General features: G+C 38.4%; 1 pseudogene; it reads right to left on the bottom strand.

Annotated features, from left to right (window-relative positions):
* Window positions 1-34,706: 34,706 nt before the first annotated feature.
* On the bottom strand, window positions 34,707-107,035 carry LOC149213211 (polygalacturonate 4-alpha-galacturonosyltransferase-like; annotated as a pseudogene).
* Window positions 107,036-144,179: the final 37,144 nt, after the last annotated feature.

Here is a 144,179-nt window from a genome sequence, read left to right as displayed (position 1 = left end):
TGATTAGAGGCACCAAGAAAGGATGAAAGATGAAACCAAGGTACACCATCCTCTAGACTACTCTTCTCGAAAAAATGTGTTGATGTTAACAAAAGAAGGCCCACCAGAGTTTAGGCAATTATGAATCCTCAACAAAGGCACAAGGATCATAGTATTATGGCTAATAATGACTAACACCAAGGATAATAATTGGAAGATATGGGGACTTGTGGAGTTATGATTTACCTTGTCAGAGCATAACATGCAAGGTTGACCTCGTAGTGACTGACACAATTCCATAAGGGATGGCCAATTACTAAGACATAGGATTTTCAAAGGCACATGAGGATAGATGGGAGTCAAATATAAGAAAAATGGGATGAGTGTGACACATAGATGGATAATATATTGTAACAAGACTCGATGGGACTTTGAACAAACTCCATAGATGTAGGGGTGACTCATCTCTAATGCTTTGAATAAAGGTGGCTATATGATGCTTCCACATGGGAAAGGCCCACAACGTGCCATAATAAAATGAGTAAATAGTGATTACTTGTGACAGAACTTGACTCATAATTCTAAAAGTTCAAAGGAAAAGTGGTACGATAGTCCATGTGACTCATATTAAGAGATTTTATTTAATGCGCCAAAGTGAGACCTCATGGAAAAAATTGCTTTGTGCGAAGTTTCAAATTACGAGAAACATGGAGACCCATTGTAGAGGTCGGTGAGAGAATTCCAACAGTGTAGGAAGTTTGTCAAACCGAGCTACCATTTACTCCTAATGGCCAAAGAAAACTAGATTTTTTCCTATAAAAGGGCTTCTTGCCCCCAATTCCAATTCATTTGTACATTGATTTGTTGGAGAATTTAGAGAAGAGGAAGAAGTACTAAATCCTGGCGAGCTCGTAGCAAAGTCGTTGGATTTCAAATCTATGACTTAGTAGGTGGCCTTACTTGTCTAGAAATGGCCTTAATGCCTCTTGGAAGGATGGTTTCTCATGAAGAATTAAGGAAAGAAGGTTGTCCATTTAATTTATGAAAAAGAGACATTATGTATGGAAAAGATACAAGTGAAAAGATGTTTATTTTTAGAATAGACAATATCTCCTATCTCTCTCTCATCCCAATCCCAAAATCAATAAGGAATATCATTTAAATTTAATGCCCCGAGCTACATTTTTAAGACATAGTTAGGATTCTTAAGAAAATTACCCAAAAGGTAACAAAATTCTTGTTATTGTTAGACCTATGCATTAGGGATTTCTCTAACATCCACTTTAACAAGCATCTTTCCATGTGCTCAATATTCTCAATAAAAATAACATACTTTGTGGTGTTGATGAGTAATTTCTATTAAGTTTCTGCTTTTATGGATCTTGGGGAATTCCTAAACATAAACTTCTTAGACTAAATAAGAAGCGATCGATTTGTAATATTTTTTTTTTTGTGGATATGGTTAAAGTGGATGGAATCTACCCATGGTATTTACCATGGTAGTTGCCCATGGCATTGACCCATGGTATTTGCCTTCATTTTTCGAGTGAAAACAATAAAATAAAGTCTCTAGAGATTCAATGAAGCATATAAAAGGGGATAGGAGCCTAACAATGTAATCATTGAGAGTTATTTATCTATTTTTCTTTTGTTGAGAGCTTGTCAAGGCAAGTTCTAGTTGATCCCAAGGATGAAAACCCCATGGGAGTAATTTCTCTGGTGGATCCATCAAGGATCTAAGATTGTGCTTCAGCATCTTTAATTTCTCTGTTGATGGGAAGCCATACATGCCAAGGCACGAGCTTTAGTAGTGCTTCTATGGGCATGTAATTTTGTTTATATTTATTTACATAAATAAGATGCTACATTCTTAGATCTTTATTATGTTCGGTGTTTTTACTGCAAGAATTTTATTAAAACCCGTAAAATGTACCAAAATTGATTAAAATTTTGATGATTGGGAAATTAAGGTGGTATCAGAGCTGTGCATCCTGCTAGCTCGAGGGTTTTATTGGAAAATTATAAATTATTTTCAGGGTTCTTTAGAGGTTTCATGCAGGGAACTTTGGTGGAATTTATGATCACCCTAGCCAACATTTCCATCTTCGATGGAGTTTTGTATCATCCTAGTTGATTCTATTTTTTGGTTGATTGGAAGGATAATTTTCTTCATTATTTTGAGAGTTATTATTTTACTGCAAAGAAAAGAGAAAACATTACTTTGCCAAATTTCTAGATTGGACATGGCTCTGCTTTACCATATTTATCCATTCAAGTTTACGGGGTTGAGATCAAACCCCTATCAGATTTGAGGGTCTCTTTTCAATTGTATTAGAAGGCTATGAGCTTTTTTGTAGGAAGTACTACCATCTTTACTATAATTTGATTACAAGTCTATAGAAATCCAACAGAAGAGTTCATCTCCTTCTAGTGGGTCAAACACCAAGGGTTCAAAGGCTAAATTCTGAGCACAAATATCATATCAAATTATATCCGTTTCATTTCAAGATCAATGGTATGAATATATTTTTGTAATCTATATTGGAAAGAGGCTGGATCATTTAAATCTAAGGAGGAGACCCTGCCTTTCGATGCCATTTTTAACTTGCTCATAGATCTAAAGTGTCTCCTTGAAATAATTGTGGATTGATTTCATTGGAGGTAAAAGAGGTCAAATTGAAAAGGTTGGAAGGTCGAGTTTCTAAACTTGATGCCAAGGAAGAATATAAATTGTTTAATCAGGCTCATCCTAGGATTGAGGTTGAACCCATAGCCAAACTTGGAGATCGATCACTTGGAGGCCACATTTCTTTTACAAAGACTGAGGGTTTCAAGGGTCCTTTCTCCATGCATTTTCTAGAATTCTTTCTCTTGTTGCGTTTTCTTGTCAAAGATGTACAAAAAGAACCTAGTTAAGACAGTGGATGATAAACAATATCAACAATATAAATTTCTAGTAAAAATTGTATATCTGCAACAAATGATAGAAACAAAACCTTTGAAAGTCCTAATCTATGCCACAATCATAGTTAAACAACAAAAAGAAGTAGTAATAACTCAAATAATCCAATGGAAAGTATATATACAAAGAATATATTTTATTATAACACCTGTGAAGGGAACAAATAAATATTAGTTATCTCCCTCTATGAAATGGGTTATTGGCTATCCACAAACGTCTTCATCTTCTTTGGAGTCTCTCTCCTCTATAATGTGAAAACCCAACAAATAAAATGTTTGAGCTTAATGGGAACTCAAATGGCAAAGAAATGAAGTGCATCAATGAAAATAATTAGAGTTATAGTAGTGAGTGCAACAATGAAAATAATCAAAAGTGAATAATGCATGGAAAACCCTTCTATGTGTAACAAAATATTGAGTTATCCTTGAATAATGAGCAATAATAAAATATTATTAACCCAATTCTCAGAATAACCACTTGGAATATTTTATTGTATTTGGTTAGGAGTGAAAAAATATTTAAACTTTTATTTAGAAATAATAAATAAATAAATGGTTTATTTATCATCTAAAAAAATTGGTTAAGGAATAATAAAGAAATAATGATTTATTTAATTATTCCCAAGGGATTTTTCAAATTTGAGAAGGAATAATAATTAATTATTCCTAGAGAAAAATAAGATAATCAATAATTTATCTGTTGATTTTTCATAATTGGGTCAAATATGACACAGAATAATAATTGAAAAATGGTTTAATCAATTATATCTAGAAGGAAATCAAATAAACAGTGATTTATTTAATTATTTTGCATCAGTTTCATTATAAAATACTTAACAAAGGTGGTTTATTAAGTAATTTTTCATAGTGAAAGAAATTTTACTATTGTAAAATTCACTTTACATGGTTTAGTTCGATCCATCTAGTAAATTAGGCTAGATGATCAATATTTTGGTTATAATAGATTTCCCCCTGATGTATGAGTGTTAGGAGGAAAACATATGGCCGAACTGTGTTGTAAGGACACAATCTCTACACAACAAAGTGGAGTGAGAGAGATAGAGAGAGAGAGACAAATACAACTGAAGGAGGAGGATAGAGACAAAGAGGGCAAGACCAATTCCAGTCACCTTTTATGTTGTGGTAGTAGACCACAATGAGGCGAGGAAGGCAGACATATAGCTGCCGAGATAACTTAGCACAAAAATAATGGTGTGCTAAGAAACATCAAACTATGTAATGAAGTACATGGTGAATGGTACATGACATGTTGGCATAACTGAGCCAGAAAATAATACAATGTGTCCCATATATATAATGCACCTGGAAAAATATGAGCCATGATTGAATATAATATGAACTGATTACATGAGATATAATGGCTCTTCCCTCAAAGAATGGGCTGGAGGGAGGGTATAACAACTGAAGAAGCCTTGTTGGACAAGGAACAGATTTGCAAAACTAAATGGATCATCTAAAGGAGATGTGCACGCTATGAACATTGTGATTGGTAGGAACCAAACCCGCTGGTAAGATCTTCTGCATCAATCGGCCATCGAGTGTATGGATCACGAACATGAAACAACAAAGTCAAAGGCCAATAATGAGTCCCTCTACTCGATCCAAAGTACCAAACAAGAATGGAAGTTGGAACCAAGATACACTGCCCTCTAGGTCGTTCTTATGGAATAAATGAGCTGATGTCGACAAAATAGGGCCCACGATAGGTGAGGCAATGAGGATCCTCAACTAAGGTATGAGGGAAAATAGTAATGTGACTGATGGACTGACACCAGGTATAATGGAAAATGAGGGATTGAGGGACAAATAGATGACTTCCCTTGTCAAAGCATAAAGTGCATGGTTGACCTAGCAACAACTGACTCAACTCTGGATGGGATGCGGATAGTATGACTGGAGGCCAAAATGGGCAAGATGGGATGAATGGTATCAAAATATGGATGGAATACTATGATATGATATAATGGGATATGAAACAAACTCCATGGATGCAAGGGTGACTCATCGCGGATGCTCTGAACAAGGGTGACTCGATGACACTGCCACACAGAATAGGCCTAGTGGGGACCATGAAAAAATGAGTAAATGATGGTTACACATGATGAAAATTGACACATGAGATGACATGTTCCAAGGGAAGGTGGTTCCCAAATTACAAGCATCGCATATGAAGAAATCCAATTTTGAGAGGCGACGAAGTGACTGTTCTTGGAAAAATGGCTTCCTAGTGTAGTTTCAAATCATCGAAAACTGAGAAAGACTCATTATAGTACTCGATGAGAGATTTCCAATGATGTTGATGGTTTGTCAAGCTGAGCTACCATTTGGTCAAAGCGGGCGACAGAAAAATTGTGGATTTTTCTAAGAAAGGACATTTTCCCTCCAATTGGAATTCATTTTTATGTGAGTTGTGGTAAATTTGGAGAGGAGGAAAAGGCCCTAAATCTTGTGGAGATCATAGCAAACAAACCAACCATCAAAATTAGGATCTGTGACTTTCAGGTAGTGGCCTTACTCATCTCTTCAATTTCAGTTATTTATTTCATGATTTTTGGCTCCTGGAAGCTCCTTGGGAGACCCTTGCTCCTGTTCACGGTCTATTCAAACTTTTCTTGCCTAGAAGTACAATTTGGATCATAAGAAATAGGTGAAAAACTACGAGCTCACACTTTCTGGGCATAAAACTATGATATGGAGCTGAAAAGATGGGTGGTTTGTTCACTTGGTGGGAGTTGTAGGTTGATTAGTGCAGACCAGTGTTTTCTTCTCTCAACTAACAAGGCATGTGGTTTTTTGCAAGCATGGCAGAGCTAAAAATAAACTGGTGTGAGTGAGACTTGGACACCCTCTAATCCGAGATTCAAATGGATCAGGGGGTTCGAGGGGCATTGGCTCGCTATGGGGTTCTCAAGTTGGTAGAGAACCCATTGATGAGGGCAGGTGAGCCCTTGCTGTTGATAATTGTGAGCTATTGGGATCCCAACCATGAGCTATTTTTCGTGCAAGGGTACAATATTGAGCTCACATTACCGGATATTTATTTCTTCACCGAACTCCCTACCCTTAGAGTGGTGGGGGATATACATCTGGTGTTTCCTTGTGGGAGGAACATTACAAAGTTTGTGGAGTGCCATTGTCCACAGGATGTGCATGTGAAGGGCACGACTATCCCGATTGGTGATTTAGACTGGCTAGAGACATAGGTTGTTTCCACAACTGTGCTATGGGTCTTGGGCAGCCATGTGTTCCACCACATCACTGGTGGGCAGATGATTCTGGTTGAGAGTGTTTTGGCTAGGACCTACTATGGGTGGGTTGAGATGATGCTATCATCAGTGAAATGATAGTTAAGTCTATGTAGGTGAGCCATGACTATGTTTTTCGTACAATACTGTGCGCATTCTTCTTTGAGAAGATAGCCACCATCCTTCCTCATGTATAGATATGATATGGGGGCCCACAAGAGCCCAGGATCCGCCACTAGGGGTAGCTACTGCGAAGAGGAGGATGGGGAGTCAAACGAGTGTTCCAACCAGTGTTTTTTACACATTGGGATCAGATGCCACTCTAGATTGACGATTATCCTTATAGCGAGATGAACTATTAGGGAGATCCTAACTTGCGACTTTCACTCAAGGAAGCATGGGGACTAAACTATAATCTTTAAGTTGCTATTTTTATGGTGCATTTCATATTTTTATCACATGTATATGGTACTAAGTGTAAAATATGTGGTATGCAGACATAGCACTAGTAAAATCAGAAAGAAATGTAGGACAAGTTGCAGTGCCTGTGGCTGTAGATTCGGGAACATCGTCATCTTGTCAACATCCAGAGGATAGTGTGATAGACGTTTATCCACACCATAGATGTGGGTTACTCTTGACCAAAGTTTCTGAGCGCTGATGGCATGAGCTAGATGATCGAGACATATATGAGTGTAATGGCCTTCCCTTATAGTGGAGAGGTATCATGCGGCGCATGATGATGGCTGGTCATGCAATACATGATATACGTGCAAGTGGGATAGAGCCTTTCGTGCATGATTCTTCAGATAGTGACTAGATATGGGGACATGTGGGTCCCTTTGATTTTGATTTTTGTAACATGTTATGGGCATGTCGAATGTATTTAGAGCTATGGGCTCTGAACACTTATATGATACATAATATGATTATGCATTTTTATATGACGATGATGGTTCGCCATGTGTTTTGTTTATGGTTGTATTCTATGCTATAAATGTGATAAATGCTAATATAGAATGTTATTTGTAGTGGTATCTACATAGTTATTTTGGGCTCTAGGAACTTGACTAAAAGTAATGGTTTTAAATTCACATACTAATAGCTTAACACGCAGAAATTTTCTAAATATGAGTTGGTTATGCACATCATACACACCATTCAATTACATGACAAGTAGCAAGGAATATAAATGAACATGATGATGAAGGATACAATGAGAAAGGGAATCGACTAACAAATGTATCACTACATCATATTTAGCCTGGTTATTGGTGGTAGATCCAATGCACACGTCGTTCAAAAGAACTAATGTATGCAAGGGGGTAAAAATGGCCCAGGCTATCGAGGCTATATTCCTGGAGAAGCAACTTGCACCATCAACATGACTAATATATGGTGTGGATGATGGATCCATCTGAAAGGTGAAAAAGACGACAGATGAGATGATGCATCCTACCTAACTTCATGACAGAAATAAAGACATGCAAATCAAAGAGATAAGCTATGAGAAAATTTTCTTTAGGTAGACTGCATTGGGATTATTAGGAAGGAAATGGCCTTTAGAATCCTCGAAAAAATATTCCCCCTTGCCTAAGTGCAAGGGTAATTAGGGGTAGACATAGCGTCCATGATGTCCTCATCAAAATGGAGGATGAGTGGACGATACGAATACGGACTACATCATGCGACATGGTACCTAGTGCATCAACCTGAGAAAGAAGGTTCACATACGCATCATATGGAATGGTAGATGACAAGATAGTAGATGAAGGATCTATGTATGTTGAGACCTAGGATTATGTCGAAAGAGGTTGAATAGAAGTGTGCTAAGAAACCTCAGAAAGGATTGCCTACGAGGAACTCAAGGATGATGATAGATAAAGGATATGGCTCGTGGTGTTTGTCATCTCGACATCTGGTGAAGGGATCATGATGGTGGGACTGGATTCCCCCTATTCTACTTTACTATTTATACAAAAATCCATAGGAGGAGGAGAAGGTGATCCAATATGAGTGGTTTCGTATTCACGAAGTGCCTTAAGGAAATCACAAAATTTGTCAAGATGAGGGCAACAGTGGGAGTAGTCACCATGATGATCACAGAGGGCAGAAGGGTGAATTTTGCATAATGTTATGAGTTTCTTGGGTGGACCAAATACGTTAACATGGAATTTAGGAATATTTGACTCAGGGAACATTTCATGAACCAAAGGTTTGAGATGAGGAAGCTCAAGACAATTATTGTTCGTGTGCCCCACAACTTTACACAAAGTGCACAAAGGTGACAACTTTGGGGCCTTGGGGATTGGAGGAGGTTGGGCAGCCTTGTCCTTAGGTTCCTTCCTCTTAGATTCCCCCCCTGTCCAGATTGTTTTGCAATAGGAGTGGATTTCTCTTGAGCTTGTGATGGAATTAAAGTAGTGGTAGGGGCCATAGGGACTAATTGAAGCAGGGTTAGAGCACGAAAAGGTCTTAGCTGACTAGGAAGTACGCTTGCAGGGGGATCAATGTACCATATGGGGATCCCTAAAGTCATGTTAGGAAGGACCAATGAAGGCATGACAAGGACATAAAATATTGTGGGAGGGGAAAATAAGAAAGGTATCTAATGTCGCAGCGGAACAACTCCTGGATGGTTGAGACCTGGAGGAACAGTTCTTAGGGGAAGATAGGAGAGGCACCCACAAATGGAGGAGGTCTCGGGGGGTGGATCTGGATGGCTCAGATGGGATGGTAACCGCACAGTGTGGAGGAGCTCATTGTGGATCGAATGTACCAGATTTCTTGATGACAAACCGTGACACTGAAGGATTTAGGCTCTAAGATGAGAGGGGGAGGACCAGGGAAAGAACCCAACAATGAGTAATCTTCATAGACTCTTGGTGAAACACCAGTGAGAGGAGTTGAAGACTTCTTATCTAACACTGATGAGATAATGGTCTCGGGGCACCTCATGGATGTCGACTTGTAGTAATTCAACTGATCTATGGTATGAATAGCCTTGTTTTTCTTGGGTTGGCTTCCCTATTGCTGGTTATTGTTGTTAGGCTTATTCCCCTGGGATTCACTAGGTTGATTACCTTGATTACCTTGGTTACCCTTGTTACCATTGTTACCCTTCCCCTTATTATTTTTCTTCAAATTTTGGGGATTGGTTGCACTCTGCTGTGTAAACACCTGACCCTAAGGGGGCAATAGCTGTGGGGGCTGAGGATGCATGGGAGGCTACGGTGTTAATGCTTGAGGGGCTGGAGTGCTCAACTGTTCATAAGGAGGAGCAATGGTTTGGTAGATAGGTTGGGGCCCTAAAAACATGTTGCTAGTAGGAGGGGCATAAGTGTTGGAGGAACTAGTGCCCCCCTGTGGATGGCCATAACTTTGTTGAGTATATGGGGAAGGATGTGAAAGGGTTCCAACGATAATGTCAGCAATGTGAGATTCCCCTAGTGCATTGGAACCTTTAGGATGGGGAAAGTTCAGAATGACGGTATAGACAGAACTAGATTGCACATGAATAAGGTCATATCTCAGAGCGGTTTGGAGAGTTTCTTCCTCAGTCTGAGGAAAATGGGACATGGCATCTTTTCCAATGGGTGCTAAAAGGCTCCTGAGAAACTAATCTAGATAGACACGGTATTCGAAGTGTGGGACATTACATGTGATCCTCCTTCTAAGCCACTCCTGAACGTGGTTGGAAAGGTGAGTGGTAGAGGACTGACGAAATGAGGTCAATATCCTTTTACCAGTGTCGTATCGGAGAGGTAGCTAGAAATATGAGAGGAAAAATTTAGCAAGCATCACGAAAATGGAATGAAATGTGGCGGGCTAGTCTACATACCATTTTGTAGCATCTCTAGTGAGCGTGCATTGGAACAGCCGAAAACGAATGAAGTCATCGGTAATGGAGTTGGATGAACACCACATGTGGAAGGAGTGAACATGATCGGTAGGATCCTCTCCAAAATTACCCTCAAACTTTGGGATATTTAAGGGAAGCTTAGTCAGCATAGCATGCCAACCAGCATTGTGGTGTATTGGGTCATTTATCAATTGGCTAAAATCCAGGAGACTTAACGCAACCATAAAAGGGAGTATGGGATTTTTCTGAGCGGTTCATGACACTGCTCCTGTAGATGTGATCACTAGAGTAGAACTAGAGCCAACACCAGGATGGGTTCCTACACCAGCTGTGGGTCCAAACATGGTGACAATATGTGGTGAAGGAGGCTCGGAATCAGATGAACTAGGAGAAGAGTCGGTATGGGGACTCAGAGGGCTATGAACTCGAACCCGGTGGGGAGGAGTAATATGCTCGAGTGGAAAATGGGGATGAAGCTATAAGAGTCTCTGTGACAAATGCCTTGGTGGCACAATGGTGGTAAGACACATGTGACATGAAAATGGTGAAGGGAGATCAACAATATGACTTCGTCTCGATGAAGGTAGATATAGCTATTATGTTTAGTCTTGTCTTGGGAGTGTAAACAAACCACCCTTCACTTAAGGTGTGCTTGTGTGTGCAACTGTATTTATTAATTAAGCGCAGATTCTGTTTGTAAAAAGGAAAAGAGATTGTTGAAAATAAACTAAAATTAACAAGAGTAAATGAACAACAAAACCATTAACTAAACCCCACCCAAACAGAATTTTCAAATACTGTGCTGGTTGGTGGTGAAATCGACTGAAAACACACTAAAACGTTTAATGGATCTAAGTGTTGGTGTCACTGGGATGAAATTACATTAGGCTACTGGAAAGTGGTGCAGCAAGAATAAAAAACTGGAGAGGAAGATCGCTACAAAAATATAGGGAGATGGGCGTAAATCCTAGGGAAGCTGATGGGACCCTAAGGCCAATGACCAAACAAGGTTTAATATGAAACCATGGATGGAAAAAAACCTATATTTGGAGATTTGAAAGAAAATGGTATAGATCTAGAAAATATGGCTGACAGTGTTGGAGAAACTCAAACCTCTTACTGAGCTAAACTCCTCCTATAAAGGTGGAAGCATACTAGAAGCCCTATGGGGATAAATTCCACTTTTACAAGTAAATTAGAGTATGTCAAGGCCTAAGAAGGATGAGACATAGGTCAAACAACCCAATACATAGCTCTTGACAAAACCCAGAAACAGATCTGATGAAAACCTGGAAACCGTAAAATTGTAGGTACTAAACTATTTTTAAGGGGGATCACAGTTTTTGGGGTGAAATATGCACTCTAGACTCGAGATTGCACTTTTTGGGCTAAAAAATTTGATTTTTGATGCTTGATTCAAGATTGGAGAATCTTAGAGAAACTACTGTCTCTATCGGAGCTTGTTCTTGTGACGTGTAGAAAAGACAAGAAAACTTGCAGAAGTTAGAAATTTGACATATCTAGGGTTAGAAAGCTAGTAAATAATGATAAGATTCTGAACATATAAGAAACCCCAACCTCAAAACTGAAGGTCACCCAAGTTTCTAGATCTGAAGTAAGAAACCAATGGAGTTGCCAATTTTATTGTAGTGTTTTCATCTCAAAGATGTACGAAAAGAACCCACTTAAGACTACGGATGAAAAACAGTCTGAACAATATAAATGGCTACTAAACATTGTAGATTTGTAGCAAATGATAGAAACAAAACCTAGCAAAGTCTTGACCTATGACACAATCATAGTTAAACAACAAAAAGAAATAGTAATAACTCCAATCATCCAATGGAAACCAGATATACAAAGAATATATTTTATTATAACACCTGTGAAGGGAACAAATAAATTTTACCAGTCCCCCTCTATGGGATGGGTTCTTGTCTATCCTAAAACATCTTCAACTTGTGTAGAGTCTCTCTCCTCTATAATGTGAAAACCCAACAAATAAAATGTTTGAGCTTAATGGGAACTCAAATCGCAGAGAAATGGTCTGAGGCAATGACAATGATAAGAGTTACAGTAATGAGTGCAACAACAAAAATAATCGAAAGTGAATAATGAATGGAAAACCCCTCTATTTATAACAAAATATTGAGTTATCCTCAAATAATGAGCAATAATAAAATATTATTAACCCCATTCTTGGAATAACCACTTGGAATATTTTATTATATTTGGTTAGGAGGGAAAACGTAATTAAACTTTTATTTAGAATTAATAAATAAATAAATGATTTATTTATCATCTCAAGAAATTAGTTAAGGAATAATAAATAAATAATGATTTATTTAATTATTCCTAAAGGATTTAGTCAAATTTGACAAGGAATAATAATTGAACAATGGTTTAATTAATTATTCCTCGCAAAATTTAAAATAAATAGTGATTTATTTAATTATTCTTCATTGGTTTAATTATAAATTACTTAACAAAGGTGGTTTATTAAGTAATTTATCACAATGAAAGTAATTTTACTATGATAAAATTGACTTTACATGGTGTACTTTGATCCAACTAGTAAATTGGACTAGATGATCAATTTTTGCTGATAACACTTTCATCAAAAGGGACCGAGTTAAACAGGGAGAGAGGGCATAATATTTTTCTTTAGCAAGTGAATCTCAGGGCCATTGAGGATAGAGCCAATAGCCATAGGCATATATTACATCAAAACACTCTATTGACATTGTTGAGCCATGGATCAGGTCAACAATGGTCTGATCCAGCATTTCACCTCCTGGGAGGCACCTCACCACAAAAGGGAGTATTCTAATTACTAGAGCAAGGAGGCCAAGCAAAAATCATGCAGACCCATCAAATCAATCACATGGGACTATAGCACTGACAGAAGGGAATTCGAGGCACTCATAACCAAATAGTCACATTGCTGATCTGAAGGGTAATGTTTCTAAGTAGTAGTCGAGGTCGCGAGGAGGGTAATTTTGTGTGTTAAAATGAACATGGAGCCATCTAATGAGTAAAGGTGTTAGATTGGTTTCAGCCTCTGATTCCTTTCAACAGAAGGCAAAAGGGAGTATGAGGGTTGCATGCTTATTAGTTGATATAGCCTGAGCACTGCTCGCATTGCCAAAACACTATCACAACAACTGTTTGAGCAGAGAAAGGAGTTGAGCATCCCCATATCTTTTCCAAGCGAAAGGAAGTGGACATAGCCTAGGAATTGCACTGTGACCAAAACCATCTAAGTGCAAGAAGGAGCTGAGCAAGTTTCATAGGCTGTGGTTCTAGCATTGACCATCGATTCATTATGAGAGCCAAAGTTGCCATCACTCTTAATAGTAGAGACAAGATTATTTTTACCGTAGCGTTGGTCAAGGAGCCAACCATGGTCCTCCTTAGGTGCACGAAAACTATTTGTTTTATTACATTATATAAATTTATCTTGCTACATCAAGATCACTCACTGATTAGTCATAGAGGCAAAGAAACTGTGTTTTTGCAGAATTGAGTAAATTAGATTTCATCAAAAGGTTTTGTGGTGGGTCACCATAATTAAATAAATTAATGCTATGTCTTTTTTCGTTATATAGTATGTTGCATTATGTGGCTTGGATTGGTGTAGAGGTTTATCATTGTCGAATATAGTCTTATGCCTATACATTCGAAACCTCTAACATCAAATTCAATGTTGCACATCATCCATTCATCACTCGCATGGGCATAACTATTCGATCCACAGACTCTTGATTAGCGTGTGAAGATCCAAGTATTTACCTAAAAACTGATTCTCTTTCCATCTAGACATATTTTCCTCTCAAAAATCTCAGTGTGGAGGGATGAAAGATGGCAGGTTATGGACAAAAACATGTTTATAGTTTTGAAAATTTTGATTGGTTTTAGCATTTGACAAGGGGTTTGTCAAATTTTGGAGTTTGACGATAGAAATGAGATTTTGTGTTAGAAATAGAAGGGAATAGGAAAGGAAGGAGGTGGTACAATCATCTTACTATTACCAATCAAGTTTGTATTTACCTTATCTTTAGGCGAAATCCATTCAAGAATTAGTGTATTCATCCTTTGGCATGAAGGGAGATGAGACTTTCCCTAGAAAAGACTCATAAAATTTTGGACAAAATTCTAGATAAAATGAAAAAGAATGGGGCCTTTTCTTAGCAACACCACTTTATAATAGAATAGCAAGTCTTTCTCAAAAATGGTCTATGCCATTATGCAACAAAAATTCCCATGGGAAGTGAAGGAAGGACAAGGAAGAGGAGCTAAGTTCTTCGCACTTGGATCTTAATTGCAATGAACAAAGTCAACCATAGACCTTCAGAAATTGGAGGAATTAGACACATGGATCTTAGAGGTGGGGCAGCCACAATGGAGGAAACTCGGTTGGAATCTCAAGCCATCTATGCTCGCATTAATACAACCCAAACTCTTGGAGCATCCTCGTAAAGAGGTCAATCTCATAATTGCTTCTTGTCTCAACAAGATCATAGATTTAACATCCTAAGTATTGTCTTACTATAATGATCTTATGAGGGAGATATTGCAGTTGATAGTGGAAGGCTTTAAAGGGTTGAATAACATCATGCTTCTTACCTCTTAGAACTAATGTAGAAATTTTAACAGTCATGGAAGAATTCAACTTTGGCACATTCATACTGAATTTGGAATGTGATGAGTTGATCTTTTAGTTGCTCCATAACTTTTACACCAGTATTACATCAGCTCATTCAGACCATGTCAAAACAAGCATGCAAAATATTGTGTCTCTATTATTAGAAGGCCATGCTCACATATGCAAGATACTAAGATGTAAATTGTTGAACATTCAGAGGAAGGACCATAGGGATCCTATGATCTAGTCAAGAAGTTTGTTAGGAAAAACATAAAATTACTCAAAAGGGTGCTCACTACGAAGGAGTTGATAAGGATTGATGGAGGAAGCAAGAAAAAAATATGCATCAATAATGAACTAAGGATGAGAGGACTATGCTGTTCTCTCCAAGGGACCTTGGGCCCTTAACCATTCATGTCCAGGTGATAAGAGGAAACAAGGGCAGATCATGAAGATTCATCCATAGTTGGTTTCACCGGTTTTTAGAAGAGAACCTATGAAGGATCCAAGAAGTCAAGTACAAATGGTGAGCAACAACACCATGTTTTTCAGAGAAACTTATAGGACAGGTCGATGATAATCAATCAACTTGACAAAGTAAATGGGGAAAGGAAGGAGCGAATTCCTCCTGATTATGAGGTAGTTGAGTCTATAGATATCCAAGAGAACATCCATAAAGATTATGGACAATTAGGTATAGATAATAGTCCACCAATACATCCATGTTTGATAATCAAAGAGGGTGGACAACTCATCCGCACACGTGAAAAAGCCCAGGAAGAAGACATTCTAGCAGAACCAAATGAGGAGCCACTAACAATAAACCGACATGATGAGCATGATCATGCAAGGTATCATGACAAATATAGTATGGAGGATAAGCTAGTTCTAGAGGGTCAAACAAAGGTTCAAGTTAAAGTTGTGGTCATGTGGCATCCAGTGCAGTCAAATATAGAGACATTCTGTAGGGCACAAGAATTTCTAGTAGAGGACTTTTGGGAAAGGATCATGCATTTCAAGATAGATCTTACGATGTTGAAGTAGAGAGTCGAGGCAGCCTGAGACACTATCTTACAGGAGAATAGAAAATTTGAGAACCTCATAGGGGTATGTGTTGAATCAATGACCCAGTTGTCTAGTGTTGAGGAACAACTCAAGTCCCTCACAAGGCAGGAGGAGGAGTACATTTGGGAGTTGCAGAGCAGCCCTCTACAAGAGTACATAGATAAGGCTTGCAACTCTACCAACCTGCCATTATACATTGGGGATAGCAAGGAAGAGTTATACAAATGGATCATGAGGGGTGATCCGATGGAGCAACATGAGTTGAGCATTACGCAACATCAACATGGTAGATGTATTCCATGTGCGGGGATTCATGCATTATATACTTCCCACGAGATGCATTTATGAGAGATTATGATTTGGAACTCTATCAATAGGATACTCTTAGCCAAGGGCATATTGCAACTTGGGACCTCAAGCACAAGCAATCATGAAGGGCTGAGGTGGTGTCATAACCAACATGTCCTAGGAATTAGGTGGCATTGGGATCTAGGAGAACCCATTGGGGGTAGTATTGACGAAAGGATTTTTTTGGATTCAGGTATCGTAGGATCCATTCCTGATCATTTAGAATGGAGGCATGGAATAACACATTGGGTTGTATGGGATCTTGGTATCAATATACAAATTCTTCTTTTTTGGATAGAAGTGGATTACTTAAGGGAAAACAATCTTTGGGCAAGAGGATTTGTAATATATATATATATATATATTTGGATATGGTCAAAATGGATGGAATCTTCCCATGGTATTTAATGTGGCAGTTGCCCATGGCATTGGCCCATGGTATTTGCCTTTGTTTTTTGAGGGAAAACAATAAAATAAAGTCTCTAAAGAGTCAATCAAGCCTATAAAAGGGGATAGGAGAGTTATTTATCTATTTGGCTTTTGTTGTGAACTTGGCAAGGCTAGTTCTAGTTGATCCTAGGTATGAAAACCCATGGGAGTAATTTGTGTAGTGGATCCATCTAGGATCTACGATTGTGCTTCAATATATTTAATTTCTTTGTTGATGGGCAGCCATACATGCCAAGGCACGGGCTTTAATAGGTATTGAGTGGGCATGTAATTTTGTTTCTATTTATTTACATAAAGAAGAGGCTGTGTTCTTAGATCTTTATTGTGTTAGGTGTTTTTAGTGCAATAATTTCATTAGAACACCTAGAGTGTACCATATCTCATTAAAATTTTGATGTTGGGATATTATAGGATTTGATGATGCAATATTTGCATGTTAGTGGAGCCCTATAAGCCAGGTATACTTTCTTCATGGTTTTTCTAATATTTTGACAAAATTATCACCATTTAACAATGGGGTTAAGGTCCATTGCAATTTATTCTTTTTAAATGAAATAGTCAATGAACACTACTTCCATAATTAAGGATAATTTGTATAAGTTCAAAACATATATCCAAATATGCATATACCAAATAAATGGCTAACATGCATGCATATAAGCGTAGTAGTTATATTTCTCATAATGCATTTCAATGGGGGATTAGCCAAAAAATATATTCCATCATTCCCAACATAGCTTCATCTACAATATCCTAGTACGAAAGAAATAACCAAAATTGCTTCTCTAGAAGGCTTTGAGAAGACGGAAACTTCGAAAAGAAAGACAATTTCAAGAGGAGCGACTGATTTTAGGAGGTAATGAGACAATAGGTGTTTTACTTGAATTGTTATTAGAGTTTTAAATATTGTGACGAGGGATTTTCATTGTTTTTAAGTATTTTTAGAAAGTATTGACATCTTGAAAATAAAAATAGAGATGTAGTTAGAGTAAAAATAATTGGGAAACAATCATGAGACGTCATGGCTTATTGAGGAGGACATCATAGCTTTCTTAGAAATATTTTTGAGTTTAGCACATTGATAAATAAATTCTAAAAAATGGTATTTTGGACAATAGCTTGGCAAGGCCACAATAAGTGGTGTCTACGAGGAGTTATGGCCACAATGCGTGGGTGTCTAAGAAGAATAACTCCTTTGAAATAGTACAGTGAGTAGTTGTCTCTTTAAAAGTCTATGTACATTATTTTTAATGCGAGGACAATAGCTTGGCAAGGCCACAATAAGTGGGTGTCTAAGAGGAGTTATGGCCACAATGCATGGGTGTCTAAGAAGAATAACTCTGCTGAAATAGTACAGTGACTAGTTGTCTCTTTAAAAGTCTATGTACATTATTTTTAATGTGAGGACAATAGCTTGGGAAGGTCACAATAAGTATGAATCCTATATAAAGGATAAAGACTCCCCATTGAGATATATCAATTCTTATTTTGTAATTGACCTCTACTCTATTGGAGGTTGCCCCCTCGAAGAGGGAAGTGAACACTGCTTTCATCTCTTAATAATAAAATACTTGTTGTTTTTCTCATTTTGTCCTATGTTCTAGGTTGTATTTCTTTGTGTATTTGGTATTCTAGAATTTTTCATAGGTCAAGAGCATAACAATTTATGAGTGGTACATGGAGGCTTTTCCAATAGTTTTTGAAACTACTATTCTCCTTCAACATACCATGTGTGGTTCAACAAGTGCAAGGTTATGTTATGATTGTGACACCTTGCTAATCTTTGAAATATCTTACAACCTTTTCTTTCCAAAGTATACATGAATTTGATCATCCCATCACATTTGTCTTTCTATAATCCTTGGATTTGCTTCCAACATGTTAATAGATTTTATTGATACTTCTATATAGAAGATGCCAACTATTGACATGATTTTAATGGTGTCTTGTGCTAATAATTACAAATCATGAATAAGCTTACATAACACAATGCCTTAATTTGTGGATGAGATCATCAAGGCTACCTTTATTCATGAAATGAATATAGTACTCTGGATGATCCGAGTCATAATTTTCTAAACAATAATCACAAAAAGTTAAAAATGTACCTTATCTTTAAAAACTAAAAATATTTACATTTTTCACTTTAATCAGAACAAAGATTGTTTTTAAAAATATTTACATTTTTCACTCTAATAATAACAAAGATTTCAATTTTTATTTTTTTTCCGCCCAAGCAAAATAACTCTGCCCCTTTACGCATGAAGAAATCCAAGAAGAACTCCTTTGTCACATTGCACGTGCAGAAATAACTCGTCTGCCCAGCTGTGCAAATAAATTTGAGTAGTTACATCAGTAAACAGGGCAAAAAAAAAAATATGAGTGGGGGTCGGGTCTCCATTGGGCAGCCTGCCCCCGTAATCCCCACGTGGTGTACTAACATACAAGGTCTTGTTTTAGGTGGTATAACTTGTTTTGGGGCGGTCCTCTTATCTTAGTATTAATATTTTACACTATTAATATTAATATTAATACAGTGTAAAATATTGATATTAAGATAATGTAATTTAAGTTTTTAAAGTAATTTTCATAAAATTATTTATTAATTTACTATTATATGATTTTTTTTTTTTTAAGATTGGAAATGGTGAGGCTATATTATTGTAATATACTTCCATCACCATTTATATAAAATCCCATAAACTATTAATAGATATTTAAAAAAATACAAGTTAGTAGTTATAACTTATCAACATATTTTAGAATTTTTAGTGGAGTTGTCTAAAGAGGCGGAGGAATTGCCCAGGGGGCCAAAAGTGGCCAGAATCCGCCCAAAAAAAATTCAAAAAATCTTGTAGAGGCAGTGTTTGAATCATGTTTTTGATGGTGGACGTGGATTCAACACCATCAAAAATGTCTAGGACAACTAAAATTTTGAAGTTTAACAATTTTAATTTGGATTTACGAAAATCCTTGCCGGATTTTCTCTAAATATAATCAGAATTTCCATAACTTTTCGGGCAACTCCTCCACCTTGTTAGACTACGCGATTTTTAATATTAGAAATTTATATACTTCAATTTGAAAATTTATATAGAATGATAATTATTGCACTTTTATCTTTAACATTGATACTAAAATAAATTATTAATATAAATTTTTATCCTTTTATTTTAGTTTTAGAATATATTTTATTAATATAAACACTAATTTAGTACATAAGATACTTCACAATATACTTAAATAATTAATATATAATTTAATGATATTATTTAAATATTTTTGTTATGAAATTTTGGGGTGGTGGTGGTTGTGGCCCGCCACCTCATTTATTATTTTGATTTTTAATTTTTTCTTTTTTTTTAAACAAGGCAGTTGTTTTTAAATTTTTCGAAAATAAGGGTCATTGGGAAAATTAACGAGGCAACAATTTCAACCAATTCTAGGAGCTAGGTTTATACCTCATGGTCAGTGAAATTGTAGGACACTTAAACCTGGCCCACACCCCAACTTGGACCAAAATTTTGACTCGCCCGTTCTCCCTCATACGAGCTTGGATTGATGAACCGTTCACACCTCCACAATTAGGATGAAGAGATCTATGCTCTGGTCTTGGGTCAAAGTCATTTTGAGCACTTTGATTTTTGAGCATTCATAAGCCCTCTTTGTCCTGTGTGTCTCTCTGGAGCCACTTGGATCACTCCTTGATGTTGCTGAGGTCATTTTTTTCTATCAACATTTTCCAACATTTTCGGGTTCTTAGGGTGTTGCAAGCCCACATGCAAGTTAGAAAGTTTTTAAAAATTTGGATAATACTGCAATTCAGAAGATAGTTTTAGCAGCTTGGATCAAAATATCCAAGTTACTTATGGCTCCTTTCTTTATCATGGAAATGGACCATGTTGGATTCTTCATTAACATCTTTGTCTTTAAACCCTTGTTTTTTTGTTTGAGTACTTTATTTGTCTTCTTTAGCCTAGAGTTTTTGTGATACCAATAATACATTCACTTTAGTATCTTATGATTGTTTTCTTTTAGATTCTCATTTTCCCCTTTCACATGTTTCTCTAGGATTTCTAATTGAGTTCTTTCTACTTTTAATTTTATAATATTATCTTTATCCCTAGAAAAATTTAAATCGTTATTATGTATAGGATTGTGAATGGTAGGTGTTGGAATATCACTATTGAAAGTACACTCAAGAGTAGCAGAGGGATCCTTCACTTTTTATTTTTGTGCTTCTTCATCCAAACAATAAAAAAATAGATATGTTTCTAAATTCCATTGACCATTAGACTTTAGGAGAGGGATCCTTTACCTCTTCTTTTTGTGCTTCTTGATCCAGACTATGAAAATAATAATAGATAGGTTGCTATGCTTCATAGACCTTTGAACCTTTTCTTTTAGGATTTGTCACTAATCTTTCCGATTCTTTTAGCTCAACAACTTTCAAATTCTCAAATGAAACAACATTGTCTACTTTTTTCATGCTTCATGTGATGCTTCTACATTTGTTTTGTCTTCTGGTGTCTTCATTCCTTATAGAATCTTCCTTTTAGTGCTCTTTTACTTCAATTCAGATATCACAATGGTTTTTTTTATAGTTTCCCGTGGATTCTTCGTAATTGTTTTTGTCACCTTTCTTTTTGGTCCTAGCATGATCCTTTTTATTCTTCTTCCTTTCATATCTTATTTTCAGCAATTATCCTTTCTGAAGTAGCATTTATTTTATGGTATCTTCTATTTTAGTAGCATCTTCATCTTCCAATACCATCATAGACTGTAGACTTAAAATTTATTTTGTCTCTATGATTTCAGTGTCCTCGCTCTACTAGAGTTTCTTTGGCTTCTTTATTTTCTTCTTGAGGGTAAGGGTTTGAAAAAACCCTACCTCTTCTTCCTTTTCTCTTTGGACAAATATTTTTTTCTTCTAATGCCTCAATAAAATAATTTATTACTAAACAAGGTTCCCAATTGTCACTTCTTAATTTTTTTTTTCCTCAACAAGAATTTTGATTAACCCAAACTAATATAAGGCTTTTTCAAGATTCCTAGAATTCTTCTAGATATTAAATGCCATTATTTTAGGGCTACTGATCAACTAGTAGGCTAAAATTATCTCCTTCCCCTTTAGAAAATGCATCAAAATCCTAATATGGTAGAAAAAAATAGTTTCATACCTACCTTCATAACTAATAAATTTGTAGAGAATGAACAATCACTCCTTTGACATTGTTACACTATATAGAAAGTATCCTCTAATTCTATCTCGGAATTTGTGAACACCATTAAATGAATTAGAGCTTACAAAGGAGAAAAATATGCAACACAAAATCAATGAACTTTTTTACATAATGTGATTCATTGGACGATATCAGTAGCCTTAAATCTCTCAGTATGGATCTCATTGCATACGAATTAATCCTCTAGCTAATCATAAATTGGAATAAGCCTATATGAACTATTTGGAATATTTGATTTATTTAATTCTCAATGTAAATTGATTTACTTCAAGTTTGTGCACATTAAATATGACTTATATCCATTATCAATTTTATAGGCATATCAAAAATCCCATTAGAGGAGTAATGTAGTCTACCTACTCCATTAACGATGATATATGCATCAATAAAACATTGAGCCATCATCCTTAATTCCATTGCATGAGAGATATAATATTGTGACCTTATTATCGCTCTGAAATCATTTCCTGACGTAAATATGGCATTCATAGGTTTTAGTTGAGGTTCCAGTTTTAGTTGGGTGACCAATTTGGTGAAATTCACTTATTATGGCTTCAATGCTAGAAATGATTACTAAGACATTCAAGCACCATTTTTAATAGTTCTGATAGTGGTTTTGTTAATTCCCAAAGGCTTGAGGACAAGGCATAAGGCCTAAATCATGAACTCAATGTTAAGCACATGTAATACTTTATTAGGCCCAAAGGCCCCAATACTATTATCCTTAGAAGCCTTCACAAAACCAGGCCCTTGGTGCACTTGTTGTAAATTGACAAAAAGAGTTAATCTACAAGAATGTTTGTTTCGCATGGTCCATTTATTAGCCATACCTATCATAGAACATTGCATACTTATTTATAGTTTTACATTAGGCTCAACTCAAAGAAGCAACCTACTTTTGCCATGGGAAATTCCTAATGTTATGGGTAGAAATCCCAAAAAATCTATCCTAAAGTATTTCATGTTTAGGGGTTGCTCTTTAGTTGACATTAATGTGCCCAATATCCATTTAAGCCTGGTCCTCAAGATAGAAATTGTGGAAATCATGGGTTCATGTCATTTCTCCAACAAAGATTGTTGGAAATATTATTTTAATTAATGTGAAAGATATGGGAAGACTATAGATGTTGAAGATAAAGATTGTAAGATGAAGATTGTTGGAAATATTGTTGTTGGGCTTTTGATGCCTAGATTGGATATCTTATCTTTGAATTCATTTTTACTCTAAATACCTAGTTTAAATGGGAGCATAGGATATATGGTTCAAATGATTATTCTTGGACATTTCCAATGGTATATGTTGATATATGTTGCTCGTGCTAACTCCAACACAATGAGGACATATGAAATAAGATTATGTCAAGTTGACTAAGCCATGTAGTATGAGTTAGCTCACCCAATTTTACAAGTAGGGGTGACTTGAGTATAATTGAAAAACATCTAAGCTCAAAGAGATTCAAAGTGTGCAAAAGAACCTAGGGAATACTATTGACATTTTAAAAGTGGAGCAAAATTTTGGTTTAGGAAGTGAATGAGTCATTTTTCCATTTTGTGATGTTTTAGATAGTGAAAATTTGAGGAGATAAAAGTAAGATATTCATGTTACATGAGGTAAAACTTTTATCCATTGATTTTCTATACTTTCCAAGATATGCCCTATGGAAGCTTTCCTAACTCATTGGTCCATTATACCTTTTGATATATGCCCTATTTATGCACATGACAAGCTTTATAATATTATTAGAAAAAATTGGTACATGGTGCGAGGTAAAAAAGGGACATTATGTATGGAAAAGTGAGTGTTTACTTTGAGAATGGTCAATCTCTCTTTTATCTCTCTCATCCCAAGCCGAAAATCAATAAGTAATATCTTGTGCAACATTAATGCTTGGAGATACATTTTTAAGGCATAGTTAAGATTCCTTAGAAATTTATGGAGAAGGTATCACAATTCTAGTTATAATTAGATCTATGAATTAGGGATTTGTCTCTAGCAACCAGATTAACATACATCTTTGCATTTGCTAAGAGATAAAGTGAACAATCTATATTCTCAATTAGGGTAGCATACTTTGTGATCTTCATGAGTAATTTATTTTAACTTTGTGGTTTTATAGATCTTGGAAAGCTCTTAATCATAAAATTCTTATACTAAATAGAAAGAAATGATCAAATCATAAAATATTTTCATGTTAGTAGAGCCCTATAAGCCAAGAAGGATTTGTTAAGATACTGTACAATGTTTTCATAGAATTATCACCATTAGTGTCCATTGCAATTTCATTTTTTAAGTAAAATATTCAAGAAACATTACTTCCACTATTAAGGATAATATGATATGCTCAAGATATAAATCCAAGAGGTAGTGTTTATGCACTATATTTATCTACTAAATAAATCCCTAACATGTATATAAGCATGGTATTTATGTTTCTCATAGTGTGTTTTTAATTGGGGAGTTAGCAAAAAATATTTTCCATCATTCCCAAGGTAGCTTCATCTACAATATCATCATCATCATATTCTAGTATGAGAGAAATCACCAAAATTGCTTCTCTAGAAGGATTTGGAAAGGAAAAAGCTTGGAAAGGAAAGATAATTTCAAGAAGAGGGACTCCTTTTTGGAGGCAATGAGGCAATAGGTGTTTTACTTGAATTTTTTTTATGGTTTTAAATATTGCGATGAAGGATTTTCATTGTCCAAGTGTGCAACATTCTTATATAGTATTGACATCTGATAAATAAATGTAGTAGTTATAGGAAAAGTAATTCAAGAATAATCAATGGACATCATGGCTTGCTGAGAAGGATTATCAATTTTGGCACATAGAGAGACACAATCCTAGGTGGGAATTCAATCACAAGCATCCTAGAATTTTCCAAACGTTACATGGAAAATCTTGTATGGTGTTTCCCTAGTAACGTAGGTTGTGAAAATATATAGTTCATGGTGAATTAGGCTCTCATCTTTAGGGTTGTGAGAAATGGTTTTTAGAAGGAACAACATATTTCTTTGGAAGCCATAGGAAATGTTATTAATCCTACAACTAATTCAAAATGAAAAATTAAAGTAGAAAAAAAGGCATATGTGAATATTTTACAAGTTTGGGGTAGTGGATAATGCATGATATTTGAAATGGGGCTCCAAATTTTGGCAGGTTCTATGCTTGTAAATTTTAATGGAATTCCATGAATAATAACTTTCTAGATGATATTTTCAAACCATGAACTTGAACTTCCATTGGACATAATTAGTTGGGATTAATACTCCCTTGTCATTTAGATAAATTCCCCTTATTTATTTATTTTGGTTGAAAATCAAGTCATCACTAATTACTTTTCCAACCATTGTATAAGGATTGCAAGAAACCTCATTGGGATTTATGTTAGGGTCCAACCCTAATCCCTTTATTTATGTAATAGGGTTGGGTCATAGGTATAGTTAGTCAAAGATTCAATAAAGCTTGTATTAATAATTGTAACTGGTTGACCTACTTTTAAGAAAGGGACCATAGTTAGTTGAAAATGGATCATGGTATTAGATAGATGGTATTGAGAGAGCCATGGTAATGACCCATGGTATTGTATTTATGAATCCTATATAAAGGATAGAGATTTCCCATTCAGATATATCAAGTCTTATTTTGTAATTGAGCTCTGCTATGTTGGAGGTTACCCCCTTGAAGAGGCAAGTGAACACTCCTTTCATCTCTTAATAATAAAATAATTTTTGTTTTTCTCATTTTGTTCTATGTTCTGGGTTGTATTTCTTTACATATTTGGTATTTTGGAATTTCTCGTAGGTCAAGAGCATAAAAATTTATGAGTGGTACATGGAGGCTTTTCCAATGGTTTTTAAAACTACCATTCTCCTTCAACATACGATGTGTGGTTCGACAAGTGTAAGGTTATCTTATGATTGTGACATCTTCTTAATCTTTGAAATATCTTGCAACCTTTTCTTTGCAAACAATACATGAATTTGATCATCCATCCCATGACATTTGTCTTTCTATAATCCTTGGATTTACTTCCAACATGTGAATAGATTTTATTGAGACTTGTATATTGAAGATGCCAACTATTCACATGATTATAATGGTGTCTTGTGCTAATAATTACAAATCATAAATAAGCTTACATAACACAATCCCTTAATTTGTGGATGAGATCATCAAGGCTAGAATTACATGAAATTTTAAAAATGACTACAACACTTACAATCTCGAACTCCTTCCTAAAAAACAAAATTGTAGGGGTCAAAGGAAAGGCTTTATGAAACCTCTTTTCAACTTGAAACAAAATATAAGAAGGCAGGCCGTTGTTTCTCCACCACCCCAACTTAAGTTCAAATGAATGGTTTATAAAGTAGTATGAGAGATTCATCACAACTAATTTGAGAGGTAAATCCTCCAATTATGAACTCAATTATTTTTCCTTAAATATATCTTCAATAACCACCGAATATCTATAATAGTAATCTTATTATGAATCCAACTAATATTATTACATGAAAGCACTTGATACTAGATAAAAATATATACATTTTTAATAATATTAACCACAAAAATACATTTCTAGTAAAATAATAAATCCAGTGTTTCTATTGAAATAAATTCTCAAAAGGTAAAAAAAAAAAACATTTATTGACAAGACTACCAAAACCTATCTTACATAAACAAACTTATTATTATCTTACATAAAAAAAAACCTCATTATTAATAATAATTAAAAAATATACCACACATATATTTCCTTCGGAGTATAGAGCTACATGTGATACCTAAATTCAATGCAAGATTACCTTATTATTAATAATAATTAAAAAGTATACCACATAGACAAGATTTTCATATAACCACACTAGATTTTCCTTCCGAAGTATAAAGCGACATGTGATACCTAAATTCACATGGTAAAAGTCCACCCAAAAAAAGGGTTGCTTGCAAGATTATGCTAAAGGGTCAGTGGGTCCCATGATAAAAGTAAAAGTTTTTGAACAGTCACAAATACTAAAGAAATCACATTTATGATTAAACACTTCAATCTCAAAAAGAATAACTCGTCTGCCCAACAGGGCGTCCACAATATGTCATCCTCATGACGCTGGTCTTTGCATGATTGATGATGTCATTCATGTAAATTTAATACATGAAAACTTCAAAACTTGACCCTAGTTGGGAGTGTAGATGGTTTTCAAATTTGAGTTTGGAGTTCGCCTACTTCTATATAAGGTAGGCTATGTAATTGTATTTCTAACCTCTTCCTTATGGAATTTTCCCTACTCCAGTTGTAGGTATGGTTGTATATTTCTAATCTGTGAGATTTCATTAATTTGCTCATATTCTATGTCCATGTTAAGCATTGATTCATAGTAACTTATCAATGTCCACATTATGTATTGTTGAACTGAATCAGTTTTTTGCAGAAGTGTGAATCTTGTTGCCTTCAAAGGTGTTCCATTTTCAATATCCGTAAGCCAACAACATGAACAATTTGCTACAAGGAGGGTGTAACGTCAGGGGTGATAAGAACATCATTGGCGCCAACACCTAGATTCATGGGAATCCCATCCTCGGTGACAACAGCAACAATAAAAACACCATGAACAATCCTGTCATCGGCTACAATAACAACACCAAGAGCGACACCAAAAGTGGCGGCAACAACAATAGCAACAACAAAGGCGATGGCAATAACAACCCGATGAAATTGTAGAGCAACTTATGACACTAGGTAATGGCAACTTAACTAGACCAACTTATACTAAGTGGCTTTTGCTTTCCTCTCTAAAATTTATACTAAGTGGCTTTTGTTTTCCTCTCTGAAATTTATACTAAGTGGCTTTTGTTTAGATGCTTGGAATAAGACCCATATCAGAGGCTTTTTGTTGCAGATTGCTATCATCACCTTCTTCAGTTGCAGTCTACCCTACCTAATTACTGAGATTAGACATTGCCAACCATGGTAAATTCTCAGTCCTATGTGTCCCATTATTATTCTTCATAGGATCCAAAATCACATGATTATTGAATGTTGTATTATCAGAAAATTTGATATATCTAATGAAGAACTTGTTTCAAATTGTACACAAGGAAGACACCCCTTCCTAGAATGCCATTAGCTCACAATGGCAATCTCATGTAAACATGCTGCAATGTTCATAACATTAAGCTGTGTATCATAGCCTTCACACTTGATTCTAATGAACATAAGCATATTTCCATGTTGTTCCCTGATAGGGGGATTTTTTGATATAATTCAATTTTTAATTCGAGGAACTTCATCCTTATTATGTTAAAATAGAAACAATGTGTTTCACAATTTGGTGTATGCACACTAGAGAAATTCAAACAACAACTCTCTCCCTTTTTTTCATTCAAATAAATCATATATAAAGAAAGCTTTACATTTTTATGGTTTAATGTGAAGGGCAGATGGTATTTAATACTCATCTTATCAAGTAGTATTGAATGTTAAAGACCTTGTAGTGAAAGGCAAAGCACAAAGAAGGGTAGATGACATTTAATGCTCAGCAGATCAAATAGTAATGAATGCTAAAGACCCTATAGTGAAAGGCAAAGCACAAAAATAATTAAGGACTCAATTGTCCATAATACCCAAGTGCAATTTACCCATGTAGAAGGCCCCACATAATTGTACATCATATAATAACTAAAAAAAAATAATAACCTAAATGACTTGAATACAAACATCCCATGTAAGACTAGTGATATAACAACCGAGAGTGCACCAGGACATTTTCAAATGATTTGGAGACCGATTTCTTCAGTCTCATGAAAGAAAAAAAGTTTTGCAGTTGGCCCCCATTTCTAACATTCAACATAACTGGAGATGAATAGCCAAAAGAGAGTAGCTCAATGCACCCTTTAAAAATTTCACTTTGTTTTCCATTTTTCTCCATTATATCATATAGACATGTTATACTCAATTGAAAAAATGATTCATCAACATGCAAAATCTCACTGTTTCAATCCACTCCAAACTTATTTCATCAACTACATAGGTTTACACACACATGCATCTTATGATAGAAGAGAAAAAGGCTCTGCTAGGTACTGGAAACTTTAGATTCAATCTCAGAGAGAAAAAGTAGAAGGAAAAAATAAAATCCAGAGCTACAACATCGCTATATAAGTGGGGAAAGGGAAAACAAAAGTGATACAATGAATCTAGTTCTTCCTCAATTGAATGAAACTATGAAATTACAAATATGTAATGTAGGAATACTCTGATTGTCATCCAGAATCCAACTTAAACTCTATCCACTAATTCCTCCAAGAAAGCTTTCCAGCAACTAATAAAAAGATGAATGTAAGAATAAGCCAACTATAAAAAACCATATAGGTAAGGCAGGTCTACACTTCCCTAAGTGTAGGTGCCAAGTAGAATTTCAAGCTTTTGCCATTAAGTACAACAACCTTGTTAGATCCTTTGGGGCCAGTGACTAGGCCGAGAGTACCCTAGGTGACTAGGCCACTATGACCTTATCATAAACGTGCAGACTGTAATTGAGACCAAAAGGGATTTAGGAGTGCGGCATACTACATTGAGAGAGCCTCAGGTCACCAGGTCATTATGAACCTAATCGTAAATAGGCAGAATGTAACTGATCAAGAATTATCACACAAAATATTACATTTGTTGAAACTTGAGATTTACGAACTCATGCCCAAACAATAAATGAATATGGAAAAAAAACTGAAATAACTAATTTGAGGATGTTCTAGTTTCAATTTTTCCTTGAAATAATTTTCCTGACACTATTGGAAAAACAATATATGTAAACCAATCAAAATTTCCATATCCAAAAGACTAAAAGAATATGAAGATGAAGTGTGGGTTTATTGAAAAAACCACTCTTTTCCTCAAACCTTCTCTTAAGTGCTGTAACAAATCATTCTCAAGCAGCCCACGGACAAACAAAAATTCAATCAATCCACAACCACACCAATAAATCAAAAAAATAATACATAGAGAAAGGAATGGGTAAAATGTTTTAAACAAAAAAAAAAAAAACCAATTTAAAAATAAATAAATAAAATAAAATAACCCCAAAAAGCAGTTTTAAGAGTGCATGAGGAATTACCCTCTCAAGCTCATCCTTGATTTCCTGCATCTTTTCAATGGAGAGAACAAGCACACTATCTATGTGCTCTTCCTCTTCCCATTTTTATCTCTTGGACTTGTCCATCCTGCCCAGTTCTTCTGACCCAAAAGTCCTAAAAATCCAACAGAGCTGAAGGCATAGGAAGAATTTCGAAGAGGGAATGGTCCTAACATTCATTATTACCTCCAAAAACGTTACACGCTCCATCTTGCCATCCTCAATGAAGAAAACTTCCAAAGCTTAAAACTTAGACCCTATCATTCATTATTACGTCCAGAAATGTTGCATGCTCCATTCTGCCATCCTCAGTGAAGAAAACTTCAAACGAAATATTATCATTAAAATACCAAACAAGTTGTTGATTATTTTTTACTTCCACCTACAAAAGAGTGTTTGCCAGTTCAAAAGATATGTTTTGAAATATTACCATTGGTAGTAGTGTGTGTGTTGAGCTACCAGGTTGCAATGGTGGCACCTAATTTACCAAGAACAAAGCTTAGGAAAAGTACTAAAAATAGATGTGCATCTACATCCTATTAAACTAGCAATATTTACAGTAAATAGAACTAATATCTCAACTATTTTCACATTTTATGAATTGCACCTATAGAGGTCCAACAACTGCAAGACCAAAAGAGTTATTCTAAAGCTTCAAGCTCTAAAAAATTTGACCATCATGCCATATAAGTTTCCCATTGATCTGAAGGCCTTGAAATACTAATGATGCAAGTAAAACAGGCAATGCAGGCCTACACAAAGCATTAACCAAATATCACAAGTTGCTTTAATTAGGTTGACACTTATCATAGTAAATACAATTTACATCTAACAACAATAAAGCCAATTTTTTCCATTTTTTATTTACAAAATAAAATGGAATTGATTATCTAATACCCACCCAGAGCCTACTGCTCACTAATCTCTAGGGACAAGTGCAATGCCTAAACCTATCAAATAACCAAGAAGATCTAGGATAGGAGGTGGAGTTGCTGCTATGGTTACTACTTTTGATTGAACATTCGCACCTTTGGAAGGTGAAACATTGATTTTTCTCTCAGTGGCTGATAATTCTTCATATGGAAGGTAACAGTTTACTTGCAGGTTTGGAGGTAACAAGGTACATTGGGAGGTAACAGGGTACAAGGTAAATATGGAAGGACATATGGGAGGTAACCTGTACAAGCATAAAAGGTGCTTAGAAGAATATATGTGTTCTCTGACTTCTTAGCAACATCAAGGAAACACTTAATTTAAAAAATAAATTCTTTAATGATCTTTGTACCTATTACTTACCACTTTAGATAGAAGTATTGAGCATGAAAACTTCCAAAAAAACATATTATTATTATTAGACATATGGGAAGAAAACTCCTTGAACTATGCATAAAATATAATACGTATACTAGAAAGACCTATACAAATGGAAACATCTCAAACAATGACAAATGAATTGAAGTATTTTCATTGAAATAACTTACTTCTCTGGTATCCATTTTAGAATCTAAACTAAATCCCAAAACTTAGAAGACTGGCCATTCTTGAACTTCTTTGCTTCTCATTCTCCAACTCAAAATGGTGAGCCCCATGCTTGTGATCATAGGGCATAAAAGAAATGGCATCCAAGAATCCAAATGATGCCATCACCTGCAAATCCTTCTATGCTAAGTAATTGTTGTAGCTTTTCTGGAGGATATAGAGCTTGTACCATGCATAAGCATGATACAAATGACTTTCTAATATCTAAAATATCTTTGTTAACTTTGAATTGTAGATTGTCATCATTTGAGGTTTAGGAATATTCTTGACCATACACAAGGCCATGAATATCTTCTATAGAGTGAAGAGCTTCCTACATATCATATGCCATCCATCATAAGAAATAGTATAAGGCAAAAATATATTAAAAATAAAAATAATTTAGCTCAAATATTCTATTGTAGGTTCATGAAATTTCATTCAACCCAAAGCTTCCTCTGTAATAGGGTATTCTTAAATAATTAACTCCTAAAAGATCAAACTATATCAACCTTCCCATTTAGACAAATATAATCCTATATCTAATTCAATAGATATCATTTTAGATTTTTTGCCCCCATTCGATAGTGATACCTTCTTAAACATGTGCCAAAAATTTACTCAACATGACATTATAACTATTTACATCATGGAAAATATCGGTAAACTCCAAACCAAAGATAAATGGTTTCTAGAATATGATTTTTCTACACATTTCCCTTATCCCATTTCACATTTCCCACATCCCATTTCATAATGGCAGCCAACAAATGAAAAGCAGCAAATCCTTCTATGCTAAGTATTTATTGTAGCTTTTCCAGAGGATATAGAGCTTGTACATTGCATAAGCATGATACAAATGACTTCCTAATATCCAAATATCTTTGTTAACTTTGTATAGTAGATTCTCATCATTTGAGGTTTAGGAATCTTCTTGACCATACATAAGGCCATGAATATCTTCTATAGAGTGAAAATATTCCTACATATCATATGCCATCCATCATAAGAAATAGTATAAGGAAACAATATATTAAAAATAAAAAAATTAGCTCAGATATTCTACAGTAGGTTCATGAAATTTAATTCAAGCCAAAGCTTCCTCTGCAATAAGGTATTCTCAAATAATTAATTCCTACAAGCTCAAACTATATCAACCTTCCCATCTAGACAAATATAATCCTATATCTAATTTAATGGATAAAATTTTAGATTTCTAGCCCCCATTCGATAATGATACATTCTTAAAGGTGTGCCAAAAATCTAGTCAACATGACATTATAACTATTTCCATCATGGCCAATATGGGTAAACTCCCAACCAAAGATAAATGTGTTGTGCCTTTTTCCCATAAGCATTTATTAGCATACCCTTTTTAGTTGAGTGAAGATCCTTATCCTCATAATGCTTCATACTAGACAATCATCATTCTAGTACAGAAGAACCTCTGGATATTATTGGTGAATAATTATAGTTAATGGGTTCTCATGTAATGATTCCCAATACCAATGGAACAACATATAATTCAAATCACTCAAGTAATGAATCTCAATTTAACAACATTATAATATAATTACATTCTACCATAAATACACATCAATAATGCTTTTCCCTGTAGATTTCAGCACTCATGTATTCGATGGATTTATGGGAATGAAGGGAAATTGGAAAACCAATGATCTCCTACAGTTATGTATGGCCTTGTCTAGTACCTATCGCCTGTTAGACAACCAAGATTGAGCTCAAGGTCACCCCAACAAATAAAAATAATGCTTAGGGGACAGGGAAATGAATCTAGTAAGTAGAAATCCACCCAAGAACGCTTAAGAACACTACAGGTAAGGAGAGACAAATTCTTAACAGTCATACAGAAACCAAACTAGCAACTCCTTAAGGAAATGCAACAACTCTAGAACCATGACAGTCAATCTCTAACTCAACAAGAAAGTGGATTATGAGTAACTCAGAGCTGATGCATTTCATAGAGCATCAATCGATCAAGAGCTTTTGAATGATGCTAATAGAAATTCAATGGAGAGTTATTTATTTCAGCCATGAGCACAAAGACAAGGAGCACATATAATATAACTAAGGAGTAAGAATGATGATAACTCATACACCATAAGTTTTTTATATCTTAGGAGCATATATTAGATAAGAGCCTAGAACATTGCCTTCATTGTCAAAAGGGAGATGTCCATGTGCAAATTAACCCTTGCTCCATGTGAGACTATTGCAGCATAGCTGCTATGGGAAAATGAAAGAATTGGTCATGGCAGTTAAACACTGAATTTAGCTAGTTTCAGTGTTGTCCAATTAGGGCTATTGCATCTTGTCATAGGCAAAGATTGCAGGTCATTTCAACCTTACAAAGGCAACAATCCAGTCATAGTCACTCTTTGTTTAGTTAAGTTAGAGCTCATGGAGAATGATATGTAGGCGTTTTAGCCTATATTGGACCTCTTTTGGGTAGCAACCAAGAAAGTGAAAAAGCTCGAAGTATGTAATCCAATGGGAGAATAAAAATTGAGGATAAAAATAAGTCTACAACACTTGAAGAAACCGAAGTCTGTGACTAAGCCGAATCTCAATCTAAAGCTATCTATTCACAGAAGGATCTAAAAATTTGTGATAAAGAGTCAAGGGTTTGTTGTAGTAGATGAAGATCAGTAATAGAAGGCAAAGTGTCTATAATTGGAAGTCAGCATATTATAATAAGATACTAAACCTGCAATAAGGGCAAATATTCAGAAGTTGCTTCTGACTTTGACTAGGTAGAGACTCAACTATTGACCTTGACTTAAAGAGGAGGGCTGACTTGGAGGGACTCTTTCATCTTGTGTTGGATATCTCATTTTGAATAGATTCAATCAAAGGAGGATTGTTGGGTTTTCCCCTATTTAGAGGTTTTTCCCTGGCTTAAAAGCCTAAATCTCTGTGTCTTGTACTTCTTTGTCTTCATTGAAGAACAATTTTTGTAATTACTTGATGAAAAAGAAATATTAACTAACATAGGAGTTTACTTCCAATTATGAAGGAATACAATGAGGACATAAAATTTGTAAATCTTAAACTTGGCTAGGCCACTGCACCTCCAAAAATCTGACTCATTAAGCCATAAACTAGAAACCTTCTGTGGAACTCGAAAAATGAATTAATTAGAATGAATTATCAACCATAATCAATGGCCTTTACACTTTACATTTGACAATCTATTGCAATATGAATATTGAGGTCACAACTATTCATTTATATTGCACTGTTGTAAGAAAGGATGATCATATTTTATATATTTTGTCTAGTAAGGCTTGTACTTCATCATTGCCAGCTCTAACCAAGGTTTCATGTTCCCATTGTAATGAACAACAACTGCATTGTCAATCTCTAAATAGTCCACGCTAGGATTATATCCTAAACCCAACACATGCCAAGACTTGTCCAAAGGATGGGTCAAGCCATAAAATGTTCAATCCAAGTGGTAGTGTTCCAACCTTCCACAACACTGTATCCTCATTCTAACATACAATAAAACAAAAACTTAGAAATAGAACAAAGAAAAACCCATTAGGTTTTATAGCTAATTATTTCAGATTTATTTCAAATACTTTAAAGCAAGCATCATAGGAATTAACATAAATAAACCACACTACACACTTACCTTGTTCTACCATTTGTGATATATTCACATTATATCTTGTTTCTCCCATTCTTTGATATCAAATACATTCATCCCATATGCCCAGCCACAAGCATTAGGATCAAAGTACCTGGCTATGTGCGGATTGGAAAAATTAAGGTATTTGTCAAACCTCCGAAAGCTTTCTCTACAAGTTTGCACTGAACCATTAACCTTTCCATGAAGATCTACTGACCATAAGGGCATCAAATTGTGGAATATAGAAACGAATATGATTTAGCATGGATAAATATTTTGGATTTATATATTTCAAATTGTAGGAATGTGTTGAGAGTGTAGTCAAGTGATCTGCATTGAAATAATACTCTTTCATAGCTGCAGATTCAAGTTGGCGAAGCACAGGGCAATAGGAGGAATTGAGCCATTTAAAATCATCAACATTTTCTACATGTATCGCAGCTTTCCCTGGGGGATTAAGTAAAAACCACATTTTCATGGCCCCAAAATTTAACTTGTCTGTGATGAGATAAAATACATGTTTCTTAGATTCCTGCAAACACATGTAAATCACCTACAATGAGATCCAAATATTAAATGTTAAATGAAAAAAAACTGTTGGACTTCCAAAATTTAGAGTAATTTGAATTAGTAACACTTCACCTTAGAATTCATGACAGTTGAATTCACAACCGCAAATGTGGCCAATACATTATCAGAAAATAATGCATAGTGATAAAGAGTCAAAAACTCCAACTTATCCTTTTTAGGAAATTATAACTTTTCAAAAAGAAGAAAGTAATAATATATGTTCAATCTCATGGATAGACAATGCAGGCCCTTGGGAACAAAATTTGTTGCCACCTGACTTAAAAATTTACTTTGCTTTTCGAAGGTCCTTACTTGATCATCTGCAAATTGAAGTATGGCTTGCAACTTCTTTGTTATTGTCGCATAGCCATAAAAATGTTCTCTAGCCTTTGATAGGACATGAACCATAGCTTTGATCTTCTCAGGTGCACTGAAACATTCATATCAATTATTGGTCATGAAAAAGAGAATGAAAAGAAGAAAGATTGACACGCAGACTGCAACTTTAAAAGAAACAAAGGATATGAACACCAAATGCAAATGGAAGCACTTACTACTCTTGATTTATAAGCAGCCAATGTGAAAATCTAGGGGGTGGTGTTCCAAGCTTCCACAACACTCTATCCTGATTTAGACATACAACAAAAGAAAAACTTAGAAATTGAACAAAGAAAACCCCTTCAGTTTTCTAGCTAATTACTTCAAATTTACTTTAAATAATTTGAAGTAAGCATCACTGGAATTGACATAAATAAACCACACTACACACTTGCCATGTTCTACAGCTTGTGATATATTCCAGTTATATCTTGTTTCTTCGATTCTTTCAAATCAAATACATTCATCCCATATGCCCAACCACAAGCATTAGGATCAAAGTGCATGGCTATGTGCGGATTGGAAAAATTAAGGTATTTGTCAAACCAGTGAAAGCTTTCTCCACAAGTTTCCACTGAACCATTAACCTTTCCATGAAGATCTACTGACCACAAGGGCGTCAAATCTTTTTGCACCACAATATCATCATCCCAGAAAAGGATCTTGTCTAGTTTGGGATAAACTTGTGGAAGATAGAAACGAAGATGATTTAGCATGGATAAATATTTTGGATTTATATATTTCAAATTGGAGGAATGTGCTGAGAGTGTAGTTGAGTGATCTTCCTTGAAATAATACTCTTTCATAGCTACGGATTCAAGTTGGCGAAGCATAGGACAATAGGAGGAATTGAGCCATTTAAAATCATCAACATTTTCTACATGTATCACAGCTTTCCTTAGGGGATTAAGTAAAACCACATTTCCATGGCCCCAAACTTTAACTTGTCTATGATGAGATGAAATACATGTTTCTAAGATTCCTACAAACACCAGGAAATCACCTACAATGAGATCCAAATATTAAATGTAAAATGCAGCAAAACTATTGGACTTCCAAACTTTAGAGTATTTTAGATTAATAACACTTCACCTTAGTATTCATGACAATTGAATTGACAACCATAGATGTAGCCAATACATTGTCAGAAAATAATGCATAGTGATAAAGAGTTGGATCCTCCAACTTGTCCTTTTTAGGAAATTTTGCTTTTCAAGGGAAAGCAAGTAATAATCCATGGTCAATTGCATGGACAAACAGTGCAAGCCCTTGGGCACAGTCTTTTCTGCTAACTAAATTAAAAATGTACTTTTCTTTTTCATGGTCCTTACTTGCTCGTCTGCATACCGAACGATGGGTCACAACTTCTTCGTTACTGTCACACAGTCATAAAATTGTTCTCTAGCCTTGGATAAGACATGACCCATAGCCTTGATCTTCTCAGGTGCACTGAAACATTCATATCAATTATCGGCCATGAAAAGGAGAATGAAAAGCAGAAAGATTGACACACACATTGCAACTTTAAAAGAAACAAAGGATATGATCACCAAATGAAAGTGGAAGCACTTACTACTCTTGATTTAGAAGCACCCAATGGAAAAATTATTACCTTTCAGGTAGATCAGAATCTGCATTAGCCTCACCCAATGTATGCTAACATTCTTTAATACGAAGCATCAATTCATGGCATAAATCAAGATTATTCCTAGCCTTGGAAATGCTTGAATGCACCCTAGCCATGATCAGTTGGTCTTGCATCAATCTAACAGTGGAGTCAGAATTCTCGTTCTCATTCTCATGCCTCCAAATGCTGTATTTTCCCAGGACAACAGAATCTACCTCCTTGGAATGTTTAATTACTACGTTTTCAAGATCAACTCATTTTTCTTCGTCCTGTTGAATCAGATCTATTGACCTTTTATCCCTCCTCTTTTGTCTCAATTGTTGTATGCATTAAAATACTATAAATTAAAGCATAGTATGCTAAAATCTAAGAAATATAAAATTTTTCTATTGGAGAAGTAACATTCAAAAAGGATTTTGGAAAATAATATAACTGTTATGAAACCAGTTCAAGAAAAATATAGAAAAGGTATATCAACGCCTTAGAATTCAGCCTCTTTGAGGGAGCAACCTCCTTTACATTACATAAATGTGAAATTCATGGATGATTCAAATGACAAAACCTCCTTTCTATATATAGGAGTCTAAGTAGTCACAATATAACCCAACTGACCTAACAATAATAATATAAAGCCAGAAAAATAACAATAGAGGGATTCTATGGGGCACAATAATAAAAATATGGGGAGAATAGGGCCACAACAATATTAATGAGGGATACAACTACAATACTAATGAGGTAATCACTAGCATTATAGGGACCTATCATGCTCCTCTCTAGAAAAAAGTGTTGTCCTCAACGCTTGAGTAGTTCTTGATGCTTCTGTATAAAATTCTCATCCTCCCATGTGGAATCCTCAGCGGATAAGTTCTTCCACTTGATGAGATACTCCGAGATTGATTGATTTCGTAACTGTTGAGTTCTTGTTTCTATGACTGCTTCCTGTTCCAATATAAATTTTCCTTCCTCATCAAGTTCTGGAAATATTATTTGAACTGGGAGCTTGTCGCCTATAAACTTCTTTAAACATGAAACATGGAAAATTGGGTGCACTCGAGATGCTGTAGGAAGCTCCAATTTGTATGCCATAGTACCAATCTTTTGCAACACCTTGTATGGACCATAATACTTTGGTGATAATTTATTATCCTTCTTAGCTTGCTTGAGGGACATTTGTTTATATGGTTGTAGCCATAGGAATACCCAATCACCTACATCAAAACTTATTTCGCTACGATGTTGATATGCCTGTTGTTTCATTCTATTATGTGCCAACACGAGGTTATCCTTTAAGAGTTGGAGGACTTGTTGTTGATTTTCATTGCGATGTTCCACTGCTTAAACCTTAGAATTTTCTTTTAAATATAATGTGATGGATGGTGGCTGACATCCATAAAGTGCCATAAATGGGGACATTTTTGTTGATATATGGAAGGAAGTGTTATACCACCATTCAACCAAAGGCAACCATTTGACTCATTGTGTCTGTTTATCAGATACAAACCAACGAAGATATCCTTCCAAATATTTGTTTACTATCTCAGTTTGCCCATCAGATTGAGGATTATAGGATGAGCTATGAGCTAACTGAGTACAAAGACAAGAAAATAATTCTATCCAAAAATTTCCAGTGAAAATGGTATCTCTATCACTTACAATAATCTTTGGGTTTCCATGTAGCTTTTGAATTGTTTCCATAAATGCAGTAGAAACTATATTGGCTTTCAATGGATGTAATAATGCACAAAAATGTGGATACTTGGTAAGTCTGTCAACTACTACCATGATGACACTCTTTCCCTCAGACTTGGGTAAACCTGTGATAAAATTCATTGAAACCTCCTCCCAACATTGGCTTGGAATGGATAAAGGTTGTAATAGACCCGGGGTCTTAATTGTTTCAACTTTATTTTTTTGGCAAACCAAACATTCCGCCGTAGACTTTTGATTATCTGATTTAAGGCCATCCAAAAAAAATTCCTTCTTAACCCTGTGGTAAGTTTTTAAAAATCCTAACTGCCCTCCTAAGGGAGAAGTGTGCAATTCCATAAGAATATTTTGTTTGAGTTGTGAATTCTTACAGTGGTATAAGCGATATTTATACCATAACGAATCATTTTTCCAGCTAAATGTATCATATGTACTGGAATCTTGTTGTAATTTTTGAATAAGTGCCCACACTTCTTCATCATTCTTCTACTCCTCCCTTGCTTCGTTTATCCAATCTGGCTGGATAATAGAAATGGCGCACAACAATGTTTCCACATCCTCATCCTTTCTTGAGAGTGCATCTGCCACCACATTTTACTTCCCTTTTTTGTAGATGATTCCAAAGTCATAACCCAACATCTTTGTGACCCACTTTTGTTGCTCTTTAGAGGATAATCTTTGTTCTAAAAAGTATTTAAGGCTATCATGATCCGTTTTTACCTTGAAGTGTCTTCCCATTAGGTAGGGTCACCATTTCTTAAGTACATGTAGTATTGCCAACATTTCCTTCTCATAAATAGCTTTGGGTAAAAACTTTCCCTTGATTGGATGGCTATCAAAAGCAATCGGTCTTTCATCTTGCATCAAAACAACACCAATTCCATTTCTTGAAGCATCACATTCCACAATAAAGGGTTTTGTGAAGTCCAGTGTAGCTAAGACCGGTGCTTGGCACATTGCCTCTTTAAGATGTTCAAAGGCCTTTGTTGCTTTTGGAGTCCATGAAAATGCATCTTTCTTCAATAATGTTGTTAGAGGTGTTGCTATTCTCCCATAATTCTTAACAAACTTGTGATAATACCCTATCAACCCAAGAAATCCTCGCAGATGCTTTATGGATGTGGGAATTTTCCATTCCTTAATGGCTTTAATTTTGCTAGGGTCTACCTTAACTCCTTCATGAGATACAATATGACCCAGATATTCCACCTCTTGTACTCCAAAGAAACATTTGGATCTTTTTGCATATAATTGTTTCTCCTCCAATAGTTGTAGCACGATGTCAACATGATCCTTCCAAGACTTGTTGTAGATTAGTATATCATCAAAAAAATACTAACACAAATTTTCTAAGGAAGGGTTTGAAAATGGAATTCATCAAACCTTGAAATGTAGAAGGTGCATTGGTAAGGCCAAAAGGCATGACCAAAAATTCATAATGACCCTCATGAGTTCTAAATGTTGTTTTTGGAATGTCTTTAGTCTTCATTTTGATTTGATGATATCCTGAACAAAGATGCAACTTGGTGAAGTAAATTGATCCATGCAACTCATCCAATAATTCTTCAATGATAGGAATGGGAAACTTATCTTTAATAGTGAGCTTGTTGAGCTCCCTATAATCTGGACACATGCACCATGATCCATCCTTTTTCTGTACCAATACCACTGGAGCAAAGAAAGAACTTTGACTAGGTTGAATTATACCAGCCTCTAGCATTTTTGTAACCATACATTCAATTTCACTCTTTTGGGCATAGGGATATCTCTATGACCTTAAGTTTGGAGGAACACTTACTAGAATCAGATGAATAGCATGATCATGATCATGAATAGGTGGGAGACCTTTGGGAGTCTCAAATACCTTGGAATGATTTTCTAAGACATTTTGTAGATCTGAAGAAATATATGATTCCAATGTGGAAACATCTAGTGATCATAATTGTGCAATTACACCTCTTTGTTCCTTCTTTAGAAGCTTTGTCGTACCGTTAGAGCTGATTATCTTTCTCAGTTTCATTGCAATACCCCTTAATTCAACTGCCTTTCCTTCTGCAGAAAATTTCATGAAATGTTCTTGAAAATTAAATGCTATTGTGTCCAAGGATTGTAGCCATTGGACTCCTAGTACAACATCAACACTTCCCATTGGAATGGAAAGAATTGGACTATTCAATACATATTCTCCCATGGATAGCTTGATATTATGGCACTTTTCATAGCAGTTTATCGTTCCTCCATTTGCAATAATTACTTGAAACTCTGGTGCTGGATATAAGCAGCAATTCAATGCCTTTGCTACCTTACAATGAACAAAATTGTGGGTACTTCCTGAATCAGTCAACACTATTACCTTTTTCTTCTTGATTTGTCCTTCTATCTTGATTGTTTGAGGAGTGGTAATTCCAATCAATGCATTACAAGATATGGTCAGATTCATTTCTTCTTTATCTAGGCTTTGTTCCTGGAGTATATCCTCTTCCTTTGACCTTTCTTGCTCCTTTTCTTCTTCCTCTTCACATCCTATGTAGAATAATTTCTTCTCAGCACACTTACGACCTTTAGTGTATTTGCTATCACAACTGTAACATAGCCCTTTTTCTCTTTTTTCTTCCAATTGTTGTGGTGTCAACGTTATAGGTTGTTGAAGGCGAGGGGTAACAACACTTCCATCCTTATAGTTGTGACTGGTATACTTCCTAGTTGCCATAATTTTGCTTTCCATTTTTCTTGCTAAACTGAATGCCTTCTCTAATGAATCAAGTTCCTAAAGGCAAACATCATGTTGGATATTATCCTTTAAAGTCCCTATGAACACGTCAATCCTATGCTTCTCTAGGATATTTTTTACCCTTATGTTCAATTTTTGGAACTCCTTAATGTGCTCCATTATTGAACCCCTTTGTTTTAGACTTATCAATTGGCTAAAAAAAGTGTTGCTTTTTGTATCCTCATAATGTGCTGTCAATTATTCCGTAAAAATTGCCCAAGTGATAATTTGTTTACAAGAGAAAATCCATTGATACCATACAAACTAATTTGGCTCCAAATATAAAGTTGCAATACGTACCTTTTGTGTGTTTTACAAACTATTGAGATGGAAAAATTGCTCCATTTGTAATATCCATGTTGCAGGATCCTTGCCATCAAACTTCCTCATATTTATTTTTGGAATATGGTGGGTCTTCAATCCAACATTAGAGTCTATGGAATCATGATTAACATTTCTTTTGTTCTCATCATGAGTTTCCTTTACTACCCTTTCACCATTAGTGACCATTTCTTATAGCAACTTATTCATATTTATCTTCAATTCTTCCATGTCTGTCTTCAAATCTATCTTCAAATCGTCCATCTTAGCTTCCACGTCATTCATCTTAGCTTCTACGCCTTTCTTTAAATGATCCATCTTAGCTTCTACATCTTTCTTTAAACCATCCATCTTAGATTCTTTTCCTTTTTGTGCAAGGGACACTTGTTGCACTTAGGTCTCATAATTTTGATATATCATGTTGCATTCCTTCCTCTCCTTCATGAGTCAACCTAGAGCTTTTAGGTTTCCTACTAGGTGTTTGCATTTTATTTCCTTTGGGTATCAATTACCGATAATAATTCTTTGCTATTCCCTTTGAATTCCTTCAAACTAATTTTTCAAACCAACCTTATGCAAAAATTCTAAAAAAACTACACATCTTTTTTCACTTTGTAGGAGCCTAATATTGAATCTGATGTATCTCTGTAATTTCAGATCATCCAATTTTGAAATTTCGACCTATAGTAGCCCTCTAGGTCCTTTTCCAATGCCACTAGTCTGATCCAAATTGGATTCTCCAAGAAAGAGTTATGCACAATCTCCCACAGTGACCTGATTATAGACTAGTTCAGTAGAGAAAAATTGTACGACGTGACATGGGTCACTGTTTTGACTATTAGCTCTGAAAAATATATACAAGAAACTACAGTCTGTATCTTTCTGTACCTTCTTACGAAATTTCAATCCAATGCTCAGAAAGAAAGTTATGACGATTTTCCCTAGTTCACCTGCTTGGAATGTAATTCAGGAGTCTGCAAAAATACCAAATTCCTCAGATCATTTCTCTGCAAATATAGTGCAAAAAGCTCTGAAATTCAGATCTGAGATTCAGCGTGATTTCGTCTCAAATGGGTTTTTTTTTAGCTTCTGAAATGTCACAGAGAAAAAGCTATAATTAAAATGCCACAATGACCTGTTTGGAGTAGCGAAACCCTAGAATCCAAAGCTCTAATACCAAATGTTATGAAACTAGCTCAAGAAAAAGATAGAAAAGATAGATCAACGCCTTAGAATTCAACCTCTTTGAGGGGGCAACCTCCATTACATTACATAAATGACAAATTCTTGGATGATTCAAATGATAAAACCTCCTTTCCATATATAGGAGTCTAAGGAGTCATAATAGAACCCAACCGACATAACAATAATAATATAAAGCCACAAAAATAACAATAGATGGATTCTATGGGGCATAGTAATAAAAATATGTGGACAATAGGGCCACAACGATATTAATAAGGGATACAACTACAATAGTAATGGGGTAATCACTAGTATTATAGGGACCTATCAGTAACACTTCCCTTTTCCACGAGAATAAAAAGTAGCGATCTAGTGCGACAAAGAATTTTACCCTCTGCAAAAATTTTGTTGGACTTTCTTCAAGTTGCAAATGGTCTACATTACAAAAAACATTGTCCCGAGAGTTTGACTAGACATTACTTAAAGTAGGCTACCAACATCATAGATCAGTTAACCAAGGAAAATCAAAACTTACCATCAAGAGCATTCTATTTGATATCTCGATGTTCACTTCCTGTGTCATCCTCTTGAAACCTCGTAAGAAGTTCTTCGTCATTGGAAGTTTTTTTCTGCACCTCATCATTCATTTTATCCCCCTCATGATTTTCCTTGCCTTCTTCATTGAATATCACACCATCTTGTTACAAATGTAAATTTTATGAGATGTCTCCAGAAGTCATTTTCCTCCGCTTGATGTACATTGTTAGAAATAGAGAAGCACCCCTACGAACGTCAGTTTTCACTTCCTACATAATACAACCCTACTCAACTACATAGATCATCATCACACAACTTTCCTTACATGTTCAATAGAGAAAATAACCAAAATCTTCACCAATTGTACCTTAGAGTTAGTAATATCCCTTTGGTTTACTTCGGAGGGCTTTTCTAATACCCATGAGGAAGATAAATCATTCTATCCAACAATATTTAAGTTTAGAGTTCCCGAGTCCTCTATGTTAGCTGTTATGACATCAATCACCTGCCTAGTAAATAAAATTTATTTTCAATTCTCTGCTCAATAGGGGAGAAATCAAATTTAAGATATCCAAATGTAGTAGGTTTCTTATACTTGCCTCCTTTGGGAAGAGAGAGTCAATGCTCTCTGTTAAACTTTGCTTTCTCCAGTCATCTGCCTGTTCCTGTGAACCCCACAGATAAATAGATAAGAGTGATTTTAAACATATGATAGAGCTCCAATATCCTCAATAATTCCTCTCTATTTCAATCCACTTAGGTCGATTAAATTTTAGTTTAGGGACACTATTTATTTTCTGGGATTAGACTAACGTAAGTGCAAGTGCATTGCCCAGATCCTAAAAAAGAACAAAATGGTGATAGAAAAATAGAATTGGTTTTCAAGATGTGGAAAGAGAATACCATTCTAATAGATCCATCTCCTGAGAAGTTGTGCCCTGCTATTTTAAATGATAAAAAATGTATAAAAGGTTGAGTAGAAAGACTTGATGGAGAAGAATATCTATAAAAATACTAAAATTCTAAAAAGGGGAACAATGTGAAAATGATATGTATAGCAAAAAGTAGCTGGTGAACAAGATTGTTGTTGTGAATTGGGTCTAGGTTGGGTGGATCAGAGCTGGTTTTAGCTTGACTGATGAGAAGTGGATTTAGCTTTATCGATGGAAAGTGGGTCTGGCTTGGATAATGAGTGCACGAAAAGAATTATTGTTACCCTTCCCACCTAGATTCAATTCCCACAAGATTCGATTCCCATGAGTAAGATGTTGAACTGAACTCTTCATGAATATATTTTTATAATACCCATCTAACTTATGGAGAATCCAACGCACACTTAGTACCATCCTCCTCAGAATGAGGAGTGTCCAGCGAATTCACCGAGTAGTTGCCCAACGAATTTACCTATCATATGCATTTCCCTTTGTTAAAAAATGGAAAGAGCATTGTTATTTCTTCCTATCGATATGAATGGTTTCATTATCTTTGGCAAGTGAAATTACACGAGGGGTAGTTGGTAAAACCTTTGCTCTTGCATGAGAGAGGTACAAACTTTGAATCTTTCTCCTAGTAGGTATTGTACCATGTTAATGTAGAGATGGAGTTCACAGCTTCACACAGATCAAATGAAAGGAAACCTATAAATAAAACTCACAAAATGTTTGGAAAAATGCTAGAGGTGCTAAACTTTTGACAGTAAGTGAGAAAAGTAATTTTGATAACATATGTGCCTTCAAATCTTACGAAAAATCTCAAAAGGAAAATCAAATTCCAATGTAGGTCCATGGGGTTTTGGTTTAATGGTTAACAGGTGCTGGTGAAGGCAAATCAAATTTTAGAGCAGGTTCATGGGGTCTTGGTTCAATGGTTAACCGATGGTGATGATAATTCCTCGCCAACACTGAAATCACATAAATACATTGTTTAGTGGGTTGTCAATGAAAGGGATCTTTATAAAATAGTATAAGATGACTACACTTCATTGTAATGGAGATCTTACTTGAATGTTGTAAGAAGTCTACACTTCATTGTGATACTACCAGATTAAGAAAGGGCATTCTTGCCAATAAAGATAAACTAAATGCTGATCCATTGCAAAAAAAGAGACAGAAGTAACCTGATGAGGGACGAGGGCCAAAAGAAGCTTACCAGCGAGGGAGGAGGGCAGGAAAAATCTTACCAGTGAGGGAGGAGGGAAGGAAGAAGCTTACTAGTTGCAGATGTAGATGCAGAGTAACGAAACCTAGCTACCAGAAAAACCAATGGCATGACCACAAAGATAACAAGGAAGCATACCACAGTTATTCGATGATGAAAACCCCAACCTCCCCATACTCCATTTTTAGCATGCTAGTAGCCCTACCACACTCCATTCCACACACCTCTTCTTTTCACATGCATATTTAGCTCTCAACCCTAACACCACCTTTCTCCTTCTCCTCCTCCTAAACAGATATTGAGAAATGCAACCTTTACTCAATCATAATCCTCTACATCAAACCCATATCATGGTTAGTGGAAATATATGAAGTCAACAACAACCAAGAAAAACCCTTAGATCTCATATATACTTTAGATCATTTGATAGAAAAAATTACCAAAGGCATTATAAAATGGATAGATCAACTAATTTCATGTAGCTTTGAGAAAGAAAGGGACACTGACATGGTAAAAACCTAGATGAAAATGGGCATAGGGGCCAGAAGTATTCAGATTTGAGGGTCTCTATCATTGTTATCCTTTTTTGTTAAAAAACCAAAACATATAATTAAGGGAAACACGTCATTCAGATTCAAATGCCAACATAGATGTTATTATTAATGGGGATCCTCACCAGTCTGGTTGACTGTTCATACACTATGACATAGGAAGAGGAAGAACAAGCAGGCAGAGTTGGATATATATGACGCTCCTCAACTTACTAATTTAACTGAGTAGGTACTGAATTGGCATGCCTTGCATTGAGCATCTAAAGGTAAAGAGAATGCTAGGGGGGTAATTTGATGAAAAGCAAGGGTGAATTATCCCTCCCTGAATGCACATCATGAGGCTGTGTTTAAGATTCATGATTTCGAAGCTACGAGGATACTAGAGTGTAAGCACAAGAGGGAAGCTAAACATATTGTGATCTAACATTTAAAATGGTGACTTTTTGATTGATTTCTCATTCATAATGAAGAGAAAAAATTTGATGACTGGGGAGAGAAATGATGAGTGTTCTATTGAGTAAAGGAAATACATCATTTTGAGGCCATGGATACATCTTAATGGTCTGGGATGCCAGTGTTATTAAAACCTTACCTAAATTCCTTATGATTGCCACATGGATGAGTGTTACACTTACATAATTGACGCACTAACCATAGGGAGTTGGTATAATATTCATGGTTATGGGTTCTTACAAAACTGGGTTTTCATATACCTATAAAGTGAAAGGGAAACAAGTACCCTTTCTTCAAGATAGGAGTAAGCTTGTAAGCTTTAAGCCAGCCAACAGACAAAATTTTTGTTAAAGAATACATTTCACACATCCTGTGTTCATTAGTATGAATTGGTTTATAAAAATAGTGTTGGATTAATGTCATAGCACTTCTAGAAGTTGTTTTCATTCTTAGAAAACATGTTGTATGTTGTTGTCTGCTTCAAATTTTGCACAACAAATAGTTGGTCCTTTAACAAGACTCAAGTGTGCCAACATGGACTAAAGAAGAGGTTATTAGCATTGCAAACCCTCTTCTCATATCAGTATGTCAATTTTAAATTTAGCAGAAATTGGCAATAGAACATATGATGTTCTAGAAGCTAAAAGATAGACAACACAGGAATCTACAACTTCTTACCTCTATTGTTGTGATGTTTAGCTTGCCCCACTAGAATGGTATCAAAGTTAAGATGAGGGCAAGGTATCAGAGCTAAGGTGAGGACAATCTTGTTAGGCCCCTATACTACTAGTGTAACCCCTTATTGTCATTAGTACAACCCACTTATTATATTGATGTACCCATGTAGTGCCCATATTGTTACTATTGTGTCCTATAGAAGCCCGCTATTGTTATTATTATGCCCTTACATTATTATTGTTATGTTAGCTCTGATTATGTTACGACCCCTTAGAATCCTATATATAGAAAGGAGGTCTGTTCATTTGTATCATCCAAGAATTTTTCATTTATGTAATGTAAAGGAGGTTTCCCCTTCGAACAGGTTGAATTCTAAGGCGTTGATCTATCTTTTCTATCTTTTTGTGAGCTGGTTTCATAACATTTGGTATCAGAGCTTTGGATTCTAGGGTTTCGCTACTCCAAATAGTTCATCGTGGAATTTTCACTATAACATTTTTTCTATGATGTTTCAAAAGCTAAAAAAAAAACCCATTTGAGGAGAAATTGCACTAAACCTGGGGTCCAAATTTTAGAGCTTTTCGCACTATATTTGCGGAGATATGATCTAAGGAGTTTGGTCTTTTTGTAGACTCCTCAATTACATTCCAAATAGGTGACCTGGGGAAAATCGTCATAACTTTCTCTCTAAGCATCAGATTGAAATTTCATCAAAAGTTAAAGAAAGACAACGGACAGTAGTTTCTTGTATATATTTTTTAGAGCCAAAGGTTGAAACAGTGACACACGACACTTCATACAAGTTTGCTCTTTTGGAAAGGTCTATAATAAGGTCATCTTGGGAGATTTGCATAACTCTTTCTTGGAGAATCCAATTTGGATCAGACTGGTGGCATTAGAAAGAGGACATAGAGGGCTACCATAGGTTGAAATTTTAGCACTTAAAGATCCGAAAGTACAGAGTTACAGTCGTTTCAATATCGAGCTCCTAAAATCGAGAAGAAACAAGATGAGGAAGTTTGATGGCAAGGATCCAGTAAATTGGATACTTCAGATGGAGCAATATTTTGATCTACATGGTGTACCACAGTTACAAAAGGTATGTATTGCATCTCCATATTTAGAACTTGATCAACTTTTATGGTATGAAGGGCTTTGTTCTCGTAAACAACTTGTTACGTGGTGAATTTTCACGGAGGAAATGATAGCACATTATGAGGATACAAAGAGCAACACCTTCTTTAGAGCAACACCACAACAATTGGAAAGAGTAAAAGGGATTTGTGAAATAGTGGAAAGAAAAATTATGGAAACCAGGAAGCATACCCCTCACAACTATAAAGATGGAATTGTTGTTTCTCCTAGCCTTCCACAACCTACAAGGGTTACACCACAACAATTGGAAGAAAAAAGAGAAAAAGGGCTTTGTTACAATTGTGATAGCAAATGCACTAAAGGTCATAAGTATGTTGCAAAGAAATTATTTTACATAGAATATTAAGAGGAGGAATAAAAGGATCAAGAAACATCAAAAGAAGAGGATATACGCGAGGACCCCACCCCAGAGAAAGAAGAAATGAATCAGACCATATCTTGTAAAGAATTGCCAAGAATTACCACTCCTCAAACTCTCAAGATAGAAGGACATATCAAGAAGAAAAAAGCGCAAGAAGTGAAAGATCACATCGAGAAAGAAGAAATGAATCCAACCATATCTTGTAATTCATTGGTCGAAACTACCACTCCTCAAACTATGAAGATAGAAGGACATATCAAGAAGAAAAATGTTTAAGAAGTGAAAGATCACATCGAGCATCAAGAAATGAATCCGACCATATCTTGTAAAGGATTGGAAGAAATTACCACTCCTCAAACTCTAGAGATAGAAGGACATATCAAGAAAAAAAAGGTTCAAGCAGTGAAAGATCACATCGTGCATAAAAAACAAGTTCTCCAGCCTTTAAAGGATAATGCCACTTCAGTGCAAAATCAAACAAAACAACAGGTAGATCAACATCGTAGTGAAAAATGTTTTGATGTAGGTGATTGGGTATTTTTACTATTACATCTCAAGCAAGCTATTTATGAGAAGGAAATGTTGGCAATACTACATGCACTTAAAAAATGGTGACCTTATCGAATGGGAAGACTCTTCAAGGATGAGGATGTGGAAACATTGTTTTGTGCTATTTCTATTATCCAACTAGATTTGATAAACGAAGCAAGGGATGAATGGAAGAAGGATGAAGAAGTATGGCCACTTATTCAAAATTTGCAAAAGATCCCAATTCAAACAATATTGCCAGAAATTGAAGAGGAAGGAAAAATCATATTGGAACCTGGAGCAGTCATAGAAACAAGAACCCAACAGCTATGAAATATATCAATTTCATAGTATCTCATCAAGTGGAAGAACTTACCCACTGAAGATTCCACATGGGAGGACAAGAATTTTATACAGAAGCATCAAGAACTACTCAAGCATTAAGGAAAATTATTTTTGAAGGAGAGGGACATGTTAGGGCCCTATAATACTAGTGTAACCCCTTATTGTCATTAGTACAACCCACTTATTATATTGATGTACCCATGTAGCACCCATATTGTTACTATTGTGCCCCATAGAAGCCCACTATTGTTATTATTATGCCCTTACACTATCATTGTTATGTCAGCTCTAATTATGTTATGACCCCTTAGAATCCTATATATAGAAAGGAGGTCTTTTCATTTGAATCATCCAAAAATTGTTCATTTAAGTAATGTAAAGGAGGTTACCATCTCAAAGAGGCTGAATTCTAAGGTGTTGATCTATCTTTTCTATCTTTTTATCAGTTGGTTTCATAACAAAACCCAAGCAAGGAAGAAAGAAATCAAAAGAAGTTTTCTCATAACACTGACCTCCTTCCTCTTCAAAGATCGTTCATCGTGAAGCACTAAAACTCCTACTGGAAAATTCTAGGTTGTAGATCGCAAAAAGGAAATGAGATCAAGACCTCATCAATCAAGCGTCTCTAGGATAGAGATCTCTGTCAAATTGTTGGTCAATGATCTATATCTAAGCCCTTTTGTCATAACTACAGCCTAGAAGCTTTGGTTGCTTCAGGGTAAAATCTTCTATTATGAAATCACCCTTGAATTGAATTTGGTTTGGAGATAGTGTCTCACTCGGAATTCCTTCTCTGTTGTAGGTTTATATAAAATCATATCTAAAGCTATAAAGTTCCTAGCATCTAAGCTCATATATATAATATTATTCTTGAGCTCATTGACATGCCTTCGGCCTTGTATTAGGGCTTTGTCTGTCTCACAGAGAAGTATAAAAGGCTACAAAAGGTGAAGTATCCTCGGCCCTTGGACATCAATCAAGAGGCTTTGAAAAATAGTGTTCGTGGTTTTCCATTGGGTAGATGCTTATTGAAAGTAAAGGATCAACCTTTGTGCATATTTGAGATTTGGGTATCAAAGGAAAGGGGGTTCATGACAAATAAAGATAATTTCAAGGATCTTGAAATATAAAACACAATGTTCTAAAATCTCATTTAAATAGGTATGACTGTTATTGGTGTCTAAGCCAAATGCATCTCAACATTTCTTCTCATGTCAACTCATTGAGGCATTTAGGACACACACGTGGGTTTAGCCTAGAGGCATCACATTTTATATGAGTTTTACATATTGGGTTTAAAAAACCTTTATATACTCTAATTAGTAATTTCTAGTATCCATGCTCGTTGCATGCTGCACATTATTTTTCATAGCTTCCAAATTTGCATTCCATCGATTAAAGCTACGACAGAATTAGTCTTAGTCAAAGAAGTCTATTTCATTTGATGGATTCAAGCTGAATTTAATTTACTATGGTTTTTCCTTTCCTTTAATTTACTCTGGTTTCAATAACCATCAAATCTTCCAAAGACAGAAATTTGATAATAGAACTGGAGTTAGATAGAGACTTACCGCTGCAAGAAATGGATACAGTCGAAATTTCTTTTCTAGGGCTTGATGGCTTGATGGGCTCCATGATTTTTTTTTCCCTCTTCCCCAGATTTATCAACGGCCTTTGCTGCAACAGCCTCAGAGGGGTTTTTGTTGCTTATGCTAGGAAAATTATATGATTCCGAAGGGGATGTCCAACAACTGAAGCTTTTTCATTAGTTACTCAAGTCCAAAATTTCTGGAATAGGTCTATTAACCTCTTTCACTACCTTGGAGGAGAAGGCGACAACCGATAGAGAGAGGGGCATTTTTTTTTTGATGGTGGAAAGGAAAATCCTTGTTTGAACCTTATGTGGGTCTGCGGTTCCATAGCAAAATCAAGGAGCCACAAAAGTTCTAGTTGGGTGTCCTGTTCCCTGCACAAAACCCCAACAATCCCCTATCTCTATCAAACTAGAAGGGAAAAATGGGATACGCATAGAAAAACATTGGTCTCCACTGCTTAAACCTCCTCCAGAATTCAAAAATTTATGGTTTGAACAAAATTGTTGAAACCTTCTTGAGAGTTCAAAAATCCAGGGTCTAACCAAAATTGCATCGCCCATTGTTCTTCTTCCATTCTTGAAAGCTCCTCGAGGGTGCTCCTTGAGAGTTTGAAGAAAAATGGCACCGCCCACCTTGAAATATTATTTGGTGACTGGTACACGAGAGACAAAATGTCTTAAATAAAGTTATTAAATTGCCATGGTATGTTTTAACAAGCTCTTATGAAATATATATATATATATATATATATATATATATATATATATATATATATATATATATATATATATATATCTATATCTATATCTATATCTATATCTATATATATATCTATATATATATATATATATATATATATATATATATATTCTAACGCCTCTCAATGTCATCTAGGGGGAATTTTGAGTATGGTAAATTTAATAAATAAAATGAAAGTTTAAGATGAATTCATGTAGTAGTGATTCAATGGAATGGAATCATTCTTAAATCTTTGGAAACCTTTTCCCATTATGTTTTTAGACATTTACCCTTTTCTAAAAAGTTTCACCACTTTCAAAGGGGCAAGAGGCAATAGTCTCTTGTTGCTCTTTCACAAAAGGTGTCATGTCACTCCTTGTCAAAGGGACTAGAGTGACACGCTTCAAAATGTCACATTCTACCATGGTTTGAGTCCATATTTTAAGACAGTGAGGTGGAAGGGTCTCTAAGCTTATTTATATGTATAGTTAAAAATGAACATTTCACTATCATTCTCATCTTCAAATAAAAGCTCATGGAAGAGCTCAGTCTTCTCTTTTTATCAATCTGATAAATAGTTTACATATGGAAAAGGGTATATCTTGGATACAAACATGGGATACAAAGTTTGGGGTGGCATGGGACAACAATAAAAAGGTTCCTTGACAAATGTAGATCCTTCGAGTCTCCCCCCAGGAATAGGCCTCGGTGCAAAATGGCTACATGAATATTCAAAGGAAATTTAGGATGAATATTGTGCTCACAAGCGAAAGTTTCATGAACAAGATATGGGAAAGGATATTGTTGGGATGCTAAAGAAGAATTTAAAGCAAGATACGTAAGCTCAAAAAGCCTAAGGAGAAACCCAAGATAAATATATGAGCTCTAACCCTTGTCCTAAGTCATCCAATGCTACTTCTTAACAAAAAGTCTATTTCTGGCGTTGGTGGATAAAGAAAAAAATGAGAGGGATGCTAATGATAGGGAAGGGAGAGTGAAGATGATATAGATGAGATCAAAGTTTCCCCTAGACAACGCCATTTCCACTATCCCCCAAAGTTTGTTTCCTCTTCTTAATGAAAGGAATATTACATTAAATATATAAATATTTATAAGCCATGCATTTTGACGCCCTTGTACATTCTTTTTGAGTAATGAAAAATCTTCAACTTACTAAAAAAAAATAACACGCTTTACTCACACACAATGCAATAAGCAAGGCCCCATCGATGTTATGCATTACTTTAAATGGGTTTAATAGCCTTGGATGGCTCTAACAATCATAGCTGAATGTATATGATGTTAACTAATTTAACCAACAAAACATGCCTTCGACAATGGTAACTAGGCTTAGACTCCATTTACCACATTAAACAATCAAGTGAGCCTTTAATAATTGTAACCAAACATACAAGTCGTTGAACAAGTTAACCAACCTAACACAACTTTAATATTGATAAAATAAATGTACATGTTACTAATCAATTGACCATTGTGTCATGCCTCTAACATGTGAAATTGAACATAAATGTTGTTGGTGGGGTTGACCTATCCAACATATCTCCCACAATTGTAGTCAAACATGCATTTTGATTCGGTTAATCTCCTAGATAATTTTAATCAAAATTCATATTAATATCCAACCTAACATGTCACTAATAGTGACAATGGAATGTGCATGTCAATGGCTAAGCTAATTGACCTTATATGTTGTTCATTGAGATGAGTAACACATAGCTCACTAAGTTGACCAAGTTGACAAACCATTGGATTTTTCATTGAACTAACATGCTTTTAATAGACACAACTAAATGTACATGATGTTACACTAGTAAACCATCATGACATGCCTTTAACAGTAGTAACAAAGTGCACAAGTTTTGGATTGGGAAAACCAAACTAATATACCCATGATAATCATAATTGACCATACAAGTTTATTGTGATAAACCATTCAAGATTTCCTTTGCTTCTACACAATAATAAGCATGCCATGCAACTCTCAAAGTAACTTTGATACATATACAAATTAAGTTTGTATTTAAATGTTTGATTTATGTTAAAGTGTTTCCTCTTTAAAGGTCAGAGGATTCGATAAAATGGAAATTAAGGTATGTACACATCCATAGATTAAATAGTTAAAGCATTGAATGGAGGGCATCCCTTGTCTCACAAACAAGGGGGTCTCATATGTCAACTTGGCAGCTACCTGCATTATAACTTAATATTAAATAATATTCTTATTTTTTCAATTAATATGAATGCTTCTAATATTTAATATATTGTTAAGGAGATTACCCCTTGACTAATTAGTGAAGTATTTAATATTGGATGAGAGAGTTGTAAGGCTGAAATTTTGGCTACCATGGGTTAAGTTTGGTGTTTGTATTATGTCAATGAAAAATTAGATTTCACACCTCTCTAGGAATCAATCAAAATCATTTACACATACCAATCAAAGGCATTCAATAGATGGTTAAAGAAGTGGTTGGGAGGAGTTCACTGTCATATCCAACCAAGGGTTTCCAAACTAGAGAAACAAGGGCATGTGTTTGATTTATGGGCTAACGTTTGAAATATTTCTATGAGGAGAGGAGTTGGTGGGAGTCCTTATTATGAAAAGGCCCTGTGCCTCTTTGTTTATTTCTTAAGGTAGGATTGAAATAAGTGATTATAGATACATGATACATATAATATGAAAAACACTCACAAAACAACAATATTGGACATTTGCATGAGACATAACTTAATTCATTTTCAATATATTTTTGCTTCAAAAAAGGCAAGATATGCTACCATGATGTAATACAATGATTCACCAATATTGGGCACCAAAAAAATGAATTGGACCACAGATGTTATGTACGATGACAATCATCCACTATGTAGGAATTTACAGGGTAAGTTCCTCAGAAAGAATACCAAAAGGACACCGCTCACAACCAGATCTCAAATCAATACACCAGTATTTTTGACGTGGTTAAAACCCTTAGAGTGCAAGGAGGGAAACAGTCCACGGCCTGTCCCAACGTGGGTACTACAGGCAATTTATTAATCAAAGAATGAAAATTTACATAAGCTTCTCTCATGCACAGATTACCCGAACAATGACCCTCCATGCGCTTTAAATAGAACTCATGGACCAATCGGGTGTCAAGCCACGGATCAAGTGTCGGTAATACCGAGGTGAGAGTGAACCGTCGGATCACTACATATCGTGACCGTCGGATTGTAAGTTACAAAATGTACAACGGTAAAGAAAGACACTTTACCTGACTCTATACCTAACTCTATACTAGACCAAGTTGAACTTAACTATATCCTATGTGTCGGAATATCCTAACATCCCCCATTAAGAACAACTTGGGATAGGATTGAAGGATTTACAAATATGACACAATAGGAGAAGGAAGGAGGCACTAGAGCCTATCCCCCCTTAGTGACAACTTCCTGAACTCTAAGCATATATCGAAGTTTAGTGAACTTCGCCTCTGTGAGAGCCTTTGTGAAGATGTCTGCAACCTGATCATCTGTTGGACAATATTGCACTTCAAGAACATGGTCATGAATGAGCTTTCTGATGAAGTGCATGTGTAGTTCAATGTGTTTGCTGCGCTGATGCTGGACTGGATCTTTGCATAGCTGAATGGCACTTTCATTATCACACCAAAGTGTGGTTGGATGCTGCTGCTCAAAGCCAAACTCTGATAGGATCTGACGAAGCCACAAGACTTCCTTACTAGCTTCCATGGCACCACGATACTCTGCTTCTGCTGACGAAAGAGAAATGGCATCCTGTTTCTTACAAGCCCATGTAATAGGTCCTGAACCAAGAGTGAAGACATAACCGGCAGTAGACTTCCGATCATCAGGGTCACCAGCCCAATCAGAATCAGTGAAACCAACCAATAGAGGAGCTGCTTCAGCACTGTAATGAATCCCAAACTGAACTGTACCTCGAACATAACGAAGTATTCTTTTAGCTGCTTTCCAATGACTTTCACGGGGGTTTTGCATAAAACGAGCAACAAGGCCAACAGCAAAGGAAAGATCAGGACGAGTATGGGTTAAATACAAGAGTTTTCCTACAAGTTGACGGTATAAGGTAGCATCAACTTCAGGAGAAGTACAAGAGACTGAAAGTTTGACTCCAGACTGAAAGGGAGAAGGGGCTGGCTTACAGTCTTCCATGTGAAAATGACGAAGAATATCACAAGCATACTTGGATTGAGAAAGGGAAATACCCTCCTTGGATTGCAAGACTTGAAGACCGAGAAAGTAGTGTAAGTGTCCTAAGTCTGTCATTTCAAATTTCCTTTTAAGGATAGACTTCACATGGTTTATAAGGTTGGGATCACTACCAGTAAGGATAAGATCATCAACATAAAGAACAAGGATGATAAGAGAGTTGCCCACTTTCTTGGTGTAGACAGTATTGTTAGAATGACACCTAGAAAAGCCAGATTCTAGAAGAAAGCTATCCATTTTGGCATACCAAGCCCGAGGAGCTTGCTTGAGACCATAAAGGGATTTCTTAAGTCGACACACAAGGCTGGAGTCTGTTTGTATGAAGCCAATGGGTTGTTCCATATAGATTTCTTCCTGCAAGTCCCCATGCAAGAAGGCAGATTTAACATCCATTTGATGGACTTCCCATTTTAAAGAGGCAGCAAGGGAAAGAACAAGGCGGATAGAGTTAATTTTGGCAACAGGGGCGAAGGTTTCAGTGTAGTCAATGCCTTCAACCTGTGAAAATCCCTTAGCAACAAGACGAGCTTTATGTTTATCAACTTTGCCATCTGGTCCATACTTGGTTCTGTAAACCCATTTACATCTTACAAGTTTTCGTCCCTTTGGTAGAGGAACAAGATCCCATGTATCATTTGTCATCAATGAATGATATTCTTCATTCATAGCTGCTTCCCAATGTGGATGGCCTGAAGCTTCTGCAAAAGTGTCAGGATCATGATTAACTGGAGCTTGAGCCAGTAAAGAAGAGGCTCTTTCAAACTGAGAACGTGTACGTCGCTGATCTGTAGGATCACCGGCAAGATCACCTGCTGCATCCCGAGTAGCACGGACCCATCTTGGAAGTTGAGGATCCTGAGAATGTGGGGGAGGATTATAATCCTCGCTTTCATCATCTGAAGAAGAAATGTTTTCAAAAGTAGAAGAGATAGGAAGAGGTGGCACATCCGCCGGACTAGGCTCGCAGGCCGATTTATTTTCATCAAATTTTACATCTCTTCTAATGATAACATTTTTGGACTTAAATGGAATAAGTCTATAACCTTTTACATCTTCAGAATATCCAACAAAAGTACATTTCTCACTCTTAGGTTCTAAAGCTTTATGCTTTTCATCTGGAATATGGGCCCATGCTTCACTTCCAAACACACGAAAGTGACTTACAACTGGTTTAATGGAACTCCAAGCTTCTTCTGGAGTGATATTCTCTAGAACCTTAGTAGGAGTGCGATTGATTATATAATTTTCACAATTAATTGCTTCGGCCCAAAAACTAAGACTGAGTCCTTTAGATTGCAGCATACAATTAGCCATTTCCTTTAAGGTGCAATTTTTCCTTTCAGCTACACCATTTTGTTGTGGAGTGTATGGAACAGTATGTTGCATTTGAATTCCATTTTCGGTGCAAAAGTTGATGAATGTGTTTTTAACATATTCTCCACCATTATCAGTTCTTAGCTTAAGAATTTGATGTCCAGATTGTTTTTCAACAAAGGCTTTGAAGGCCAAAAATGTGTTAAATACTTCGCTCTTGAGTTTTAAGAAGTATACCCAAGTGCGTCTGGAGAAATCATCAATGAAAGTTAAGAAGTACTTGCAGCCAGAGAATGAAGCAACAGGAAGAGGACCACATAAATCACTGTGCACAAGCTGTAAAGGGGCTGAGGCGTGCCAAGAGGCACGTTTGTCAAAACTGCCCCGATGATGTTTTCCGAGTACACATCCGGAACAAACACCATCTCTGCAAGATACCATAGGAAGACCTGTCACCATATTTTCTTTACATAGATGCTGAAGGGAGCGATAGTTTAAGTGACCAAATCGCTCATGCCAAAGTTTGCTAACTTAGTAAGGATGGAATAAATAAGGTTACCATCTTCTTTCTTAACTTTAACACCTTCCAAGAGATATCTAAGGGTCTTGAATTTGGACAAGAAATCTTCAATGCAAGAAAAATTATTAGGATCCAAAGTAAGCAACTCATTCTCAAGTTGATGGGCTCTAATTTCATTTTTAATCCCAAAAACTGTAGCGAGTTTTTCTAATGCTTCATGAGGAGTTTCAAGTTCTGCAATGTGGAATCTAAGATCAGGAGAAATAGACATTCCTATCAAACCACGTGCTTGATCTTTTCTATTTTCCCATTTTTCAGGCTTGTCTTCATCTTTTGGTTTCTTCTCTTGGTCTGTGGCTATTCTGAAGAGACCTTTACTTCTAAGTAAATCTCCCATGTAGGCTACCCATTGGAAGTAGTTAGTGCTGTCAAGAATGACTTGGCATGGACTTTCCATTTTTTTTGAAAAAAAACTGAAGCTGAAGATCCTGAAAGTAAGTGGTCCAATGGATAGATCTCAAAAAGATAGGCGGTTTTAAAAAAAAGGCTCTGAAAAAGGCTTCCGGATGAAGAAGTTATGGCTTTTTGAAAAAAAATGTTGACGTTGCCGGCAAAGTGCGCGAATGTGCGGGAATGAAAAAATCTGCCCCCACAAAATGGAGACTTGAACCCAAGACCTCTACTCTCTTAAAATAGCTTTGAACCAATTGATCTATACAAAAAATTTGAGAGAGAGAGAGAGAGAGAGAGAGGGAGAGGGCGGAGGGGGGGGGGCCTTGATTTGCGTGCTTGCCTTGAGAAAGCTCTTTTTCCCTACAAAACACAAAACACAAAACCCAACACGAATATGCAAAGAAAAACGAACCTTGCGGCTCGAAGTTAGCTTTAGCCAAAAAACTAGAAATTTTAAAAAAATCTCAGAGTTAGCTTTAGCCGAAAAACTAAATATTTTTCTCAATGTTTCTGATTTTCCAAGATCACACTAAGGTGCAGGGAAAAGAGCATACGCATGAGAAAAATCCTTCCTTTCTGTTTCTGATTTGCCCAGATCGCACAGAGTCGCAGGGCAAAGAGCATACGCAGAAATGAAAGGTATAGATCTGATTAAAAAAAAGGCTAAATAAACCGAAACCGAAATAAGCAGAGAGAAAATAACAGTAAACTGCAAAAAACACTGTATACCTCCCGATCTGAAAAATGACGCAGCTAGGGCTACCGGAAACCTTTTCGCGTGAAACGAAAGGGGTTCCTCACTGAAACAGATGCTCCGAACGCAACAGAGCAGTCCTCTCGGCCCGAAAGCAGTCAGAAACAACAGATCTAGGAAACAATAGCCGCATGCAGTTCTACCGGCTTCAGATTTGGATCACCAACGGACGCGGCCCTCAAATAGCTCTGATACCATGTAGGAATTTACAGGGTAAGTTCCTCAGAAAGAATACCAAAAGGACACCGCTCACAACCAGATCTCAAATCAATACACCAATATTTTTGACGTGGTTAAAACCCTCAGAGTGCAAGGAGGGAAACAGTCCACGGCCTGTCCCAACGTGGGTACTACAGGCAATTTATTAATCAAAGAATGAAAATTTACATAAGCTTCTCTCATGCACGGATTACCCGAACAATGACCCTCCATGCGCTTTAAATAGAACTCATGGACCAATCGGATGTCAAGCCACGGATCAAGTGTCGGTAATACCGAGGTGAGAGTGAACCGTCGGATCACTACATATCGTGACCGTCGGATTGTAAGTTACAAAATGTACAACGGTAAAGAAAGACACTTTACCTAACTCTATACCTAACTCTATACTAGACCAAGTTGAACTTAACTATATCCTATGTGTCGGAATATCCTAACACACTATAAGCTATGATTATTAGCCACTCTGACACCCCTCATTTATGGTCACTCATTGAACATGCTCATGAAATTTGAGATCATTGGACATGGTTAACATGCTTTGATTAACACAATCTAGTATGGTGTGAGGGCCTTTCCTACAATGCAAGCTTTCTACACCCTTTACAAAAACATTGCTTCACAACAGGCGTTGGGCTTTGATTCATAATTTTGCCTTTGTATATGACAAAGAAACTAAATGTTACTTCTCCCTCATCCAAGATAATTTTGTTGATTACAAATTGAACAATCTATCATGACATTTCCTTTCTCTCTTTCTGTGAACTTGCTCAATTAGCATGTAGATACCTTTTGAGACAAAACCCAATGTATGTATTGTATTTGGTATTGTGTCAATTATTCAATTTTTATGTCCTAATATTTTGTTAATTGCCTTCCAATGCATGGTCAGTCTTGAATTAAAATTTTGACACAGAAAATCCCAATTTTACAATTTTTGCAATTAGAGGCACAATGTTGGGACAATGTGTATCCATCTTGGTGGGCATTGGGGCAAACAAATTTTTTATTGATGCAGAGTTGGTGGAGTGTAGAGGCATTAATAGATTGATATATATCCTAAACAACGTGGGTGAGAGAGGATTCCCATGCTTCACCTCAGTTTTCTTCTCGATTTTTTGTTTGATATGTTGAGGATATGGTTGATGGTTTGATATTGATGTCAAAATCCTTCCTTGACTCTTTAGCCAAAGAGGTGTCTCCTAAAGTATCTCCAATAATATCCTATGAAGAGTCATAACATTTAACCTGGAATTATGACCCACCATGATCATCTAATAATTAATTGAAATAGCACTAAACCCCAATTTAGGGATTGGGTGAATCATATGGTGGGACTATGCTAGTGGAACCCTAAATAAATGACTTGAAAGCCCTTGATTTTCTACATTGATGTCATTCATCTCCCAAATTTCTTGTTCGATACACAAGTCCTAGAAAACATGACAAGGAAGATGAGAGGGAGTTGACAAGGAGATTAGGTGGTGCTAGAACATCATAAAGTCCATCCACATGGATGAACATGGAATGGGAATTATGGTCATAAAGTATACTAGAGCATTAGACAAATAGGGTGCATCAAAATATTTTTGGAGTGTCTCAAAGGGCAATATACAGTTCTTATCTCGTCTAAAATACAATATACATTTATTGTGGTGATAGTAACGACAAGATTCTTAGAACTAGTGGTTTAGTGTTTGGTCATGAATGAATATGTGGAAAAGAAATCTAAAGCTTTTGACTCACTGGCATAAAATAGTTCATGGGGCCGAATCAAAATTTCAAGGGACATGTCAAGGATCTATGGTAAAATGGGGTTAGTAGCCAAAGGATACCTTTCAAATAATTTAAGGAGAGTAGGGAATATTTAGAGGAGGCCAACTCATGAAACCATAAGCAAGAAAAGGAAGAAGTATCTAACAAATATGGATAGAGTAGGCATAAAAATCCCCATCCTTCAATGAAATGGTGGTTTACACAGGGCTCATGAGAGAATATGGGATGGAGCGTAATTTGGCATGGTCAAAAAATGAGAGAAGGGTTTTATCTACTAAAGGAATATGGGATGGAGGTTATGTCTAAGTTTAGGGAGGCCTTTAGCTTTTTTGACAAGGACAGAGGTGGATGTATCACAATAAAGGAGCTTGGGACAGTAATGCATTCTTTGGGTTGAAGCCCCAATGTATATTGGAAGTGGTCCAAATGTTTTATATTCAATAATCTAGTGCCAAATACAATAAACCACAAAAGAGTAGTTCTAATCTGCCTGTAAATGGAACATATTAAATACACCATTCCAAATTGATTTTACTAAGGAGAATCAAAGAAATATATGATTCTAGTCATCCATCGCATCCATACAGATTAAACAACAGCCAGGCCCACTCTATCCTTTATGACACAAATTGTCCCATGCCAAGATAAGCCATAAAGATGCATTTATTGATATTCTTAGGCAAAGCGAAAATATGAAGCCAATATACAGAGATTCTCTAAAGGACTGTTCGAACAAGATTCAACTTTCCTCCTAGGGAGAACCTCTTGTGTGTCCATCATAAAAGTATACAGTGGATTTTCTCCATAATTTAGCTCCAATCCTTAATTCCATAACAACTAGGTTGGAGCATAAATCTAAGATATTTAAAATCTGCATCCAATGCAGTGGAGATAACACCAAAAATATGATAATTCTCGAGTACCAATGTATCATCTAGGTAAGAATAGATCATATGAGATTTAATATTATTCATAAGGAGTCCAAAGATTGATCGAAAGAGGTCAATCTACCAAATAGTAACACATCATCGACAAAAATCAAAGGAGTAACTATGACTTTTCTACCTACACACATGTAGCCAAAATTACATTTAATCCATCTACCTCCACACCTGGAAGCAAACTTACCGCCCTTGTGAATTTTGTGACTAATCCTTCGAAAATCCAATCTTTTATCCTCAACGTCTTCTTCTTGCAAAAGTTGTCATAGATATTTTTCAGTATGCATATTGTCTACTAACGAATATTTTGTAATTTTCCTCCACCATCCTGTTGGAAATAATACTGAGAGGGGGGGTGAATCAATATTATCAAGTTCTTTTAATAAATCTTCCTTATTTATATTTTGAATTATTTTTGCATGTCAGTACCATAAAATAATGAGCATGAACAAAGAAAAACAGATAGTCACACCAAAGAACACCAGATGTAAGGTGGAAACCCAATGTGGGTGAAAACCACCTGCTGCAATATGTCTCTATCTTCTTTCAAATTAGAAACTCCTTTTACAATGGTTTTGTACTGGTGCAGTCCTTTACCAGTACACAGGCTGCAACCTGCAGAGATCTACAACTCTCTCTCGTTTTCCAGTCTCTCTTGGAAGGGAGCTACAACCCCCTACTTCTTCTCTTTGAAGGACCACTTTTCATAAATTTTCAAACTGGATCCATAAACATCAAGAGATCATCAAGTACAAGTAAATCACCCAGTCAACTGCAGTAACCAGATCAACAATAACAGTAAACTAAACCCAGAACACCTTATCAATAGAAAAAATTCAGCCAACAAAAGGTCTTAAGACAGATACGCAGTTTTTCTTTATCTAGCCTGCGTGGCTCCGCACTTCACCTTCCGCTCCCCTTCGTTTACCCGCAGAGAGCCTTCTGCTGCACCGCGTACCCACGCACTGTTTCTTCAATCACGCCACGTATTGTTACTTAGGTATGCACCCACAAATGCTATCGCGCCGCGTACTGCTACTGTAGCCACGCACCCACAGATGCTATCGCGCTGCGTACCTACGCACCTGCGTCTTCTGAAGCGCCGCGTACTTTCACTGTGCCTACGCACCTGAACCACTGTCACGCTGCGTACCCACGCACTGTGCCTTCTTCTGCTCTTCGTACCCACGCACAGCTCCTTCTTCTGCTCTACGTACCAATGCACTTGCACCGTTAATCACCTGCGTACCTCTGATTAGGGCCAAATTGGCAGTACCCCAGTGTGCCACAGATAGTTAGATGCTCAGATCTGATCATGCGCTCGAGAGATCACCCTTCATAGATTCGCTTCCAACTTCACTTTTATATAGATCAAGCTTTTAAAACAATAACCAAATATTTCAGATATTAAGCTATTAAATTTGCAAAAGATACCTTAGCCAAGTGATCTCCTTCCCTATTTATAGTCAAGCCCTTATTCACACCATGGGGCAAAACCATCAATAACCAATACAAGGGATCCAAACCGGGGCTAAAATAGATCCTATACCATGGGCCAAAACCATAGAATCAAGAACGACAGGCTAAATACCATGGGCCAAACATAGGAAACCCCACGTGAACGCGCTTCTCTGCCTTGAAGTAAGTGAACTGGCGGTACGCACCTTCTGAACGGGTGACCTGTGTGTCTGGCCGCAGTCCCTTCGTGGCGTACCTGCGGGTACGCACCTTTTGAACTATTCTCCTACGTACCTCTTAATTTCCAACATTTTGAGAGCCTGATTAGAGCATTGCCACTTGAGGGTGTTGCCATCAAGTACAACAACTGTATCATAGAGCCATAACAGAATCATAATGCCAACAATCTCCCCCTTTGGACTTGATGGCAACCTCAATATCCTCAACGTCATTCTCCCCATTTGACATCAAGGGCAAAGGGTTATGCTCCCCCTAAGAACATGCTCCCCCTGACTATAAACCAGATTTGCAAATAAGAACCATAAGCCACCAAAACACCATAAATGACCATGAAAGAGATAGAGACATATTGCAGCAATATTCAGATCAGCATCCATGATCTCCTTCTGTACGTCCTCCATAATGCCAAAAATGCATTATATGCTCCCCCTGAACCTGTGCCATTCGATCTTCAACCAATCCGCAACCCAGCACATGTACGCATATGCCCCAGATGAGCCTTGCGTACAACCAACTATCAGAAGAGATTCAACAAGATGATGCATCAACAACCCCCAACTTTTGCCTGAGGTATTCAAAGGTCTCCCTGGGCAATGGTTTGGTGAGTATATCAGCAGCTTGTTCCTTAGAAGGAACATACTCCAACTTGACCTTTTGTTCAAGCACTTGTTCTTGGAGAAAATGATACTTGATCAGTATGTGCTTGGTCTTTGAATGCATGACTGGGTTCTTTGAAATGTTGATTGCACTTGTGTTATCACATAAGATGGAGGTAGGTGGTGTACAAGTGATTTGAAAGTCCTGCAAGGTCTGCATCATCCAAAGGAGTTGAGTGTAGCAAGATGCAGCAGTAACATATTCTGCTTCAGTTGTAGACAAGGCAATCGAACTTTGTTTCTTGCTGAACCAAGATACTAATCTGGAACCCATAAAGAACGCACCACCACTTGTGATCTTCCTGTCATCCACGCTTCCTGCCCAATCTGCATCTGTATAAGCATGAAGTGTGAGATCTGTATCTCTAGGATACCATAAGCCATAATTTTGAGTCCCTTGAAGATATTTAAAGATTCTCTTCACTGCCTGAAGATGAGTTTCCTTCGGATTTGCTTGAAATCTTCCAACTATTCTCACTGCATGCATGATGTCTGGTCGGGTACCTATCAAATAAAGTAGAGTTCCAATCATAGATCTGTAGGTTGGTTGATGCACTGCTGTTGATTCATCATTTGCACTGAGGCTACATCCTGTGACCATGGGTGTACATACTGGTTTTGCATCTTACATGCCATATTTCTTCAAAATCTAGTTGAGATACTTGGTTTGAGACAAAAACATCCCTCCTTCTTTTTGTTGGATTTGCAAACCAAGAAAATATGTCAGTTCTCCCAGCAAGGACATTTCGAATTCTTTCTGCATCACCAAGGCAAAGCTTTGACTCATAGCTTCTTCATTGCTCCCAAAGATAATGTCATCTACATACACAACAAGTATTAGCAATTTGTCGTTTTCAACTTTTATATAAAGATTGCTATCTGCTGATCCTTTTGAAAAACCTTGTTGATGAAGGTATTTGTCCAAGCGATAGTACCAAGCCCTTGGAGCTTGTTTGAGACCATAGAGAGCCTTTTTCAATCTGCATACAAGATTTGGATCATTTCCAAGAATGAAACCATCTGGCTGCTCAATGTATACTTCTTCTTCCAAGTCTCCATTCAGAAAGGCTGATTTCACGTCCATTTGAAATACTTTGAAGTTTTGAAAGCTTGAGAGAGCAAGGAACATTCGGATGGCCTCAAGTCTTGCAACAGGAGCAAAGGTTTCTTCAAAATCTATTCCTTCTTGCTGCGCATACCCTTTACAAACAAGTCTGGCCTTGTTTCTAATTACTTCTCCATTTTCATTCAATTTATTTCTGAAGACCCATTTTGTCCCTATAACATTCTTATCCTTTGGTCTAGGAACAAGCTCCAAAGTGTTGTTCTTTTCGATCTGCTCAAGTTCTTCATCCATTGCTTTGACCCAACATTCATATTTGCATGCCTCTTTCACATTTTTTGGTTCAGTGGAAGAGAGTAATGCCAAATAGCTTGAAGCTTCTGCAACTGTTCTTCTTGTTTGTACACCTGCTTCTTTCTGCCCCAAAATCTGAGATTCTAGATGATTCTTCTGAACATATCTGGATGGAGTCTTCTCTTCTATCCTTATCTGCTCCTCTAGTTCTTCTTGAGGTTCTTCTTCTTCATCATTCTATCTTTGAGGGTAGTCTTCATCTTCTTCGATATCTTCATGATTTACTTGCCTAGGAATGTATCCCTTCTCATCAACCACTACATAAATGCTGTCAACAATTCTTCCAAGTCTTTTATTGTAGCACTTGTATGCTTTGCTGTGTGGAGAATAACCAAGAAGAATGCCTTCATTTGCTCTAGGTTCAAGTTTGCCAAGTTGCTCATCAGTATTCTTAATATAGCATTTGCTCCCAAAGATTTTGAAGTGCTTTATCGAAGGAGTCTCACCATACCAGATCTCATGAGGAGTTTGAGTGCTGTTCACCCGGACATTTGTTTTGTTGAGAATAACGACCGCAGCATATGCAGCTTCACCCCAGAACGTTGCGGGAGTTCCAGACTCATCAAGCATAGCACAAGCCATTTGTTGGACTGTTCCGTTCATTCTTTCCACTACTCCATTTTGCTGAGGAGTTCTAGCTGTAGAGAATTCTCTTCTTATCCCATGTTCTTCACAGAAATCGAAAAATTCATTTGAGGTAAACTCCCCACCTCTGTCGGATCTGAGGCACTTAATTTTGTATCCTGATTCATTTTCAACCAAGGCTTTAAAGGATTTGAATTTTTCGAATGCTTCATCTTTGTGCTTCATAAGTCCTAACCAAACAAACCTGGAGAAATCGTCAATGAATAATATCAAGTATTCTTCTCCTCGAGGTGTCCTTTTCCTGAATGGTCCACATACATCTATATGTACAAGCTCAAGAGGCATGCTAGCTGATCCTTCTTTCTCTGGAAAGTTAGTTCTGGTTTGCTTTCCAAACGGACATGATTTGCATATGGTGTTGTCTGGAATTTTGATATCTAGAAGACCGCGAACTGCCTGATATTTGCATTCTTTCCTTATTTGTGAAAAGCTTAGATGTCCCAACCTCTGGTGCCATAACCAGTGTTCATCATCCTTGCTTAGATAGCATTGTTGTTGTCCTTCTTCAAATATGTATAGATTATTTGGATTTCTTTTACCTTTGATCACCGCTTTACCTGTATCAAGATCACGAACAAGACATCCATTTGATCTAAATATCACCTCGATTCCTTGATCACACATCTGGCTGACACTCAGAAGATTATGCTTTAATCCATCAACATACCAAACATTTCCAGCTTTGACCTTTTCTTTTAACTGAGCAGTGCCTTTTCCTTTTATAGCTGCATGAGTATCATTTCCAAAAGAAACTTTCTTTCCCTTTTCTAACGCAGAATATGATTCAAGTTTTTCTTTATCACCTGTCATATGCTTCGAACATCCACTGTCAATGTACCATAGATTTTCCTGTCCCTCTGCATAAAATGCTATCCCACATCTTTCTGTTTGTGGTTCCTTTATTCTCCATGTTTTGGTGCTTGAGGCTTGTTCCTTTGTCTGCTGAAACCTGCTCCTGCATTCAGAATCTTCATGACCAAAGTTATTGCAAATAGAACATTCAACTTCATTTTCAAGAACCGAAAAGTTTTTATAGGTCCTTTTTGTAATCCCGGTCATACTTATTTGTTTTTGATCTTCTCTAGTCATGATCGTTTTATATGCAACACATTGAGCTTCTTTGTGACTAAAGTTATGGCAAGAAAAGCATTGTCCATTGAAGAAACTTCTGCGGTTATCAAATCTTCCGACCAAACGATTGTTATTTCTATTGTCATTCATTCTTGAAGCAAATTGAGAGGATTTTACCTGTGGCTGGTTATAGCTTTTGTTCATCCTTAAGACAGATTGCCCCTGGTTTGCCTGATAGTCTTTGTTTGTAATTGGTCCCTGCTTTACCTGGTGATCTCCATTGTGCTTTTGCTGATTCCTTCTTGCTGCTTCAAGATAACTCTTTGAGGTGGATGCTTGAGAAGTTTCTCCATTATACCCCAGAACTGTCTTGTTTAGTGGAGAACGCTGTACATTGATGATCTCATCCAGAGTTTCAGATCCTTTGACAAACTTAAGATTAATAGCCTTTTTTTTCTCAATCTCTTTTCTAAGACCAACAATTTCACCTTCTAACTTTTCAAGATATTTTTCTTTTTCATCAATCTGAAATTGTAGAGTATCAATGATCATATTCTTTTCTTCTATACATGTCTTGAGTCTAGAAATTTCTTCATGAAAGCTATCCACATCTATAGCATCCATGTAATCATCATCTTCAAATGCCATTAAAAGTTTATAGTCATTACCTCGTTCATCTTCATCACTATTTGATAGACCATCACTATCCTCATAAGTGTAGTAGCTTTTCTTATTTGCATTCTATTTCTTGCTCCATCTAGCAGGTTCCTTTCCTTTGTCAATCTTATCCTTATGAGGACATTTCGCAGCATAATGACCTACTCTTCCACAAGAAAAACATTTAAAAGGTAACTTACCTCTGAACCTTCCAGTACCCCGTTGAAGATTTCTGACAAAATTTGATTCTTCTTCTTCTTCTGGCACGTGACTTGCTTCATAGTAGTCTCCTTTTCCTGAAGCCTTGAAAGCATCTTCTCTCCTGTCTGATGGACATCCCTTTCTCATTTCATAAGCAGTTAGAATTCCGTGTAGCTGAGACATAGTAAGAATTCGTAGATTTTCCTTTTCTTCTATTGCAGATATTTTAGATTCAAACTTGGGGGACAATGATCTTAAAACTTTTTCAACCACAATAGCCTCTTTTATTCCTTCACCCAATTTTTTCATGCAATTAACAATCTCGTCTACCCGAAGAAAATAGTTAGCCACACTTTCATCATTATACATTCTGAGATTCTCATACTGAATCCTGAGGGTTTGAAGTTTAGCACGCTTTACTTGTTCATCTCCTTCATAGCTCAAGACAATCTTGTCCCATATTTCCTTTACGGATTTATATTGCATAACCTTTACGAATTCTGTTTGAGATAAGCATCCTAGCAGAGTATTGACTGCTTTAGCATTTGTTTCATATTTCTTCTTCTCGGCCAAATCTGTAGGAGTAGCTGAAGGAAAAGTGTAGCCTGTATCTATGATATCCCAAACTTCTGTACCAAGAGATTGAAGATAGGCAGTAACTCTTACCTTCCAATAATTGAAGTTTGTCCCATCAAAGATTGGTGGCCTGATTGATGCTTCCCTCTCGTAGTTGCTCATGATGAATGATCTTCCTTCAAGCGATCAAGCTTCTCTGAAGGACCTACTCTGATACCAATTGTTGGAAATAATACTGAGAGGGGGGGTGAATCAGTATTATGAAGTTCTTTTAATAAATCTTCCTTATTTATACTTTGAATTATTTTTGCATGTCAGTACCATAAAATAATGAGCATGAACAAAGAAAAACAGATAGTCACACCAAAGAACACCGGATGTAAGGTTGTTGTTAGGAAAAGTATCCATTCGGAATGCCCCTATCCCACTCTAAGGTGTGATAGTGCCTTAGCAACAAACAAGGAAAACTAATTGAGTATTTCTTCTTTATGAAATGTAAATGAGGAGAAAGGATGTAACTAACCTGTGTCTTCCGCTAGATTGTTGATCCAATCACTCCTCTCTTCAGTGGCTCTCAGCTCCTTGCTCCTTCACCGGCCCAGCTTCACCGAATTCCTGCAAGATCACAAGAGAGAAACTACACGAAGATATAGATATACATTCATAAAAAGCTCAAGATCAGATTAAGATAAACATGTAAGCATAACAAAACATCATTGGTACACAACATGTAGGAGAAACTCAAATAGTTTATTGATAGAATAAGAAAGTCCAAGAGGAGATACAACCAAGTGAGTTCCAATCCAGCATCTACCTCCCAACAAATGAATCCCTTCCTCTCCTCCAACAAAGCATAAATCACCCAATGTACTAATCTCAATCTCAAACCAACAACAATTCTCTGCAAAGTACAAAATTCCAGCCTCCTGAACCTCTGGGTGAGAGATCCATATATAGATGTAAGTAGAGAGGATGAGTCAGCTTATGTTTTGACTTGTGGCTTCTCTCTGTCAGTTCTTGCTTCCACTTGGAGGTTGAGAGCCTCTTACTCATCACTAGTCGAATTCATTGAGGCAAGTGTCATTGGAGAAGATTCTGGAAGCTTCCAGGGTCTTTCCACCTCGTTGAATGAGTTTTCCATTTGTCATTTCCCGCTCAGTGCACCGTGGTAGTGCTTTTAGGTGCATTGCAATGCACCCAGCTAGTGTACTGGGGTGCACTGCAACGCAGGTAGCTAGAAGAGCTTCTGAATTGATCCTGAATTGACTGTTTTTGAGTTGTTTTTGGTGGAGAACTTCTGGGAGAAGCTGTCATTGGTTTACCTTGTTCCTTTAAGGGCAGGAACAACTCTTTTAGGGACTTTGGATCCCTTGGATTATGGACATTTCATGCTCAATGCTGTAAGGCACAAAAATGTCTATAACAGTTGCCCCCTAAAGTATGAGGCCGTTTATCGGGTGAAATGCTTTATTAGGAGGATCCAAAGTTCTTTCAATTCTGGGAGGAGAACTGTAATAAGATACAATAAAATACATTATTTTTCATAATGTTTTCATGATATAGCTGAGGCGGGCATTCCCATGCTCAGCTTTATAAATTCATTTTTCTGTACATAGGACAGACAATCGTCTGATTTTGATGAAATCATCATCCTTTTGGTAGGATGATTATCTGTGCTGCAATGCTGTACATGTCAATGTCTTTATTTTTCCTGAATATATATCGCAGCCCGGATGGATGAAAATAGATCCGGGGTCTTCAATCTCATCCGATCTTCACTCTAAGTACAAGTCGATCCATGTGAGAAATGTTCTGAAGTCGAACATGGAAAGACATCGCTTGATTACCAGTCAATGATGTAAACTGTTAACAAGCGTGAGAGGAATCATCGATAATGATAATGACCCTTAAGGTACTGCAGTACAATTCACGTGGTGTGAATAAAGGACTTGGCGTCGAACACCACGCAAAATCTTTCGGTCGAAGGTCATTGATGTATACCTGTCGCCAGAAGTGAGAAACTTGCCATTGAGGCATGCAAGCTTCAAAGTACTGAAGGGGGTGTTCCTAGATCAACTTCCTGGATAATGAGCTGATGTCGACAAGAAGCGATCCATCAAAGGAGGGCATTGATGTATCCCACATCAGTGACACGGAACAGAGAAAATGATTTTGATGGAGGTGAAAATGATCTGATGATATATGGTTCAGGGTGGCGGTCATGAAAGAATGAAGGATAATGTATGGTAGTGGATGGGACACGGTTGACTTCTCTGGATGACTTCTCTTGAACATATCGGCGAAACTTGTGTGATGGATTGGTAGCATTTACCCCAAAGGTGGATGGTATGGCGAGACCATGGTGATGTGACCGGTGAATGAAACAACCCAACCCGACTCAGGCATGGAGTGGAAGTGTCATGTTCAAGAGCGACTTGCTACCAATAAAAGTTCTTTGAGTTTCTTCCCAATTTTCCCCAGTCATTGCTGACTAGTACCTCTTTATTTTTGTCAAGCTTGAGGAGGATAACATATGCTTGTTCTATAATTTTCCCTTCGGGCAAACCCATCGCTATGTTTTAATGAGCCTAGCGATAGTGAAACTCGTTCTCGTATAAAGACAAGTTTGTCGCTATTAATGTTTTTTTAACGAGTTTAACCTCAAATATAACTCGGTCCCTTTTCATTTTTAGAGAGTCTAAAAAGGTATGTAAAGATAACTCCAAAGTTCCTTTATCGTCATCTAATCCCTTAAGTCCGAAAAAGTATAAAACAATACAGAAGGGATGAGTTTTCGATAGTTTTAACGAGCCGAACAAAACAAGCGCTCGATCTTTTTGTGCAATAATCCCTCAGGTCCAAAAAGATTAAAATCTAGAGGAGGGATAGCACTTCCAGTCGCTTTAACGAGCTGGAAGGCCAAAACTCGACAATCTTTTCATATTTTACGAGTCAGATGAAAAGAGCTTAAAGAAGACTCGTCTTTTGAGGAACGAGTGATAAAACGGGTTAGCAGCTGATTCCAAGTAAGGGTTGGAATTTTCCAATCACGGCAGTGTCACAAGGATGGCTAGTGAAATCACTCTTTGGAGCTGTTCCTCAAAATGGATAAACAATCAAATGGAGGTGAATGATCGGCCAATGGAAAAGTGGGGGTGACAGTGCAAACACGACCAAGGCTTTAATGGCTAATAATGTTACATTCACGGTGGTTATTTACCGGAGGATAGTTCATTTTTTAACGAGCTTAAACACGGGTTGAAACACTTGCTCAATCTTATGTTTATTTTTTAACAAGCATGAACTATGCGCTAAAACTGCTCGATTTTCCAGTCATATGATAAGAATGTCTCATGTAAGATTCCATTTTTTATGGAGCTTGTGCCTTACAAAGCTATGCCCCGCATCCTTTCGTTATGCAAGTTCGGAAACGACTAATCCTACGAGTTTAAAGGGTTAGACCTACAGGTTTAAAGGGAGGACCTAAAAATTTAAAAAATAAATAGCCGCCCCTTGCTTGCACTCCAAAAGGGTTGCATGCCCCCAGGTATAAAATAGAGTTTCAAGGTTACCCCTACTTTAGTCCAATAAAACATTTGTTTCAGCGAGAGAGGCCTACCTCTTACAGGTCACCCAAAGATTGTTCTATTAATCTTTCAAACAAAACACTTCTTCGGCAATGTCTACCGAGATAGACAAAGGTGATTGACTCTGTTTTGTCAACTCACATAACTTTGACAAGAGAATCTTATTCTAGAACAACCCCTCTTCCAATCACGGACGGGGTACGGACTAGTCATATTCTTCCGTGGAAACCTACCCTATACCCAAAGTTTTCCTGCCGAAGCAGACCAGGACGCATGCCCCCTGGGTTCCAGTCATATCCTTCCAAATTACTCGTGCTCATCGGGAGGACGGATCGTGGGTTGAGACATTTCTTGCGTGAAGAGACCATTTAGGGACGGTATATGACTATTTGCGATGTGTGATCCGGGAAATGAAAGCTGGTCCACGAGCTTGACCACTCTTCCTTCATGCAGAAAACACATTACTCTAAAGAGTGAGGAGACGATGGCTCCCATGCAATATATATAGTCTCGTCCAAGAAGTAGGTTATAATCCAAGGGTCCTTGAACGACCATCACGTTCATTTGAACGGTCTTCCCTTTCAATGTGATAGGCACATTGGGGAGGATCCCTAAAGGTCGACTAGTTCCTTTATCAAAGCCTGTTAGATTTCTCATTTCAGGCAAAAGCGCTGGCGAACCAAGCGCTTTCCAAGCAGTAGAGGAAAGGATACTCACAGATGCCCCCTCATCAATGATGGTGCCAGCCATGACCATTCTGTATATTTGGATGATAATTCTGAATGGTATGCTTGCTGGCAAACGGGGTCTGCCTAGTTGGTTCCAGTCGAAGGAGACAACTAGGTTGCTTGGTGGCAGGACAGAGTAGACGGTCGGGTATCGCTATGATGAACTTCCTTCCTGTGATAAAGGAATGGGGGATTGCCCCCGTGCTCGTCGGAGTCTGTGTTGATGAAGAGAATTTGGATGGTGTCATCTTTATCCTCTTCAGTGACTGTATCATTCGAAGACAAAACCTCTGAAGGCAAGACTGGGTCAACTGCCGCCTCGACTTTTTGACTTTCGTCGGGTATGGATTCAGCTGGTTCATCTTCAATGACCGGCACTTCAGCTGACCACTTGAGCGGGCCAGCTGGAATTTCAACTAACGAAGGACTCGGCAAGAGTTTTTTATATCCAGGAGGAAGTCGTAAAGATGAAACCGGACGATCATCTAAAACTCTTTTTGCTTCGTCTAAGAAGGGACAACGGTGGATAGCATGATTTCCTTCGCACAGTCTACAGGGAGATCTAGCTCTCCCTTTTTGTCCAAGGACTTCACTTTCGCTAGTTGACGGTGTGCATTCAACCTGGCTATCAGAGGTTGATGCCACCGGATTGTGCAAACGAGGAGACCAGTCCCTTAGTATCTGAGGGATGCAGGGACAATCTCTGTGGAAATGGTATCCCTTGCATATGACACATGGCGATTTAGGCCTAGTCAGTGCTGTGTGTGGATTTTTGTCAGACGACACTCGTTTGGCCCCAGTCGCTTTTGGCTCCTTCTTCTTCTTCTCTTTCTTCTTCTTTTCCTTCTTCTCCTTAGGAACTTGGTTTTTTGTTTTACCAGTTCCGTCAAGCGAAGAGGAAGGAGGAGAGGAAGAACTAGAGGAAGTAGAAGGCTGGTGGGTAACTCTGGACTGGTCTAACTGTTGATTCTACTGTTCAGGAATAGTGGTGTTCTGAACGACATTGGTTGAGAAGAGCCAGACCGGCAAGCCAATTGTCAGTCCCGGAAGCGACAATGTGGCCATATGGGGCGCACCAACATCTCCCCAAGAGGAGAAGGGACTAGGATTTCCACCAAGGGGAATTCCTTGGTTGGTAGGCTCCATTTTCTCAACCTAAAGATCAACGCAGGAAGAAGGGTATGAACATTCCGTTTAAAATAAATTTTAACGACGCTTATACACAACTTGCTTTTTCAATTTTAAAGAGTCGAGAAAAAGCAAAAGATGACTCTAGTCGCCTTCGATGTTTTAACGAACCCGAAGTGACAAATGCTCGGATGGACTTTTTCCGTTATAGAGTCTGAAAAAGGCCAAAAGGAACTGCTATGGAGTTCTAGGTAGAGGGTGTGCCAAACTTTTCACAAAACCGCAGAATACTTTTTAAGGTGCGGGCGGTCAATCTTCCCGAATGCTGTGTTCAGTGCATTGCGATCAGTAGGGCGGCCGACACGGCTTCCTAAGGATAAAGGTTTTATGCCTATAGGGGTCTCCCAATATATACTCGACGGTACGTGGGAGCACAATCTGTACTGGCACTTATCGTCTCTCAGGAGGAATCACCCAACCATCAGCGAGATCGACAGTCACCAGGTTTTACGACGCCGAAACACGTCTCTAGCCTAGACCTCTATGTTGTGCGTTAAGTTACAAAGCATTGTTAAGTTCATTCAATTTATTTTAGGTTGATCTTTCTTAGAAGTTTGCCTTTTTGGATCACCACGAGATGTATGATACAATTCCTAAATGCAGTCTAAAGATGATAAGCAAGCTTTTATATCTTTTCAACAATGAAAATCCTAGCTACAAAGGGGAAAAGAAAGAAACAATCTTTTCTCAAAGAGCATAGAGCACACTATAAATGCACTTTTCCTAAATCAAAGCATGCAAACTATCAAAATGCAAATGCACATATGCATGTATTTGTTTTCGCTTTCTTAATATTGATGCCTAAAAAGAAAGCTATTGTACAAATTTGAATTCGATTTCAAGTGAAAACATAAGCAAGTTTCTTTTTGAAAACAAAAAGACGATTACGACACTTTATGATTTTGAAGTAAACACTTGTTTCGACACTAGAAATGCATAAATTCAAACCAAAAGACAAAAGTAAAAGCGTAATCAACTGTGAACAGCAAACAAACTCACTCCTAAGATCAAAACGACACTTACAACAGGTCTAGATCTAAGGGCGACAGTATGACTAGTTTAATTTTGTAATGGGAAACTGCAAATGATGTAACAAATACACAAAGAACAAATACAGTTTCTTTATACAACTGAGGCAGAATTGAGGCAAAGAAAAGGGGTTTCATATAGGTACACACACTGATAACAGGCTGCAAAAACAGAGACAAAACTGAGCAAAAGGAAGCAGGGAACCATAGCTACACAAGGCAAGGGCTGATCAGCGCACCCTCAGCACAGAGAAACTGAACTTCAGCACAGGTATCCTTCATGGGACCTGCGTTGAAATGCAGAACCTCTTCACAGAGTCTGTGCTGAAGCAGAAACGAGAATTGTTTCTGGGTTCTGGGTCACGGTTTGCAGTTTAATCTACAGTTTTTGGCCGGATAAAAGCTATCAATTAGGTACAATTAGGAGGATGATTTAAAGGAGGACTAAGATCTATCACAAAGGGCTGTTAGAGCACTTGTGGATCAGCTGTTCAGATCATAAAAACAGGCCCAGTGAGTGGACTAGAGTGGCAGATCTCTACTTTGCATTTGAAAATGGAAAATGCATTTCGATTCGGCACTCCTGAGTTTATGAGAAGAACAACAATAGAAACACAAATAAACTAACAAGATACTTTCCCTAGCAGAGTCGCCAATTTGTTGTTGGGAAAATTATCCATTCGGAATGCCCCTATCCCACTCTAAGGTGTGATAGTGCATTAGCAACAAACAAGGAAAACTAATTGAGTATTTCTTCTTTATGAAATGTAAATGAGGAGAAAGGATGTAACTAACATGTGTCTTCCGCTAGTTTGTTGATCCAATCACTCCTCTCTTCAGTGGCTCTCAGCTCCTTGCTCCTTCACCGGCCCAGCTTCACCGAATTCCTGCAAGATCACAAGAGAGAGAAACTACACGAAGATATAGATATACATTCATAAAAAGCTCAAGATCAGATTAAGCTAAACATGTAAGCATAACAAAACATCATTGGTACACAGCATGTAGGAGAAACTCAAATAGTTTATTGATAGAATAAGAAAGTCCAAGAGGAGATACAACCAAGTGAGTTTTGATCCAGCATCTACCTCCCAGCAAAGGAATCCCTTCCTCTCCTCCAGCAAAGCATAAATCACCCAATGTACTAATCTCAATCTCAAACCAACAGCAATTCTCTACAAAGTACAAAATTCCAGCCTCCTGAACCTCTGGGTGAGAGATCCATATATAGATGTAAGCAGAGAGGATGAGTCAGCTTATGTTTTGACTTGTGGCTTCTCTCTGTCAGTTCTTGCTTCCACTTGGAGGTTGAGAGCCTCTTACTCATCACTAGTCGAATTCATTGAGGCAAGTGTCATTGGAGAAGATTCTGGAAGCTTCCAGGGTCTTTCCACCTCGTTGAATGAGTTTTCCATTTGTCATTTCCTGCTCAGCACACCCTGGTAGTGCTTTTAGGTGCGTTGCAATGCACCCAGCTAGTGTACTGGGGTGCACTGCAACGCAGGTAGCTAGAAGAGCTTCTGAATTGATCCTGAATTGACTGTTTTTGAGTTGCTTTTGGTGGAGAACTTCTGGGAGAAGCTGTCATTGGTTGACCTTGTTCCTTTAGGGGCAAGAAAAACTCTTTTAGGGACTTTGGATCCCTTGGATTATGGACATTTCATGCTCAATGCTGTAAGGCACAAAAATGTCTATAACAAAGGTGGAAACCCAATGTGGGTGAAAACCACTTGCTGCAATATGTCTCTATCTTATTTCAAATTAGAAACTCCTTTTACAATGGTTTTGTACTGGTACAGTCCTTTACCAGTACGCACGCTACAACCTGCAGAGAGCTACAACTCTCTCTCATTTTCCAGTCTCTCCTGGAAGGGAGCTACAACCCCCTACTTCTTTTCTTTCAAGGACCACTTTTCATAAATTTTCAAACTGGATCCATAAACATCAAGAGATCATCAAGTACAAGTAAATCACCCAGTCAACTGCAGTAACCAGATCAACAATAACAGTAAACTAAACCCAGAACACCTTATCAACAGAAAAAATTCAGCCAACAAAAGGTCTTAAGACAGATACGCAGTTTTTCTTTATCTGGCCTGCGTGGCTCCGCACTTCACCTTCCGCTCCCCTGCATATACCCGTAGAGAGCCTTCTGCTGCACCGCGTACCCACGCACTATTTCTTCAATCACGCCGCGTACTGCTACTGTAGCCACGCACCCACAGATGCTATCGTGCTGCGTACCTACGCACCTGCGTCTTCTGAAGCACCGCGTACTTTCACTGTGCCTACGCACCTGAACCGCTGTCGCGCTGCGTACCCACGCACTGCGCCTTCTTCTGCTCTTCGTACCCACGCACTACTCCTTCTTCTGCTCTGCGTACCCACAAATTGCACCGTTAGTCACTTGCGTACCTCTGATTAGGGTCGAATTGGCAGTCCCCCAGTGTGCCACAGATAGTCAGATGCTCAGATCTGATCATGCGCTCGAGAGATCACCCTTCATAGATTGCTTTCAACTTCACTTTTATATAGATCAAGCTTTTAAAACAATAACCCAATATTTCAGATCTTAAGATATTCAATTTGCAAAAGATACCTTAGCCAAGTGATCTCCTTCCCTATTTATAGTCAAGCCCTTATTCACACCATGGGGCAAAACCATCAATAACCAATACAAGGGATCCAAACCGGGGCTAAAATAGATGCTATACCACGGGCCAAAACCATAGAACCAAGAACGGCGGGCTAAATACCACGGGCAAAACATAGGAAACCCCGCGTGAACATGCTTCTCTACCTTGAAGTAAGTGAACTGGGGGTACGCACCTTCTGAACGGGTGACCTGCATGTCTAGCCGTAGTCCCTTCACGGCGTACCTGCGGGTACGCACCTTTTGAACTATTCTCCTGCGTACCTCTTAATTTCCAAGATTTTGAGAGCCTGATTAGAGCATTGCCACTTGAGGGTGTTGCCATCAAGTACAACAACTGTATCATAGAGCCATACCAGAATCATAATGCCAACACATCCTTGTAGAAATTATGGTGTAGAGTTGCAACAATTCATGAATTTTTAATCAAAATCATAAGACACTAGCCTACTCTACTACTCTCTGGAAGTTAATTCACAATTTAGAACCAAAATTTCATACATGCAATAACAAATAACACACATGGACACAAAAGTTTTCCTAAGGAAAACAATATGCTAAAAACCCCAATGTCTGTTTGCATTAATATGATCAACAGAAATGTATTGCAATTTATTTTCTCAACTGATCACAACCTACAAGTGAATAACCTGTCTCTCTACTCACTAACAAGCTCTAAGCCAGACTTTGTAAATTTCTACCTTTGCTTGAGCCCATATTTCCTTGTACAATTCTTTGAGAAATTAGGCCCCTATTATTTAGGAATTTTTACAAAATGGATTGTGAAATTCACAAGGTTGATCATCTGACTGTATGCAACACCTGTACACTAAATGCTAGTCTAAAGTTTATGTTACACTACCTTGGAATCTCCACCACACCTGGGGAACTGGAATTCTCCATGCGTTAGCTATTTTGGGTTGATTCATTAGTTAATTGGATGATCATTGAGTTTGACTGAAGTCCCACTGCACAATTGACCTTCCACTAGTTCATCAACTAGTTGGAACTAGTATAACTGAAAATAACTTGAGATAACTGACTTTGATTGCCACAAATTAACAATCATACATTCTTAACTAAACTATAACTCCTCCAACTCAAATTTACTGTGTAAACCAGGTGACACAAGCCATGTCACACAAGTTAACTGCATCCAAGCTGTTTGTTTATGTAGAAATTCATTTTTTCTCAATTTAATCAAGGAAAAATCAAATTGAGAATTTCTTGCTACATTTTTTAAGGCTCCCTCTCTACAAGAAAGGGATTATCAACTACCCCTATTGTCCCCTAAGGAATTCGAACTTCCCTCTTGACAAATATCTTTTCAAAATGTCAACATGTTACTCCTCCATCAGAATGGAGTGTAGCAACATCATGTGCCTCTAGACACAGTCTCGTAAATGGTGGTATTGTTCTTAGATTGATCATGAAATATAATATTCTCAGAGAGATTGATGCAACTCTGATTACCACAATTGGATCCATAATCTGACCAAATAGTCCAACAAGTATCTTTCTCATCCATATCGCCTCACATGTTTCTTAACTTGCAGCCATGCATTATGCTTATGTCTAGCTAAGCACCACGGATCTTTGCTTCATGTTGTACCAAGAAACAACTACAAACCCAAAACTAAAAATTACACTTGATGTACACTTTTGTTCTAATGGACTTCGTGTCCAACCTGCATCTGTGAAGCCGCACAACTACACTCCCTTTGCTCATTTATACCATAGCCTAAAATGGGTAGTGTTTATGAGGTACCATCAAACATGCTTAGTTTCCTTCCAAAATTGTTTGGTTGACCTAACAATAGTGTGTCTTAGCTTTTTGACTGCACATCACATATTCGGTTATGTGTTCACAAGATACATGAGTCGACCCACTAGCTGTTGGCAGATGGTAACATCCGCTTCACCTGAAGTGGCATCCTCATTCCTCTAGTTGTTCATTAGAGCTGTTTCCATGGATTTAAAACTCTTCATGTAGAATCTCTGCAGTATCTCATTTTCATACTTGACTTGAGAGACAAATAATTACCCATCACCTTGTCACACTTCCAACCCATGAAATTAGTGCATGAGACCCATGTCCTTCATTTAAAATTCCCTTGCAAGGTCCTCCTTGCAAGATATGATCAACGTCTCATCACTAGTTAAAATAAAATTATCAACATATAAGACAATAATAAGAAATTTACCTTCTATCCATACGTGATGAGTTTTACATTTGGTTCACTTATGGTGAAGCCCAAACTAGTGAGATAACTATTGATCTTAGTGTAACAAGCACGAGGTGCTTGCTTAAGATCATACAGTGCTCACTTGAGTTTGCACACATGAGACTCTTGATCAAATGTCTCATAACATTTTTGTTACTCTATGTACACCTCCTCCTTAATAAACCCATTCAGAAATGTTGTTTTTACACCCATTTGGTGGATATTCCACCCCATCTATGTAGCAAGATGAGGAGTTGATCTAATGCATGAGTACCTTACTACAAGAGAAAATGTCTTCTCATAGTCAATTCCCTCAACTTGAGAGTACCTCTTGGCCACAAATCTGGGCTTATACTTCCCTATTCTTCCATTTGTTGTTTGCTTCACCTTGAAGATCCATCTCAAACCCACCATTGATTTATATGTTGTTCTTGGGATCTTTTCCCAGACATGGTTCTTTGCAATGGATTCATATTCCTCCACCATTGCATCAACCCATACAGGTTTCTCTATTTCTTCCTCAAAATAGGATGGCTCAATCTCCATAAGCACAGGCATAATAGCTATGTCACCAGTGTACATCTCAGGTGACCTAATTTGCTTATGCAAATTTGAAGGATATCCCACATTCTCCCTCACATCCTGCACAAGTCTATCAACTTCCTTAATTTTTTTCATGCCTTCTCTAGAGGTTTCTCTTTAGTGAATGTCTACCCTCTCTACTCCATAATTTGTGGACACTCTACAACCTCTTGAGGTTCCTCTTTTTGAGCTGAAAACTCATCTTTTGGTGGCATCTAAAGCTCCCTCTCAAGAGAGCACCACATAGATTTCTCCTCATCAAAATTTACATCCATTCACATAACTATCATTATGAGTGATGTCAAGTACACGTGTTAGTTATGGGGAGTTTTTGTGTAACCCACAAATACCCTGAATTTTGCTGTTGACTAAAGCTTCTTCCTTGATTCTTTGGAGACATGGCAATAAACAAAGGCTCCAAAAACCTTGAATTGCGACACATCCGACTTTCTTCCCATGAAAGCCTCCTTCCTTGTAATATCATGCCAAGAATCCAATGAGAACTTTAGTTCTGCAAACAAACTGTTGTATTACATGCCTCAACCCACAAATGCAGAGGTAGGCCTTGGTCATGCAACATCACCCTTGTTGCTCCCAAAATCCTATGGATATTTCTCTCAACTACCTCACTCTGATGTGGGTTGTGGGGTGCTGTGAACTCTCATCGAATGCCTTATTTCGTACATAAATTTTTAAATTCATTCAACACATTTTGCTACCAGGAAATCTAGTGTCTATGCAGAACTGCTAGTCCCACTATGGGTGGTAGCTACCTTAGAAACAAACAGAGTAAAGCTACCTTCGTATTCCTTTATGTCAAATAGACAAGAGGGGAATGAGGACACCAACCTCAATCTTGCGCTTGGTTCCTCACTTGATTCCTCTCCCTTCTGATAGATCCTTGTCGTTTGCTTCCTCATCAACCCAGCTTCAAAGAGCACCTATGGAATCAAAGCAGCACAATACTATCTGAGAATAGATATCTACTAGAATAAACAATATAAGGTCATATGTATATTGACCACACACAAACATATATCATAAAATATGCAAGAATATGGAGGAAAACTTGAATAGCTTTATTGATATCAAGAAAAAGTAGGGAGGATTAAAACCAATTGTTCTGACCCAGCATCATCCTCTTAGCAGGAGGCCCTTCTTCACCTCATGAAAAGCTTAGATCACCCAACACTATGATGTTACAGCAAGAAACCAACAACACTTCCTCACAAGATACAAAATTCTAGCCTCTGGATCCTTGGGATGAGGGATCCATATATAGATGTTTGCAAGGAGGGTGAGTAAGCTTTTTGGATTTGATTAGTGTCCTCTCTCTGATAGTTCTTGATTCCACTTGGAGAATGGAGATCTCTTACTCATCTCTGGGTGAATTTAGGGAGGCAAGTGTGATAGGATAAGTTTCTAGAAGATTCCATGATTGTCCACCTCACAAACTGCCTCTGCCATTTGTCCATTCTCGCCCATTGCACCCCATAGAAGGGATTTTCAGTATGCATCGCACCGTCTGTGTGTATTTAGGTGGGATGCAGCGCACTTTGTCCATGGAGCAGGTGAGATGGTCTAGTTTTGACTAGTTCTAAGTAGTTTTTCATGGAGAACTTCTGGGAGATGATGTGATCAGATGGCCCTGTTCTTTTAGGGGTTGGAACAACACTTTTAGGGACTTAGGAGCCCTTGGTTTATGGAAATTTAGGATTTGGGTTGTAGTACCCAAAATGTCTATAACAGTTGCCCCATAAAGCATGAGGTCATTAATTAATTTTTGATGTCAGGTGAAATGCTTTATCATGAGGATCCGAAGTTTTTCGAGCTGGAAGACAACCTGTAATAAGATACAATACAATAAATTATCTTCATAATATTTTTCATTTCCTGGCTGAGTTTGGCATTCACATGTTGAGCTTTATAAATTGATTTTCATGTACATAGGACAGACAATTGTCTGAGTGCAAACTGATGATCCCGGTAGAGTCATCACCCCTTATCTTGGATGATTATCTCTGCAGCAATGATGTACATTCGATGTCTTTATTTCCATGAATATATCTCGCAACCTAGATGGATGAAACTAGATCTGGGGTCTTCAATCTCATTCGATCTTCACTCGAAGTACAGGTCAATCCATGTGAGAGATGTTGTGGAGTAAAACATGGAAAGACATTGCCTCATTACTAGCTAGTGATTTAAGATGTTAACATGCACGAGAGGAATCACCGATAATGATGATGACCCTCAAGGTACTGCAGTACAATTCGCATGGTGTGAAAGAGGGGCTTCGCATCGAACACCGTGCAAAATCTTTCGGTCGAAGGCCAGTGATGTAAACCTGTCGCCCGAAGTGAGAAACTTGCCATTGAGGCATGCAAGCTTCAAAGTACTGGAAGGGTTGTTCCTAAATCGACTTCTTGGATAATGAGCTGATGTTGACAAGAAGTGATCCGTCACAGGAGGGTCTTAATGAATCCCACATCTATGACACGGAACGGAACAAACGATTTCAATGGAGGTGAAAACGATCTGAGGATACAAGGTTTAGGGTGGTAGTCATGAAAAGATGGAGAGTGAATGTATTGCAGCGGATGAGACATAGGTGAATCCTCTGAGCGATTTCTCTTAAACATATCGATGACACTAACATGATGGATTGGTAGCGTTAACCCCAAATGTGGATGGTGTGATGGACCAATGGTGATGTGATCGGCAAATGAAACACTTGAATCCGACTCAGATGCGGAGTGAAAGTGTCATGTTCAAGAGCGACTTGCTACCAACAACGTTTTTTCAAGTTTCCTTCCCAATTTTCCCCAGTCATTGCTGACTAGTACCTCTTTATTTTTGTCAAGCTTGAGGAGGATAACATATGCTTTTTCTATAATCTACCCTTCAGGCAAACCCATCGCTATGTTTTAACGAGCCTAGCGATAGTGAAACTCAGTCTTGTCTGTAAGGACAAGTTTGTCGCTCTTAGGTTTTAAGGAGTTTAACGACAAAGACAACTCGGTCCTTTTCAATTTTAGAGAGTCTGAAAGGGACGTAAAGGAAACTACAACAATCCATTTTCTGTCATATAATCCCTTAGGTCCGAAAAGGTATAAAACATTACGAAAGGGATGAATTTTCTGTAATTTTGATGAGCCGAACAAGATAAGCGCTTGATCAGCTGGCCCTATTCTTTTAGGGGTTGGAAAAACACTTTTAGGGACTTAGGAGCCCTTGGTTTATGGACATTTATGATTTGGGTTGCAGTGCCCAAAAATGTCTATAACAGTTGCCCCATAAAGCATGAGGTCATTAATTAATTTTTGATGTCAGGTGAAATGCTTTATCATGAGGATCCGAAGTTTTTCGAGCTAGAAGACGACCTGTAATAAGATACAATACAATAAATTATCTTCATAATATTTTTCATTTCCTGGCTGAGTTTGGCATTCACATGCTCAGCTTTATAAATTCATTTTCATGTACATATGACAGACAATTGTCTGAGTGCAAACTGATGATCCCGGTAGAGTCATCACCCCTTAGCTTGGATGATTATCTGTGCAGCAATGATGTACATTCGATGTCCTTATTTCCATGAATATATCTCGCAACTTGGATGGATGAAACTAGATCTGGGGTCTTCAATCTCGTTCGATCTTCACTCGAAGTACAGGTCAATCCATGTGAGAGATGTTGTGGAGTCAAACATGGAAAGACATTGCCTCATTACTAGCCAGTGATGTAAGATGTTAACAGGCACGAGAGGAATCACCGATAATGATGATGACCCTCAAGGTACTGCAGTAAAAATCGCATGGTCTGAAAGAGGGACTTGGCATCGAACACCGTGCAAAATCTTTCGGGCGAAGGCTAGTGATGTAAACCTGTCGCCCGAAGTGAGAAAATTGCCATTGAGGCATGCAAGCTTCAAAGTACTGGAAAGGTTGTTCCTAAATCGACTTCTTGGGTAATAAGCTGATGTTGACAAGAAGTGATCCGTCATAGGAGGGTCTTAATGAATCCCTCATCTATGACACGGAACAGAGCAAATGATTTCAATGGAGGTGAAAACAATCTAAGGATACAAGGTTTAGGGTGGTAGTCATGAAAAGATGGAGAGTGAATGTATTGCAACGGATGAAACATAGGTGAATCCTCTGAGCGATTTCTCTTAAACATACTGGTGACACTGACATGATGGATTGGTAGCGTTAACCCCAAATGTAGATGGTGTGATGGACCAATGGTGATGTGACCGGCGAATGAAACAACTGAATCTAACTCAGATGCGAAGTGAAAGTGTCATGTTCAAGAGCGACTTGCTACCAACAAAGTTTTTTCAAGTTTTCTTCCTAATTTTCCCCAGTCATTGCTGACCAGTACCTCTTTATTTTTTTCAAGCTTGAGGAGGATAACATATGCTTTTTCTATAATCTACCCTTTAGGCAAACCCATCGCTATGTTTTAACGAGCCTAGCGATAGTGAAACTCAGTCTTGTCTGTTAGGACAAGTTTGTCGCCGTTAGGTTTTAAGGAGTTTAACGACAAAGACAATTCGGCCCTTTTCAATTTTAGAGAGTCTGAAAGGGACATAAAGGAAACTCCAACAATCCATTTTCTGTCATATAATCCCTTAGGTCAGAAAAGGTATAAAACAATACGAAAGGGATGAATTTTCGCTAATCTTAACGAGCCGAACAAGATAAGCACTTGATCTTTTTGTGTAATAATACCTCAAAACCTTAGGCCTCCACCTGATTTAGCCTTAATCAAATTCCCGGATGGATTTGATGCTGACATGGCATATCAATTGAGGGAAAGAGCCCCTGCAACCTTGGCAGACATGCAAAACATAGCTGTCAGTGTAGAGGCGAACCTTATTGCTAAGAGGAATAGAGCAAAAGCTGAGAGAAGGACTACTTTTAAAGAAGAACCTTCAACATTTGAAAAAAAACTAGATGCAATCATCAAAGGCATGGACAGACTTGGGGATAGAGTAGAAACGATAGAAAGAAAATCATCATGGGAAGGTCAACCGAGTACTGCTAGAAACCCAAATTTTAGAAAGAACCAAAATTCAAATGTTGGAAGGGCTGATCCCGACCAGCACATTAGACCCCCCTTTCAACAAAATTATGCTGAGGCCTCAACATCTAGTGAACCCACCGAGGATCCTCACATTAACCTAATGGGTCTGGACACCGAACATCAGGTCTTTCTAACACAAGAAGATCAAGAAGCCTTTAATTGTAATCAATTTCAAACTAAATCAGGAGAGTCTTCTGACTTTAGGGAAGGCTATGATGCAGCGGTGTATGAGGTACATAAATAGTACAAATTAAGAAGTAGAACCATAGATGTACCTGAACCTTTCAAACCAAAGGACAGTAAGCAGCCAAAAAGGACCAAGGATAAAACTGTGCTTCCAGAATCCTCTGATAAAACAGATCTACATCCAAAAGAAGTCACAGTGGAGGATATATCAGATGCGCAACCCTCTGGAAACCATCCATCCCCATCCCATCCTTCAAAAGCAAGTTCAAACAGCATCTCTGAAAATAAATCTAGGACTGATTTTGTTCAAAATCATGCCAATCATGAAGAAAAGATTACTGAAAATCCAGCTGAAAAGGAAAGATCTGCTGCACTTACTGCCAAGACTCAAATGGAAAGGCCCTTTAACTTGGAAACAAAAATAAGTAAGCTAAAGATAGTTGTCCCTCTCTCTGAATTGGCCAAACATCAAATGTATAGACAACAGATTAATAGGTCGCTCCAAATATCAGACACTAAGGATGCTATGAATGTTCTAGATGATCAACACGAATTACTGTTTGGTCCTGAGGTCAATGCAAAGACAGCAAATGGAGGGGTTCCACCCTTCTATGTCAGTTTAAACATTCATGATAACGTTTTACATAATGCAATGTTTGACTCCGGGGCCTCACATAACTTAATGCCCAAATCTATAATGGAAAAACTAGACCTAGACATCACAAGACCTTATAAAGATCTATTCTCATTTGATTCAAGCCAAGTCAGGTGCTTAGGCTTAATTAAAGATCTATGTGTCTCCTTAGTCCAATACCCAACCAAAACGATTTTGATGGATGTGGTGGTAGCTGAAATTCCACCTAAGTACGGTATGCTCTTATCCAGATCTTGGGGGGCCAAACTTCAAGGATCTTTGCAACTAGACATGTCATACGCCACCATTTCAGTCTTTGGATAGCCAAAGAGATTATACCGTGAAACACAAATGAAATATGTGGTGAGTAGCCAAGAAAAACTCCAAAACTTCCCCATCTATTTAATACATTCGGACATGGATTCATTCATTTAGTATAATGCTGACATATGCACCAAAGCTTATTCCAAATTATTAGTGGTAGCACAGACTGAGGGAGTGAATCAACAATGTGCTTCTCAAGATCAAAGAACTTTTCATATAGTTGATACAAAAAAGAAGGATGATGCATCAAATGACTTGCAAGAAACCAATCTTCCCATAATCCAACTTTGTAGGAGTCTCAATCCAAGCCTTGACCACGAAACCTTATGGTATTTAGAATTTGATGGTTCTGTAAATAAGTTGGGAGCTGGGGCAGGAGTCTGGATTCACAACATGCAGAATGACCAGGCTGAGGTTCATGCATATAGGTTAAACTTTCGATGCACAAACAATATGACTGAGTATGAGGCCCTTTTGTTAGGTCTCAAACTCATAAAAAATATGGGTGCAACCAAAGTTTCAATCTTAGGAGATTCAGATCTGATCATACAATAGATGAAAGGAAACTTTACCACAAATGATCTAAGGTTGAGAGATTATAAGAGAGCAACTATCTAAGTACTTCATTCCTTCTTAGAATCAGAGTTAACTAAAATTTCTAGAGAACTCAATTTACATGCTCATAGCTTGGCAACTTTTGCCAGCACTTGCAAGCTATCTTTCAAACCCAACCACACTTTCACTACTGAAATCAAACATATGACTATAGTCCCGGATAACATCAAGAATTGGCAAGTCTTTGAGAGTGACACACAGATAAATAACTTCCTCACTCTAAAAGCGGAATTCTCCAGCATTAACATTGATTCAAGCACTAGAGATGATCAACAACAGGCACACACAATTACACAGAATATATCAGCTGAAATAGCGAACCTGGTTTTGCATCCTACCACCTTTAGCAACGAAAGTATACAAAAGTTGAGGCAAATAGATGAAGATGAACTGGCTCAACCCCATAGGTTTAACCCCTTTGGAGGATCTGTTTGATTCAAATGATATCTCAAGAAAACCAAAAATGCAACCTCTAAATGCTGAAATTGAAGACTGTAACATTGGAACCACAGACAATCCCAAAATGATAAAATTATCCAAGGCATTACCAGCTGATCAGAAGTTGAAATACATTGAACTGTTCAAAGAATTCCAAGATATTTTCGCTTGGAGTTACGAGGACCTCAAATCCTATGATACCTCAGTCATCCAGCACACCATACCTTTAAAACAAAATGAAAAACCTTTTAAATGAAAACTTAGAAGAGTGAACCCTATGATCCTTCCTCTCATTGAAAAAGAAGCGAAACGTATGTATGAAGCTGGGATCATTGCTCCAATCAGGTTCTAAGAGTGGATTTCAAACTTAGTGCCTACTAGGAAAAAGACGGGAGAGATCAGACTATGTGTTGACCTAAGAAATTTGAGAAATGTCTCTCTCAAAGACCATTACCCCTTACCAAAAATGGATCATATCCTACAAAGGGTAGTGGGAGCCTCTAGGATCTCATTATTAGATGGATTCTCTGGATTCAATCAGATTTTAGTACACTTGGATGATCAAGATAAAACTACCTTCACGACACCTTGGGGAACTTTCAAATATGTCAAAATGCCTTTTGGGTTTAAGAATACAGGGGCCACATTCCAAAGAGCAATGGATATAGCCTTCGCCAACGAAATCCATGATTTTCTAGTGGTCTACCTGGATGATCTTACTACCTTTTCAAAATCAGACCAAGAACACTTAGAACATTTGAGGCAGGTTTTCATAATTTGTAGAAAATATGGCATATCTTTAAATCCAAAAAAATTATTGTTCGGCCTAGAGGAAGGCAAGCTCCTAGGGCATATAATCTCGAGAGATGGTATTAGGATTGATCCGAACAGAATTCAAGCTATCCTACAAGTACCTCATCCAAGAAACATCAAAGAACTACAAGGCTTTTTAGGAAAGATCAACTTCTTAAGAAGATTCATTCCTAATTTGGCTGAGCTCATAAGACTGTTAAACAATATGTTGAAAAAGGATTCCAAGGTCAAATGGACCATGGAAGCTAGAAAAGCCTTTGAGGATATCAAAAGAGCATTGACAAACACACCAATCCTAACAAGCCCTAGGTTTGATAGAGATTTCATCATTTCTTCTTTTGCATCTGAGCATACAATTGCTGCGGTACTATTACAAAAAGATGACCAAGGATGTGAAAAACCCATTGCATTTTTTAGCAGAGCCCTTAGAGATGCCCCCTTAAAATATCAGATTATGGAAAAACAAGCCTATGCATTGGTAAAGGCCATCAAAGACTTTAGAATCTATATTTTGTATTCTCATGTAATTGCCTACGTCCCAAATGCAGTGGTTAAGGACATTTTAACCCAAGAAGGAATTGAAGGTAGGAGGGGCAAATGGATTGCCAATATCTTAGAGTATGACATGGAAATCAAGCCTACCAAACTGGTGAAAGGACAAGGTCTAGCTAAGCTAATGACTGAAACCAATTTCCAAGCCCTTGACATTAATGAACTGGACAACGAACAGGAGACGGTGACTCCACAGATCAACCAAGCCTTTATGCAATCTCCCCGGTACGCTGATCTATGTTTTCTATTGTTAAACCTGCAAGCTCCTCCGAGGTTGTCCAGAACTAAGAAAAGGTTATTGAAAATGAAAGCATCAAAGTTTTGTATCATAGATAATGTTTTGTGTTGGAGAAATCATGAAGGAATCTTACTTAAATGCCTAACTTTGGATGAAACTAACAATGTCCTCAAGGAATTCCATGCAGGTGACTGTGGAGGACATTTATACCGGAAATCCACAGCTGATAAAATCCTAACGGCTGGTTTTTATTGGCCCTCTTTGTTTAATGATGTGAGAAAATTTGTAATGTCCTGTCATAAATGCCAAATATTTGAAGGCAAGAGAAAGTTGTTACCTCTACCACTCAAACCTATTTCAGCTGAAATACCATTCCAACAATGGGGTTTAGACTTCATTGGTGAAATCCACCCTTTATTTTTCTAGTCAGCATAGGTGGATTTTGACTGCTACAGACTATTTTACCAAATGGATAGAGGCCATCCCTTGTAGGTAAGCCAATGACTCCATCATTATACAATTCCTAGAAACCAACATCTTGTCCAAGTATGGCTGTCCAGATAAAATTATTACAGACAATATTGCTGCTTTCAAGTCCAAAAAAATGATCAACTTTTGCCATAAATATCATATGACCTTGGGTCATTCCATAGCTTATTATCCGCAAGGCAATGGCCTAGCTGAGTCTTCTAACAAAAGTCTCATCAATATCATCAAAATGGTTTTGGAGGAAAACAAAAAGAATTGGCATAAGAAGCTGGTAAATGCACTATGGGCAGACAGGTTGACCACCAAGAGATCCATTGGCACAAGCCCATATGAACTAGTTTATGGAATGGAAGCAAGATTTCCTTCATCTTTGGGAGTCCCTGTAATCAAGTTGCTGCAGGAGATACAAGCTGAGCCAAATGACATTCAAAGAAGGATCAATCAGACAATTCACCTACATCAAACAAGAGAGGAAGAATATCAAAGAACCCAAGTACTGTAGGATAAGCTCAAGAGAATATTTGACAAACGAACCAAAGCTTAAGACTTCTTCATAGGAAGCAAAGTGCTGAGATGGGATTCTAGGAGGGAGGACAAAGGAAAACATGGTAAATTTGATTTCTTGTGGAAGGGATCCTATATCATTTATGATGTACAAGGTAATAACATCTATTTCCTAAAGAGTTTGGATGGCTCAAACACTGAGGAAGGCCCAGTCAATGGGAGGATGCTCAAGCATTATTTTGACCCCTTTGATGAAACACTACACAGCCACATATTGTACATAAATATTTGTATTTTCAGTATGTTTATTTACAACGGGTAGATAAAGGTCCAAGTGGAGCTGATTTTAAGAAGGACCAAGGTGCTGCACCATTTTTGATATATATTTTGATCCTATCATTGGAAAGCAAGAGAAAACACTTGGGAACTATCAAGGTAATGAGGAATACTCAGAGAAACAAGTAAAACAGAGCTGTAATTTCACAACAAATCAGCTTAATGGATATTTCATACAAGTTTCTAGGATTCAGATCAATGGTCTTCAATGAAAGGAGGATTGAGGCTGCAACAATATTGGAAAAAATAAGGCGATCTGACCTGCTGTTCTTGACTTTTCATCTTGAAAAGTCATCCCCAAGTGGAGCCACTGTTAGCCTCCTATACCAATAGGGTTTCATTTTTCATGATTGACAATGGAAGTCCCAAAAAATGTTCATATTTGATGATACAATGGTTCTACTTTTTTGAAGGAGACCGACAGTTAAAGAATGTAAAGAGGGTATGCCTTAAAAGAATAATCAAAAGGCAAGAAAATGAATTGGTCAGAAAAAATAATTGAAGTGAACCCCAAAGAAACACTAGGAAAGTGGCCAACCAAAATGCCACTGCTATCTTAATGGATGGCCCAACAGTTCAAGCTGGGCCATGCCATGTTTTAAATTGCCTGTTCTAGACTAGAGAAAGAATATCTGTACAAACAGTTCAAGCTTGGCAGATTAGTAGTTAGGTAGAGAATAATGGCGCCCAATTGCTTAATCTGGGCCCTTGGAAGTGATAAGGGTAGTTTTAGATAGAAAATCATTTGAAAAGAAAAAGAAAAATCAATTGAGGGTTTGCAAGTCTAAGTGCACCCTCCCTGAAGTAACAAAAAATGCTAGGTACTAAGCTAGGTAGGTAGCCAGAAGTTGCAGAACCCTGATTCTATTCAGTTCTGACCTTGATCAAGAAGGCACATATTAGCACTTGTAGAGGTATCTATGCAGCAATTTGATGATAAAATATGGAAGCATGTCTAACTTCCCCTATTTTCCCCAGAGACTCTCTTTCTAACATCCCCTTGAGGACTTTAGTATCTCCCTAAACAGTCCTCCTTGCATTTCTCCTTTGAAAAATTCATGACAAATTGTGACTTTCTTCTCCGAAAAGAAGCCACATTTCTTGTGTAAAATCATTCCTCGCCCTCATCTTCTTCTAAATCTAAGTTTACTCCTTAAACTTAGCTCTCTGTTTCTCTTCGACATCTCAAATTCATATTAACTTCTAAACTTACTATATAGCTCCCTAAGTTCTCTCATTCCCTATTATTATAGCATTATTGTGCAAAAAATCCCAGAAATATATATATTTCCCCCCCTTGGGCAATCTAGCCATATATCCCAAAGTTTGGAAGTGTGATGAAGTCAGAGTCCCATGGAATATCTGTTCATACTTTATTTTTGGGAATTGAATCAACACCCAGTTGATTTAATAACCCTAAGCGCACCTTATAAATGGATATATCGTTTACCATTTATCCCCGAAAACCTCAGAAAACCCACAATTTCATTTATCCAAAATTTTATCCCGGCGCAATTTTCTAGAAATAATAATTGTTTATTGGACAGGCCCCGCCGTATCTCTCTGTCATCTTCGGGTCCCGTCATCCGTCGGATCCGGACCCTCCCATCTGACGGTCCTCAGCAATTTCAGACCTCCCCCGATCGTCGTCCTTTATCTCCCGAAAAGTGTCAGAGGATGACGTAGGGCTTGAGGCACGTGTCAATTTCTTGTTGGATCGGGTGGCCTCCGACACAAACCGGGCCCGTACCAAGAGCGGTCCGACAATACCGCTTATCGCTCTCCCTTTCCGCTCGACATCATTACTGCATCAGCATTACGTCAGCTTCCATTCCACCATTGTTCCGACCTGTCCGCCACGTCGCTCGTCCACATCGACCCAATCACCAGTTGACACGTCATTCCTCCGTACCCAACCGGACCAATGATGTCATGCTACCGTCGAGGATTTGCGGTTATCAGCAACCCCCAAGCCGCAGAAAAATCAGGTATTTACCATTAACTCTGCACACCTAATTTTCAATCACCTACTGTTAAAAGCTCAAATAACCACCGAATTCCCTTGCGACTGTAAATGTAAACCAAGGTCATTCAAAGGGAAATTCCTGGGCCTAAATCCATCCAATTCCCGCACTCATTTCTTTCTCGCTAAACTCAGACCCCATAGCGAGCATTTCGCGCCTTGCGGAAGAACCACAGCTACACAATTTTACCTCTCTAAGCAGCATTTTACCTCTGTTTCACCCATATTAGCCCTTTTCTCTCTGCAAATTACCTTATCCATCAAAATTCACTGCTCTGTGTTACCTTTATCCAAAAATCAAGTAAAATTCAACTCCAAGTGACAGCTAAACAATGGAGACCCCTGTGGCATTGAATATTGCACCTCTGAATGCCCCACATAAAGACCTAGAATGGTTGGCCCTTGCTGACAGAGATTATCAAATGAAGGAAACGGTTGAACTATGTAACAAATATTACATAGAAAGTGTTTGTGAGCTAAAGAGAAAACACAGAGATGCTACCGACATCTTGGGAATCTGGAAGTCCCACTTACCAATCTATTATCTCCCTCAGGTGAATGATTTCCCTGATTTGATTCACCAATGCTGCACAAGTTATGACCCCAATCAAAGGGTTGTTCTGAGTCCTTCAGGCTCTGTATTATTCCATATTACTCCTGAAGCCATCAACCAAATGCTACAGTTTCAATCTGCAAGGCCACTGACTCCTCTTTCTATGCAACTTTTGCTGGAGCAAGGTGCCAAGTTGTCCAGCTCACAAATTACAAGAATTGGCCAATTGTTCATGCTCCCAGATTGCCAGCCCCGGCAGCCTCCCCCTTATCTACATGTCTGGTTCAATGACATAGGGAGACTGCTAGTAGATATGATATCCTCTATCTTAGGATTCAAAACCAGTGAGTTTGTGAATGAGACAATCTTGGTGATGCTATCCATGTTCACTCCAGAACAGCCCCCTGTTGTCCAGTATGACTATGCTACATTTATAGCCAACAAGATTCATGAACAGTTCATGAATCTGGAGAGAGAGAGGTTATTCAAATACACCTCCTATATATATCATCTGTTATTGTACAATCAACCGGATAGATTTCCTGTTTTCCTCAGGAAGTTAGATGCAAAGGGAAACAGGAGGTCAGTAATGTACTGGACACCAGTCTGTCACCATATCTTTTACTCTCCATACAACTACTGTGAGTTCATTGATCTGTTCATTCATCCAGCCTTGTCCTTGCTGCAGAGTTCCCCTCCTCCTAGAATCACCGACGACATGCAAAAGATCCTCCAGCTTTCAAAGAACTATAGCATTGGAGATTGGTACTTCTACCAAGACCACATAGTGATCAGAGTATATGGATGTGAGCTAGCCCCATACAGACTGCCAAAGTACGTTCCCATGAGACTTTTTGCATTATACTACTTCCGGCAGTTTGGCAATGCAGACATGATCCACTTTCATAGCAGAAATAAGAAAGCACAGCTGAAAATTAAGCACCAACTTGGTCCATTTATCTTTAACAAGAGGGAAGAAGCTTGGGAAGAGGCAGACAAGATTCTAAAAAGCCTCCATCTCGATACAACTTTCTATTGGGCACCATATGACCCTAACCATTTCATAAGCCTCAGAAGAATCAAGTATAGGTTTGCTACCTATGATCACTTTAGCATTCCACAAATTGAAAAATATGCTAACCAACTAGAGTGGAGAGAAGGCACATTAGTGGAGGATTATTCTGAAGAAGAATTAGCAGAAAAAGCCATTAAGAAATTAGAAAAAGCAGTTGACTTGGAATATTTTGGACAGGTTTGGTCTCCAGCCCCTCGACATCTTGGAGAAACTGCCTCATCATCCACTGTTCCCCAGCAGTCTGCCAAAGCGACTGATCAAGCAGCAAACATGGCTAAAGGCAAAGCAATACAACAAGAGGAGTCACCTCCTAATTTGGAGCGGAAAGTAGAGCAGCAAGAAGGCATGGCTAAGGCACCTGCCTCCACAGAGTAGCAAACACAAGAGCAAATCCCTCCAAGGCAGGAGGTAACAGTTGAGTCTACAGTTTTACAAACACCAGCTAATGAGGAAAGAATGAGGAAAAGAGATAGGAAAGAGGAGACTCCTCTTACCACTTCAACAGATCAGCAAGGTGAGAAAAGGCAAAGGCTAAATCCCTTCTCTGAGGAGGAAATGCCTGAAAGACCAATCGATACTATGCTCCCTCCTAGCATTGAAACATCGGCCAGCTCCTTGCAGCAAGAACAAGAGATGCAACATGGGGCAGAGGTAAGTTCTTCAAGGCAGCGGTCCAAGGCGGACTCTAATATCAAGAAGCAGTTCATACACATCAAGAAAAGAAATGAGCCTCTCAGATGCCAGATCTACAATCAACCCTTAAAGATGGCACCAACTAATCAGCAGAGGCTAATGTCGGCTTATGATATTTAAGAACAAAAAATGACTCTCAGTCATTTTAGGCCTACTATGCAGAAACCTCAATCAGCTGCTGACTATATCAGAACCAATTTGGAGATTTTTGCCAAAGACATCCACCCCATGGACCAGATCGAGCTACACATGCAAACAGGGGAGAAGCTCTATTCCACATTGGCTGATAAAACTCTATTAGCACACCGATTGCAAAATTATCTACACAATATTACCAAAGGACCCTAAGGGTGTGCAGGCACTATTGAAAAAAAGAGATGAAGACATAGCGGCTCTGAGAAAGCATATCAAGCTACTAGCTACCCTTCACCCTCATACTGGAGAGGTTGCAGAGCAAAGGAAGGATCAGGATGTGGTTGCTTTACTCTTGAATTTATATAAGAGATTGATGGAAACAGAGGGTGCATTGGAGGTAGCACTAAAAGCAAAAGAAGGTGAAGTACCAACTCAGCCAGCACAAACATCTACAGCCACTGAAGATGTGCCACTTGCAACTACTGCAGCAGGTCCTCCCACCGGACAAACATCAGAGGCAGGCCCTTCAGGCTCAGCCCCTGCTACAGAAGTGACAGCACCAACAACAACATCAGAACAGGTGCCCAGCCTCAGCATGCAGAATATGATGAAGGAGCTTGAAGCACTAGAAGTACAAATGGCTGAACTGAATGAGACTAAAGAAAAATTGGCTGCGATTGAAGAAAAATATGATAAATCAAAGCAGATCATAGCTGAAAGAACAAGAGAGGTAAGGGATCTTGAAAAAAGAATAAAGGAGTTACAAAAAGAGCTTACTCTGGACAAAGTTATAAGTGAAGTCAAGAATATTTTGTGGGCCAACATTGGGTAGTCCATTACAGACCAATGGCAGTCCATCGAAACTATCCATGAGAAAATGGATCTCCTAGGCAGGGCAAAAGCAGAAAGTCAAAGAGCTTGGGCATCCTTAGGGAGTATGCCTGAAATAGCCAACAGAACAATACAAGCGCTCAACAATCGCACTGGCCTTCAGCTAGCAGGAATGGGTATCAGAAATAGGACTGATACCATTTTACTAATAAAAAGGGTGCTTACACTGAGGAATTATGCACAGACATTGGACAGAAGGTGTTAGGAGATGCAGACAGACATAAATGAATTTATTACAAAGATCACAGAATTACATAACAGAGGCCTTCCCAGCTTGGTAACTAGTGCAGGAAGGTTATTATCACATGAGCATTATGTCAAGAGGCTCAACAATTATGCAACAAATCAGATAACAGCATCTGCAAGCAGTTCAGAGGAAACAGGGCCCCCATCTGGGAAGACTCTCTATGAAAAGTTAGAAAATTTGTTTTTTATTGAGCATGAGATCAAGCACCTTTTTGAAACACCTCCAAATTACTACAAATATACTGAAGCCGATGAGACTCTGATTAAAATTCAGAGACACCAATTGCCTACTGAAGAATGGTGGAGAGGCATGATATAAACATTGCTTTGAAAAATCAAATTTTGTTTGAAATCTTATTTGATCAATCTAGAGTCAGCATTTTTCAAATGAATCACATGTTCGGCTTACCTGGGTGGCAATAGGGAGGGCAACTCAATGACAAAGATGATGACTAAGCACTAGTGAATGATTACAAATGATGCGACCACAACACCAGCGTCATGGTCTAGCACCAAAAAAGGCAAAATTCCTCGAAGCGGACGCAAACCACTCGGCCGACCCAGTTTGCAAAGTCAAAGAAATCTGACATAGATAAACAACTGTTTATTAATCTTTTAATAAAAATAACTGTTGTCTCTGTTATTTTCTGAAAGTTGGTAAGAAAGTTATGAGTCAACGGCTCATCTTTCAGATATTTTGTGAAACACTTTTGTATATATATCCCCATGCATAACTTGTTTGGGGTTGATGATTTTTCTTCTGAAGAGCTACACTGTAATTACAGACTTTGAATACAAGAAGCTGATGAAGTTCCTGAAACTTTGCGTTGTTTGATGTGTTATGATGAGATTACTTGCTACTACAGGATTCCTACGTTATGTCATGATACAATAAGTTTTCTGAACTGTGTCTTTATGTTCCATTCGCTTACAAAATCCATATATGCTGCATGTTTCTTGGTCTTAGCATTAGAGAAAAAGAATAGCTCAGGATTTGTTTATTAAACACCCTAAGCTCAATCTCTGCTGTTAAATATGTTTACTTCAGAATTAGTTATGAATGTGAAATTCTTAATTGCTCACATTTACACTGAATCTTTCATAGTAAATATTGTTCAGGAATTCTTAGTTGCTCCTGAGTAATATTTCATTTCTCCATCTCACCGGCATAGTAAGAGATCCTTAATTGCCTCTCATTGACTGATTACAATCCATACTTCCCAAATTTGAAGGTTGTTTCATGAGTTCCCATCTGGCTCTGCAGTATCAGCATTCTCACTAAATACCTCAAACAACACATAATCACAGACTCCAATGCCCAATGGACTAAAACCCCATGAACATTGCATTTCAGCTATTAGAAGATATCATTCAACCAAACATTAAACAAAATTCAGTGCATCATAACTAGCCTAAAATCCCAAAACAAAGCTAAATCAGAAAGAGAGAGCCCTCTCTGATTACCGGCGGGCTAGAACCTGTAATCCAAAGTTTGGTTTGTGGTTACCTCAGCCGTATTCCCTTAGGAGTCAAAGGGAAAAACCTGAGTGATAACATAACTGGCGACTCCATTGGGGCAGAACGAATTTTCAACTATTATCTGCTTTTTAAGAACTACAGATGAAGCCTGAATGCCAGCCAGGAAGCCTTTGAAACTATTTTTGCTTTGCATTAACAGGAGTAAATAAAAGCTGCTTCAGTCAAACTTCATGCTAGTTTTAGTCTCTGGGTAACTGTTCCAAATTTTGAGCAGTTCCTTGTTAGTTCTACAAAACAATCCCAAAAATACCAAAAAAAATTCGGAAGCTGGCTCCTAAAAAGAAAACTAGGTATACCAGGTCAAATCCTGATGCAAATCCCCCAGATGTTTTTGATAATCCCAATTTAATCCCGAAGATTCTTAGGAAACAAGAAGAAAAAGAAGATATTGCTGGTTCCAGCCCTGAGGCAGCTCAGCAAAGTTATATCCCAACCCCTGCTAAACCAACAGTTCGTCCTCACATAACCCCGTCTTCGCCCTCTTCCTCATCCACTTCTCAAAACACATTCTTCACACCTCCATCCACTACACAAACTGCCGTTGTTATCCCTGTTCTCCTTGTTGTTCCATTTATCCTCGTTGTTCCACTTATCCCTGCCAATATGGCCAATAGATATGCACCCCTGCAACTGCCTGCTAATCTTGGAGCTTTACCTCAAGATTACCAATCCAAAATCACCTATTTTGACAATACCGGTCCTTTTACAACCCTTCAGCATACCAAAAACATGCAAGACTATTTTGAAAACTACGAGATAGACGATGACAACGTGAGAATGAGAATTTTTGTTCAGAGTTTAATGGGTGATGTAAGAACTTGGTTCAGATCACTTGCTGCAAACTCCATAACCACTCCAGATGAGCTTTACAAATCCTTTACCAACACATGGGAAAAGAAAAAAGACCCACTACATATTTTATCTGAGTATGATACCATAAGAAGAGGCCCACAAGAAACTGTCCTAGATTATTGTGCAAGATTTAACAACTTATATAATGCCATCCCTCAAAACCTTAGGCCTCCGCCTGATTTAGCTTTAATCAAATTCCCGGATGGATTTGATGCTGACATGGCATATCAATTGAGGGAAAGAGCCCCTGCAACCTTGGCAGACATGCAAAACATAGCTGTCAGTGTAGAGGCGAACCTTATTGCTAAGAGGAATAGAGCAAAAGCTGAGAGAAGGACTACTTCTAAAGAAGAACCTTCAGCATTTGAACAAAATCTAGATGCAATCATCAAAGGCATGGGCAGACTTGGGGACAGAGTAGAAACCATAGAAAGAAAATCATCATGGGAAGGTCAACCGAGTACTACTAGAAACCCAAATTTTAGAAAGAACCAAAATCGAAATGTTGGAAGGGCTGATCCCGACCAGCACATTAGAACCCCTTCTCAACAAAATTATGCTGAGGCCTCAACATCTAGTGAACCCACCGAGGATCCTCACATTAACCTAATGGGTCTGGACATCGAACATCAGGTCTTTCTAACACAAGAAGTTCAAGAGGCCTATAATTGTAATCAATTTCAAACTAAATCAGGAGAGTCTTTTGACTTTAGGGAAGGCTATGATGCAACGGTGTATGAGGTACATAAACAGTACAAATTAAGAAGTAGAACCATAGATGTACCTAAACCTTTCAAACCAAAGGACAGTAAGCAGCCAAAAAGGACCAAGGACAAAACTGTGCTTCCAGAATCCTTTGATAAAACAGATCTACATCCAAGAGAAGTCACAGTGGAGGATATATCAGATGTGCAACCCTCTAGAAACCAGCCATCCCCATCCCACCCTTCAAAAGCAAGTTCAAACAACATCTCTGAAAATAAATCTAGGACTGATTTTGTTCAAAATCATGCCAATCATGAAGAAAAGATTACTGAAAATCCAGCTGAAAAGGAAAGATCTGCTGCACTTACTGCCAAGACTCAAATGGAAAAGCCCTTTAAATTAGAAACAAAAATAAGTAAGCTAAAGATAGCTGTCCCTCTCTCTGAATTGGCCAAACATCAAATGTATAGACAACAGATTAATAGGTCGCTCCAAATATCAGACACTAAGGATGCTGTGAATGTTCTAGATGATCAACCCGAATTACTGTTTGGTCCTGAGGTCAATGGAAAGACAGCAAATGGAGGGGTTCCACCCTCTATGTCAGTTTAAACATTCATGATAACGTTTTACATAATGCAATGTTTGACTCCGGGGCCTCACATAACTTAATTCCCATAACTGTAATGGAAAAACTAGACCTAGACATCACAAGACCTTATAAAGATCTATTCTCATTTGGTTCAAGCCAAGTCAGGTGCTTAGGCTTAATTAAAGATCTATGTGTCTCCTTAGTCCAATACCCAACCAAAACGATTTTGATGGATGTGGTGGTAGTTGACATTCCACCTAAGTACGATATGCTCTTATCCAGATCTTGGGGGGCCAAACTTCAAGGATCTTTGCAACTAGACATGTCATACGCCACCATTTCAGTCTTTGGACAGCCAAAGAGATTATACCGTGAAACACTAATGAAATATGTGGTGAGTAGCCAAGAAAAACCCCAAAACTTCCCCATCTATTCAATACATTCGGACATGGATTCATTCATTTTGTATAATGCTGACATATGCACCAAAGCTTATTCCAAATTATTAGTGGCAGCGCAGACTGAGGGAGTGAATCAACAATGTGATTCTCAAGATCAAAGAACCTTTCATATAGTTGATACAACAAAGAAGGATGATGCATCAAATGACTTGCAAGAAACCAATCTGCCCATAATCCAATTTTCTAGGAGTCTCAATCCAAGCCTTGACCATGAAACCTTATGGTATTTAGAATTTGATGGTTCTGTAAATAAGTTGGGAGCTGGGGCAGGAGTCTTGATGCCAGCACTTGCAAGCTACCTTTCAAACCAAACCACACTTTCACTGCTGAAATCAAACATAGGCCTACAGTCCCGGATAACATCAAGAATTGGCAAGTCTTTGAGAGTGACACACAGATAAATAACTTCCTCACTCTAAAAGAGGAATTTTCCGGCTTGAACATTGATTCAAGCACTAGAGATGATCAACAACAGGCACACACAATTACACATAATATATCAGCTGAAACAGCGAACCTGGTTTTGCATCCTACCACCTTTAGCAAAGAAAGTATACAAAAGTTGAGGCAAATAGATGAAGATGAACTGGCTCAAACAGAAGCAGAGGTAATTGAGTTAAAGGATAATTTTTTGCCCATAGATTTAACCCCTTTGGAGGATCTGTTGATTCAAATGATATCTCCAGAAAACCAAAAATGAAACCTCTAAATGCTGAAATTGAAGACTGTAACATTGGAACCATAGACAGTCCCAAAATGATAAAATTATCCAAGGCATTACCAGCTGATCAGAAGTTGAAATACATTGAATTGTTCAAAGAATTCCAAGATATTTTTGCTTGGAGTTACGAGGACCTCAAATCCTATGATACCTCAGTCATCCAGCACACCATACCTTTAAAAGAAAACCAAAAACCTTTTAAACAAAAACTTAGAAGAGTGAACCATGTGCTCCTTCCTCTCATTGAAAAAGAAGTGAAACGCATGTATGAAGTCGGGATCATTGCTCCAATCAGGTTCTCATAGTGGATTTCAAACATTGTGCCTACTAGGTAAAAGACGGGAGAGATCAGACTGTGTGTTGACCTAAGAAATTTGAACAAAGTCTCTCTCAAAGACCATTACCCCTTACCAAAAATGGATCATATCCTACAAAGGGTAGTGGGAGTCTCTAGGATCTCATTATTAGATGGATTCTCTGGATTCAATTATATTTTAGTACACCCGGATGATCAAGACAAAACTGCCTTCACAACACCTTGGGGAACTTTCAAATATGTCAAAATGCCTTTTGGGCTTAAGAATGTAGGGGCCACATTCCAAAGAGCAATGGATATAGCCTTCGCCAACGAAATCCATGATTTTCTGGTGGTCTACCTGGATGATCTTACTGCCTTTTCAAAATCAGACCAAGAACACTTAGAACATTTGAGGCAGGTTTTCATAATTTGTAGAAAATATGGCATATCTTTAAATCCAAAGAAATCACTGTTCGGTCTAGAGGAAGGCAAGCTCCTAGGACATATAATCTCGAGAGATGGTATTAGGATTGATCCGGACAGAATTCAAGCTATCCTACAAGTACCTCATCCAAGAAACATCAAAGAACTACAAGTCCTTTTAGGAAAGGTGAACTTCTTGAGAAGATTCATTCCTAATTTGGCTGAGCTCATAAGACTATTAAACAATATGTTGAAAAAGGATTCCAAGGTCAAATGGACCATGGAAGCTAGACAATCCTTTCAGGATATCAAAAGAGCATTGAAAAACACACCAGTCCTAACAAGGCCCAGGTTTGATAGAGATTTCATCATTTTTTCTTTTGCATCTGAGCATACAATTGCTGCGGTACTATTACAAAAAGCTGACCAAGGATGTGAAAAACCCATTGCATTTTTTAGCAGAGCCCTTAGAGATGCCCCCTTAAAATATCAGATTATGGAAAAACAAGCCTATGCATTGGTAAAGGCCATCAAAGACTTTAGAATCTATATTTTGTATTCTCATGTAATTGCCTACGTCCCAAATGCAGTGGTTAAGGACATTTTAACCCAAGAAGGAATTGAAGGTAGGAGGGGAAAATGGATTTCCAATATCTTAGAGTATGACATGGAAATCAAGCCTACCAAACTGGTGAAAGGACAAGGTCTAGCTAAGCTAATGACTGAAAACAATTTCCAAGCCCTTGACATTAATGAACTGGACAACGAATAGGAGATGGCGACTCCACAGATCAACCAAGCCTTTATGCAATTTCCCTGGTATGCTGATATATGTTTTGTATTGTTAAACCTGCAAGCTCCTCTGGGGTTGTCCAGAACTAAGAAAAGGTTCTTGAAAATGAAAGAATCAAAGTTTTGTATCATAGATAATGTTTTGTGTTGCAGAAATCATGAAGGAATCTTACTTAAATGCCTAACTTTGGATGAAACTAACAATGTCCTCAAGGAATTCCATACAGGTGACTGTGGAGGACATTTATACTGGAAATCCACAGCTGATAAAATCCTAAGGGCTGGTTTTTATTGGCCCTCCTTGTTTACTGATGTGAGAAAATTTGTAATGTCCTGTCATAAATGCCAAATTTTTGAAGGCAAGAGAAAGCTGTTACCTCTACCACTCAAACCTATTTCAGCTGAAAGACCATTCCAACAATGGGGTTTAGACTTCATTGGTGAAATCTACCCTTTATCCTTTGGTCAACATAGGTGGATTTTGACTGGTACAGACTATTTTACCAAATGGATAGAGGCCATCCCTTGTAGGCAAGCCAATGACTCCATCATTATACAATTCCTAGAAACCAACATCTTGTCCAGGTTTGGCTGTCCAGATAAAATTATTACAGACAATGCTGCTGCTTTCAAGTCCAAAAAAATGATCAACTTTTGCCATAAATATCATATGACCTTGGGTCATTCCACAGCTTATTATCCGCAAGGCAATGGCCTAGCTGAGTCTTCTAACAAAAGTCTCATCAATATCATCAAAAAGGTTTTGGAGGAAAACAAAAATAATTGGCATAAGAAGCTGGTAAATGCACTATGGGTAGAATGGAAGCAAGATTTCCTTCATCTTTGGGAGTCCCTGTAATCAAGTTGCTGCAGGAGATACAAGCTGAGCCAAATGACATTCAAAAAAGGTTCAATCAGACAATTCACCTACAACAAACAAGAGAGGAAATCTATCAAAGAACCCAAGTACTGCAGGATAATCTCAAGAGAATATTTGACAAAAGAACCAAAGCTGAAGACTTCTTCATAGGAACCAAAGTGCTGAGATGGGATTCTAGGAGGGAGGAAAAAGGAAAACATGGTAAATTTGATTTCTTGTGGAAGGGAACCTATATCATTTATGCTATACAAGGCAATAACACCTATTTCCTAAAGAGTTTGGATGGCTCAAACACTGAGGAAGGCCCAGTCAATGGGAGGATGCTCAAGCATTATTTTGACCCCCTTTGATGAAACACTACACAGCCACATATTGTACATAAATATTTGTATTTTCAGTATGTTTATTTACAGCGGGTAGATAAAGGTCCAAGTGGAGCTGATTTTAAGAAGGACCAAGGTGCTGCACCATTTTTGATATATATTTTGATCCTATCATTGGAAAGCAAGAGAAAACACTTGGGAACTATCAAGGTAATGAGGAATACTCAGAGAAACAAGTAAAACAGAGCTGTAATTTCACAACAAATCAGCTTAATGGATATTTCATACAAGTTTCTAGGATTCAGATCAATGGTCTTCAACGAAAGGAGGATTCAGGCTGCAACAATATTGGAAAAAATAAGGCGATCTGACCTGCTGTTCTTGACTTTTCATCTTGAAAAGTCATCCCCAAGTGGAGCCACTGTTAGCCTCCTATACCAATAGGGTTTCATTTTTCATGATTGACAATGGAAGTGCCAAAAAATGTTCATATTTGATGATACAAAGGTTCTACTTTTTTGAAGGAGACAGACAGTTAAAGAATGTAAAGAGGGTATGCCTTAAAAGAATAATCAAAAGGCAAGAAAATGAATTGGTCAGAAAAAATAATTGAAGTGAACCCCAAAGAAACACTAGGAAAGTGGCCAACCAAAATGCCACTGCTATCTTAATGGATGGCCCAACAGTTCAAGCTGGGCCATGCCATGTTTTAAATTGCCTGTTCTAGACTAGAGAAAGAATATCTGTACAAACAGTTCAAGCTTGGCAGATTAGTAGTTAGGTAGAGAATAATGGCGCCCAATTGCTTAATCTGGGCCCTTGGAAGTGATAAGGGTAGTTTTAGATAGAAAATCATTTGAAAAGAAAAAGAAATATCAATTGAGGGTTTGCAAGTCTAAGTGCACCCTCCCTGAAGTAACAAAAAATGCTAGGTACTAAGCTAGGTAGGTAGCCAGAAGTTGCAGAAGCCTGATTCTATTCAGTTCTGACCTTGATCAAGAAGGCACATATTATCACTTGCAGAGATATCCATGCAGGAGCTTGATGATAAAATATGGAAGCATGTCTAACTTCCCCTGTTTTCCCCAGAGACTCTCTTTCTAACATCCCCTTGAGGACTTTAGTATCTCCCTAAACAGTCCTCCTTGCATTTCTCCTTTGAAAAATTCATGACAAATTGTGACCTTCTTCTCTGAAAAGAAGCCACATTTCTTATGTAAAATCATTCCTCACCCTCATCTGCTTCTAAATCTAAGTTTACTCCTTAAACTTAGCTCTCTGTTTCTCTTCCACATCTCAAATTCATATTAACTTCTAAACTTACTATATAGCTCCCTAAGTTCTCCCATTCCCTATTATTATAGCATTATTGTGCAAAAAATCCCAGAAATATATATATTTCCCCCCCTTGGGCAATCTAGCCATATATCCCAAAGTTTGGAAGTGTGATGAAGTCGGAGTCCCATGGAATATCTGTTCATACTTTATTTTTGGGAATTGAATCAACACCCGGTTGATTTAATAACCCTAAGCGCACCTTATAAATGGATATATCGTTTACCATTTATCCCTGAAAACCTCAAAAAACCCACAATTTCATTTATCCAAAGTTTTATCCTGGCACAATTTTCCAGAAATAATAATTGTTTATTGGACGGGCCCCACCGTATCTCTCTGTCATCTTCGCGTCCCGTCATCTGTCGGATTCGGGCCCTCCCATCCGACGGTCCTCAGCAATTTCGGACCTCCCCCGATCGCCATCCTTTACCACCGGAAAAGTGTCAGAGGATGACGTAGGGCCTGAGGCGCGTGTCAATTTCTTTTTGGATCGGGTGGCCTCCGACACAAACCGGGCCCGTACCAAGAGCGGTCCGACAATACCGCTTACCGCTCTCCCTTTCCGCTCCACATCATTGTCGCATCAGCGTTACGTCAGCTTCCATTCTGCCATTGTTCCGACCTGTCTACCACGTCGCTAGTCCATGTCAACCCAATCACCAGTTGACACGTCATTCCTCCGTACCCGACCAGACCAATGATGTCATGCTGACATCATGCATCAAAAAGGTGCCAAAAACCAATTTTTCGATATCATCGCGCAAAAATCATATTTTTTCCCATTTTTCACTAAACGCGCACTGTGTAACTTGCATGCCGTTTACGTCATCGTCCGCGAACCTCAAGAAATTCATCCCCGAGCTGCTGCCGCTGAGGATTTGCGGTTATCAGCAACCCCCAAGCCGTGGAAAAATCAGGTATTTACCATTACCTCTGCACACCTGATTTTTAATCACCTACTGTTAAAAGCTCAAATAACCACCGAATTCCCCTGCGACTGTAAATGTAAACCAAGGTCATTCAAAGGGCAATTCCTGGGCCTCAATCCATCCAATTCCCGCACTCATTGCTTTCTCGCTAAACTCAGACCCCATAGCGAGCATTTCTCGCCTTGCGGAAGAACCACAGCTACACAATTTTACCTCTCTAAGCAGCATTTTACCTCTGTTTCACCCATATTAGCCCTTTTCTCTCTGCAAATTACCTTATCCATCGAAATTCACTGCTCTGTGTTACCTTTGTCCAAAAATCAAGTAAAATTCAACTCCAAGTGACAGCTAAACAATGGAGACCCCTGTGGCATTGAATATTGCACCTCTGAATGCCCCACATAAAGACCTAGAATGGTTGGCCCTTGCTGACAGAGATTATCAAATGAAGGAAACGGTTGAACTATGTAACAAATATCACATAGAAACCATTTGTGAGCTAAAGAAAAAACACAGAGATGGTACTAACATCTTGGGAATCTGGAAGTCCCACTTACCAATCTATTATCTCCCTCAGGTGAATGATTTCCCTGATTTGATTCACCAATGCTGCACAAGTTATGACCCCAATCAAAGGGTTGTTCTGAGTCCTTCAGGCTCTGTATTATTCCATATTACTCCTGAAGCCATCAACCAAATGCTACAGTTTCAATCTGCAAGGCCACTAACTCCTCTTTCTATGCAACTTTTGCTGGAGCAAGGTGCCAAGCTGTCCAGCTCACAAATTACAAGAATTGGCCAATTGTTCATGCTCCCAGATTGCCAGCGCCGACAGCCTCCCCCTTATCTACATGTCTGGTTCAATGACATAGGGAGACTGCTAGTAGACATGATATCCTCTATCTTAGGATTCAAAACAAGTGAGTTTGTTGATGAGACAATCTTGGTAATGCTATCCATGTTCACTCCAGGACAACCCCCTGCTGCCTAGTACGACTATGCTACATTTATAGATGACAAGATTCATGAACAGTTCATGAATCTGGAGAGAGAGAGGGTATTCAAATACGCCTCCTATATATATCATCTGTTATTGTACAATCGGCCGGATAGCTTTCCTGTTTTCCTCAGGAAGTTAGATGCAAAGGGAAACAGGAGGTCAGTAATGTACTGGACACCAGTCTGTCACCATATCTTTTACTCTCCATACAACTACTGTGAGTTCATTGATCTATTCATTCATCTAGCCTTGTCCCTGCTGCAGAGTTCCCCTCCTCCTAGACTCACCGACGACATGCAGAAGATCCTCCAGCTTTCAAAGAACTATAGCATTGGAGATTGGTACTTCTACCAAGACCACACAGTGATCAGAGTATATGGCTGTGAGCTAGCCCCATACAGACTGCCAAAGTACGTTCCCATGAGACTTTTTGCATTAGAATACTTCCGGCAGTTTGGCAATGCAGACATGATCCACTTTCATAGCAGAAATAAGAAAGCACAGCTGAAAATTAAGCACCAACTTGGTCCATTTATCTTTAACAAGAGGGAAGAAGCTTGGGAAGAGGCAGACAAGATTCTAAAAAGCCTCCATCTCGAGAAAAGCTTCTATTGGGCACCATATGACCCTAACCATTTCATAAGCCTCAGAAGAATCAAGTATAGGCTTGCTACCTATGATCACTTTAGCATTCCACAAATTGAAAAATATGCTAACCAACTAGAGTGGAGAGAAGGCACATTAGTGGAGGATTATTCTGAAGAAGAATTAGCAGAAAAAGCCATTAAGAAATTAGAAAAAGTAGTTGACTTGGAATATTTTGGACAGGTTTGGTCTCCAGCCCCTCGGCATCTTGGAGAAACTGCCTCATCGTCCACTGTTCCCCAGCAGTCTGCCAAAGCGACTGATCAAGCAGCAAACATGGCTAAAGGCAAAGTAGTACAACAAGAGGAGTCACCTCCTAATTTGGAGCGGCAAGTGGAGCAGCAAGAAGGCATGGCTAAGGCACCTGCCTCCACAGAGTAGCAAACACAAGAGCAAATCCCTCAAAGGAAGGAGGTAACAGTTGAGTCTACAGTTTTACAAACACAAGCTAATGAGGAAAGAATGAGTAAAAGAGATAGGCAAGAGGAGACTCCTCCTACCACTTCAATAGATCAGCAAGGTGAGAAAAGGCAAATGCTAAATCCCTTCTCTAAGGAGGAAATGCCTGAAAGACCAATTGATACTATGCTCCCTCCTAGCATTGAAACATTGGCCAGCTCCTTGCAGCAAGAACAAGAGATGCAACATGGGGCAGAGGTAAGTTCTTCAAGGCAGCGGTCCAAGGCAGACTCTAATATCAAGAAGTAGTTCATTGACATCAAGAAAAGAAATGAGCCTCTCAGATACAAGATCTACAATCAACTCTTAAAGATGGCACCAACTAATCAGCAGAGGCTAATGTCGGCTTATGATATTCAAGAACAAAAAATGACTCTCAGTCATTTTAGGCCTACTATGCAGCAACCTCAATCAGCTGCTGACTATATCAGAACCAATTTGGAGATTTTTGCCAAAGACATCCACCCCATGGACCAGATCGAGCTACACAGGCAAACAGGGGAGATTCTCTATTCCACATTGGCTGATAAAACTCTATTAGCACACCGATTGCAAAATTCTCTACAGAATACTACTGCTCAGCTAGAATTAGAAAAGGCATCATCTCAAGCCAAGGACAACAGAATCAAGTCCTTGGAAGAAATTATTATAGAGCTGGGACATGATCCAAAGGACCCTAAGGGTGTGCAGGCACTATTGAAAAAAAGAGATGAAGACATAGCGGCTCTGAGAAAGCATATCAAGCTACCAGCTACCCTTCACCCTCAGACTGGAGAGGTTGCAGAGCAAAAGAAGGATCAGGATGTGGTTGCTTTACTCTTGACTTTATATAAGAGATTGATGGAAACAGAGGGTGCATTGGAGGTAGCATTAAAAGCAAAACAAGGTGAAGTACCAACTCAGCCAGCACAGACATCTACAGCCACTGAAGATGTGCCACTTGCAACTACTGCAGCAGGTCCTCCCACCGGACAAACATCAGAGGCAGGCCCTTCAGGCTCAGCACCAGCTACAGAAGTGACAGCACCAACAACAACATCAGAACAGGTGCCCAGCCTCAGCATGCAGAATATGATGAAGGAGCTTGAAGCACTAGAAGTACAGATGGCTGAACTGAATGAGACTAAAGAAAAATTGGCTGCGATTGAAGAAAAATATGATAAATCAAAGCAGAGCATAGCTGAAAGAACAAGAGAGGTAAGGGCTCTTGAAAAAAGAATAAAGGAGTTAGAAAAAGAGCTTACTCTGGACAAAGTTATAAGTGAAGTCAAGAAGATTTTGTGGGCCAACATTGGGCAATCCATTACAGACCAATGGCAGTCCATCGAAACTATCCATGAGCAAATGGATCTCCTAGGCAGGGCAAAAGCAGAAATTCAAAGAGCCTGGGCATCCCTAGGGAGTATGCCTGAAATAGCCAACAGAATGATACAAGTGCTCAACAATCGCACTGGCCTTCAGCTAGCAGGAATGGGTATCAGAAATAGGACTGATACCATTTTACTAATAAAAAGGGTGCTTACCCTGAGGAATTATGCACAGACATTGGACAGAAGGTGTCAGGAGATGCAGACAAACATAAATGAATTTATTACAAAGATCACAGAATTACATAACAGAGGCCTTCCCAGCTTGGTAACTAGTGCAGGAAGGTTATTATCACATGAGCATTATGCCCAGAGGCTCAACAATTATGCAACAAATCAGATAACAGCATCCACAAGCAGTTCAGAGGAAACAGGGCCCCCATCTGGGCAGACTCTCTATGAAAAGTTAGAAAATTTGTTTTTTATTGAGCATGAGATCAAGCACCTTTTTGAAACACCTCCAAATTACTACAAATATACTGAAGCCGATGAGACTCTGATTAAAATTCAGAGACACCAATTGCCTACTGAAGAATGGTGGAGAGGCATGATAGAAACATTGCTTTGAAAAATCAAATTTTGTTTGAAATCTTATTTGATCAATCTCGAGTCAGCATTTTTCAAATGACTCACATGTTCGGCTTACCTGGGCGGCAATAGGGAGGGCAACTCAATGACAAAGATGATGACTAGGCACCAGTGAATGATTACAAATGATGCGACCGCAACAGCAACGTCGTGGTCTAGCAACAAAAAAGGCAAAATTCCTCGAAGCGGACACAAAGAACTCAGCCAGCCCAGTTGGTTGCAGAGTCAAAGAACTCTGACATAGATAAACAACTGTTTATTAATCTTTTAATAGCAATAACTGTTGTCTCTGTTATTTTTGGAAAGTTGGTAAGAAAGTTATGAGTCAATGACTCATCTTTCAGATATTTTGTGAAACACTTTTGTATATATATCCCCACGCATAACTTGTTTGGGGTTGATGATTTTTCTTCTGAAGAGCTACACTGTAATTACAGACTTTGAATACAAGAAGCTGATGAAGTTCCTGAAACTTTGCGTTGTTTGATGTGTTATGATGAGATTACTTGCTGCTGCAGGATTCCTGCGTTATGTCATGATACAATAAGTTTTCTGAACCGTGTCTTTATGTTCCATTCGCTTACAAAATCCATATATGCTGCATGTTTCTTGGTCTTAGCATTAGAGAAAAAGAATAGCTCAGGATTTGTTTATTAAACACCCTAAGCTCAATCTCTGCTGTTAAATATGTTTACTTCAGAATTAGTTATGAATGTGAAATTCTTAATTGCCCACATTTACACTGAATCTTTCATAGTAAATACTGTTCAGGAATTCTGAGTTGCTCCTGAGCAATATTTCATTTCTCCATCTCACCAGCATAGTAAGATATCCTTAATTTCCCCTCACTGACTGATTACAATCCATACTTCCCAAATTTGAAGGTTGTTTCATGAGTGCCCATCTGGCTCTGCAGTATCATCATTCTCACTAAATACCTCAAACAACACATAATCACAGACTCCAATGCCCAATGGACTAAAACCCTCTGAACATTGCATTTCAGCTGTTAGAAGATATCATTCAACCAAACATTAAACAAAATTCAGTGCATCATAACTAGCCTAAAATCCCAAAACAAAGCTAAATCAGAAAGAGAGAGCCCTCTCTGATTTCAGGTGGGCTAGAACCTGTAATCCAAAGATTGGTTTGTGGTTACCTCGACCGTATTCCCTTAGGAGTCAAAGGGAACAACCTGAGTGATAACATAACTGGTGACTCCACTGGGGACAGAACGAATTTTTCAACTGTTATCTACTTTTTAAGAACTACAGATGAAGCCTGAATTCCAACCAGGAAGCCTTTGAAACTGTTTTTGCTTTGCATTAACAGGAGTAAATAAAAGCTGCTTCAGTCAAACTTCATGCTAGTTTTAGTCTCTGGGTAACTGTTCCAAATTTTGAGCAGTTCCTTATTATTTCTACAAAACAATCCCAAAAATACCAAAAACAAATTCAGAAGCTGGCTCCTAAAAAGAAAACTAGGTATACCAGGTCAAATCCTGATCCAAATCCCCCAGCTGTTTTTGATAATCCCAATTTAATCCCGAAGATTCTTAGGAAACAAGAAGAACAAGAAGATATTGCTGGTTCCAGCCCTGAGGCAGCTCAGCAAAGTTATATCCCAACCCCTGCTAAACCAACAGTTCGTCCTCACATAACCCCGTCTTCTCCCTCTTCCTCATCCACTTCTCAAAACACATTCTTCACACCTCCATCCACTACACAAACTGTCGTTGTTATCCCTGTTCTCTCTGTTGTTCCATTTATCCCCGTTGTTCCACTTATCCCTGCCAATATGGCCAATAGATATGCACCCCTGCAACTGCCTGCTAATCCTGGAGCTTTACCTCAAGATTACCAATCCAAAATCACCTATTTTGACAATACCGGTCCTTTTACAGCCCTTCAGCATACCAAAAAGATGCAAGACTATTTTGAAAACTACGAGATAGATGATGACAGTGTGAGAATGAGAATTTTTATTCAGAGTTTAACGGGTGTTGTAAGAACTTGGTTCAGATCACTTGCTGCAAACTCCATAACCACTCCAGATGAGCTTTACCAATCCTTTACCAACACATGGGAAAAGAAAAAAGACCCACTACATATTTTATCCGAGTATGATACCATAAGAAGAGGCCCACAAGAAACTGTCCTAGATTATTGTGCAAGATTTAACAACGTATATAATGCCATCCCTCAAAACCTTAGGCCTCCGCCTGATTTAGCCTTAATCAAATTCCTGGATGGATTTGATGCTGACATGGCATATCAATTGAGGGAAAGAGCCCCTGCAACCTTGGCAGACATGCAAAACATAGCTGTCAGTGTAGAGGCGAACCTTATTGCTAAGAGGAATAGAGCAAGAGATGAGAGAAGGACTACTTTTAAGGAAGAACCTTCAGCATTTGAACAAAAGCTAGATGCAATCATCAAAGGCATGGACAGACTTGGGGACAGAGTAGAAACCATAGAAAGAAAATCATCATGGGAAGGTCAACCGAGTACTGCTAGAAACCCAAATTTTAGAAAGAACCAAAATCCAAATGTTGGAAGGGCTGATCTCGACCAGCACATTAGACCCCCTTTTCAACAAAATTATGCTGAGGCCTCAACATCTAGTGAACCCACCAAGGATCCTCACAGTAACCTAATGGGTCTGGACACTGAACATCAGGTCTTTCTAACACAAGAAGATCAAGAGGCCTATAATTGTAATCAATTTCAAACTAAATCAGGAGAGTCTTTTGACTTTAGGGAAGGCTATGATGCAGCGGTGTATGAGGTACATAAATAGTACAAATTAAGAAATAGAACCATAGATGTACCTGAACCTTTCAAACCAAAGGACACTAAGCAGCCAAAAGGACCAAGGACAAAGCTGTGCTTCAAGAATCCTCTGATAAAAGAGATCTACATCCAAGAAAAGTCACAGTGGAGGATATATCAGATGCGCAGCCCTCTGGAAACCAGCTGTCCCCATCCCACCCTTCAAAAGCAAGTTCAAACAGCATCTCTGAAAATAAATCTAGGACTGATTTTGTTCAAAATCATGCCAATCATGAAGAAAAGATTACTGAAAATCCAGCTGAAAAGGAAAGATCTGCTGCACTTACTGCAAAGACTCAAATGGAAAAGCCCTTTAACTTAGAAACATAAATAAGTAAGCTAAAGATAGTTGTCCCTCTCTCTGAATTGGCCAAACATCAAATGTATAGACAGCAGATTAATAGGTCGCTCCAAATATCAGACACTAAGGATGCTGTGAATGTTCTAGATGATCAACCCGAATTACTGTTTGGTCCTGAGGTCAATGGAAAGACAGCAAATGGAGGGGTTCCACCCTTCTATGTCAGTTTAAACATTCATGATAAGGTTTTACATAATGCAATGTTTGACTCCGGGGCCTCACATAACTTAATGCCCAAATCTGTAATGGAAAAACTAGACCTAGACATCACAAGACCTTATAAAGATCTATTCTCATTTGATTCAAGCCAAGTCAGGTGCTTAGGCTTAATTAAAGATCTATGTGTCTCCTTATCCAATACCCAACCAAAACGATTTTGATGGATGTGGTGGTAGCTGACATTCCACCTAAGTACGGTATGCTCTTATCCAGATCTTCGGGGGCCAAACTTCAAGGATCTTTGCAACTAGACATGTTATACGCCACCATTTCAGTCTTTGGACAGCCAAAGAGATTATATCGTGAAACACTAATGAAATATGTGGTGAGTAGCCAAGAAAAACCCCAAAACTTCCCCATCTATTCAATACATTCGGACATGGATTCATTCATTTTGTATAATGCTGACATATGCACCAAAGCTTATTCCAAATTATTAGTGGCAGCACAGACTGAGGGAGTGAATCAACAATGTGCTTCTCAAGATCAAAGAACTTTTCATATAGTTGATACAACAAAGAAGGATGATGCATCAAATGACTTGCAAGAAACCAATCTGCCCATAATCCAACTTTCTAGGAGTCTCAATCCAAGCCTTGACCACGAAACCTTATGGTATTTAGAATTTGATGGTTCTGTAAATAAGTTGGGAGCTGGGGCAGGAGTCTGGATTCACAACATGCAGAATGACCAGGCTGAGGGTCATGCATATAGGTTAAACTTTCGATGCACAAACAATATGGCTGAGTATGAGGCCCTTTTGTTAGGTCTCAAACTCATAAAAAATCTGGGTGCAACCAAAGTTTCAATCTTAGGAGATTCAGATCTGATCATACAACAGATGAAAGGAAACTTTACCACAAATGATCTAAGGTTGAGAGCTTATAAGAGAGCAGCTATCCAAGTACTTGATACCTTCTCAAAATCGTAGTTAACTAAAATTTCTAGAGAACTTAATTTACATGCTCATAGCTTGGCAACGTTTGCCAGCACTTGCAAGCTACCTTTCAAACCCAACCACACTTTCACTGCTGAAATCAAACATAGGCCTACAGTCCCGGATAACATCAAGAATTCGAAAGTCTTTGAGAGTGACACACAGATAAATAACTTCCTCACTCTAAAAGAGGAATTCTCCAGCATTAATATTGATTCAAGCACTAGAGATGATCAACAATAGGCACACACAATTACACATAATATATCAGCTGAAACAACGAACCTGGTTTTGCATCCTACCACCTTTAGCAACAAATGTATACAAAAGTTGAGGCAAATAGATGAAGATGAACTGGCTCAAACAGAAGCAAAGGTAATTGAGTTAAAGGATAATTTTCTGCCCATAGGTTTAACCCCTTTGGAGGATCTGTTTGATTCAAATGATATCTCAAGAAAACCAAAAATGCAACCTCTAAATGCTGAAATTGAAGACTGTAACATTGGAACCACAGACAATCCCAAAATGATAAAATTATCCAAGGCATTACCAGCTGATCAGAAGTTGAAATACATTGAACTGTTCAAAGAATTCCAAGATATTTTCGCTTGGAGTTACGAGGACCTCAAATCCTATGATACCTCAGTCATCCAGCACACCATACCTTTAAAAGAAAACCAAAAACCTTTTAAACAAAAACTTAGAAGAGTGAACCATGTGCTCCTTCCTCTCATTGAAAAAGAAGTGAAACATATGTATGAAGTCGGGATCATTCCTCCAATCAGGTTCTCAGAGTGGATTTCAAACTTAGTGCCTACTAGGAAAAAGACGGGAGAGATCAGACTGTGTGTTGACCTAAGAAATTTGAACAAAGTCTCTCTCAAAGACCATTACCCCTTACCAAAAATGGATCATATCCTACAAAGGGTAGTGGGAGCCTCTAGGATCTCATTATTAGATGGATTCTCTGGATTCAATCAGATTTTAGTACACCCGGATGATCAAGACAAAACTGCCTTCACAACACCTTGGGGAACTTTCAAATATGTCAAAATGCCTTTTGGGCTTAAGAATGCAGGGGCCACATTCCAAAGAGCAATGGATATAGCCTTCGCCAACGAAATCCATGATTTTCTGGTGGTCTACCTGGATGATCTTACTGCCTTTTCAAAATCAGACCAAGAACACTTAGAACATTTGAGGCAGGTTTTCATAATTTGTAGAAAATATGGCATATCTTTAAATCCAAAGAAATCATTGTTCGGCCTAGAGGAAGGCAAGCTCCTAGGGCATATAATCTCGAGAGATGGTATTAGGATTGATCCGGACAGAATTCAAGCTATCCTACAAGTACCTCATCCAAGAAACATCAAAGAACTACAAGGCTTTTTAGGAAAGATCAACTTCTTGAGAAGATTCATTCCTAATTTGGCTGAGCTCATAAGACTGTTAAACAATATGTTGAAAAAGGATTCCAAGGTCAAATGGACCATGGAAGCTAGACAAGCCTTTGAGGATATCAAAAGAGCATTGACAAACACACCAGTCCTAACAAGCCCCAGGTTTGATAGAGATTTCATCATTTTTTCTTTTGCATCTGAGCATACAATTTCTGCGGTACTATTACAAAAAGATGACCAAGGATGTGAAAAATCCATTGCATTTTTTTAGCAGAGCCCTTAGAGATGCCCCATTAATATATCAGATTATGGAAAATAAGCCTATGCATTGGTAAAGGCCATCAAAGACTTTAGAATCTATATTTTGTATTCTCATGTAATTGCCTACGTCCCAAATGCAGTGGTTAAGGACATTTTAACCCAAGAAGGAATTGAAGGTAGGAGGGGCAAATGGATTGCCAATATCTTAGAATATGACATGGAAATCAAGCCTACCAAACTGGTGAAAGGACAAGGTCTAGCTAAGCTAATGACTGAAACCAATTTCCAAGCCCTTGACATTAATGAACTGGACAACGAAGAGGAGATGGCGACTCCACAGATCAACCAAGCCTTTATGCAATCTCCCTGGTACACTGATATATGTTTTGTATTGTTAAACCTGCAAGCTCCTCCAGGGTTGTCCAGAACTAAGAAAAGGTTCTTGAAAATGAAAGCATCAAAGTTTTGTATCATAGATAATGTTTTGTTTTGGAGAAATCATGAAGGAATCTTACTTAAATGCCTAACTTTGGATGAAACTAACAATGTCCTCAAGGAATTCCATGCAGGTGACTGTGGAGGACATTTATACTGGAAATCCACAGCTGATAAAATCCTAAGGGCTGGTTTTTATTGGCCCTCCTTGTTTACTGATGTGAGAAAATTTGTAATGTCCTGTCATAAATGCCAAATCTTTGAAGGCAAGAGAAAGTTGTTACCTCTACCACTCAAACCTATTTCAGCTGAAAGACCATTCCAACAATGGGGTTTAGACTTCATTGGTGAAATCCACCCTTTATCCTCTGGTCAGCATAGGTGGATTTTGACTGCTACAGACTATTTTACCAAATGGATAGAGGCCATCCCTTGTAGGCAAGCCAATGACTCCATCATTATACAATTCCTAGAAACCAACATCTTGTCCAGGTTTGGCTGTCCAGATAAAATTATTACAGACAATGCTGCTGCTTTCAAGTCCAAAAAAATGATCAACTTTTGCCATAAATATCATATGACCTTGGGTCATTCCACAGCTTATTATCCGCAAGGAAATGGCCTAGCTGAGTCTTCTAACAAAAGTCCCATCAATATCATCAAAAAGGTTTTGGAGGAAAAAAAAAAGAATTGGCATAAGAAGATGGTAAATGCACTATGGGCAGACAGGTTGACCACTAAGAGATCCATTGGCACAAGCCCATACGAACTAGTTTATGGAATGGAAGCAAGATTTCCTTCATCTTTGGGAGTCCCTGTAATCAAGTTGCTGCAGGAGATACAAGCTGAGCCAAATGACATTCAAAGAAGGATCAATCAGACAATTCACCTACAGCAAACAAGAGAGGAAGTCTATCAAAGAACCCAAGTACTGCAGGATAAGCTCAAGAGAATATTTGACAAAAGAACCAAAGCTGAAGACTTCTTCATAGGAAGCAAAGTGCTGAGATGGGATTCCAGGAGGGAGGACAAAGGAAAACATGGTAAATTTGATTTCTTGTGGAAGGGACCCTATATCATTTATGTTGTACAAGGCAATAACACCTATTTCCTAAAGAGTTTGGATGGCTCAAACACTGAGGAAGGCCCAGTCAATGGGAGGATGCTCAAGCATTATTTTGACCCCCTTTGATGAAACACTACACAGCCACATATTGTACATAAATATTTGTATTTTCAGTATGTTTATTTACAGCGGATAGATAAAGGTCCAAGTGGAGCTGATTTTAAGAAGGACCAAGGTGCTGCACCATTTTTGATATATATTTTGATCCTATCATTGGAAAGCAAGAGAAAACACTTGGGAACTATCAAGGTAATGAGGAATACTCAGAGAAACAAGTAAAACAGAGCTGTAATTTCACAGCAAATCAGCTTAATGGATATTTCATACAAGTTTCTAGGATTCAGATCAATGATCTCTAACAAAAGGAAAATTCAGACTGCAACAAGAATGGAAAAAACAAGGCGATCTGACCTGCTGTTCTTGACTTTTCATCTGGAAAAGTCATCCCCAAGTGGAGCCACTGTTAGCCTCCTATACCAATAGGGTTTCATTTTTCATGATTGACAATGGAAGTGCCAAAAATGTTCATCTTTGATGATACAAAGGTTATATTTTTGTGAAGGAGACAGACAGTTAAAGAATGTAAAGAGGGTATGCCTTAAAAGAATAATCAAAAGGCAAGAAAATGAATTGGTCAGAAAAAATAATTGAAGTGAACCCCAAAGAAAGACCAGGAAAGTGGCCAACCAAAATGCCACTGCTATCTTAATGGATGGCCCAACAGTTCAAGCTGGGCCATGCCATGTTTTAAATTGCCTGTTCTAGACTAGAGAAAGAAAATCTGTCCAAACAGTTCAAGCTTGGCAGATTAGTAGTTAGGTAGAGAATAAAGGCGCCCAATTGCTTAATCTGGGCCCTTGGAAGTGATAAGGGTAGTTTTAGATAGCAAATCATTTGAAAAGAAAAAGAAAGATCAATTGAGGGTTTGCAAGTCTAAGTGCACCCTCCCTGAAGTAACAAAAAATGCTAGGTACTAAGCTGGGTAGGTAGCCAGAAGTTGCAGAAGCCTGATTCTATTCAGTTTTGACCTTGATCAAGAAGGCACATATTAGCACTTGCAGAGGTATCCATGCAGCAGTTTGATGATAAAATATGGAAGCATGTCTAACTTCCCCTGTTTTCCCCAGAGACTCTCTTTCTAACATCCCCTTGAGGACTTTAGGATCTCCCTAAACAGTCCTCCTTGCATTTCTCCTTTGAAAAATTCATGACAAATTGTGACCTTCTTCTCCGAAAAGAAGCCACATTTCTTATGTAAAATCATTCCTCACCCTCATCTGCTTCTAAATCTAAGTTTACTCTTTAAACTTAGCTCTCTGTTTCTCTTCCACATCTCAAATTCATATTAACTTCTAAACTTACTATATAGCTCCCTAAGTTCTCCCATTCCCTATTATTATAGCATTATTGTGCAAAAAATCCCAGAAATATATATATTTCCCCCCCTTGGGCAATCTAGCCATATATCCCAAAGTTTGGAAGTGTGATGAAGTCGGAGTCCATGGAATATTTGTTCATACTTTATTTTTGGGAATTGAATCAACACCCGGTTGATTTAGTAACACTAAGCGCACCTTATAAATGGATATATCGTTTACCATTTATCCCCGAAAACCTCAGAAAACCCACAATTTCATTATCCAAAGTTTTATCCTGGCATAGTTTTCCATAAATAATAATTGTTTATTGGATGGGCCCCGCCGTATCTCTCTGTCATCTTCGCGTTCCGTCATCTGTCGGATCCGGGTCCTCCCATCCGATAGTCCTCAGCAATTTCGGACCTCCCCTGATCGACGTCCTTTACCACCCGAAAAGTGTCAGAGGATGACGTAGGGCCTGAGGCGCGTGTCAATTTCTTGTTGGATCGGGCGGCCTCCGACACAAATTGGGCCCGTACCAAGAGCGGTCCAACAATACCGCTTACCGCTCTCCCTTTCCGCTCCACATCATTACCGCATCAGTGTTACGTCAGCTTCCATTCCGCCATTGTTCCGACCTGTCCACCACGTCGCTCGTCCACGTCGACCCAATCACCAGTTGACACGTCATTCCTCCGTACTCGACCGGACCAATGATGTCATGCTGACATCATCCATCAAAAAGGCGCCAAAAACCAATTTTTCCATATTATCGCGCAAAAATCATATTTTTTTCCCATTTTTCACTAAACGCGCACTGTGTAACTTGCATGCCGTTTACGTCGTCCTCCGCCAACCTCAAGAAATTCATCCCTGAGCTGCTGCCGCCAAGGATTTACGGTTATTAGCAACCCCCAAGCCGCGGAAAAATCAGGTATTTACCATTACCTCTGCACACCTGATTTTCAATCACCTACTGTTAAAAGCTCAAATAACAACCGAATTCCCCTGCGACTGTAAATGTAAACCAAGGTCATTCAGAGGGCAATTTCTTAGCCTCAATCCATCGAATTCCCGCACTCATTGCTTTCTCGCTAAACTCAGACCCCATAGCGAGCATTTCTCGCCTTGCGGAAGAACCACAACTACACAATTTTACCTCTCTAAGCAGCATTTTACCTCTGTTTCACCCATATTAGCCCTTTTCTCTCTGCAAATTACTTTATCCATCGAAATTCACTGCTCTGTGTTACCTTTGTCCAAAAATCAAGTAAAATTCAACTCCAAGTGACAGCTAAACAATGGAGACCCCTGTGGCATTGAATATTGCACCTCTGAATGCCCCACATAAAGACCTAGAATGGTTGGCCCTTGCTGACAGAGATTATCAAATGAAGGAAACGGTTGAACTATGTAACAAATATCACATAGAAACCGTTTGTGAGCTAAAGAAAAAACACAGAGATGGTACTGACATCTTGGGAATCTGGAAGTCCCACTTACCAATCTATTATCTCCCTCAGGTGAATGATTTCCCTGATTTGATTCACCAATGCTGCACAAGTTATGACCCCAATCAAAGGGTTGTTCTGAGTCCTTCAGGCTCTGTATTATTCCATATTACTCCTGAAGCCATCAACCAAATGCTACAGTTTCAATCTGCAAGGCCACTGACTCCTCTTTCTATGCAACTTTTGCTGGAGCAAGGTGCCAAGCTGTCCAGCTCACAAATTACAAGAATTGGCCAATTGTTCATGCTCCCAGATTGCCAGCCCCGACAGCCTCCCCCTTATCTACATGTCTGGTTCAATGACATAGGGAGACTGCTAGTAGACATGATATCCTCTATCTTAGGATTCAAAACCAGTGAGTTTGTGGATGAGATAATCTTGGTAATGCTATCCATGTTCACTCCAGGACAGCCCCCTGCTGTCCAGTATGACTATGCTACATTTATAGCCGACAAGATTCATGAACAGTTCATGAATCTGGAGAGAGAGAGGGTATTCAAATACGCCTCCTATATATATCATCTGTTATTGTACAATCAGCCGGATAGCTTTCCTGTTTTCCTCAGGAAGTTAGATGCAAAGGGAAACAGGAGGTCAGTAATGTACTGGACACCAGTCTGTCACCATATCTTTTACTCTCCATACAACTACTGTGAGTTCATTGATTTGTTCATTCATCTAGCCTTGTCCCTGCTGCAGAGTTCCCCTCCTCCTAGACTCACCGATGACATGCAGAAGATCCTCCAGCTTTCAAAGAACTATAGCATTGGAGATTGGTACTTCTACCAAGACCACACAGTGATCAGAGTATATGGCTGTGAGCTAGCCCCATACAGACTGCCAAAGTACGTTCCCATGAGACTTTTTGCATTAGAATACTTCCGGCAGTTTGGCAATGCAGACATGATCCACTTTCATAGCAGAAATAAGAAAGCACAGCTGAAAATTAAGCACCAACTTGGTCCATTTATCTTTAACAAGAGGGAAGAAGCTTGGGAAGAGGCAGACAAGATTCTAAAAAGCCTCCATCTCGAGACAAGCTTCTATTGGGCACCATATGACCCTAACCATTTCATAAGCCTCAGAAGAATCAAGTATAGGCTTGCTACCTATGATCACTTTAGCATTCCACAAATTGAAAAATATGCTAACCAACTAGAGTGGAGAGAAGGCACATTAGTGGAGGATTATTCTGAAGAAGAATTAGCAGAAAAAGCCATTAAGAAATTAGAAAAAGCAGTTGACTTGGAATATTTTGGACAGGTTTGGTCTCCAGCCCCTCGGCATCTTGGAGAAACTGCCTCATCGTCCACTGTTCCCCAGCAGTCTGCCAAAGCGACTGATCAAGCAGCAAACATGGCTAAAGGCAAAGCAGTACAACAAGAGGAGTCACCTCCTAATTTGGAGCAGCAAGTAGAGCAGCAAGAAGGCATGGCTAAGGCACCTGCCTCCACAGAGCAGCAAACACAAGAGCAAATCCCTCCAAGGCAGGAGGTAACAGTTGAGTCTACAGTTTTACAAACACCAGCTAATGAGGAAAGAATGAGGAAAAGAGATAGGCAAGAGGAGACTCCTCCTACCACTTCAACAGATCAGCAAGGTGAGAAAAGGCAAAGGCTAAATCCCTTCTCTGAGGAGGAAATGCCTGAAAGACCAACCGATACTATGCTCCCTCCTAGCATTGAAACATCGGCCAGCTCCTTGCAGCAAGAACAAGAGATGCAACATGGGGCAGAGGTAAGTTCTTCAAGGCAGCGGTCCAAGGCAGACTCTAGTATCAAGAAGCAGTTCATAGACATCAAGAAAAGAAATGAGCCTCTCAGATACCAGATCTACAATCAACTCTTAAAGATGGCACCAACTAATCAGCAGAGGCTAATGTCGGCTTATGATATTCAAGAACAAAAAATGACTCTCAGTCATTTTAGGCCTACTATGCAGCAACCTCAATCAGCTGCTGACTATATCAGAACCAATTTGGAGATTTTTGCCAAAGACATCCACCCCATGGACCAGATCGAGCTACACAGGCAAACAGGGGAGATGCTCTATTCCACATTGGCTGATAAAACTCTATTAGCACACCGATTGCAAAATTCTCTACACAATACTACTGCTCAGCTAGAATTAGAAAAGGCATCATCTCAAGCCAAGGACAACAGAATCAAGTCCTTGGAAGAAATTATTATAGAGCTGGGACATGATCCAAAGGACCCTAAGGGTGTGCAGGCACTATTGAAGAAAAGAGATGAAGACATAGCGGCTCTGAGAAAGCATATCAAGCTACCAGCTACCCTTCACCCTCAGACTGGAGAGGTTGCAGAGAAAAAGAAGGATCAGGATGTGGTTGCTTTACTCTTGACTTTATATAAGAGATTGATGGAAACAGAGGGTGCATTGGAGGTAGCATTAAAAGCAAAACAAGGTGAAGTACCAACTCAGCCAGCACAGACATCTACAGCCACTGAAGATGTGCCACTTGCAACTACTGCAGCAGGTCCTCCCACCAGACAAACATCAGAGGCAGGCCCTTCAGGCTCAGCACCAGCAACAACATCAGAACAGGTGCCCAGCCTCAGCATGCAGAATATGATGAAGGAGCTTGAAGCACTAGAAGTACAGATGGCTGAACTGAATGAGACTAAAGAAAAATTGGCTGCGATTGAAGAAAAATATGATAAATCAAAGCAGAGCATAGCTGAAAGAACAAGAGAGGTAAGGGCTCTTGAAAAAAGAATAAAGGAGTTAGAAAAAGAGCTTACTCTGGACAAAGTTATAAGTGAAGTCAAGAAGATTCTGTGGGCCAACATTGGGCAATCCATTACAGACCAATGGCAGTCCATCGAAACTATCCATGAGCAAATGGATCTCCTAGGCAGGGCAAAAGCAGAAAGTCAAAGAGCCTGGGCATCCCTAGGGAGTATGCCTGAAATAGCCAACAGAATGATACAAGTGCTCAACAATCGCACTGGCCTTCAGCTAGCAGGAATGGGTATCAGAAATAGGACTGATACCATTTTACTAATAAAAAGGGTGCTTACCCTGAGGAATTATGCACAGACATTGGACAGAAGGTGTCAGGAGATGCAGACAGACATAAATGAATTTATTACAAAGATCACAGAATTACATAACAGAGGCCTTCCCAGCTTGGTAACTAGTGCAGGAAGGTTATTATCACATGAGCATTATGCCAAGAGGCTCAACAATTATGCAACAAATCAGATAACAGCATCCGCAAGCAGTTCAGAGGAAACAGGGCCCCCATCTGGGCAGACTCTCTATGAAAAGTTAGAAAATTTGTTTTTTATTGAGCATGAGATCAAGCACCTTTTTGAAACACCTCCAAATTACTACAAATATACTGAAGCCGATGAGACTCTGATTAAAATTCAGAGACACCAATTGCCTACTGAAGAATGGTGGAGAGGCATGATAGAAACATTGCTTTGAAAAATCAAATTTTGTTTGAAATCTTATTTGATCAATCTCGAGTCAGCATTTTTCAAATGACTCACATGTTCGGCTTACCTGGGTGAAAATAGGGAGGGCAACTCAATGACAAAGATGATGACTAGGCACCAGTGAATGATTACAAATGATGCGACCGCAACAGCAGCGTCGTGGTCTAGCAGCAAAAAAGGCAAAATTCCTCGAAGCGGACGCAAAGCACTCGGTCAGCCCAGTTGGTTGCAAAGTCAAAGAACTCTGACATAGATAAACAACTGTTTATTAATCTTTTAATAGAAATAACTGTTGTCTCTGTTATTTTTGGAAAGTTGGTAAGAAAGTTATGAGTCAATGACTCATCTTTCAGATATTTTGTGAAACACTTTTGTATATATATCCCCACGCATAACATGTTTGGGGTTGATGATTTTTCTTCTGAAGAGCTACACTGTAATTACAGACTTTGAATACAAGAAGCTGATGAAGTTCCTGAAACTCTGCGTTGTTTGATGTGTTATGATGAATTTACTTGCTGCTGCAGGATTCCTGCGTTATGTCATGATACAATAAGTTTTCTGAACTGTGTCTTTATGTTCCATTCGCTTACAAAATCCATATATGCTGCATGTTTCTTGGTCTTAGCATTAGAGAAAAAGAATAGCTCAGGATTTGTTTATTAAACACCCTAAGCTCAATCTCTGCTGTTAAATATGTTTACTTCAGAATTAGTTATGAATGTGAAATTCTTAATTGCCCACATTTACACTGAATCTTTCATAGTAAATACTGTTCAAGAATTCTGAGTTGCTCCTTAGCAATATTTCATTTCTCCATCTCACCAGCATAGTAAGAGATCCTTAATTGCCTCTCACTGACTGATTACAATCCATACTTCCCAAATTTGAAGGTTGTTTCATGAGTGCCCATTTGGCTCTGCAGTATCAGCATTCTCACTAAATACCTCAAACAACACATAATCACAAACTCCAATTCCCAATGGACTAAAACCCTCTAAACATTGCATTTCAGCTGTTAGAAGATATCATTCAACCAAACATTAGACAAAATTCAGTGCATCATAACTAGCCTAAAATCCCAAAACAAAGATAAATCAGAAAGAGAGAGCCCTCTCTGATTGCAGGTGGGCTAGAACCTGTAATCCAAAGATTGGTTTGTGGTTACCTCAGCCGTATTTGCTTAGGAGTCAAAGGGAACAACCTGAGTGATAACATAACTGGTGACTCCACTGGGGACAGAACGAATTTTTCAACTGTTATCTACTTTTTAAGAACTAAAGATGAAGCCTGAATGCCAGCCAGGAAGCCTTTGAAACTGTTTTTGCTTTGCATTAACAGGAGTAAATAGAAGCTGCTTCAGTCAAACTTCATGCTAGTTTTACTCTCTGGGTAACTGTTCCAAATTTTGTGCAGTTCCTTGTTGGTTCTACAAAAAAATCCCAAAAATACCAAAAACAAATTCCTAAGATGGCTCCTAAAAATAAAACTAGGTATACCAGGTCAAATCCTGATCCAAATCCCCTAGCTGTTTTTGATATTCCCAATTTAATCCCGAAGATTCTTAGGAAACAAGAAGAACAAGAAGATATTGCTGGTTCCAGCCTTAAGGCAGCTCAGCAAAGTTATATACCAACCCCTGCTAAACCAACAGTTCGTCCTCACATAACCCCGTCTTCGCCCTCTTCCTCATCCACTTCTCAAAACACATTCTTCACACCTGCATCCACTACACAAACTGCCATTGTTATCCCTGTTCTCTCTGTTGTTCCATTTATCCCCGTTGTTCCACTTATCCCTGCCAATATGGCCAATAGATATGCACCCCTGCAACTGCCTGCTAATCCTGGAGCTTTACCTCAAGATTACCAATCCAAAATCACCTATTTTGACAATACCGATCCTTTTACAGCCCTTCAGCATACCAAAAAGATGCAAGACTATTTTGAAAACTACGAGATAGATGATGACAGCGTGAGAATGAGAATTTTTGTTCAGAGTTTAACGGGTGATGTAAGAACTTGGTTCAGATCACTTGCTGCAAACTCCATAACCACTCCAGATGAGCTTTACCAATCCTTTACCAACAGATGGGAAAAGAAAAAAGACCCACTACATATTTTATCCGAGTATGATACCATAAGAAGAGGCCCACAAGAAACTGTACTAGATTATTGTGCAAGATTTAATAACGTATGTAATGCCATCCCTCAAAACCTTAGGCCTCCACCTGATTTAGCCTTAATCAAATTCCTGTATGGATTTGATGCTGACATGGCATATCAATTGAGGGAAAGAGCCCCTGCAACCTTGGCAGACATGCAAAACATAGCTGTCAGTGTAGAGGCGAACCTTATTGCTAAGAGAAATAAAGCAAAAGCTGAGAGAAGGACTACTTTTAAAGAAGAACCTTCAGCATTTGAACAAAAGCTAGATGCAATCATCAAAGGCATGGACAGACTTGGGGACAGAGTAGAAACCGTAGAAAGAAAATCATCATGGGAAGGTCAACCGAGTACTGCTAGAAACCCAAATTTTAGAAAGAACCAAATCCAAATGTTGGAAGGGCTGATCCCGACCAGCACAATAGACCCCCTTTTCAACAAAATTATGCTGAGGCCTCAACATCTAGTGAACCCATTGAGGATCCTCACATTAACCTAATGGGTCTGGATACCGAACATCAGGTCTTTCTAACACAAGAAGATCAAGAGGCCTATAATTGTAATCAATTTCAAACCACATCAGGAGAGTCTTTTGACTTTACGGAAGGCTATGATGCAGTGGTGTATGAGGTACATAAACAGTACAAATTAAGAAGTAGAACCATAGATGTACCTGAACCTTTCAAACCAAAGGACAGTAGGCAGCCAAAAAGGACCAAGGACAAAACTGTGCTTCCAGAATCCTCTGATAAAACAGATCTACATCCAAGAGAAGTCATAGTGGAGGATATATCAGATGCACAGCCCTCTGGAAACCATCCATCCCCATCCCACCCTTCAAAAGCAAGTTCAAACAACATCTCTGAAAATAAATCTAGGACTGATTTTGTTCAAAATCATGCCAATCATGAAGAAAAGATTACTGAAAATCCAGCTGAAAAGGAATGATCTGCTGCACTTACTGCCAAGACTCAAATGGAAAAGCCCTTTAACTTAGAAACATAAATAAGTAAGCTAAAGATAGTTGTCCCTCTCTCTGAATTGGCCAAACATCAAATGTATAGACAACAGATTAATAGGTCGCTCCAAATATCAGACACTAAGGATGCTGTGAATGTTCTAGATGATCAACTTGAATTACTGTTTGGTCCTGAGGTCAATGGAAAGAAAACAAATGGAGGGGTTCCACCCTTCTATGTCAGTTTAAACATTCATGATAAGGTTTTACATAATGCAATGTTTGACTCCGGGGCCTCACATAACTTAATGCCCAAATCTGTAATGGAAAAACTAGACCTAGACATCACAAGACCTTATAAAGATCTATTCTCATTTGGTTCAAGCCAAGTCAGGTGCTTAGGCTTAATTAAAGATCTATGTGTCTCCTTAGTCCAATACCCAACCAAAACGATTTTGATGGATGTGGTGGTAGCTGACATTCCACCTAAGTACGGTATGCTCTTATCCAGATCTTGGGGGGCCAAACTTCAAGGATCTTTGCAACTAGACATGTCATACGCCACCATTTCAGTCTTTGGACAGCCAAAGAGATTATACCATGAAACACTAATGAAATATGTGGTGAGTAGCCAAGAAAAAACCCAAAACTTCCCCATCTATTCAATACATTTGGACATGGATTCATTCATTTTGTATAATGCTGACATATGCACAAAAGCTTATTCCAAATTATTAGTGGCAGCATAGACTGAGGGAGTGAATCAACAATGTGCTTCTCAAGATCAAAGAACTTTTCATATAGTTGACACAACAAAGAAAGATGATGCACCAAATGACTTGCAAGAAACCAATTTGCCCATAATCCAACTTTCTAGGAGTCTCAATCCAAGCCTTGACCACGAAACCTTATGGTATTTAGAATTTGATGGTTCTGTAAATAAGTTGGGAGCTGGGGCAGGAGTCTGGATTCACAACATGCAGAATGACCAGGCTGAGGGTCATGCATATAGGTTAAACTTTCGATGCACAAACAATATGGCTGAGTATGAGGCCCTTTTGTTAGGTCTCAAACTCATAAAAAATCTGGGTGCAACCAAAGTTTCAATCTTAGGAGATTCAGATTTGATCATACAACAGATGAAAGGAAACTTTACCACAAATGATCTAAGGTTGAGAGCTTATAAGAGAGCAGCTATCCAAGTACTTGATACCTTCTCAGAATCGCAGTTAACTAAAATTTCTAGAGAACTCAATTTACATGCTCATAACTTGGCAACTTTTGCCAGCAGTTGCAAGCTACCTTTCAAACCCAACCACACTTTCACTGCTGAAATCAAACATAGGCCTACAGTCCCAGATAACATCAAGAATTGGCAAGATAAATAACTTCCTCACTCTAAAAGAGGAATTCTTCGGCATTAACATTGATTCAAGCACTAGAGATGATCAACAACAGGTACACACAATTACACAGAATATATCATCTGAAACAGCGAACCTGGTTTTGCATCCTACCACCTTTAGCAACGAAGGTATACAAAAGTTGAGGCAAGTAGATGAAGATGAACTGGCTCAAACAGAAGCAGAGGTAATTGAGTTAAAGGATAATTTTCTACCTATAGGTTTAACCCCTTTGGAGGATCTGTTTGATTCAAATGATATCTCAAGAAAACCAAAAATGCAACCTCTAAATGCTGAAATTGAAGACTGTAACATTGGAACCATAGACAATCCCAAAATGATAAAATTATCCAAGGCATTACCAGCTGATCATAAGTTGAAATACATTGAACTGTTCAAAGAATTCCAAGATATTTTCGCTTGGAGTTACGAGGACCTCAAATCCTATGATACCTCAGTCATCCAGCACACCATACCTTTAAAAGAAAACCAAAAACCTTTTAAACACAAACTTAGAAGAGTGAACCCTGTGCTCCTTCCTCTCATTGAAAAAGAAGTGAAACGTATGTATGAAGCCAGGATCATTGCTCCAATCAGGTTCTCAGAGTGGATTTCAAACTTAGTGCCTACTAGGAAAAAGATGGGAGAGATCAGACTTTGTGTTAACCTTATAAATTTGAACAAAGTCTCTCTCAAAGACCATTACCCCTTACCAAAAATGGATCATATCCTACAAAGGGTAGTGGGAGCCTCTAGGATCTCATTATTAGATGGATTCTCTGGATTTAATCGGATTTTAGTACACCCGGATGATCAAGACAAAACTGCCTTCACAACATCTTGGGGAACTTTCAAATATGCCAAAATGCCTTTTGGGCTTAAGAATGCAGGGGCCACATTCCAAAGAGAAATGGATATAGCCTTCGCCAACGAAATCCATGATTTTCTGGTGGTTTACCTGGATGATCTTACTGCCTTTTCAAAATCATACCAAGAACACTTAGAACATTTGAGGCAGGTTTTCATAATTTGTAGAAAATATGGCATATCTTTAAATCCAAAGAAATCATTGTTCTGCCTAGAGGAAGGCAAGCTCCGAGGGCATATAATCTCGAGAGATGGTATTAGGATTGATCCGGACAGAATTCAAGCTATCCTACAAGTACCTCATCCAAGAAACATCAAAGAACTACAAGGCTTTTTAGGAAAGATCAACTTCTTGAGAAGATTCATTCCTAATTTGGCTGAGCTCATAAGACTGTTAAACAATATGTTGAAAAAGGATTCCAAGGGCAAATGGACCATGGAAGATAGACAAGCCTTTGAGGAAATCAAAAGAGCATTGACAAACACACCAGTCCTAAGAAGCCCCAGGTTTGATAGAGATTTCATCATTTTTTCTTTTGCATCTGAGCATACAATTGTTGCGGTACTATTACAAAAAGATGACCAAGGATGTGAAAAACCCATTGCATTTTTTAGGAGAGCCCTTAGAGATGCCCCCTTAAAATATCAGATTATGGAAAAACAAGCCTATGCATTGGTAAAGGCCATCAAAGACTTTAGAATCTATATTTTGTATTCTCATGTAATTGCCTACGTCCCAAATGCAGTGGTTAAGGACATTTTAACCCAAGAAGGAATTGAAGGTAGGAGGGGAAAATGGATTGCCAATATCTTAGAGTATGACATGGAAATCAAGCCTACCAAACTGGTGAAAGGACAAGGTCTAGCTAAGCTGATGACTGAAACCAATTTCCAAGCCCTTGACATTAATGAACTAGACAACGAACAGGAGATGGCGACTCGACAGATCAACCAAGCCTTTATGAAATCTCCCTGGTACGCTGATATATGTTTTGTATTGTTACACCTGCAAGCTCCTCCAGGGTTGTCCAGAACTAAGAAAAGGTTCTTGAAAATGAAAGCATCAAAGTTTTGTATCATAGATAATGTTTTGTGTTGGAGAAATCATGAAGGAATCTTACTTAAATGCCTGACTTTGGATGAAACTAACAATGTCCTCAAGGAATTCCATGCAGGTGACTGTGGAGGACATTTATACTGGAAATCCACAGCTGATAAAATCCTAAGGGCTGGTTTTTATTGGCCCTCCTTATTTACTGATGTGAGAAAATTTGTAATGTCCTGTCATAAATGCCAAATCTTTGAAGGCAAGAGAAAGTTGTTACCTCTACCACTCAAACCTATTTCAGCTAAAAGACCATTCCAACAATGGGGTTTAGACTTCATTGGTGAAATCCACCCTTTATCCTCTGGTCAGCATAGGTGGATTTTGACTGCTACAGACTATTTTACCAAATGGATAAGGCCATCCCTTGTAGGCAAGCTAATGACTCCATCATTATACAATTCCTAGAAACCAACATCTTGTCCAGGTTTGGCTGTCCAGATAAAATTATTACAGACAATGCTGCTGCTTTTAAGTCCAAAAAAATGATCAACTTTTGCCATAAATATCATATGACCTTGGGTCATTCCACAACTTATTATTTGCAAGGCAATGGCCTAGCTTTGTCTTCTAACAAAAGTCTCATCAATATCATCAAAAAGGTTTTGGAGGAAAACAAAAAGAATTGGCATAAGAAGCTGGTAAATGCACTATGGGTAGACAGGTTGACCACCAAGAGATCCATTGGCACAAGCCCATACGAACTAGTTTATGGAATGGAAGCAAGATTTCCTTCATCTTTGGGAGTCCCTGTAATCAAGTTGTTGTAGGAGATACAAGCTGAGCCAAATGACATTCAAAGAAGGATCAATCAGACAATTCACCTATAGCAAACAAGAGAGGAAGTCTATCAAAGAACCCATGTACCGCAGGATAAGCTCAAGAGAATATTTGACAAAAGAACCAAAGCTGAAGACTTCTTCATAGGAAGCAAAGTGCTAAGATGGGATTCCAGGAGGGAGGACAAAGGAAAACATGGTAAATTTGATTTCTTGTGGAAGGGACCCTATATCATTTATGTTGTACAAGGCAATAACACCTATTTCCTAAAGAGTTTGGATGGCTCAAACACTGAGGAAGGCCCAGTCAATGGGAGGATGCTCAAGCATTATTTTGACCCGCTTTGATGAAACACTTCACAGCCACATATTGTACATAAATATTTGTATTTTCAGTATGTTTATTTACAGCGGGTAGATAAAGGTCCAAGTGGAGCTGATTTTAAGAAGGACCAAGGTGCTGCACCATTTTTGATATATATTTTGATTCTATCATTGGAAAGCAAGAGAAAACACTTGGGAACTATCCAGGTAATGAGGAATACTCAGAGAAACAAGTAAAACAGAGTTGTAATTTCACAGCAAATCAGCTTAATTCAGTTGCAGAAGCCTGATTCTATTCAGTTCTGACCTTGATCAAGAAGGCACATATTAGCACTTGCAGAGGTATCCATGCAACAGTTTGATGATAAAATATGGAAGCATGTCTAACTTCCCCTGTTTTCCCCAGAGACTCTCTTTCTAACATCCCCTTGAGGACTTTAGTATCTCCCTAAACAGTCCTCCTTGCATTTCTCCTTTGAAAAATTCATGACAAATTGTGACCTTCTTCTCCGAAAAGAAGCCACATTTCTTATGTAAAATCATTCCTCACCCTCATCTGCTTCTAAATCTAAGTTTACTCCTTAAACTTAGCTCTCTATTTCTCTTCCACATCTCAAATTCATATTAACTTCTAAACTTACTATATAGCTCCCTAAGTTCTCCCATTCCCTATTATTATAGCATTATTGTGCAAAAAATCCCAGAAATATATATATTTCCCCCCCTTGGGAAATCTAGCCATATATCCCAAAGTTTGGAAGTGTGATAAAGTCGGAGTCCCATGGAATATCTATTCATACTTTATTTTTGGGGATTGAATCAACACCCGGTTGATTTAATAACCCTAAGCGCACCTTATAAATGGATATATCGTTTACCATTTATCCCCAAAAACCTCATAAAACCCATAATTTCATTTATCCAAAGTTTTATCTCGGCGCAATTTTCCACAAATAATAATTGTTTATTGGACGGGCCCCACCGTATCTCTCTGTCATCTTCGCGTCCTGTCATCTGTCGGATCCGGGCCCTCCCATCCGACGGTCCTCAGCAATTTCGGACCTCCCCCGATCGCCATCCTTTACCACCCAAAAAGTCTTAGAGGATGACGTAGGGCCTGAGGTGCATGTCAATTTCTTGTTGGATTAGGCGGCCTCCGACACAAACCGGGCCCGTACCAAAAGCGGTCCGACAATACCGCTTACTGCTCTCCCTTTCCGCTCCACATCATTGCCACATCAGCGTTACGTCATCTTCCATTTTGCCATTGTTCCGACCTGACCGCCACGTCGCTCGTCCACGTCGACCCAATCACCAGTTGACACGTCATTCCTCCGTACCCGACCGGAACAATGACATCATGCTGACGTCATCCATCAAAAAGGTGCCAAAAACCAATTTTTCCATATTATCACGCAAAAATCATATTTTTTCCCATTTTTCACTAAACGCGCACTGTGTAACTTGCATGCCATTTACGTCGTCCTCCGCCAACCTCAAGAAATTCATCCCCGAGCTGGTGCCGCCGAGGATTTGCAGTTATTAGCAACCCCCAAGCCGCGGAAAAATCAGATATTTACCATTACCTCTGCACACCTGATTTTCAATCACCTACTGTTAAAAGCTCAAATAACCACCGAATTCCCCTGCGACTATAAATGTAAACCAAGGTCATTCAAAGGGCAATTCCTGGGCCTCAATCCATCTAATTCCCGCACTCATTGCTTTCTCGCTAAACTCAGACCCCATAGCGAGCATTTCTCGCCTTGCTGAAGAACCACAACTACACAATTTTACCTCTCTAAGCAGCATTTTACCTCTGTTTCACCCATATTAGCCCTTTTCTCTTTGCAAATTACCTTATCCATCAAAATTCACTGCTCTGTGTTACCTTTGTCCAAAAATCAAGTAAAATTCAACTCCAAGTGACAGCTAAACAATGGAGACCCCTGTGGCAATGAATATTGCACGTCTGAATGCCCCACATAAAGACCTAGAATGGTTGGCCCTTGCTGACAGAGATTATCAAATGAAGGAAACAGTTGAACTATGTAACAAATATCACATAGAAACCGTTTGTGAGCTAAAGAAAAAACATAGAGATTGTACCGACATCTTGGGAATCTGGAAGTCCCGCTTACCAATCTATTATCTCCCTCAGGTGAATGATTTCCCTGATTTGATTCACCAATGCTGCACAAGTTATGACCCCAATCAAAGGGCTGTTATGAGTCCTTCAGGCTCTGTATTATTCCATATTACTCCTGAAGCCATCAACCAAATGCTACAGTTTCAATCTGCAAGGCCACTGACTCCTCTTTCTATGAAACTTTTGCTAGAGCAAGGTGCCAAGCTGTCCAGCTCACAAATTACAAGAATTGGCCAATTGTTCATGCTCCCAGATTGCCAGCCCCGGCAGCCTCCCCCTTATCTACATGTCTGGTTCAATGACATAGGGAGACTACTAGTAGACATGATATCCTCTATCTTAGGATTCAAAACCAGTGAGTTTGTGGATGAGATAATCTTGGTAATGCTATCCATGTTCACTCCAGGATAGTCCCCTGCTGTCCAGTATGACTATGCTACATTTATAGCCGACAAGATTCATGAACAGTTCATGAATCTGGAGAGAGAGAGGGTATTCAAATATGCCTCCTATATATATCATCTATTATTGTACAATCAGCCGGATAGCTTTCCTGTTTTCCTCAGGAAGTTAGATGCAAAGGGAAACCGGAGGTCAGTAATGTATTGGACACCAGTCTGTCACCATATCTTTTACTCTCCATACAACTACTGTGTGTTCATTGATCTGTTCATTCATCCAACCTTGTCCCTACTGCAGAGTTCCCCTCCTCCTAGACTCACCGACGACATGCAAAAGATCCTCCAGCTTTCAAAGAACTATAGCATTGGAGATTGGTACTTCTACCAAGACCACACAGTGATCAGAGTATATGGCTGTGAGCTAGCCCCATAGAGATTGCCAAAGTACGTTCCCATGGGAATTTTTTCATTAGAATACTTTCGGCAGTTTGGCAATGCAGACATGATCCACTTTCATAGCAGAAATAAGAAAGAACAGCTTAAAATTAAGCACAAACTTGGTCCATTTATCTTTAACAAGAGGGAAGAAGCTTGGGAAGAGGCAGACAAGATTCTAAAAAGCCTCCATCTCGAGACAAGCTTCTATTGGGCACCATATGACCCTAACCATTTCATAAGCCTCAGAAGAATCAAGTATAGGCTTGCTACCTATGATCACTTTAGCATTCCACAAATTGAAAAATATGCTAACCAACTAGAGTGGAGAGAAGGCACATTAGTGGAGGATTATTCTGAAGAAGAATTAGCAGAAAAAGCCATTAAGAAATTAGGAAAAGCAGTTGACTTGGAATATTTTGGACAGGTTTGGTCTCCAGCCCCTCAGCATCTTGGAGAAACTGCCTCATCGTCCACTGTTCCCCAGCAGTCTGCCAAAGCAACTGATCAAGCAGAAAACATGGCTAAAGGAAAAGAAGTACAACAAGAGGAGTCACCTCCTAATTTGGAGCGGCAAGTAGAGTAGCAAGAAGGCATGGCTAAGGCACCTGCCTCCACAGAGCAACAAACACAAGAGCAAATCCCTCCAAGGGAGGAGGTAACAGTTGAGTCTATAGTTTTACAAACACCAGCTAATGAGGAACGAATGAGGAAAAGAGATAGGCAAGAGGAGACTCCTCCTACCACTTCAACAGATCAGCAAGGTAAGAAAAGGCAAAGGCTAAATCCCTTCTCTGAGGACGAAATGCCTGAAAGACCAACCGATACTATGCTCCCTCCTAGCATTGAAACATCGGCCAGCTCCTTGCAGCAAGAACAAGATATGCAACATGGGGCAGAGGTAAGTTCTTCAAGGTAGCGGTCCAAGGCGGACTCTAATATCAAGAAGCAGTTCATAGACATCAAGAAAAGAAATGAGCCTCTCAAATACCAGATCTACAATCAACTCTTAAAGATGGCACCAACTAATCAACAGAGGCTAATGTCGGCTTATGATATTCAAGAACAAAAAATGACTCTCAGTCATTTTAGGCCTACTATGCAACAACCTCAATCAGCTGCTGACTATATCAGAACCAATTTGGAGATTTTTGCCAAAGACATCCACCCCATGGACCAGATCGAGCTACACAGGCAAACAGGGGAGATGCTCTATTCCACATTGGCTGATAAAACTCTATTAGCACACCGATTGCAAAATTCTCTACACAATACCACTGCTCAGCTAGAATTAGAAAAGGCATCATCTCATGCCAAGGACAACAGAATGAAGTCCTTGGAAGAAATTATTATAGAGCTGGGACATGATCCAAAGGACCCTAAGGGTGTGCAGGCACTATTGAAAAAAAGAGATGAAGACATAGCGGCTCTGAGAAAGCATATCAAGCTACTAGCTACCCTTCACCCTCAGACTAGAGAGGTTGCAGAGCAAAAGAAGGATCAGGATGTGGTTGCTTTACTCTTGACTTTATATAACAGATTGATGGAAACAGAGGGTGCATTGGAGGTAGCATTAAAAGCAAACAAGGTGAAGTACCAACTCAGCCAGCACAAACATCTACAGCCACTGAAGATGTGCCACTTGCAACTACTGCAGTAGGTCCTCCCACTGGACAAACATCAGAGGCAGGCCCTTCAAGCTCAACACCAGCTACAAAAGTGACAGCACCAACAACAACATCAGGACAGGTGCCCAGCCTCAGCATGTAGAATATGATGAAGGAGCTTGAAGCATTAGAAGTACAGATGGCTGAACTGAATGAGTCTAAAGAAAAATTGGCTGTGATTGAAGAAAAATATGATAAATCAAAGCATAGCATAGCTGAAAGAACAAGAGAGGTAAGGGCTCTTGAAAAAAGAATAAAGGAGTTAGAAAAAGAGCTTACTCTCGACAAAGTTATAAGTGAAGTCAAGAAGATTCTGTGGGCCAACATTGGGCAATCTATTATAGACCAATGGCAGTCCATCGAACCTATCCATGAGCAAATGGATCTCCTAGGCAGGGCAAAAGCAGAAAGTCAAAGAGCCTGGGCATCCGTAGGGAGTATGCCTGAAATAGCCAACAGAATGATACAAGTGCTCAACAATCGCACTGGCCTTCAGCTAGTAGGAATGGGTATCAAAAATAGGACTGATACCATTTTACTAATAAAAAGGGTGCTTACCCTGAGGAATTATGCACAGACAATGGACAGAAGGTGTGAGGAGATGCAGACAGACATAAATGAATTTATTACAAAGATCACAGAATTACATAACAGAGGCCTTCCCAGCTTGGTAACTAGTGCAGGAAGGTTATTATCACATGAGCATTATGCCAAGAGGCTCAAAAATTATGCAACAAATCAGCTAACAGCATCCGCAAGAAGTTCAGAGGAAACAGGGGCCCCATCTGGGCGGACTCTCTATGAAAAGTTAGAAAATTTGTTTTTTATTGAGCATGAGATCAAGCACCTTTTTGAAACACCTCCAAATTACTACAAATATACTGAAGCCAATGAGACTCTGATTAAGATTCAGAGACACCAATTGCCTACTGAAGAATGGTGGAGAGGCATGATAGAAACATTGCTTTGAAAAATCAAATTTTGTTTGAAATCTTATTTGATCAATCTAGAGTCAGCATTTTTCAAATGACTCACATGTTCGGCTTACCTGGGCAGCAATAGGGAGGGAAACTCAATGACAAAGATGATGACTAGGCACCAGTGAATGATTACAAATGATGCGACTGCAACAGCAACGTCATGGCCTAGCAGCAAAAAAGGAAAAATTCCTCGAAGCGGATGCAAAGCACTCGGCCGGCCCAGTTGGTTGCAAAGTCAAAGATCTCTGACATAGATAAACAGCTGTTTATTAATCTTTTAATAGCAATAATTGTTGTCTCTATTATTTTTGGAAAGTTGGTAAGAAAGTTATGAGTCAATGACTCATCTTTCAGATATTTTGTGAAACACTTTTGTATATATATCCCCACGCATAACTTTTTTGGGGTTGATGATTTTTCTTCTGAAGAGCTACACTGTAATTACAGACTTTGAATACAAGAAGCTGATGAAGTTCCTGAAACTCTGCGTTGTTTGATGTGTTATGATGAGATTACTTGCTGCTGCAGGATTCCTGCGTTATGTCATGATACAATAAGTTTTCTGAACTGTGTCTTTATTTTCCATTCGCTTACAAAATCCATATATGCTGCATGTTTCTTGGCCTTACCATTAGAGAAAAATAATAGCTCAGGATTTGTTTATTAAACACCCTAAGCTCAATCTCTGCTGTTAAATATGTTTACTTCAGAATTAGTTATGAATGTGAAATTCTTAATTGCGCACATTTACATTGAATGTTTCATAGTAAATATTGTTCAGGAATTCTGAGTTGCTCCTTAGCAATATTTCATTTCTCCACCTCACCAGCATAGTAAGAGATCCTTAATTGCCTCTCACTGACTGATTACAATCCATACTTCCCAAATTTGAAGGTTGTTTCATGAGTGCCCATCTGGCTCTGCAGTATCAGCATTCTCACTAAATACCTCAAACAACACATAATCACAGACTCCAATGCCCAATGGACTAAAACCCTATGAACATTGCATTTCAGTAGTTAGAAGATATCATTCAACCAAACATTAAACAAAATTAAGTGCATCATAACTAGCCTAAAATCCCAAAACAAAGCTAAATCAGAAAGAGAGAGCCCTCTCTGATTACAGGTGGGCTAGAACCTGTAATCCAAAGATTGGTTTGTGGTTACCTCAGCCGTATTCCCATAGGAGTCAAAGGAAGCAACCTGAGTGATAACAGACGGTGCATTCTCAACATGATCATCAGAGGTTGATGACACCAGATTGTACAAATGAGGAGACCAGTCCCTTAAGATCCGAGGGATGCAAGGGAAATCTCGATGATAGTGTTCTCCATTGCAAATGACACATGGTGATTTAGGCCTGGTCAGTGTAGTATGTGGATTTTCACTAGATGATGTCTAGTTGCCCCTTTTCACTTTTGGGTCCTTCTTCTTCTTTTCTTTCTTCTTCTTCTCCTTCTTCTTCTCAGTTACTTGATTTTTGGATTTACCAGCTTCATCGAGTGAAGAGGAAGGAGGAGAGGAATAATTGGACGAAGTAGAATGTTGGGGGGTAACTCTGGTATCATTTTGTTGCTGACTTGACTATTCAGGAGTTATAGTATTCTGAACGACAGAAGTTGAGAAAAGCCATACAGGCAAGCCGATCGTCAATCTAGGAAGTGACAATGTGGCCATATGAGGTGCACCAACCTCTCCCCAAGAGGAGAAAGGAATAGGGTTTCCCCCGAGGGGAAAACATTGGTTGGTGGACTCCATTTTCCTCAACTTAAGATCAACGTAGGAAAGGTGATATTTATTCCATTTAAAATAAACTTTAGACACTTTGACACAACTTGTTTTTTCAATTTTTAAGAGTCGATAAAAAACAAAAGATGACTCTAGTCACCTTCAATTTTTAATGAGCTTGAAGTGACAAGTGCTCAGATGGACCTGTTCCTTTAAGGAGTCTGAAAAGGAATGAAAGAGACTACTCTAGAAGTCTAGACAGAGGGATTACCAAACCAATCACAAAACTACAGAATGCTTTTTACGGTATGGTAGTCAATCTTCCCGAATGCTGTGTTCAGTGCATTGCGATCGATAAGGCGGCAGACACGGATTCCTATGGATAAAGGATAATGCCTATTGTGGCCTCCCAATATATACTCGACGGTACTTGGGAGCACAAGTCTGTATTGGCACTTGTCGTCTCAAAGTGGAGGAATCATCCAACCAACAATGAAAGCAACAGTTACCACGTTTTACGACGCCGGAACACGTCTCTAGCCTAGACTTCTAAATGTTGTGCGTTAGGTTCCAAAGCGTTGTTAGATTCATTGAATTTATTTTATAGTTGATCTTGCTTAAGAAATTTTCCTTTCAGGTTCACCGCATGATGTAGATGTACAATTCCTAATAAGCAGTCTAAGATGATAAACAATCATTTAATCTTCTTTTAGCAATGAAAGTCCTAGCTACTAAAGAAAGAGAGATGATTTTCTTTCAACATAGAGCATAGAGCACACACTATATGCACTATCCTAAATCAAACCAATCAAGCAGTCTAAATGCAAATGCACATGCATGTATTGTTTTCAGCCTTCTTAGTGTATGTAATGATAAGAAAGCTAAGTGCAAATCTGAATTATTTCCAAAGCGACAATACTCAACAAATTTCTTTTAAAAACGAAGTGAAAGTAAGAGAGACACTTTGCGATTTCAAAATGAAAATTGCTTTTCGACACTTCAAAAACTACTAATTCAAATCATATACAACAGTAACTGTATAATCGACTATCAAGAACAATGGGATTGTCTTTTATGGCTGAAAATGACAGCTACGACACTTTCAGATCCAAGAACGACAGTTTGATTACGCTACTTTTTTGCAAAAGAGAACCGAAAATGATGCAAAATACATAAAAACACTTACAATTGTTTGCACTATGGAGGTGGAATAATGTAAAGGAAGGGGGTTTTTACAGATATACACTGACCATAGACAGCTAAACTCCAGAATAGGACTGAAAACAGTGAGTGAAAAACCAAAGCCTGATGGTAAAGTTAACCTTATCTGATTAGCGCGCCTGTTACACAGTGAACTGAGTATGCAACGCACCTACTGCACTCGGGAAGTTCGATACATACAGACTACCTTCAAGGCAAGGTGCGATGGTACCAGTACGAGACTTTAAACAAGTTTTTACTCACAATTTACAATCCAGTTCGGGGATTTAAGCTAGGAAAGTGATGTTCAGTATATGCAAATCAAAGAGGTGGATCTAAGGAGGTTACTAGAGCTACCACTCAGGGCAATTTGTCTGTTTGTAGATCGCTTGTTTAATTCATAAACAAAACTCGGAGATTGATTGAAGCAACATTGATATACTTTGCATTCGTAAAACAAATGCAGTTCGAAGGCTAGCTGGCTTGGCTTCAGGCTTCGTCTGTAAGTTTATAAAAGAAACAAAGATAGGCTAACAAACAATCTAGTCGCTCCCCGGCAGAGTTGCCATTTTGTTACCGGGAAATCTAGTGTCTATGCAGAACTGCTAGTCCCACTAAGGGTGGTAGCTACCTTAGAAACAAACAAAGTAAAGCTACTTTCATATTCCTTTATGACAAATAGATAAGAGGGGAATGAGGACACCAACCTCAATCCTGCGCTCCTCACTTGATTCCTTTCCCTTCTGATAGATCCTCGTCGCTTGATTCCTTGTTAGCCCAGCTTCAAAGAGCACCTGTGGAATCAAAGCAGCACAATACTATCCGAGAACAGAGATCTACTAGCCTAAACAATATAAGATCTATATTGACCACACACAAACATATATCCTAAAATATACAAGAATATGGAGGAAAACTTGAATAGCTTTATTGATATCAAGAAAAAGCAGGGAGGATTACAACCAATTGTTTTGACCCAGCATCATCCTCTCAGTAGGAAGCCCTTCTTCACCTCATGAAAACCTTAGATCACCCAACACTATGATGTTACAATGAGAAACCAACAGCACTTCCTCACAAGATATAAAATTCCAGCCTCTAGATCTCTGAGATGAGGGATCCATATATAGATCTTTGTAAGGGGGGTGAGTCAACTTTTGGGATTTGATTAACTTGTCCTCTCTCTGATAGTTCTTGATTCCACTTGGAGAATGATGATCCCTTACTCATCTCTAGGCAAATTTAGGGAGGCAAGTGTCACAGGAGAAGTTTCTAGAATATTCCATGATTTTCCACCTCGCACACTGCCTCTGCCATTTGTCCATTGTCGCCCATCGCAACCCATAGAAGGGATTTTCAGCATGCATCACACCCTCTATGTGTATTTAGGTGGGATGCAATGCCCTTTGTCTATGGAGCAGGTGAGATGGTCTAGCTTTGACCAGTTCTGAGTAGTTTTTCATGGAGAACTCCTGGGAGATGATGTGATCAGCTGACCTTGTTATTTTAGGGGCTGGAACAACACTTTTAGGGAATTAGGAGCCCTTGGTTTATGGACATTTAGGATTGGGTTTGCACTACCCAAAAATGTCTATAACACATGCTCACCTCCATTATTTCTCCAAAGAGCCTTCACCTTCTTGTTGGTTTCTTTCTCAAATAGTTCCTTGAATTCTATGAACTTGGAGAATGTACCATATTTCTTCTGCATGAAGAAGTCCAACACTTATGTGAGAAGCCACCAATAAAAGGACAAAATATGTCTGTCGGGTAGTGCAGGCTATAAAGAAAGGTCCACAGACATCAAAGTGGATCCTTTCTTGGACTGCATGCACTTTGTTGTCCCGATCATGAAATTTGGATTTTATGTACTTCCACAAGGTACATCCTTTGAATACATCCTGCTACTCAAGTGCTCCTTTCGAGAGGCTAGTGGATATTTGTTGTATAATATTCAAGGTGCAATGATGCAAATGGCCAAGGCTTATGTGCTAAAGTTCACCTACATCATGGCCCTACACTTTCTCTTCCTCAGTTTTTAATGGAACACAATATTCCACATCTAACTTATATAGATTCTTCACACAAATCTCGATCTTCTTCACCTGTCTCATGGCTATGTGTCTCAAGAATGTTTTTCCTTTGTTGAAGATCACGTCATAACCACGGTCTTCCAAAACTGCAACAAAGATGAGATTTTTCTTTAGGCCTACAACAAACATGACATCCTTGAGCTCGAGAGGGGAGCCTAACTCCCTTTGAAATTTTATTGTACCAATACTAATCATGTTGTAACTTCCTTCATCCCCTAGCTTGATGTACATATGGAGATCTTTCTCCTCCAAGTCACTGAAAAGTCTCTACACCCTGTCATGTGGAACAATGCACCTGAGTCCTAGTACCACACACTCCCCATCACTATGTTGGACATGCATGCAATAAGGGTAAA

This window comes from Pinus tabuliformis, chromosome 1_1, assembly GCF_031772625.1.
Source record: "Pinus tabuliformis cultivar Carrire ecotype Pingquan chromosome 1_1, CPIR1, whole genome shotgun sequence".
Taxonomy (NCBI): domain Eukaryota; kingdom Viridiplantae; phylum Streptophyta; class Pinopsida; order Pinales; family Pinaceae; genus Pinus; species Pinus tabuliformis.
Note: the sequence above shows the minus strand (reverse complement) of the source record. Positions and strands in the feature narration are given on the sequence as shown.